This window comes from Paroedura picta, chromosome 16 (genome assembly GCF_049243985.1).
Source record: "Paroedura picta isolate Pp20150507F chromosome 16, Ppicta_v3.0, whole genome shotgun sequence".
Classification (NCBI taxonomy): domain Eukaryota; kingdom Metazoa; phylum Chordata; class Lepidosauria; order Squamata; family Gekkonidae; genus Paroedura; species Paroedura picta.
Window position 1 is genome coordinate 26,313,677 of NC_135384.1, and position 143,062 is coordinate 26,456,738.

Here is a 143,062-nt window from a genome sequence, read left to right on the forward strand (position 1 = left end):
CACTATAATCTGTTTGTTGTATGTATTATTCTCCTGCTGCATAGTCTTCGACTTATGTAATACCGTTTTCTGCACTGGGGTAGTCAAACTGCGGCCCTCCAGATGTCCATGGACTACAATTCCCAGAAGCCCCTGCTAGCGAATACTGGCAGGGGCTTCTGGGAATTGTAGTCCATGGACATCTGGAGGGCCGCAGTTTGACTACCCCATTGCATCTAATTATTTTTAGTTGTGTTTCTTTGCAATTCTAGCCCAATTCAGTTGGTTATTAGTTGTCACATTTGTGTGAAAGCCATCCGTTACCTCTCCCTGATGGAATGGGGGGTGGGGGGTGGGTGGGAGGTAATCATCTCACATCTTTGATTAAGCTGTAATTGGACCCAGGAGCCATTTTATCCATGTGGGGAAATTGCATTGCTCCACACAACCTCCTTTGTGCACTGCGGTCACAAGGAACAGTTTGGAATGTCAGCTTTCTGTTGGCTCAAAGCAGGCCGGGGAAAGGAAGGGACAGGGGAAGAAAGAGATACCAATCCAACTGAAAAATGCGAAGCCCATAATGTCAACCAGCGTGCCCACGCCCAGCTATTGAAGACCAGTGTTTGATGCTAAGAAGCTGCTTTGATGATGCATTGTAAAACTATCATTACAGGGACAGCCATTCAGAGGAGTCCTGATTTTGCAAGCCAAGGGTATGAGGGAGACGTTATGAGCAAAGAAACGCACGTATAGAGCAGAATAATGAAAAGGCCACTGAGCAAATCATCCCAAACATTAAGCAGGAGAAAGCCTCATAAAGGGGAGCTCACACCCAGTGCTCATGGTATAAAAAAGCTCCAGCAACAAAAGTGGCTGTCAGACTTGAACAACTTGGGACTTCTAGCTGAATCTGAAAACTTGCTTCCCTCTCCTCTATGGCTGCCACTTCGAGTCACTCCTGTGGGTCCCTCAGGGGTCCCTGCAAGGTGACACCAAATTGCCGGCCGAGCAGTGCTGTCTCGGTCAACTGCCGTCCTGGAAGCTGCCTTCCTCCTCAGCGATCCAGCGGGTGCCTGCCCACTCCGGGCCGTCCAACTGGCCATCCCACTGCCAATCTGGGGGGCTCCACTTGCGTCCCACCGCCCTGCATCCCACCGCCAGCTCGCCCTCTGAACTGCCACCCTCTTGGGCATGATCAGGGCATCCTCAATTGCAATGAAAAGGAAACCATGGAGTTCCTGAACAGCCGCCTGGGCAACTACCTAGAAAGGGTACGCTGCCTGGAACAGGAGAACGCTCAGCTGGAAGGCAAGATCCGAGAATGGTACGAGGGTGAAAATGCTTACGTCTGCACCGACTTCAAGCCTTTCCACTGCAGCATCGATGAGCTCCAGCAGCAGGTAATAGCCGTGGGGCCTTCAATAGCCCAATATAGTTCTGCATCAAAGCTTTTCGAGAACAATTAGAGTGGGAAAGTTCTAACTGAAGATTCGCATGGCAAGGAAATAAGGATTGCCATACAAGGCTAGACCACGGACCTTTTCTTTTGCTTGTTCCCAGACAGGAGGTTCACGGGAAGTGTATGTGAATGACATACATTGCCAATTAGTAAAGAGTCAGACATCTAGGCAGGCTAGCCTGAACACTTTGGATCTTGGAAGTGAAGCCTTGGTTCATGTTTGGATGGGAAACCATCAAGGAAGTCTAGGTATTGCTGCACAGAGGCAGGCAACAGGAAGCTACTTCTATGTGTCTCTTGCTTTGAAAATCCTATGGCAGAGGTGGCCAAACTGGGGCTCTCCAGATGTCCATGAACTAGGTGGCAGTAGTCCATGGACAACTGGAGACCCACAGTTTGGCCACCCCAGTCCTATGGGGTTGCCATAAGTTAGCTGTGAATTGATGGCACTTTCTACTAAAGAACACCTAGCTCATCTCTTGTTGATAATTGCTTTTCCACTGAGCCTAATTTGAGAGATTAGATGAGGGTTTCTCAACCAGGGTTTCGTGAAACCCTGGGGTTTCTTGATGGACCTGGAAGGGTTTCCTGAATCGGTGGTAATTAATTAATTTTTATATATATTTTATAATTTTTCATCATTTATCAGGTGATATGAGAATGTATGGTCATGTTGATCCACCCCTTCAAAGATGGCCAGTGATGGGCCTGGAAGGGTGGGAGGGGGGGTCCCAGGTAGGCATGTACACAGCTATGTTTCCTAATCATATTCTGCACAATTATGCCACTTCTGCGGCTTCTCAAAGCCTGAAGAATGTTTCAGGAGTTTCCCAACAGTAAAAAGGTTGAGAAAGGCTGGATTAGCTGTAGCTTTGCTTTTAAAAAGCAGCTTTACTAATGAGGATATATCCAAATGTTTGTTCCTTTAAGTATTAAAGTATTTAAGTATTTGAAAGGTTGTCACTTGGAGGAGGGCAGGATGCTGTTTCTGCTGGCTGCAGAGGAGAGGACACGCAGTAATGGGTTTAAACTACTAGTACAACGATATAGGCTAGATATCAGGAAAAAAAAATTCACAGTCAGAGTAGTTCAGCAGTGGAATAGGCTGCCTAAGGAGGTGGGGAGCTCCCCCTCACTGTCAGTCTTCAAGCAAAGGTTGGATACACACTTTTCTTGGATGCTTTAGGATGCTTTGGGCTGATCCTGTGTAGAGCAGGGGGGTGGACTAGATGGCCGAATGGCCCCTTCCAACTCTATGATTCTATGATTCTATGATTCCCTTGTCCCTCCAACTGCCCCCCTGTCTTTGCCTTATGCCCTCCATCTCTGTGGGTGAAAATTTACATTTTGCTTTCTTGCTTTTCAGATTTGCTGCACTAAGGCTGAAAATGCAAGGTTGTGCCTTGATATTGACAATCTCAAAATGGCTTCAGATGACTACTGCACCAAGTAAGATTATCAATGGGGAAGATCTCGTGCTCTCATTCATCAGGCAACAGTGTCCTTGCCCTCAGTGGCATTAATGTCAGTAATGCACCATGATGATTCCCAAAAGAGCTCACCAACAGGGTGCCAGAATAGGTGCGAAAATCAGGATGAAAATTGTGGGCACTGAATGGAATAAATTAGGGATTCCCACGGCAAATTTTCCCAAACAAATTATGCTGGAAGTTTTGTTTTTTTTTTGGGGGGGGGGTGTCTATTTTGTAAGGGTCTGAAACATTTTGGAAAATAGAGATATTCCATTATAAACACTTCAACGTGTGTTAATGAATATTCTTCCAAGTGAAAACATGTAGGACTGAAAATATATTTCATATATGCAGACATAGACATCCTCTTTAGGGAATCACCTCCACAACTGATTGTCATGCCTGATGTTTTACCCCCCTTTACAATACTTTAACCCCCCCCCCCCAAGCCTTCACCTGGATGGCTGCAGGGTAGCCTGATCTCATCAGATCCTGGAAGCTAAGTAGAGGTGGTCCAGGTTAGAACTTGGATGGGAGACCACCAAAAGTTCTAGGGTTGCAGTAACAGGCAATAGCAAACCAACTCTTGCCTTGAAGACCCTAGGGCAGGGGTGGCCAAATTGTGGCTCTCCAGATGCCCATGGACTACAGTTGCCATGAGTCCCTGCCAATATGGTCAATCAGCAGGATCTCATATTAACTGTAGTCTATGAACATTTGGAGAGCCATTGTTTGGTCACCCTTGCCCTTTGTTGGCTGTGATCAAACACTGCACAAGAATAAATATTCAAACACTGTATTAGTGTAATTTATCACCTTGAATATGCTGGAAATGATTTAGGTATTCCATGACCATAAGGTTCTTACCAATAAAAATTAGAACAGGTAAACAATACTTTTATTCTTTCTCACCATGAGCAACATAGGTTAAGAAAGGTTGACCTCAATAGCAGTGAAGAGTCCTAGAATTTCAGTGGATGTGTTTAAGGCAAACATTTATTTTAATGACCCTCTGGATCCATAAACAGGGGTAGTCAAACTGCGGCCCTCCAGATGTCCATGGACTACAATTCCCAGGAGCCCCTGCCAGCGAATGCTGGCAGGGGCTCCTGGGAATTGTAGTCCATGGACATCTGGAGGGCCGCAGTTTGACTACCCCTGCCATAACAGATCAGGGATTTATGCTCAGTTCTTCCTTTCCAAGTTTCATATTTTGTTGTCTCAATTGTATTGTAATTATACATCTGCCATCTTATCGAAGGTATGATTACGAACTCAGTCTTCGTCAGCGGGATGAGTCTGACATCACTGGTCTCCGCAGAGTTCTGGATGACTTGACTCTGTGCAGAGCTGACCTGGAAGCCCAACTTGAGTCCCTGACTGAGGAGATGATGTGCCTGAAGAAAAACCACGAGGAGGTATGGATGAAACATTAGCAGCACCAAGGACAGAAGAGCGGCTAAAACATGAGGCGCGGAACACTCTCTGTTCACCAGCTGTGCATACATTGAGCTCCAGGATCTTGACCAAACAGCATGAATGAAACTCTTCAGAACAAATTTTTTCTCATGTCCAAGTATATCCAATGGTGATTAGTAGAAGAAACAAATTCAGCAGTTCTTTTCCTTCTGGATACTTGTTTGCAAAATGAAAGACAGTCCCTTTTGCCCATCAATTTTCCTTTTCCTCATGTAGTTGTGGTTAAGAGTGGCAGACTGTAATCTGGAGAGCCATATTTAATTCCCCACTACTCCTTCTGGGTGGCCCTGGCCCTCTTGCCAGTTCTCTCCGAGCTCTTTCAGCCCTACCTACCTCACAAAGTGTCTCTTGTGAGAAGGGGGAGGGAATGGAATTGTAAACTGCTTTGAGAGTCCTTAGGGTAGAGAAAAGCAGGATATTCATTCATTCATTCATTCATTCATTCATTCATTCATTCATTCATTCATTCATTCATTCATTCATTCATTCATTCATTCATTCATTCATTATGAGATTTATATTCTGCCCTGTCGTTGGAAACTCAGATTACACACTTCATGTAATAACAAATCCCAATAAAACTCACAATTTTAGTAACAGTCACAAACAATTCTACAATCCATTAAAATTAAAAATTCTAAAATAATACAGTATTAAATAATTAAAATTGACCGGTGTGCTTTATTGGTGGGGGAGATATTCAGAGGTGAAGATTTTCAGTCTGGTGGGGTCAGGCAGAGCTTCTAATGTTAGTGGTGTTGCGACTGGCCTCAACCATAGGCCTGGTAGAACAGCTCTGTCTTGCAAGCCCTGTAGAAGTGGTGAAGGGATAAAGAGTATTAAAACTTCCTCTTCTTCTTCTAGGAATCCAGTGCCCTCCGCTCCCAGCTTGGGGATCGCATCAATGTTGAGGTGGATGCCGCTCCATCTTGCAACCTCAACAAGGTCCTGGATGAGATGCGATGCCAGTATGAGGCTGATCTTCAAAAAAATCGGCAGGAAGTCGAGGATTGGTACTGTACACAGGTGTGTGTCCCTTAAGTCAATGCAGACCAGACCAGTTTCTTTTGGTGACTGTTCTGCTGATTTCTCCCTTCCTCCTTGGTGTAGAGGTTAAGAGCACTGGCTTTTAATCTGCCAAGTCGGATTTGATTTCCCACTCCCCCACATGCAGCCAGCTGGATGACCTTGGGCCCATTACCGCTCTGATGGTGCTGCTCTCCCAGAGCAATAACACCTGGGCTCTCTCAGCCCCACTTACCTCACAGGGTGCTTGTTGTGGGGAGAGGAAGGGAAGGTGACTGTAAAATGCCGTGAGACTCCTTCTGGCAGGAAAAAAACAAGGTATAAAATCAACTCTTCTTCTTGGGGGCTTTTTCAGATGGAAGAGCTAAACAGAGAAGTGACATCCAGTGGAGAACAACTGCAATGCTGCCAGTCAGAGATCATCGAGACCAGACGTTGTGTTCAGGCCCTAGAAATTGATATGCAGGCTCAGCAGAGCATGGTAAATATGGATTCGGAATATTCAAGCCATCCCTGTTTGTCAAATAGTCATTTGCAGAATGTGTGTCTTGCTTCTGAAGAGTTCTTCTAAAGAGCACAGAGACAAATCCGTAAGCCTGGTCTTGTAGCAAATCCTATGTTGACCAAATATCTTGAGCCCATTTCTTCTGCAATAGCAACCTCATTGTGTCCTTTAAAAATACGCAGTCAGCACAGAACTGACCTGAGTGTTACACCACTCACACGTCCTGTGTCTCATGCTGTTGTATGCTATAAGACAGTGGTCCCCAACCTTTTTATCACCGGGGACCACTCAATGCTTGACAATTTTACTGAGGCCCGGTGTGTATGTGTGTGGGGGGGTAGTTTACTCCTCCACTCTCAACCACTGCCCTAACGCTCTCTGACTCTGGTCACTATGGTAATGTTTAAACATCCCTTCAAAATAAGGTACAGACACACCACAACAATGAACATAAGGAACCTTTTATTTTCATGGAAATTTTAACTCATGACAATGACAAATCAATGGGAACCCTGAGCTTGTTTCTCTGCAACAAGATAGTCCCATCTGGGAGTGATGGGAGACAAGGACACCCGAAGTGTGTTGTAAAGGGCCAGGGGGATGAAGTAAAGGGCCGGGGGGGGGGGGAGAAGGCGTCCTTTGGGGCCCACCTCCAATTAGTCAATGGACCACATGTGGTCTGCGGCCCATAGGTTGGGGATCGCCACTATAAGACAAGCTCAAAAGAATCTGAAGGCTTCTGACAACTCACACCAATGAGGCCTCCTCAGATAACAGATGACAAGTTGTGATAAAATCCTTCCCCTTCTCTACCAACTCCCACCCACAGAAAGCAGCTCTGGAAGACACACTGCAAGAAACCGAGTCTCGCTACTGCAACCAGCTTTCTCAGCTCCAGTGCCTGATCAGTAACGTGGAAGCCCAGCTGGCCGAAATCCGCTGCGACATTGAGCGCCAGAACTGCGAGTACAAGACCCTCCTTGATGAGAAAGCCCGGCTGGATTGCGAGATCACCACTTACCGCAACATGCTGGAAGGGGAAGACTGCAAGTACGTGCAGAAATGGATGGCAGAAGGCACAGCCTAGTGGGGATTTAGTTGCCGCTTGGTTTGTTTCACCCCCTGTCTGTTCTGATCCTAAGCACATCTGTTAGGAAGGAACTTCCATTGATGCCTATGGAATTCATCACATTTCACAGAGGCATATAGGGGTGCTTTGGGGTCCTAGCAGCACCTGTCTTTTCCCTACTTCTGAGCTAATCCTGGTCCTAATTACAGACTAAGGTTCTTCTCTATGAAATATTCATTTATTCAGCAATAGCCTGTCCAGTCTGACTTGGGAAGCAGTGTGAGGCAATAATCTGACCCAAATGCATTCCTGTAACAAAGCCGTCTCACAGTGGATCTGGCTGCATTTATATTCCCTTCCCCCCTCAGAGATTTAACTTTTAGACATGGGTATTGTTGGGTGTTTTACTTTTTAAATTAACTGATGGCCTCCCCTAAATTGATGTTTTGTTTCTCTCCAGGCTCCCCAATCAACCATGTGACCCTGAGCACATGACTGCCACCCGCTCGTCTGTCTGTCGGCCGGTTTGTGTGCCAGAAACAGTCTGTGCCCCCGTCTGTCCGCCAGAGTGCAAACCAATGGTGCAGATGATTGAACCCAATATGGGTCTCCCCTGCGTCAATCTCTGTGGGCCAGTCTGTGTTCCATGTGGCCCTATGCCCTGTCCCCCCCACCCCTCTGCCCCATGTGGCCCTGTCTGCCCACCACCCTGTGGGCCATGCCCACCTGGCCCTCGGATCACCACGAAGATCTGTCACATGTGAAATCTCAGATATAAAATCAAAAGGCATCAAGGACATGAACTAGAGTAACAAAGAGATTACAGACTCCTATCCTTTGCTTAGAAAACCGCTAAGAGTCATGCTAAGATTAAATGTATTATGCAAGGCAACTCTGATAAGGTGGTCCTTCCGTTCCCTGCTGCTTTGGTGCTTTCTAGGATTCCAGGAGGCCTCTCTGGTTCATTCTTCACAAACTTTTGTTTTCTGGTTTAAGAATAAAAGATGCTTTCTGAAGTGTCGTCATTTATTATAGGGTTCAAGACCATCAGAAACGGCATTTACAATGAAATCACTGCCTTTGAACAAAGGCTTAGTCCTGGAACCAGTTTCCTGTGCCAGAGCTCAGTTGTTCAACATTCACCATATTTGTAGAGGTGTGTGTCCATAGCTCGTAATCTGAATCAAATGATATATTTACAACTGCACTTCAACATTCCTGCCCTTTAGAGCAGGGGTAGTCAACCTGTGGTCCTCCAGGTGTCCATGGACTACAATTCCCATGAGCCCCTGCCAGCAAATGCTGGCAGGGGCTCATGGGAATTGAAGTCCATGGACATCTGGAGGACCACAGGTTGACTACCCCTGCTTTAGCGTGCCCATGTGATACTGCTTGCAGAGATTCCACATCAGTTTCAAGTGATGAATTCCGCACATCCTTAGGTGTTGGTGCCACCTGCTGCTGAAAGAGTTTTTCTGCGACACCAGGCACTTACTAAAGAAACCGGATACACCCCTGGAAAGTCAGAGGATGCAAAGCTATTTCATGCATATAACACTAAAACATCTGAGTTACAGTCGTAACCATCAGGATACCTCTCGATGCTCCAAACCTGTGAGTGTAACCACCTTGTAAAGATACAGAGTGTGGTAGAAGAAGAGGAAGAAGAGTTATTTTTATACCCTCCTTTTCTCTACCAGAAAGAATCAGAAGATGTCCCCAACATTTTGGAGCCTTTGGAATCCTGATACAGTGGGGTGGGTGCAACCCCAAAATGGCTCCCATAGGAGGAAGGGTCGGTCACAAACGGCTGTCGCAGCTCACCTTTAACCACACGGTAAAGATTCTTGTGCTATGGTGGCTGCCGCCACCAAAGCAACCTATTTAAAGGCAATCAAAGCCGATCAAATGTCCAATGCTCAGTCAGAAACCTACCTAGCCCTGCCCACTATCTAAAAATGCTGGTTGGGTCCCAGGAAAGGTGCTGGGAAACACCATGGTGTCCACTGGGGATGCCAGCAGTAGAAAGTAATCAGAATCACATGGCTGTTTGGTTGTACATGAGTCTGTTTGGTTGTACAACAGCTGTTTGGTTGCACATGAGTCAGGAGCCAAAAATACATCTTGAAATTAGAATGTAGCAAAGCAAAACAAACCCGAAGTATAACATTTCGGTCAGAATTTGGTACCCATGCATAAGCACAAGAGGGAGCTGAAGTGCTGTTCAGCGTTTTGAATGACATGATCAGAACTCTACTTCCCAAAGGTTTCAAAATGGGTCCACACACGAGCCAAACTATTGGTCACGTCGGTACTATGAACTCTGACAGGCTGCAGATTGTGTCACCAGCTAGCTGGTCTTTTTAACCAGAGATGCTGGCGAATGGAGCAAGAATCCCAGGCATTCTGCTGCTGAGGCATGGCCCCATCTTGGAGTAGCCTTCAAAGAAATCCTGACCACTGGTGACAATGAAATGGAAAATCTGGCCTTGGGATTCACACATTAAAGGTTAATGATTGGCCCATTACCTAACAAGCAGTTTGGACCAAAAAGATGGATGTAGGTGCTTAGAGCAAAACTCCAATTTTGACTTCCCCTTGATTCTAACCAGCTAGATGCTTCTGCTTGAGCAGTAGCATGGCTGTTGCTTTTCATTGTGCTTCAGCTGTTTCAATTCCAACCTGAGCCTTTATGTTTCAAAGATATTATTTATTGTATTATTTTCCATGTAATTCTCCTCTGTTGATTTACATGCAGCCTGACTGCCGCAGTTCTCGACTTTTGCGTGCCGAAAGCTATTCCATGCCAAATTTTGCATGGGATATTCCCTAGCAGCATGGCTGGAAGTCAGCTTGGGCCAACTGAAAATGGCAGTTCCCTCCAAGAAGAGGGCATTTAAAAATGGTGTTGAAAGTCAGTTTCTTGGAAGAAAGTTCTGAACTGGTAGACCTGAGCCAGGCTGGAAGAAACAGCAGTAACCCTGGAACAAATTAGAGCATATCAACATGAGTTCAGGACTATCAAAAAATTTCTGCTGGAATTTAAAGCAAGTACACAGATCCTTCACCAGAAGCAAAAGGCTTTTCCACATGGGTTTAGGATTCTTTAGGATGCTTTGGGATGATCCTGCGTTAAGCAGGGGGTTGGACTAGATGGCCTGTATGGCCCCTTCCAACTCTATGATTCTATGATTCTATGATTTACTGTTGTTGGTTCTGGACTCATGCTGCTTCAGTTTACTTCATGATTTCCGCACACATTTTTGTGCCTTTCCTTTTTGCTTGGGTGTGGATTTTGTTTGTACCCTCCAAACCAGCCATTTTCTCCAGGGGATCTGATCTCTATAGCGTGGAGACCAGTTGTAATTCCCAGAGATCTTCAGGATCCATCTGGGTTAAAAATCAGCCATGTGTAGTCAAACTGTGGCCCTCCTGATGTCCATGGACTACAATTCCCACGAGCCCCTGCCAGTGAACGCTGGCAGGAGCTCATGGGAATTGTAGTCTGACATCTGGAGGGCCACAGTTTGACTACCCCTGCTCTATGGTTTCTGCAAAGGCACAATATAGCAGAGAACCTACTTAGATCTCAGAAATCAACCACAAATTCTTTTAATCTGAAAGAAGTGATCCACCCAAGCCAGAAGAACTCGCAAATCCAGGGCAAATTCTTACTATATTAACATGTAATCAGGCCAGAATTCAGAGGTTCTCAAAAAAGACAAGCCATGATGGTAGATCTGACTCCTGAATTTATGCCAACAGAGGCATGGGGAGAATCGTGGGCAGCCATTCAACCGGCAACTTAGGGGTGGAGGAGCTGCCTTCTCACCAACAACGGTGAACAGCCATCACCTTTCAAGTGCAACTGCTGGATCAAGGTGATGGCGTCTGTCTCGGCAGCAAAAACTTGCTGGAGGTCAAAGAAGACACAAGATATTGACAACAGTTCATTTCTGCTTTGTCTGGCAAAAAAAGCAATCAAGACAACAGTTCTACAGTTCACTGCCGGCTTTTCAGTCCGGTGGAAGGGCGACAGTGCAATCACTCGCCAGCTCTGCAGGGCTCCTGAATAACTCTGCATACAGTTAAGCCCTATACATATTTGGACTAGGGCTGAAAATGTTAGGGAGTTATGCTACAGATAACTGTATGAATAGGTCTTGCACAACAGCATAAGAAGTATGCGTGACACACACACACTCACCCCACCCTGGGCCCACACACTCTCTAAACACAAGGAGGAGCAAATAGCCTTAGTGCACAATGGCAAGGTTTTGTGTGTTAATGTTTTACAAGGTGGTCTGTTTTCATTTGACACACAATTTGTGGTTTCAGTTCCTTTTACCAGAGACCAATTATTGTGATGGTTTTATGGCACATGTTATTCCAATGGCCTTGAACAAATAACAAAACTTTTCTATACATTCTAATTGCCTAAGAAAGCAGATTTTTTAAAATGAAGACATAATGAATAGCAGGCAAGCACCATAACAACAATGCCTTAAACTATAGGCTGGTATTACCCTCCCAGACTGTGGCACTGCAGTTGGTAGAATATGTCTGTGCTAAGAAAAACAATGTGCATGGCCTGAGATAAGAAGATTCAGCTGTTTCGAGGTCTCAGATAAAAAGGTTTCAGAAGACCGATATGCTCTTGAAGGTTTCAGAAGACCGATATGCTCTTGAAGGTTTCAGAAGACCGATATGCTCTTGAAAGTTTCAGAAGACCGATATGTTCTTGAAGGTTTCAGAAGACCAATATGCTCTTCAGAGCCAAAAATGAGAGGTCTGCAGCAGCATTTTTGCTCTGAACATAACAGCTGGCTTGCAATAAGGCATTATGATGTCTGAGATGAGCTGCTAATATGCCAATTTAAATTGTGTCCTAATTAAAAATAATTCCTTTATTATTTAGTGCATACATGCTCTACCGTTCTCACAGCCCAAACTCTACCAGAAAGAGTCTCAAAGCAGCTTACAATGACTTTCCCTTTCCTCTCCCCACAAGAGAGACCCTGCGAGGGAGGTGAGCACGAGAGAGCCCGGATATTGCTTGCTCTGTGAGGGCAGCATTATCAGGGCTGTAGCGAGCCCAAGGTCACATAGCTGGCTGCAAGCGGAGGAGATTAGAAGCCGCCACTGGCAACCACTACATCAAGTTACTAATACACAACTGATCTAATCCATGCCTCTGCGCTAGTATAAACAAATCATGAAATGTGTGAACTTTTCGCTTAATCACTCACTGGCAAGCATGGAACAATTCTTCTTCTTGACACTCTGGTTTACACATCACCAACTATAAGACATTCACATTACATCATTTTTAAGGTAATTAAAGGCTTATCTGGCACTCATGTACTATGCTGGTTGTTTGGGCTTGCTGAGGAGGACTCAAAGCCTAGTTTGCGTTTATCTGGTTTGAAGACAACACCTAACCATGGGACAAACATGCACCCTCCCTCCTTAAGAGTGATTGATTTTTCTCTCTGAAACTCTGATATGATCCTTTAGAGCTCTGAAATGTTTGCAGAAACACTGAATTGCTATGAATTTTCTGCTGCTGCCCCAATGTACTCAGGAACAAGAGAAGTTTCTCAGGCCAGGCGAGATCACATGAGCTCAGGAATTAAACAGGATTGGTTGTGGGGAGTATTTGGATGGGAGACCACCAAGGAATCTCAGGGCTGCTATGCAGAGGTAGGCAATTGATGGCACCACCAAAAAATTATTAGAAAAATGCATTCCACTCACACTAGAAGATCATAGTCTGACGAAGAGTGCTTGCACTCGAAAGCTCACGCCCTGAATCAATCTTTGTTGGTCTTCAAGGGGCTACTGGACTCTGGTTTTATTGTGCTACTTCAGACCAACACGGCGACCCATTTGAATCTACTGTATATACCTGTGAGCAGTAAGGAGTTGAAATTCTGACTGGAAAAAAGGGTGTGAAGACAGGGTTATTGCCACGTCTCAATGACTCCTGATCCAAAAGGGTCTGCCTGGCTGGGTTTAGGAAAAGGCAATACCTGGCTTTTTAGGATGCGGCTGGTTATCTAGAGCTATTTAAATTTTGCTTTCTGCCTGGTTTGGGGACAGAAACTGCCTTGGACATGATGGGTAACCTTTGCTAGGAAAAAAGACAGGCGGAGTAAAATCCTGCTGATATTCCTGGGCCCTTCTGCAGATTTCAGTATCACCAACCGTGGTAGCCTTCTTACGTGGCTGGCTGAAATGAGGACTGAAGAAATGCATGCTGGTGATTCTGGCCCTCTGTAGCTGAAGATGATGTTGGATAACTTATTCCAAGACTGCTGGGAGTTGTGCTGCAGGGTACCACAAAGTCCCCTCATGGCCTCATCTTAATGAGATCACATAGAGATCTGGGCAGAGTCTGCACTTACTTTGTTTATTCCATTGTCAATCCTGTTGAATTCAGATCGCTTTGAACTTGGATCTTCCTCTCCATCCCCCTCCCCATTGAAACAGGAAAGTCTTCTGCACGTGGTTAGGGAGGCTCAGAAGGTGGGGGGGGGGGCCCAAGCCTCTTTCTTTCTTTTCTTGAAGGGGGGGGAGAGGAGCCAGGCAGGGAGCCTCTTTCTTTTCTTGGAGGGGAGGGGGAGAGGATCGAAAAAGGCAGAGGAGGGAGGAAAAATCCAGGACCGACAGCAGTAGAGAAAAATTAGGGGCTTCCCCTTTAAGGCAAATTCGTCACATGACCACCTGTGGCCAATCACGGGTCCTCCACCATGGAGGAGAGCCCCGATTCAAAACAATGCAATTTTATAATATATTCAGGATTAAAAGCACTCTAAGATATCACACAATAAAGGCAGGGTCACTTTGGATCAATCCTTCTTGCTGCAGAAGGAAAATTTAAATCGCCCCAAATCCAAACGGAAATCGCATTCTGTGTAGAGGACAGGGACTGAATCGATCGGGGGTTGGAATAAAAGCTCCGTGCAGTTTACACCCTGGAATAAGATGCCATAAATATGCTGCCAACAATGAATTCTGCTTTGCATATAATTGGTCTGAAAGCAGTATTGGGATGGATGATGACCAATCAGCTGAAGCTCAATCAAATGACACATTGTACCACTGCTTCTACATAGAGGCTCAGCTCCTTGCTATAGCATATAGCACTTTTGTCCAATACAGGATATTAAGTTAATTGCAGCCTTCCATTGCAAAGCAGGATCTGATCATCATTATTCGATTACTAGAGCAATAGAGTTATTGTACAGCACTACGAACAGCTTGGGCACAATATGAGCACGGCCTACAGATCTATACCACGTCACAGGGCTCCTGCTGGGGTACAAAATCCCCCAGGCCTAAGTAGGTTTGAGGACCAGTTTGAAGCTGGAATCACCCTGCATTCAGCAAGTGCATTTCAATTCATTTTTCTTTTAGTGCAGTTCCATCTTATGGCCACGAGAGGCATAGCAAAGAGGAGAGCACTACTCCTGGCAATATTAAATGGCTTTCCCTCAAAGGTTATGGTTTTGCCATATTCCTGAACCGGAGAGCCTTTTCCTCCATGGTTTTTGTCAAATCCGTGGGTTCATGGAAGGAATGACAGGACTACTGGGCATACGGGTTGTGATGTCCCCGACACCCTCCCCCCACATCATCTTGGTCTGTCCAATCCTTTGAAGCCAACACATCCCAATTCAAGACTACATAAGCAAATTGGGGCTGAACTGCAAACTGCAGGAATGAACAGCAAATTCTCCAAGCTCTGCTTAACGATAAGAATCATGCTTTATTGGCTAAAGTTGCAATTGCACTTTGTTCTGTGTTAAAAACCAATCGATGCCTATCTGTAGTTGTGGTTAACTGCATTTGTTTGAATTTTATGCCATTAAAGGTTATCTGTATCTATATCTTGTCCTTGTTGCTTTATCTTGTCCTTGTTCCTTACTCGTTGAACAGTAACAGAAAGCCACGTGGTTTGTTTTGTTATGTTTGTTTCAGATCAGGATCATGTGGAGGTGCCAGAAGGAATTTTGGTGCCAGGGCTTGTGGTGGCTCTCAGCATCCCTGCCAGTGTATGCTCTGTCCTGTCAGGGCATTCAGAAATAGTTGTCCACACTGCTCTAAGATGTATTAAAAGGAACCGGCGATGCATCTCATTAGAAAAGGGTTGTTTTTCTTTTCTCAGCCTCTGATGAAAGCAATTACAGCCATTACAGCCAGCGGGGCACTGAAACAAAGATCATAACAGGAAGGGAGTTTTCCACAAGGCAATTTCTTTATGAAGGAAAGATCAAGGGCAGCTTCTTTAAAAGCCTTTTTGGTTTAGCTGTTCAATGGATGAGCGTGGGCATTTCTTCCTCTTTCATTTTGATGGCCTAAGTGGAGAGAACTCTTTGCACTGCAGCAAAACCTACAGGTGTTGACAATTCCTTTTGATCCGGTGAAATTTAGAAGAAGAAGAAGAAGAGTTGGTTCTTATATGCCGCTTTTCCCTACCCGAAGGAGGCTCAGAGTGGCTTACAGTCGCCTTCCCTTTCCTCTCCCCACAACAGACACCCTGTGAGGTGGGTGAGGCTGAGAGAGCCCTGAGATTCCTGCTCAGTCAGGACAGTTTTATCAGCGCCATGGCAAGTCCAAGGTCACCCAGCTGGCTGCATGTGGGGAGGGCAGAATCGAACCTGGCATGCCAGATTAGAAGTCCACACTCCTAACCACTACACCAAGCTGGCTCTACACCATTTACCAGCAAATGATCTTAGTGCACAAGTTGTGTACATTTCACGTGACTGATCCTCTACCACTTAGGCCAGGGGTAGTCAACCTGTGGTCCTCTAGATGTTCATGGACTACAATTCCCCAGCGTTTGCTGGCAGGGGCTCATGGGAATTGTCGTCCATGAACATCTGGAGGACCACAGGTTGACTACCCCTGACTTAGGCCAATACCCTTGACTGATGATGGAGCTGAGGCAATCTGCACTGGCTTGGATGACTCAAAATGCACTGCTAGAATATTGTGCCCTTTCACGAGAGGGGGAAAGGCGCTCTGTAAGCTGAGTCCCAAACTGTCAGTGGGTGAAAGCCCTTTTTCCCCTCCTGATTAGAGGTTTACGTTAGCTGAACAGCACACAGGCGTCAACAACACGTGAGCATGCGCTGCAAATACCAAACAACCCAAACACCTGTTAAAGGGATCATAAAACTACTACTCTTGGCAAGACATTTGCAAGGAGTGGCCCGGCGTTGCCAGCAATCCACCATGAAGCCACAACTCCTCTGAGTCAGTCCATCTGACAGATGACCGTGCGTCCGGTATGCTCTCGAGTGGGAAACAGAGGTCCTTTATCAAGACATTTGCTGGATGGGCCAGCATGCATGATAAGCAGTAAATGGTACATGGAAGAAAGCTGCAAGATTGGACTTGGGGCTCCTGCAAGGCTTGTGTATCGAATGCAGTCTCCGGAATTGTTTTGCTACGACTGCAGCCTTAAGTACATTTTCTAGGCAGCAGTTCTTGCTTAAGCCAACTTGCGTCAGGATAAAAGTGCATAGGACTGGGCGACCCGCCTCAAATATTTCGGATCACATATTGTGTATTCACTTTATTTAGAATATGTTTAGGCCAGAGACCTGCTTCAGGCTGCTCACATAAGTAAATCGAGATACAAAGGCATTTTCCAGACTGTAGCCACTTTCTGTGTTTTCACCGGTGTCGTGGCAGTTCCAACAATTATGCAGTTGGTACAATCAATATACACTTGCATGTTTTCAGTTTTTCCTGTCAATGTTCCTTCTCTTCACATTCATGTTGTGGATTGGTTTTCCAGTGGTTTTTTTTGGGGGGGGGATACTTTTTGTGCATGAGCTGAAGCATTGCAGTGCTTCTGCAGCCTCAAGGGGCAAAGATATCCCCTTATGAGTACATTCCCCTCCAACCAGATCACACTTGAGAGTTGTACCTAGTATATGTGTCTTACTCCCCTTTCGGCTACCTCTTTGTCCATGTTTAAGTACCCTCCCCCCTCACTGGCTCACCCAAAATGTTTTGAATTCCTCTCTCAGACTTGCATTAGCAAACAGTTCCCAACAATTTATTTCCTTCAATTACATGTTTGTAGGGAAGCTGCATGCCCTGCAAAATATATTTGGAAATGGTGCCCAGGGACATACTAGAATTTGCCCTTGAGTGTAAATGAAGGAATAGTAAGGAAGGTGACAACAATCTTATGTGTTCTCATGTCCTTGACATGTTCATATGTTCACTGGTTACATGTTCATTTATTCTCATGTAATGTTTCCTTGACTTATTTTTGCTCTTGACACGTCTTTCATGATTTGGCCATGTTGTGTGGTTTTCATGATGACCTGTATTACTGAACTCATCATGTGATATTTTCTTGCTTTACTTAATTATGTAGTGCTTGTTACAGGCTCCTGAGAATCATAGAATCATAGAGTTGGAAGGGGCCATACAGGCCATCTAGTCCAACCCCTGCTCAACGCAGGATCAGCCCAAAGCATCCTAAAGCAAAGTTTTATTGTTTTGACCTTGTGGCACTGATGTTGTTTTTTAGGAATGCCTATGGTGTCTGGGGGCCATCATGTGTGCTTTTGCATGAGAACACTGGCTTGGGAAGTTTTTTGGGCCTGGCATGTTAATTGTTGCACCAAGATTCAAATCAGGGGAGGGGTCATATGGGAGGCATAAAGGTGTGTTGGTATGTTTGATCATTAGTTTTAGCAAGGAAAAGCCTTGCTTTCTGTTGGTTTGCCTTTTTCAATAAAGAGATTCTTTTTCAATGGGTCCGATGACTGGGGACTCAATGGGAACCCAACAGAAGGCAATGATTAGCTTCTGGTATCAGGCCGATTGGCTGCTGGACTGCTGTTTTAGTGCAGCAGCTCTCCAACACTGAAATGTTGAAATCCTAACGTAGAGTATCTGTACTCTTTCACAGCTCTAATGCACAGCTTGCATGCATCATTTATCCCAATGTCAATACATTTCACGTGCAGTACCTCTACATTTATTCGTGCCCTATGTAAGGAAATAGAAACCAATTTATTTCCTCTAAGCTTATAGAAGCTCTTAAACATTAAGAATAACTGACATACACTAACACCAGGAAACTGAGCACTGGAATTCGGTTGACACTTATGAACCTGGATTATTTTTGCATTCATCATTTCAGATGATGATGAATCAATTGTACCATTTGATTCAGCTGTTGTGTAAGCAGCCAATTACAGACGGGGCCTCAAGCCTGACATCCCAGCATGAGATAAAGGCAAAGGTAAAGGTATCCTCTGTGCAAGCACTGGGTCATGTCTGACCCTTGGGGTGACGCCCTCTAGCATTTTCATGGCAGACTCATTATGGGGTGGTTTGCCAGTGCCTTCCCCAGTCATTGCCGTTTACCCCCGAGCAAGCTGGGTACTCCTTTTACCAACCTCAGAAGGATGAAAGGCTGAGTCAACCTTGAGCCGGCTGCTGGGATCGAACTCCCAGCCTCATTTCTACTGCCTTACCACTCCGCACCACAAGAGGCTCAGCATGAGATACCTGCCTCTAAATTTGTCCCTGCTTTCAACAACCTAATATGCTTGGGTCCAGCTGGAAAGGAAGAACATCACATGACAAACTCTTCGATTGGCTCAAAACTATCCTCTGAATAATATCACAAGGAGGATATTGAAATGATAGAGAGAGGTAGAAATCTTGATGTTTATCCTAGAGCCATTAAGCTCCCTTCCACTGCTGAACTGCATCGTCTGCATCTTCACTTAAAAGCTAGAATTCTGGAAGTTTAGTTTTTCTTATGTGAGCTGGGTTACCATGACTGTGTTGAGTGACATTCATTTATATTGAATTAGCACATACTGTTAAATTGATGAGTTATTTTGTTTTTGTGATTTTTTTTTTTTTTTGCTTTTTGTATAATACATTTTATTGTAATAAATAGATCAGGGACCCAGAGTCAAATCCCTACTCACCCATGGAAGCTTGCTGGGTGGCCTTGGGCCAGACGAATGTTCCTAACAGGGTTGTTGTGAAGATAAAATGGAGGACAGAGGAAGGATGTAAGTGCTTTAGGTTTCTATTGGTAAGACAAGCAGAGTATCTATGAAGTCAATCAATTTATTTAGAATTTTCAGAACCAGTAAACAAAACATTGGATTATTTATAAATTTATATATATATATATTTATTTATTTTTCAGTTTGTGACCCACCCCTCTCCGTATGCCGGCTCATGGTGGGTTACATGCAAGTCCCAATGCAATAAAATAAGACCCCCAATTAAAACCTCCTAACAGCTACAATTTGCCTGATTGTACTGCTAATCCAGTGGTCCAGGGTAGCTGGGAAACCTGATACAGTTCATTAAGGTTATCAATAGACTCATGCATTACAAATAGTCTCATTTGTGATGCATTAATCTGAAATGAGTGGGGAGTATAAACTTCCCTAGTCTGGTGTCTTGAGATGGGCAATCTGGTGTGTAAAATGTAGATTTGTGTCTTATTTCCTCCTCCATGTAGAGGCCCAAATAAGCTCATAGTTCTGCACATGAAATATTCATAAAAACATCAGAATCCTTTTTTAAAACCCTCTCCATATGACCACCCTAATACATGATAGAAGCTACACTGGTGCTCCAACAAAAATCAAACTAAACAATCATATCACCCAAAGTCTTAAATTGCTAAAACTTCCGCTTTGCTCAAGAGTGCATTCCAAATTTAGGGGGCTGCTGACAGAGAAATTTCAAACAAATACCAATTGTCCTTCTTCCATTTAGGACTCTTCTACAACTAAGCTATTAAAAACAACAATTTAAACATCCCTGCGCATATAATTAAAAACCTTGCTTCATTAAAGAAGGAAGTAAGGATGTTCTACAACCAGCCAGGCAAGCTAAACGTGCCATGTTGGCTGCTGGGAGGATTCCTCGTGATCAGGTAGTATGGCTTTGTTCCTTTACAACCCTCCTTCCAAGTTTCCTAGACTGGTTCACCTACCCTGGCATTCTTCCTTCCTTTAATTCTGCTCCAAATGCCAAAGCATTCCAGGTTCTTGGAAAGCCTCTATGCTTGCAGGTTTGCTTAACTGATTTATTTCATGCCGGTATTCAGAATCAGAGGGAGCCTAGTAGACTTTTTAGTGCTAAGTATATACAGCTTTAAAGAGCCTCTTGTGGCGCAGAGTGGTAAGGCAGCAACATGCTGTCTGAAGCTCTGACCATGAGGCTGGGAGTTCGATCCCAGCAGCCGGCTCAAGGCTGACTCAGCCTTCCATCCTTCCGAGGTCGGTAAAATGAGTACCCAGCTTGCTGCTGGGGGGTAAACGGTAATGACTGGGGAAGGCACTGGCAAACCACCCCGTATTGAGTCTGCCATGAAAACGCTAGAGGGTGTCACCCCAAGGGTCATACATGACCCAGTGTTTACACAGGGGATACCTTTACCTTTATATACAGCTTTAGGTGGTCCATCCTTCTTGAGTTCAACAAACTTGAATTCAACAAACTTCTTGAATTCAACAAACCAGACAAGGATCTCCCTCAGTTTTTAGAAGTGCAAATGGCAGCAGGGAGAGGAGGAGGATTAAATCAGGGCAGCCTCTCCCCCCCTTCCCCCAGCTACTTTTTCATTGCAAATTGCTTCTCTAGGTCCATACTGTTACTTGCTGTTTGGGGATCTGTATGCTTTCCCCAATGGAGCAAAAAGCATTTTTGTTGTAAGCGTGTGTGCATAGAGTAGATGAGCACCTTTCTTCTTGCATCATGGCCCCAACTCAGATGAAGGCCTCATTCTAGGCCACCTCTCAGATAATGCGGCATCTGTAAAGCCATAATCAGGTTCACAATGTGGTTTGTGGCAATGTATTCCAAAGAATAATTGGAAAATCTCCTCACAGGCAAGCAAGCATGCATCGCACAAATGAGAGGCACTTTTATTACTTATTTTATTTTATTAATTATATTTATATACCGCCCTCCCCTGACAGTTACTCAAGCCCTCCCTAACAACCAAAAGTCGCAACTAAATCTAAAATTCACCCTATCAGCTATGAAAGATTCACTCTAGTACACTCTTCATGTTCATCTCTTCCAATTAATTTCCCAACTCTTCCAACAGCCACTTATCTCTGCCAGGTAAGGTGTTAAAGGCAAGTTGTACAGCTCTGCTCAAGTCAGCAAGGGGTTTGGGGCTAAGATTCCTCTAAGGGAAAATCAGTCATCAGCAAGGAGTTATGGAAAGCAGTGTAAATCTTGCAGAGGACTGAGGCTCCCTGTTCAAAGAGAGCATGAGAAAAAGCTGGGATTGGTTGACATGGAAAACAAGGTGCCGTTGACAGAATGACAGATTTGGCAACCTTTAATAATAACAATGCAGTTGAAGGTTTCCAGCAAGTCAGAATGTGTTTGGGCAAGGTTTTGCTGAGCTCTGCTGCTCTATGATTAAAAACCAAACAGATTGTCTTCCTAACTGTTACAAACAACCTGTCCGTGGATTTGATACTTTTAGTGTGGAAAGGGCTAGAGAGAATGAGGGACATTATACTTAACGGTGCAGGAGGCAAGCAACATCGACACAACAGGGGAACCAGAATACAGGAAATTAGCCCTCTTTAAGTGTTTGAAAGGTTGTCACTTGGAGGAGGGCAGGATGCTGTTTCCGTTGGCTGCAGAGGAGAGGACACGCAGTGATGGGTTTAAACTTCAAGTACAACGATATAGGCTAGATATCAGGAAAACATTTTTCACAGTCAGAGTAGTTCAGCAGTGGAATAGGCTGCCTAAGGAGGTGGTGAGCTCCCCCTCACTGGCAGTCTTCAAGCAAAGGTTGGATGCACACTTTTCTTGGATGCTTTAGGATGCTCTGGGCTGATCCTGCGTTGAGCAGGGGGTTGGACTAGATGGCCTGTATGGCCCCTTCCAACTCTATGATTCTATGATTCTCTGCATTGAGCAGGGGGTTGGACTAGATGGCCTGTCTGGCCCCTTCCAACTCTATGATTCTATGATTCTAAGAACCAATTCAGACCTGGGCCTCTCTTCATTGAAAGCTGTTATTTGGCTTGTGGGAGGAACTATATGCCTATCATATTAGAACATTAATACTTTCTGACGCTGGACAAATAGCAGCTTTGAAGGCGTAGTTTATGCTGGAACAACAGTGTGGGAGAAAGTGAGGATTAAACAGCCCTCCCCCACCGCCATTTCCCTGACTCAGTTTGATCCCCATGTCTGCTTAAGATTTTTTTTTAATGTGAAAGATCTGATTATTGATCTTCTGACATCTCGATGGAGGACCTGTGACTCACCGGCAGGGCACCTGCTTTTTATGCAGCAGGTGGCAGGTTTGATCCCTAGACGGTCCATTTAAGCAGATTAGTTAGCGGTGGGACAATTGCAGTTTTGCACACTGACTTTGCCAGTCCGAGAAAACAATATCGCCTTTGATGGTCTAGCTCAGGGATTCCGCACACCCCCAGGGTCCGTGAGAGCTACAAAGGAGGTCTGTGGCCGTTCCCCTTCTGCCTTTCAAAGCACATGGGAAGGAGATGATGCTCATGACGGTTTTTCTAAGTTTCCATCGTGTCAGACTGAATTCTCTTTTGCAACCAAAATTCTCCACTAAAAGTGAGATATGCCAGTAGTGGGGAAGAAGGGCAGGTTAGTTTCAAAGGTGTGCAGGCTGCCAGATGACCAGTCAATGAAAACAGTTTGCCGATAACCAATGTGTTTGTCTTCTTCATTCTCTCTTCACAGTCTTGCAATTGGGAGACTGTATAGCTAGTCTACAGGTGGGTGCTGGTGACCCTAGAACAAACTGGCACACATGGCAAGACCTGGCAGACATGGTATGGGCAAAAAGAGCACTGTTAAGAGCACAAACTTAGTTGGAGTTGTTCTCCACTGTTCTCACGTGGAAAAGAAGCAGTTCTCTCCCTTCCTTCATGGTAGACAATGAGAAGGTGGAGCTTGTTCCATCCCTCAAAATAGGCACAAAGACGTGAAACAGGCTAGAACCCCAAGAGGTACACAAGACATGCCATGCAAATGCAGAATCTAATATTTAGACTGTCCAGGTACCAAAAAGAACACGGTGGTTAGTTGATGAGCAGCAGGAAGTGCAACAGATGCCAGTCATACCACAGCCAGGGACCCCCACCCAGCGCATGCACACATGCCAAATGAAGGGGAAAATCAAAATAAAGTGCGTCCCCAAATCACTTTGTAGATGCCAGTCATTAAAAATATCTCCAGCTGTAGAATTGTTCTAATTGATCTGCTGAGCGATGGGCTTATGCATATTATTGTAAAAGCATGACTCAACCATACACACTCCAGTTCTAGAACTCCTCTTTAGACCCCTTGTAACTATTATATGTGATTCCAGTGAGGCAATATAGAAATCTGTGCAGATGATTTTTAAGAATTTATTGCTGATCATTATCAAGGTCACCATGCAGGGTCATGGCGGTTCACATCATATAAAACATTCCATAAAAATTTCCATATATTATGCCATTCCCAGTATACAATAAAATCCCCATCAAATCATACCCCTTACAAAATACCTACAACAACAATTAAAACAACAATACAGTTGGCATTTAAACAATTAAATGCCAACTGTTGTGAGGATAAAATGAAGGACTAGGAAATGACGTAAGCTGCCTCAAGTCCCCATTGGGGAGAGAGAAAAGTGGAGTTTAAATGAATTAAATGAATTAAATAAAATTCTTTAGCCAAGGGCAGGCTCTCTCAACTAGGGTTACGGGAAACCCTGGGGTTTCTTGGTGGCCCTGGAAGGGTTTCCCAAATGGGTGGGAGTTAATTCATTTTGTATATATTTTTCAAATTTGTTAAGCATTTATTGAGTGATATGTCCATGTATGGTCATGTCAACCCCCCAATAATGGGAAGGGGAGGGGCTCTGGGTAGGTGTGTCCACGGCTCTGCTTCCCAACCATATTCTGCACAATCCTGCCACTTCTGGGGTTTCTTGAAGCCTGAAGAATGTTTTAGAGGTTTCCCAACAGTAAAAAGTTGAGAAAGGCTGGCCTAGGATCTAGAGAGGGGTAGGTAGGAGTCATAACAGTGAACAATAACTAAATTTTAGCTAGTAATAGTGATAGTGGTGTTATTTATAATTATTTACTACTAATAGAAATGGTGGCAGCGGCATTATGGAAGCGTAAAGTACTATCTGAACCGGAAAGTCCTATAAAATAACAATAATTTAATTTTTAACTCCATTCACAATTCGTATTTGTTCATTTTAGTTCCTCTAGTCATTTTGCATATATTTATTGTGATCAGATATTAACCCTGAAGCCAAGTAGCCAGGCCTTGTAAAGTGAGCCAAGACACAGTTGAGTTTTTCAACAAAATCTCTTCCACAGGAAACAGCATCTCTCAGCACATACAGATGACTCTTCACTTTATTGCTTTGGAACTCTAAACATCATCCCAAAAGTATGAGAGTGTCAGAGATTTAGGTCAGGTTACTTGCTGGAGCCCCGATCATGTCAAGCTGGCTATCTTCCCTCATGTCCAAGTAGAGGTTCCATTAGAAAAAAAAATACAATGTTTCTAAAACATGCTCAGCAGACTTTGGTGAATCCCTTGGGAAAGATGTGCTAGAGTCATTGGGCAGTCAGCCATAACACTTCCATAAGCAGATTTACTTGTTGAAATGGAAAGTATTTTTAACAGGCCACCCAAAAGTCAAGCAGAGACATTGAGAAAGATGAATGAGGGAATGGGTGGAATCCCAACCAAACTCCCCCAATTCAATTCTAACTTAAAACCATATTCTGCATTCTCCACTCCTGGGGTTTCTGTAGAATGTTTCATGGGAGTTTCAATGGTAAAAAAGCTGAGAAAGGCTGCACTAACTAGTGTCACCAAGTAGACATGGTCAATTTGATAGCAGGGGACATAGCCATCTCCTCTGGCCCCAAGGTCAGCACAGATAACCAGTCCCCCCAAAAAAGCATCAGGTTTATGGCTCATCCAGCCCACCTGAACCCGAGGTGAACTCTTAATAGAAAACATGCCAACCAATATGGTATTACATTGGTTTCAAACATCTACTCTAAACACTAAATACAATTTTAAAATCAGGGCAAAAGGTTGTGATTACAGGGTTTTGACCTCATTCAGCATAGGAGCTTAGACAAAATGAAAGCAGGAAAACCACTGAAATGGAAATGGAAGTGAACGAAGCTTTAAGAATCTCTCCTTATAATTTCAAAAGGCACCCCCTTCCTGAAACTGACCAATGAGCAGAGACCAATCAGAACCCCCCCCCAAAAAAAAATCTTGATATTCAGTTTTTTCTCATTAGTATGCGGAGTTATACTCTGCAATCTGGAGGAGAAAAATCTGAGAAAGAAGGCATGTGCAGATTGCAGGTACAGGATGCAAATTGGATGTGAATTAAAGAGCTACCGAGTCCATTCAGTGATAATCGAAATTAAGCTGTGCATGCAGAAAGGGTCGAAAAAGAAAAAGATTATTTCTCATATGAATACAAGTAGAACTGTGCTGGAGCAAACCCATGGCCTATCAAGTCCAGTATTCTGTTCATACAATAGCAGACCAGCTGCCTTTAGAAAGCGCACAAGCAGGATGACAGCAGCGGCTTTTAAACACAAAATTTAAATCAGTTGCTGGGGAGCATGGGCAAGAGGAATGCTCCTGCCCATGGACCCCCCCCCCCCAACAACTGATTTAAAGAGGTCCCTGGTACGGGAAGCAGTCCATCATGAGTGGAAACCATTGATAGCTTTGTCTCCCATGTATTTGTCCACTCCTCTTTTAAAGCCTTCCATGGTGGGGTCACATCCAGAAGAGCTCCTAGAGAGTGGGCTTATTAAAGCAAGAAGTCAGATAATAGATATCAATGCACAAAACGAGTATGCAGCTCTACTCTTCTTCTTTTTTTTACAAGAACCTGAAATCTGGGTCGGGGTTGACTTCTGCAATATATGTCCATGAGATCTCAAATCCAAAACACAGATGGTCATTCTCAAGGGCAAGATTTAACGCCCTCCCCTCGGCATATTTCAGGGCAGATTCTCCCAAATCCCCATGCAGTCAAGGCTTTGCCTCTGCTTGGCATATACAATGGAGACAATTGCCCACATTTTATTGCATTGTCCCTTATATACTGAAGAGAGGAAACTGCTAATTATGACCCTTCTTGTACTCTTTCAGCCTTTAGAAATATCCTCTCCTCTCCATATTTCCCTTCTCCTCTCCGCCACCCTTCCCATAGATGTTCTGCTGATTTCAATATTCCATGTCTATGAGCACTTGGACCTCATCAGTACATTGGAGAAGGAGCAGGGGGTGTCTTCTCTTTTTTTTAGTTTGCTGTTATTTTTCAGTCTATCTGGTAGTACACTTCAACATTACCGTCTCTGTAGGTGGCCTCAACTCATTGCTGTATTAATGGGCATGGGGTCATCGAGTTCCGCATTAGATATTGTGACGATAGCTATCGCTGCTATTCTGAACAGCCCCCAGCAAACTATCACTAAAATCTTTCATAATATGGGCAGGAGAACAATTACAAGCAGTCAGTGCAGAACTCCCGAAAATGGCTACAGGTTTATTAATTTTTTTTTTTTGCTTGCATCTTCAAACACTTTTTTTATACAATTGCTTGAGACAACCGTAACTTGATTGAAAATGAATGGGAAGCACTCACTGGTTACAGTGAAATGCAGGAAGCCTAACCGTTTTCTGGCAGTGAGCACTGCGTGTCATTTAAGCAGCTTTGCTCACCACTACAAACAGTGAAACATAACCCAGCGAAGCTATGAGACTGGGGAAAACTTGAAGCGCGCTCTCTGAGCTGTTACAGCTCAGCTCCACCCTCTCTTCGGGGCCACGCCTCGCTGATATAATGCAAAAAACCAACAAGGGGAGGGCGAGGGGGGGGGAGAGAGAGAGAGAGAGAGAGAGAGAGAGAGAGAGAGAGAGGAAAGACAAAACCCCTGGTATGTTGTTCTCCTTCTTCCTAATGACGACTGTATTTGACAGCTAATAAGGGCTTCAGAACTGACCAAGAGGAAATGCATATTTGGTGATGACACAACCTTGTTGGCATAGTTATTTAACATAAGGAAACTCCCACGGGGAAAGGCTTAAAAGAGCTCAGGGAAGGCTGAGGCACTTGTCAGACTGTGCCGGCAGTCTAGAGAGCGTGCTGAGTGTTTACGTTGAGTTTCGAGCGGATGACAGCATGAACTCCAGTCAAGGCCTGTACCATTTTTCTTGTGGGTCTCTCAGGGGTGTCGGCGGATGCGACTTTGCCCATGCAGGAGTTCCCTACAGGTCTTCCAGCATGCATGGGGGTAACACTACTTATCTTCCCATTTCCATTGGGAGACCAGTCTGGGTGACCTGTGATGCAGGGTCAGGGTGGGCAAACGCTTGCGAGACTCCTGGGAGCATCTTCCTGGAAAGGAGTGAGAAGCGGACCATGCAGGAGCTGAATGACCGCCTGGCTACCTACCTGGAGCGAGTGCGTTCTCTGGAGGAGGCCAACACTCAGCTGGAGGGCTGCATCCGGGAGTGGCACGACAAGAGATCCCGTGGCAACCAGTATGACTTCAAGGAATATGAACAAAACATCCTAAACATGCATGAGCAGGTAAGCCAGAAATACAAACGGTAAATCACTCATTCAGCCTGGATTGCTGCACTGAATAGCTGAAATAACTAAAGTGGGAACTGCTTCTGCTGAAGTCACACATGAGAAATGTCCTCAAGAAAGGGTGTGAACATGGAGGGTAGAACAGAGAGAATGGGGGTAAGGGTATGCAAAGCTTTAAGAAGAACATACATTCAGGCTAATTCTGCTAACAGCAGTTTCGACTGGGGAAAAGCTATACTTTTATAAGCAAATACGTTTACAACATCCCAAATGCAAAACAATTTTTAAAAACTGGATCGCAGAATGGCAAGTTAATGCTTTAGATGGTTGCTTAGACTTTCTTTTGACACGATAAATGTTCGCTTTCTTGCCCCCGAGAATCCCCACAACTAGAGGTTTTTCAAGGATTAAAAAAACTGAAATGAAAAACCTCTGATTCAAATGACTACCTTTTAAGATTTGCGTTGAAAACGTTTGAGTTCTAAGCACAGCATGTTGCTTTCTGTATGCTGACACTGAAATGATACTTATCATTTATATGTATTTTTTTAAGAGTAAATGTTGACATAGGGACAGGTGCAAAGCATAAATGCTGTTGAGGATCCTTGGGGTGAATCCTATACTCCTGCTATGTTCAGTTAATTGAATAACCCTCAAGCAAGCTGAAGGGATGGGGTATTTTAATTAAATATGCATGCATGTATATGAAGGACTCAAATACTCATTGAACAGATGCAAGATATCGAAAAGCTGTTAACCAGAGGGTATAAATACCCATTCAAGCAGAACTATTTTTGAAGTTTCTCTTTGTGGGTCCATCTTCCATGACTTTGCGATGCAGGAAGAGGGAACTTCTAAAGTGTACAACTTTGGGTACCTGTGGGCCTTAACAGGAAAGCTGGCCATTCTGATCTTCATAATTAAAACAACACTACAAAGCCAGTCGTAATTCCACTATAATAATAGTTTAAAGAAAGAATTTCTGCTCCGTACTAAGAATTTTATATCGGAGCTGAGTGATGTTGCCTGTTAAGTTCACAGTTCTCCATTCCCCACTGTGATGTTAATCTGGACTCGTAATAAATCCTATTTAACTGGCGCTATGCCTTGTGAGTAATCAGATGAATAACTTTTAATTTTGAACTGCCTTATAAGGCAAGAAGTCTGGAGTCTCACAACGCTGAGACTTAGTTTATAAAGATCATTCCGGATGCAGATCATTTGTACGTTCTGTTATCCTGGAAGACTTTCGTTTAAGGTTGCATACTGTGGGTTTAACATATATCTAGGTCACTCTTTTTCCATATTGTGAACCACCCCAAGATGGTTGTCGTGAGGGGCGGTATAAAAATCTAACTATAAATAAATAAACATACCCTCTAAGATTACAGCCAGCATGATTTAGGCCTGGGGAAGGAAGCTTGAGCCACATGGCAGATGGGAAAGACTCAAAAAGCAGTGATTTAACATTTTGTGTGTGTGTGTGTGTGTTCAGTGTTGAGGATTCTCCCAAGTTTGGAGAATCCTCAAGTTTGAGGGTTCTCCCTGACCCCCTCCATCTTTGCTCTGATCTATCACTGCTTTTAAAGACCACTAGGACAGGGGTAGTCAACCTGTGGTCCTCCAGATGTCCATGGACTACAATTCCCATGAGCTCCTGCCAGCAAACGCTGGCAGGGGCTCATGGGAATTGTAGTCCATGGACATCTGGAGGACCACAGGTTGATTACCCCTGGCCTGGAGGATCATTGTCCATGGGGTCGCAATGGGTCGGACACGACTTCGCACCTAACAACAATCACTGCTTGAAATTTTGGCCATCTGTGGTTTTGTTTGCCTGAACGGGTTTCCGGCAGATGGGAAAGCCCTTTTTCTGGCCAAAGGAACTGGTGCACCTGACACCCTGAGTGTATTAAATTTGGAATCTGAGCGCTTTTAGTTTTCCCTCCAGTTACCTCAGGAAGTCAAGAAATCCCATCAGTATAATGTGAAGAAGATGATTACATACTGGCTTTGCCTTGGCTGTGCCTTGCTCCTTCCTGGGCTGGTTCATCCCTAAGTGATCCTTGACACCTTCTTGGTGGGGTGAAGCCTTGGCTCAGTTTGTAGGCCATTTGCTTTGTAAGCAGAAGGCCCTGGTGCAGCCCCAAACACCTAATGTTTAAAGGGCAGTGGGCGACATTGAGACTCTGGAGAGCCACAGAGTGCTGTCCTTGACAGGTCAAAGGCTTCACTCAGACAGATTCATGTGTATGTTCAAAAGTTGACTTTGCCAAAGATTCCCTCTGCTCCTTCACCTAAATAGACAGTCCTTCCTGCAGTAGTGAGTACCGTCAAGGCAAAAGACAAACAGAGGTGGTTTGCTATATTGTCGGCCTCTGCATAGCGACCCTGAATTTTCTTGCTAATCTCCCATCCGAGCACTAAGCAGGACTGTCCCTGCTGGCTTCCAAGATTTGACAAGGCCTCTTCCTCTGCAAGTCCTAAATCCCCTTCGCTGCACTTATGCTGTTCTAGTTCTTCACTTCTGCTTGATTTCCTAACAGTTCTTTAGAATTACGTTCAGCATACTGAACTTTCAAGACCTTCATTTAGGCATGCTCGCATGTTGATCTAAATTCTCAACCTGGGGGTTGGGGACCCCTTTGGGGGTCGAACGACCCTTTCACAAGGGTCGCAGCAAGGCGAGCTGCTTGGCTGGGGTAGATTGAGATAGAGCGTTCGTCTATCTGGAGCAATGGAAAAGAGCGAGATCGGCATGGTGGGACAAGAGGCAGAACTGAAATGAGAAACCCCAGAAAAAAAATTATATACCATCATGAACAATGGATCTTCATGCCATGGGTCAGTTTCGGTTTAATTTCTGTGAAAGAACCCTTGCCTAATTTTATGGTTGGGTGTCACCACGACATGAGGAACTGTATTAAAGGGTCGCAGCATTAGGAAGGTTGAGAACCACTGATCTAGATCCTTGAGGATGTGGAAGTCAAGGGTAGGCATTTACAATTTGCAAATCCTTCCCATATTTGCAGTGTCACTCAGTTGCTTATCCAACAAGGACAGCCAGGTGAGAAACTGTCTTTCAGATCTCAAAACAATTACATAAGCAATTACTTTCTTAAGTGAAGTTTGGATTTTGACGTTGGTGCCTCCATTTTGACCCAATGGTTGGCACATTTCCCAGTCAACGGATGCTTGTGTATTTTCTCTGAAGCATCAGGGACAATTTAGAGCCAGGCTGTAGTACAGCATCCCATCCGTTTTGGCATCATCTTAAAACTTCTTTCAGGCATGATGGTTCTGTTCACACACTTTATCAGGCTGACCACCAAATTTGGAGCGAAGAAGCAAATGTTCCCAACATCCAGATTGGATAGAAGTCCCATGGAAGTCTGTTATTTCATATAATGGATAATTCAATTATCCTGCTCAAATAATCTGAAGTCATTTGTCATTTTTAATGCATATGACATTGTGCACAGTATTTACTGAGAAGCGTGGTATTATTCCAGAATTTTAATTTGCTAAGTGTATCTTTTTTTTTAATGATATCTTACGTTATGCTGGAAGTCATTGGTTAAGTTCTGTTTATGACAGACTGCTGTCTAGGCTCTACATATTTGTGAAGAGGGGACAAGGTAAAGTGATAGATTAACTAGATGGCTTTTTGGCTGGTGGACCACTGCAACTCCAAGCCATATGAAGATTTGGTTCTGCAGCTTTTTGATAAGAGATTCCTCTCCCCACATACACACACAATCTATCATTATTATGCCTCTGAGAAGTTCCAGCTGAACATTCTGGATGCTCTTTGAAATTTGGAAATATCAAAATATAAACAATTCATTCCAGGGCTTCTGCTACTGCCCTTTTCCTGTCCCAGGGTTCAACAACAATTACATGCTTTGGACATGAAAAGGTTGTCAAGTGTAGTTTGCAGCCAGCTGGTTTCTTCAGGGCCTTCCTCCTCACACCTTCTGGCAGTTCTTGAGGTGCGCTCTTAATTCCTAGGAATGCAGTACCTGTTCCCTGTATTGCATAATGGACACATTCCATATATGGGTCCTTCCAGTTTTGTGATTTTTTCTTCTTCGAGGAAAGGATTTAGACTAATCTCTTGGGAATGCTTCATTTACAGGACTCGGGTGACTCAAGTTCCTACCCAAAACTAAACACACATAGTCAAGCTGTACCTGCTGTCCTCAGACCTTTTATAACCTCTTTGTGAGCCACCTTTTCAGAGCCACTCTTGAACAACCTTGCACCCCAAGTGTCTATTCTCCCAATCCAAGGGGATGTTTGATGCAAGTAATCATATATTTACAGTCACTTAACACATTGTAACCGGGATTTTGGGGGAAGGAACAAACATACGGGAACAAGTGAGGATTTTAACTTGGACCAGTGGATAAATGTTGACAACAGAGGAAGTCCAAACCTTCACTGGAGTAGCCAAGGCGCTGGCAGCGTGGCTGGGTCCAGCAGTGTGATAGAAGGCAACAGGAACGTTATGACTGTCACCCCTATTGGCAGAGCTGGGGATGCTTAGTGAGGATGTGGTACAACAAATGCTGCCCTCTAAAGCTGCCATTTCCTTGAAGGGAACTGACCTCTGTCATTTGGAGATCAATCATAACTAGGGGTGCCTGGCCACTAGTGGGGGATGGGAAGGCAGGTTTGCTAGGGCCAGGTTGGGAAATTCCTGGAGATTTGGGGATTGCAGCCTGGTGTTGGCAAGAACAGGGACCTCAAAGGGGTACAATGCCATAGAAACCACCCTCCTCTAGCATCTCTAGAGGAATTAATCTCTGTAGTCTGGAGATGAGCTATAAATTTGGGGGATCCTAGAGGTTGGCATCCTTAATTGTAAGACCAGAACTTCAGGCTCCAGTTGGTTTATCTGCCCTACTCCTCATAGACTCTTTAAAAACAGATAGCAGTTCCCCTTAGTGGAGCAGGGACTGTGCAATCTTAGCTGATAAATACAAGGCCATGCAATTCTTAACCATAAGCATACCTATTACTTTGTAGCAAGAAGAAGTAGGGCAAAAGGAAATCTTTAGTTAGTGAGATACTCTTGCTAACCAAGAAACGAAAGCATGCACATCTTACTGCAGGTTTTCAAAGCTGGTAGCTTTAATACTGATTTTGAATTCTGTGCCTGCACCATTCTTTTTCCTCCCATCTATATATTTATATATTGATATGCCATCCTCCCTTTCAGCTCAGGGCGGTTTACATTAGAAACTTTCATAATACAATGCCATACAATAAAGCATCTTGACTTAAGTATATAATAACATCTTTAAAAATAGGAACTTGTATCAGATAACACAGTTTATAATTTAACATTCAACAATTGGGAACTCAGCTGTTTCTGCACTGCAATTCTGTGTGTGTGTGGGGGGGGGGGTTCTTTTGTTAATGCAGTGGTTGGTGGCTTCTTTACCTGTCCTGACCAAAAGCCTGGAGAAACGGCTCCCTTTTGAAGGCCCTTTTGCAGCTAATATTTCTTTTAAAATGCACTTTTCCAAATCTGGGTGGAACATCACATGTGATGTGTTGGGGATAGTGTCCAAAGTTATTTTTTTTTAAATGTATGCAATTGTGTCCCAGGACAGTGAATACCAAGCAATTCTTGTTTGGTGGTTTGCAGTTGTTCCATGTGGCTCAGCTACCATTTTGTATGTTAGGCTTCCAGAGACTGCCAAAATTGATCTCCCCCAGCCCCCACGCCCCACCTTTGTCCACTAAAGCATTAAAGAGAAAAAGGTTTACAACGTTTATATCGTATATGTATATGCCAATTTCATCTGGGGAAGCAGCAACTAGAAAGCAAACTGAGTGCTTGAGAGAGGAAAATCAATGCAGAATGAAAACCTGATCAACATGTATGGTGAAAGTGAGGGGAAACACCCATGCATAATAGGCCAGACTAATTTTAAAGATACGTTATTAGTCTAGCACAGCAGTCCACGACCTTGTTCAGCCCAGGGGCACATCTGGAATTATGAGGATAATGAGTGGGGACTATAAAAAAGGGCTGCCATGGGGTCAGCAGTTAGCCACAAGATGGCTGCCGCGAATTCTAGGGCCAATAAAAAAAAAAGACTTTTTGAAAAGTATTTTAATTAATTAATTAAAGAGCTCTACTATTAGATGAGCTCATATGATAAATTCCAAAAGTGCAACGTTCAAATCAAGTATGAGACAAGAATCCAGTGCACTCTTAGTTGGAAGAACAGGAATGGAAGAAAAATAGAAAATGATTTGGTACCCATTTTCCTTGTACAGGAAGGGCTTGGAGACTTCTCAAGCTAATATCTAACGCAGCAGTCACCAGAGAGATACCAATGTATTGCGCACTTATATTTGAAATAGATATTATATTTACACTGTTGCTATAGTGTGTAAAACAATCACTCTCCACTGTGTATGAAGCAAAAGCCCTACTCACATAAAATTGTACAACCGAAATGTACAACCCTTCCACCCCACAAACCAACAGGCCAGCTGCCTCATAAACTTCAGCTATCGTTCCACACAGAGGTTAATTCTATATGCAAAAGAGATTAATTCTATATGAGATTAATTCTGTATGCACAAATTACAGATTGAAAATGGACGGGTTACCAACGCAGGCATTGTTCTACAGATTGACAATGCTAAAATGGCAACAGACGACTTCAGGGTCAAGTAAGTTGTTTCTTGAATCTCTCTTAATCTTTCTTGGAAACAGAAAAGGGCAAACCTTAAGACCTGGTTGTAAATCTGTAAGAACCCAAATAATACTGCACATCGGTAAAGCATGGCTGAAATACAGTTAAAGTTACAAACCATTTATTACACCATAGGTTTGCTACCCAAGTCAGGAGACCACTGGTTGGTAACCAGGCTAAACAGAGGACAGATCTGTAGTAGCGTAAAGCATAAGACTGAAAAGTTAAGTTGGTATCCCCCTGACTCTTATTCACTGGCACTAAACTACCAGTTTAATTTTTTGCTACATCTGTATAGGAAGTTACAGCACCTGGTGTGAAGTATCCATAACAGGTGATTGCAGGAATCACCAGTTTTTAAAATAAGTTATATTCAGAGAGTTTCCCAACAGAGATGTGCACTAGAAAGAAAATTCAGTACTTTTTGTATTTGAGTTTTCCTAAAACAGGAAAACTCAAATAATCTGAATCACTGATTTGGTAAACCGATTTGAGTTTGGCTGATTCAGGAAACTCAAATTGACTTGGCCAAATCAACTGCCATATAGCTGAGCCTGCTGCAGATCAGCTGTTTGGTGGCTCAATAGGGACCTAGGTCCCTTTAAATAACTTCAGCCAGCCCTCCCCACTCAGCCCAGGCTCTGTGCGGAGAACAGCAGACAAGACTTGGGGTTTGCGGAGCAACCCCAGCAGGATCAGGGAGGCCAGGCACAGGGCTGTTATGTCAGCTCCATACCCACCCTGCCCAATCTTGGCCTGTAGGGTCCCAGGAGGGTAGGGAAGGCTGGACATCGGGCTGAAATGCCAGTTCTGAGCCCACTCTGCCTGATCCCAGCCTGCAGCTGGCTCCACCAGAATCATGGAGGATAGGGTTTGAATCCACACACACACACACAACCCAAAAGCCAGTTGACTGGGGGAGAGTCTTCCCCCCTCCCCCCTCAGCACAGCTCAAAACAATTGAGGGAGAGACACCTCACCCCAGATCAGCTGGCTGCTGGCCCATGCAGGAGGACTCGGATTTCCAACCACTCACCCACCCACACAGCCTGATAGCCAGTGCCTGTCCTCTGTAAGGCTGTAATGCCATTTCAGCTGTTCGGCCATGCAGGTGGAAGCAAAAGGGAGAGTTTAAAAGGGCCGATGGCCATCTAAATTGAACAGTTGATCAGCAGGTCCGTCAGGCTATTAAATTTAAATGGCCAGCCAAATCAGCTGAATTGCTCAAATAGATTTGTGCTTCTGTGATTCAGCCCATTTTATCTGAGCCATTCAGCTCATATAAGCCCCCCCCCAAAAAAAACCTGAATCAGCATTGATTTAATTTCCAAGTCAAATTGCACATTTTTATTCCCCAGTGCTTGCAGGATGCGTCTGCTTTTGAACACCAAAATGCTTTTGAACACAGAAGCCTGAGGGATGAATGCAGGCTAAGCTGTGAAATTTTTTATGTATTTTGAAAAACTCTTTTTAAAGTGTATGAGAAACTTTATATGACTTATCAATTGAGAAAAGTCATATTGACAGGAAAGATTGTCTTTCTTTACCTGTACGCACTTCAAGCAATGAATTGAAGTAAAAGACTCTGGACAACAGCATTTGTAGTAATTATTATACATCAAGCCATTATTTGCATTGGCATTCGTTTTGGTGTTCATATATCGCTGTGCAAACCCTTATTCTAATGGTATCTGCTTTTGCTCCGCCCATTCAATACCGTATTTCCTTGTAAGAAAGGTGACCCAGAATGTAAGACGATTCCCCTAAAAATGTGCAAATAGTTTGACTGTAATTTACATGCAAATGAATTATGTCCCTCCATTTTTTTCAATTTTGATGGCGTACCTGGGAAATACCTAGTCTTACATTTGAGTAAATACAGCACTTGTTTTGCCATGGGTTCCCATCTGTTGACCATGGAGTCCTCTGGGCTAAAGTGGTACAAACAACTCCTTTCTGAGTCACTGTAAGGCAGCTTAATGGGCAGATCCAAAAGTCTGTCGCTTGATTTTCCCCAGAACAATTTCACAAACATGCAAATAGTTCAACCTGAGCTACAAGTCTCTAATGTTTCTAGGCCAATCCTACACCTACTCCACCAGGTCTAATGAGATGGTTTTCAGAGATGGCAGTGATTATCCTGCTATAGCAAACAAAAGAAATTTGCACCATTGCGTCTGTCAACTGCCATTGTGTGTGCGCACAAAGGAAATGTGTTATATCTAAACACCAAAAGTATTAAGAATGACAATTATCTCCTAGTGTTGACAGTTACATCAGGGTAATTCCTGGCACTGATTACAACATAGACTTCATTCTAAACACTCGTTCGCTGCATATTATACAGTCATTGGTTCCCCTGATCTGCTCCTGATCACTGCTTTATCAGACTGATTTTGGCAGCAGTGACTTTGGGTCAATTTTTGATGCATGGCAAATATCAATAAAGTACTAACTAATTCATTTTCTACAAATGCACTACACTTTATTGAGGCTTAAGGGACATCCCAGAAGACCAAATGCTGTTGTTGTTATTGTTGTTGTTGTTGTTGTTGTTGTTGTTGTTGTTGTTGTTGTTGTTGTTGTTGTTGTTGTTGTTATTATTATTATTATTATTATTATTATTATTATTATTATTATTATTATTATTATTATTATTTTATGAGACCAGTCATTGATACAATTCAGAAATCTGAAGCAATCATCACAGTCCCTGGTCAGAAACAGACAATTAACAAGGTCTAAGACAATTATCAAAGCATAATTATATTGAATAGAACAGCTTGAGTAGTTTCAAGAGACTAAGTATAATGGAATATAAAAAAAAAAATCCTTCCTTGCTGGGACCCAGATTATATTTTTTGGCATAAAGGTGGTAGGCAGAAAGGTGTGGACTGGCTAAGAGATTAAGGCTGCCATCCCAGGGGCATGTTCCTGGGAGTAAACCCCTTTGACTAATACGAGGTTTACTTTCTGAGCAGACCTTCTAAGGATTGCTCTCATAAGTCCTAAAAGTTTGTGCAGGGAGGGGAGGTTCTGTCCAAGCTCTGTTCACCTATCTCACTTTTTCCCTCTTGGTTAAGATATGAGACGGAAAAGGCACTCCGTCAAAGTGTGCAGAATGATGTTGAAAATATCCGTAAGGAACTTGACAATATGACAATCATCATAACTGACCTGGAAATGGAGATTGAAGCTCTGCGGGAAGATCATATTCTCAAGAAAAAAAAACATGAAGAGGTAGGTAAACGTGAATCATTTTCTACTTAAAAAATGATGGGGTGAATTGGTAGAATTTCCTAGTTCTTATGCTTCCAAATGTAACAGTGCAGTCCTAAAGATAATTACACCCTTGCTAAATTTAGGAATGTCAATGGATTTAGGAGGGTGTTCTTCAGATCTGTTTAAGGCGATAGTCTCCCCATCTTGTCCAGCTGAAAACACGGTTGCTGGGAAGCCATGATGGGATATTTGCTTTGCTTTTGAAGGGAATCACTGCTCTTAAAAGGATTATAATCTATACTGCTTTCTATGCAGAAAGCTTCTCTCTCTCCAGGGCCTAGTCTGCACACAATAGATAATGCACTTTCAATGCACTTTCGAAGTAGATTTTCCTGTTCCGCACAGGAAAATCCAGCTGCCAAAGCACATTGAAAGTGCATTATCCTAGGTGTGCAGAATGGGCCCTGGACTGCCTACTTTCAATTGCTGGTACTATCTAGACTGTTTCATTACAATATTAAACTAACCATTACTGATTTATTGGTGTCCCCCCTCAGTAGGCTTGCCATCATTGGAGGGGGGGGGGCAAAAGAATGCACTTTCAATGCACAAAGCAAAATCCAGCTGCAAAACCAGATAGAAAGTGCATCATCCAATGTGTGCATAATGGGACCTGGAGAATTGGGAATGAATCCTGAAGAGTACAACAATCCCTACCACCCAGCCAGTTTAGCAGGCTGAATAATTCCCACTGAGTTGTTTTGGTATATACTGTTTGACAGCTGAAATCTCAGGATCTGATCAGCATTACTTTTGCTAGAGAACCTTGACTGTTAGGACCCAAATGTACAAACGAAGTTTTGGTTATTGGCCTTGAGGCAGTTGAAGTATAATTATGTCAAAACTAAAAAAAAAAATGTTTGCCTGGTTCCCTAAACATGAAAACCACTTAAAGCTCTTTAACCAAAGGGGGAGGGGGTCTTGAACTTAATCCCTATGGCTTTAACTAACACTGTGGCTGAATTCTCACCCTGCCTATGCACGCTTTGCACACCATTCCCTGCCACTTGTTGGCACCACACAGCCAGAATTACTCACTGTCTTTCTTATCTGTATGCCAAGCTATACCACACAGAGTGATCACAGCCTGCACCTGTCTGAAGCAAAAGATCTTTAAGTACCTGTATTCAACTTTTCTCTGGGAAGAGGCACAAAGTGTCTGCTGGATGAACCATTCTGTTGACTTTATTCACTTATTTTGCATAAATGTTCATTTTGAACATTTTAACTCCTCACTTTCATTCGCATTTACCTGCTAACCCAGCTTTTCTTAACTTTTTTTACCATTGAGAAAACCCTGAAACACACTTTTGTTTCAATGGGGGGGGGGGGGGAAGGAAGACCCAAGTTCAATCTGAATTCAACAGGATTGACAATGGAATAAATGAAGTAAGTGTAGACTTTGCCCAGGGTTCCAGAAAGCTTCTGCTAATCCATTTCAGGAGCATTTGTGCACATGTACATGTGAATACAAACACATGTACACAGAGAGAGTGGTGTAGCAAATCCATACTCCATTGTTAAATATCTATAGAGTGCTATGTATCTGAAAATAATATTCTCCAGCCGGATACTTTTTTTGAGAAGATCAAATGTCCCAATTGCTCAATCTTCCCTTAGATATGGCTCTAATACCAGTTTCCCGCAAAACTCTGGAACTATTTTTGCTCTTTTGGTAGTGGTGCTTCTAATAATACAGGTGAAATGAAATCATTGCTCTGCTAAGAAATCCTGCAATATCCAGAACTAAAGAGGAAATAAAACGTCTGTAAAAACTACTGTATAAGGCAGAGTTACAGTTGCTAATGTAATTTTATGGCGTGTGTGTCGGGGCTGAGATATGCTTTTAGCGAGATGCGCTTTCCCCTGTAAGCAACACTCAGAATACAACATCAGTTTCCTGGCAACCTTAATACTGGCTAGTTTTAACATCATCATCTTGGTTCCCAAGGGCACTTTGCAGTATATGAACCACAGGATGATACTGCAATGAAGGCAACCTTACCAAACCAGTTCAGCTTGTCTAATAATTAGGTTGTTTACATAGTAATTATATGTATGCCATTCAGTCGCTGCTGTAGTAATTACAGAGAACCTTTACAGTCTTTGTATGTAACTTGGTCACACGTAGCTTTGTGAAAACTGTGTGTAAGAAACAAAAAATTATCTCAGGTAAAGTAGAAGAATATAAGGACATAAGAAATGCTGGATGAGGCCAGTGGTCCATCTAGTCCAGCATCTTGTCTCACACAGGGGCCAACCAGTTCCTCTGGAGAGCCAACAACAGGGCAGAGAGGCCAGAGTCTTCATAAGGACATCAAAAGAGCCCTGCTGGATCAGACTATTGGTCCATCTAGTCCAGCATCCTGGCTCAGAGTGGCCAACCAGTTCCTCTGGAGAGCCAACAACAGGGCATAGAGGTCAAGGCTTTCATAAGAACATCAGAAGAGTCCTGCTGGATCAGACCATTGGTCCCTCTAGCCCAGCCTCCTGCCTCACACAGAAGCCAACCAGTTCCTCTACATAGCCAACAAGAGAGCATAAAGGTTGAGGCATTCCCATGATCTTGCCTCCTGGCTGATGTCCCTTGGAGTTGCAAGTGGTGCTTCACTAAGGATGTAGTGCTTGAAAGGCTGTTTCACAGTATTGCTTACTCACCCTGTAGCACAATGCAGCTGGCTTTTTGCACGTATGGCTGCTCGCCCAGCCTGACTGAAGTCTACTATCTTCCCATCCTTGCTATGTGACTGCTCTGCTCAGCAGGCAATAGTTTAAATAGACAATTGGACCGTTTACAAATCATATAAGCCAGTCATCGGTAAATGCCACCTTTCAATAAAACCTTACATTCTGTGTTCATCCAAGCAGTCCTTAGCTATGTTAAACGCTGCCAATCAGTTTGAATAAGCAGCATCCTTGCACACAGGCATTCTTTGGAAAACCTGATGCAAACAAATCCAGAAGACATGGGCACCTGCTGGATGTGAACTGAACACTCTAGGGAAACTCTGGCGTTATCTGTAATAATAGGTGCTCTAATAGCTTTCTCTCCTGCTGACTCCCTAAAGGGAGGACAAACAGAGACCTCCCAGACTGACCAAGCCAATAAGAACTGGCTCACACCTAGAAGAAGAAGAAGAAGAGTTGGTTTTTATATGCCGCTTTTCCCTACCCAAAGGAGGCTCAAAGCGGCTTACAGTCGCCTTCCCTTCCTCTCCCCACAACAGACACCCTGTGGGGTGGGTGAGGCTGAGAGAGCCCTGATATCACTGCTCGGTTAGAACAGTTTTATCAGTGCCATGACGAGCCCAAGGTCACCCAGCTGGTTGCATGTGGGGGAGTGCAGAATCGAGCCCGGCATGCCAGATTAGAAGTCCTCACTCCTAACCACTACACCAAACTGGCTCTCCTAGGGTTATTAACATTATTTTGTTATTTTAATTTGTTTTATTATTTTAACCAAACAATATGTATACATATTGTGAACTGCCCTGAGATGCCAGGTGCGATGGGGGCGGTCTAGAAATGCAAAAATGAATGAATGGATGGATGGACGAATGAACAAATGAATGAACAAATGAATATCTACAGTTAAAGCATCAAACTTCACAACAAAATTAGCCTAGTGTCCTGCATTGCAACTCCCTATCTCACATTGCGATGTCCCTCAGTGGATGAGCATACATTGAGCATGCACAGAATCCTGAATTACATTCCAAGCATTCCCCTTAATGACTCTTTGGTGTGCCACAGTCTTCCCACCATGCACTTCCTTCCTTTGCCTAAAATCTTTAAAAACTCCCCTTTCAGAATATAGATTGCACACACTTGGAACACTGGAGTTCATTTTCCCTAATTAACCTTGGTGTGAGAATTTGGGTTTGGAAGGCTTTGTTTAATGCAAAGGCACAAGAAATCTTACACTTGTATTTCCAACCTAGTTTAAGCCTCCTGGGTTCAAAGCAAGGAACAATTGTCTGGGAAAAGAAGCTTTAAGGGGTGGGGGTAATCACTGATTTCATATAGATTACCTGCAACAGGTGTGTGTGATGCAGAAAGGATAAGGAAATGATAGTCAGAAAGAGGAGCATCAGGAATCTTGTTCCACCAGCATTGGCCTCATAGTGCTAGAACAGGCTGTTACAATCTCTCCTGGCTAATCAGGAGAGATTAGACATGACAATGGGCACAGCCCAGGACTGCATGTGTCAAGCGCACTGATAGGGTGGCTCTTCGGTCTTTATATTTGCATGCACGGGCAACCCCACCTGCCTTCACCACACAATCATTTAACTTTACAGCTCCTCTCCCTTCCAGGAGATAACAATGGTTCAAGCAGTGGTGCCCTGCAAGGGAAATGGCAAGGTTTGGCCCCTCTCAAATGCAGGAGCTCTAATCAACACCCTCTCATAATCAAAGTCCCCTGATGTTTTCTAATGAACTGAGTAAATTCTTATCTACTCAGTGTGTCTCTTACATCATGGGTACTGCCCAAACATGATAATTGATGATCCAGTAATTATCTTAGACACTTGTGGGTTGGTCCAGCTTGACTAGTCCATGGAAGTTTGAATCTGGATTTGAATTTAGGGTCCTCATTTTGAGATGGAATGCTCTGTCCCAAGTCTTTACTTCAAAGTACATCTCCCCAACATTGGCTGTCAGAGCTATTCCTGACACATACCAAGGAATTCCCACAATATGATATAGAGATCTGAACAGTGGCTTATCGACGTTGTCTGTTACTGCTCTGATCCAGACCCTGGCAGCATACAGCATCTGCCCTGCAACTTTAGCACTAAATATATTAACTGATACAGGAAGATATTGGCCACCAGAGGTGAGCTGACCTTCCTAGTATTCGTGGCAACTCTTACAACAGCTCAAGTGCACTTTCCAAGAACAGCTTGCTTGAAAAATAACTCCTAGATATTTTAAACATTCCGCTTGCTCCATGTATTGCCCTGCTACTGACCACTTGAGCTTCTTTATCTTTCACAGAAATGTTAGTCTGGATCTAAGCCCAGACAGAACTTCTCTTCCTATGTTGTTAGCAGGACTCAGCATACTTCTGGGACTTAAGACGAAGTGTCAGCAGATGTAATTTGGGAGGGGACATTCCCACCACTTCAAATTTTGAAAATAAATGTCCTTTTGTTCCTACTCAGCCTTTTGCTTAATAGGAGCTTAATATGCTTAGCCTAGATACTTGAGTCAGCATGTGTAGGACTGGACCATGTAAAAACTGTGGAGATGCTGGAGCAGCACATCTAATCAGTGACCATGAGGATATCTACAAGAACCTCTCTCAATAGATTGGAAGGGATGTTCCCAGAAGGGCCCACAAAGGTATCTAGAAAATGCAATATCTTTTCTTTACATCCCTCCAATGACCTTGAAGACACTGATGAACATGCCAGGCAGTGATAGAGGGAGGGATGCAATGGGTCAGCAGCTGAAGTCCTGAGCATGTTTGTTTCAGTCAACTGAAAGGATCACTGCAGAAGTTATTTTCTCTGACAGGTGAATTGTGTGTGCATGTGTGTGTGAATCTCCTGGAATGCTTATTTCCAGCAAATAAGCTGGTACGTTTGGAAGACTGCATTTGAGCTGCCTTATAACTCATGTCTAGTAAGGGGTTGTTTGTTTGTTTGTTTGCTTTTACTTTTAAGGGAGCTGTGATATCCTTCTCTAGAAAAGGACATTGTTCAGAAAAATCTCCCTGTCAGTGAAACTGCACAAAAAAAAAGGCAAAGTTCAGAGACCAAATTTACTAACAGACAAAGGGAAGTACGTTTGCCTTAAAGTCAGTTGTCTTCCACTCCAAGGGGGGACGTGGCAGACCTGAATGTGACACCAGAATGGGATTGTCTTGCTTTTTCTTTTGGCCTGTGCTGATTGGCTTCTTCACACTTGTCATACACAGGATCTGGCGACATATTCCTCTTCCGATGAATTGAAGGTGAACGTGAAGGTGAACACAGCCCCCACAGAAGATCTGGCCAAGATCCTGGCAGGCATAAGAGAGGATTATGAAGCTATAATAGAAAAGAACAGCAAGAGCCTTGAAGCCTGGTTCCAGCGGCAGGTAAACAGAGCAAGGCGAGAAGCACCCTTGTAGAGCACAGCCTATATTCTGGAGAGCCTATGTTCATTTTTTGCCTAGGGTTCTGACTTGTCTGTTATCTAAGGCTTAGAACTTGGCCCCAGGTCACCATAAGAGCCTACTGGCTTAATCCCACTCCAGGAATTTACAGTGCCCCAAGGAGTATCCCTGCCATCGCAATCAACTTCCTCAAAGAGGGATAAAATGCTCATTTGTGCCATTCGTGAAGAAATAACACTTCCTCGTGGGTGGCAGTGTTCTTGTATGCACTTGGTAATTAGTAATACCCTGAACTGGCAGGACCAGCTTACAGCTAAATTCTCCATTGGCTGGGCCCAAATTAGAATGTGTCACCCTCCGGGCCTCACCCTCCACACCTGATCAGCCCTGTGGCCCAAAGGAAACTCCCGCCCACAAGATGTCCTCTTGAAAAGCAGGTTTCTCCAGTGACATCACCAATCCAGGGAAGACCGTCCAGCCTTCTGATTCTGAGTTGCAAAAATAGGCATGCTCATTTCCGAAAGCTGGCCAGCTCAGCTAACGGCACCAATGCCTAATGAGAGTTTACAAGTTAGAACAGGGGTCGCCAATCTGCTTGAGCCTGCAGGCAAACTTGGAATTCTGACACAACATGGCAGGCGCAGCAACAAAATGGCTGCCACAAAATGATTGCCACAGCTTCACTTCGATAATGTGGAATGGATCCTTGAGCTGTGGTGTAAACTGCTGCCAAATCTGCATTGCCAATTGAATCTCGAGTGGTCACTCAGAAGCCTTTCAGGGAAAAAGCCCTCCCTGGCCCCACCCACTCCCTAAGAACACTTGGCAGGAAACTGTAATACTCCTACCCACCCCCTTGAGCCTGGATGTTGGAGTAATGTCAAAGGACTGGAGAGGATACTGTGATTTTGGAAAGACCACACACACAGGCAGGCTTCAGAGAGACAGATGTAACGTAGTTTGCCACTGTGTAGATGAGCTTGGGGAATTTTGGGGTTCCCTGCTCTTCCCCTGTCCTTACAACATACTGCCAGCTAATGACCAAGCTCCTGTTTGGCATCCTGGTTTCCAAGGAATTAAAATCATTGTTTTTTGGGGAAAGGAGAAATAACCGAGCTGGCTCAGTTCAACAGGAGGAAGGAATAGATGAATCAAGCAACCCTGCCTCCCCCTTGTACATGAGTGTGTGAGAAGTTCCATCAGGTCTCGGCCAACTTATGGTGACCCAAGCATGGGGCTTTCAAGGCAAGTGAGAAGTAAAGGTGGTTTCTTTTGCACAGTCTTCCTTGGAGGCCTCACTTCCAAGTACTGACCCTGCTGATGAGATTGGGCTATACAAGAGGTAGCCAAACTGGCTCTCCAGATATCCATGGACTACAATTCCCCACTGTGGGGAAAAAACACACACATTTTTGAAGTCTAGTGGCAACTATGTACTTAAGCCTAAACTCTAGTCTAGAGTAAGGTGACCAGATTGTCCCACTTTTGGAGGGACATCTGGGGGTACCTGGCAAATTGTACTTACGTTGAAATTTTAAAAATATATATTACAATACCATTTTTGCATTCTATGTGTTCTATGAAACTTTTTGTTGCTCCATATAGACCAAATTTTTAATCAAGAACCTCTACCCCACCCCCGGTCAATGGTGTCCCGCTTTAGCAATGTTAAAATCTGGTCACTTTAGTCTAGAGCAAGACATTTTACACCAAACCTGTAAAATGGGGTTCTAATGCCATCTCAGGTAAACAGGGTCATGACAGCAAGTTAATAAAAAAAAATCCATCTGCTTTTTCTCTGCAGTTTGGTAATGAGTCGAATGAAGCAATCCCCAACCAAGAAGAACTGCATGCTGCACGGAAAGAAATCACTGACCTGAACCGCACGCTGCAAACTCTGGAGATTGATCTACAGACCCAACTAACTAAGGTAACTGCCAAGATCTAGGCAGAACACTTTTTGTGTCCCTAATACATTCCTCCATGTGCCGATTTTGATTTAAACCTGGCTCCGCTGGTGCTGTAAATGGCAGCGGAATTTGGCCAAGAACATGACTTTTGTCCATTTAAGTCTCACCATCCCCGCCTGCAGGATTCAAATTAATGTGCTCTGTGGGGCCATTTATATACAGCATGTCCTCCATGTTAGTTCTGAGTCATACTGGAGTCATACCTGACTCATGTCTGTAATGTCCAGATGAGCCCTTAGTAGTATAGTTCCTCGGACCATGGAGAGATAGTTAAATCCCAACTATCTGAAAAGGCAAAGTTTCCAAGGGACATCAGCCAGGAGGCAAGATCATGGAATGCCTCAACCTTTATGCCCTATCGTTGACTTTAATGACATCATAGTGCCAAATCAATTTGGCTGACTCCAAATCTCCAAAACTAAATGAGTTATTCAGGTGATTCTCTTTCAGTCAAATCAATTCAACTCAAAACCAAAAAGTACCAATTTGTGTGTGTGTGTGTACATTCCTATATAGGACCATACACACACAGGGCATTTCAAGTGACATAAGCATAATTATGACTTCTGAGGATCTAACATCCCAGATTTAAACAAGAAAACTGATGGAGGGAATAGAAGATGAAACAATTGCAATAAGAAATAATTCAATTTGACTAGTCATGTTGATATGATTCTACGCATCACTCAGAATATACATATTGTGAGAGTCTGGAGAGTCTGCCATCCTTAACAGTCAGGATGGCATTTACTCATTTAAGGTTCCAATCTTAACCCATAGCAGTGCGTAGCAGTCGGTTCTCCCATCTCCCCCTATCTGAATGCATCTGCAAATGTGATAGGGGAGTGATTGAGGACCTCACACACTATGTAATGGACTGCCCCCTCTATGATGAACCAAGAGGCAAGTTTATTAAAAGAATACTCCCTACCACCTCAGGCCTCTCAAAAACTGAGTATATGATCGTTTTATTGGCTGATATCGATGCCTACGTTACCAACAGAGTTGCACTGTTTGCTCTCGCAGCCAGGAAAATCAGGTCCAAATTGTGCAATTAGGATTAAAACCCTAATCATTATGGTTCCTTTTATCTGTGTAACTTTTTATTACTTTTTTTACTTTTTATTACTCCCTGTGATTTTGTACTGTACAGTCAATTTGCTGGAAATGGCCAATGGCCGACTAATAAACTAAATCTGAATCTGAACATATTGTGAACAAATGGGCTATAGCTATAAGTTATAGCTATAGCTATAGCTATAGCCCATTTATATAGCTATAGCTATAGCTATAAGAGATGACAATTGTCCTGACTCAGGCTGCATTTGGCTCAAGAATCTCACTGTTTCTACCCAGCCACGATGTCCATTTTGACACGATAACTGCTTTTGTTCTTTTAGAAATACGCACTGGAGAACAGTCTAGGCGAAACCAGATCTCGCTACTCCTTCCAACTCCAAAGCATCCAACACGTAATCTCTAAATGTGAAGATGAGCTGAGTGAGCTTCGCCATGATATCAAGCGTCAAAACAACCAGTACAAAGTCCTCCTAGGAATTAAAACTCGCCTGGAGAAAGAGATTTCCACCTATCGCCAGCTGCTGGAGGGGAAGATTGACAGGTAAGGCAAAATGACCTGCAGGCAGAGAAATGAAAGAGCCTCTTGTGGCGCAGAGTGGTAAGGCAGCAGACATGCAGTCTGAAAGCTCTGCCCATGAGGCTTGGAGTTCAATCCCAGCCATGAGTCTGCCATGAAAACACTAGAGGGCATCACCCCAAGGGTCAGAAATGACCTGGTGCTTGCACAGGGGACACCTTTACCTTTAGAGAAAAAAAAGGAGAATCAATCCCTACAATGACGAGGGTATTTTGCTGCATAGACAGCGCATGCAGGGCGGACAGCTTAGTGAAGAAATACGTCTGAAAACAAGTCTCAAGCAGGCACTTACTATATTTCAGGGGTAACCAAACTGTGGCTCTCCATATGTCCATGGAGTACAATTCCCATGAGCCCTGACAGTGTGGTCCCACTCAAGACTGGAAGGGTTACTTTGAGGTCCCACAGAACCCCTACACCAGGGCCCCCCAACAATAGTGCCATGGCACTTGCTGCAACCTTTTTTTTGACATCCAACAAGTAGTTTTAGACACTGGGCGGGGCCTGGTGGGGGGAAATGTTCAGTTGGCCTGTGGACATTTTATTGGTGTTGCAATTTTTCTTAACGATTTGGTAGCAGCTGCCATTGCAAGACAAGGATCTCCCCTGTATATTGGCTGGCTCCACCCCCTGCGGCTACCATTTTATATCAGCCTTTTTGTGACTGCACCCACCACACTGTGTAAGAATTCCAAATGTGCCCACAGCCTCAAAAGGGGAGAGAAGAAAGATATGTACCCACTGATTTCTTGCAGATTCACTGAGGTCAGGGATTCCACTCCCTGTTGCTCACATACAGATCTATACCACAGGCAAAAAAATATTTTTAAAATAGCCTTGTCTGTACAGTACAGAAGAAGAGTTGGTATTTATATCCCGCTTTTCTCTGCCAGGAGTCTCAAAGCAGCTTACAATTGCCTTCTCTTTCCTCTCCCCACAACAGACACCCTGGGAAGTAGGTGAGGCTGAGAGAGCCCTGATATTATTGCTCAGCCAGACAGCTCTATCAGTGCTGTGACAAGTCCAAGGTCATTTTGCCAGTTCCATGTGAGGGAGCGGGGAATTGAACACAGCTCGCCAGATTAGAAGCCACCGCTCTTAGCCATGACATCAAGCTGGCTCAAAGCTTTAAAAAACATTAAAATTCACATGCTTTTTAAAAGCATGCCCATGTGCCTAGTTTCAAGTGGCAAAGCAGAACTATCAGAAGATGCAATCTAGATGTATCAGACACGAAAGCTCCAAAAACATTTCTATTTAAGGGATCAGTACCAGCAAAACATTGGACTTGAAAACCAACCGTCTAACCTACACGTAGCTTATAAATTATTACCTTTGCTCCTTGAATTACACTGTTTACCATAACTGTTCCCTAGAGACAGGGATCACTTCATAAGACAGGTCACCAACCGTTTTACTGTTATTTTCTTATCACACTATATAAAACAATACCCAGTAGGTTCCGAATCCTCTTCTCCTCGCTATACATACCCAGCTGTTTCACCCTCTCCTTGTAAGGCCTGGATTCCAGCCCATTAACCATCCTAGTCACCCTTCCCTGAACACCTTCCAACTTGTCAAATTCATTCATTCATTCATTCATTCATTCATTCATTCATTCATTCATTCATTTATTTATTAAACACAAATTGGACTGCATATTGAGTTATTCCACTTTGCTCTTATCATTTTATACAGCATGACAGATTCCGAGTCAAAACGTAAAGGTGAGCACTTCTTGTCCTGATTTTTGTAGAAAAACCTGCAGCGGCTGTGCCTGGTGATAGTCACGGTAGAGTACAAGAAATATCTGTGAAAAACGTGAGCAGATCGGCAGCAAACTCGCCCTCTCGGGAGCTGAGTGTCACCTGACTCCTAGTATGAGCAAGGTGAAAGTACCTTCGGCTTCACAGAAGGTGCTTTTATGAGAGCCATAGTTAGCCATTAACAACCCATCGCTCTGAACAACGATTCAAATGTTCTTTGTGACTGAGTTAACATAACGTCTATTGTGAGAACATCAACAAAGGGCTGTATCACCCACTCTCTAGAACCCCTGGCTTAGGCCCCTCTACTGGCTTCACCAAACCTGAACCAGGTGGCAAGGCACACTGTTTACATAGATTTTATATGCTGCATTTGTGCTTTGGGTATAGGCAAGTTTGTGAAGTATTCTGGCCCTAGGCCATTTAGGGCTTTCAAGGTAAGAATCAGCAATTTGTATTGTGCCCAGAAGCAGACTGGCAAGCACCATAATTCACTAGGAACAGGCAGGGTTTGATCTCTGCATCTGTTAACCTTTCTGTGCTACAAAGTTTCCAAATGTTCAAAGGCAACTGCACATGTATCACGGTGAACTGTAGTAATTTATCCTGCATGTACTCAGAGCATGGACAACCATGGCCAGATTTGACATTCAAGGTTGCCAGTCAGCTAAAGCAACCAAAGCCGGTTAAAATTGACTGGCTACATTCTCACCCGATAGCACTAAGGATTTAGGTTTTTGGCCCTTATCCAGCTTATTACTGCATCTGGCCACTCAGTCAGAACAGCCTTGGACTTACCTAACTTGGTTAACAAGAACTACAGTCAGATGTCATCTTCAAACTGATGGTATCTCTCTCCATATCCCCAGGGGGGCTCGCTCAGAGAATCGTGTATATATTAAACAGGATGGAACCCTACAGGACTCCACAGCACAAGTCCTATGGTTCTAAATTGCTATTACACAGAATCACTTTCTGAAACCATACAACCACACAGTAACAGAGCCATAAGAGGCCCATGAAGCTGATAGCTACCTTGGACAACCAGTCCAAAAAGAGATCCAGGAAAACCAAGAGGGGTATACTCTCCTTGTTTCTCCCCTAACAAAGGTCATCTATCTATTAGAATAACTAAGAGTGCTTCAAGCACTCTAAAATACATGTATAAAGCTATGTTTTGCATAACACCAATGGACTTACTTTGGACAGGGCTTCCCATCCATAACATTCACAAATCAGCATTCTGTACCATGTGTGACTTGGTCAGCTGTCTGCTAGAGCTTCATCCTTTAGCAGACAAACTTTGTTTTCTGAATTTTGACTGTAACATATCAGGTTTGTAGAGTTTTCTAACAATGAAGGGGTTTAGGAATGTATGGGACAAATTTCAACTTTCGAGGGCCTATAAAAGAACCCGAAGATTTCTAATACCCTTGTAAGTGTGGTATTCAGTCCAAAGTACCATAATACGCTATACACTGCTTCTCACGTAATGATGTCTCTCCAAATTTCTTACAGAACATGAAGTATCAACCAGCCAAAATCTAAAGAAAATTGTGCAAGACAGTGTGGATGGGCACATAGTTGCCACACATACTACTGAGATCAAAAGACAGGCGTGACCACATCAGTTTGTAGAAAGGAAATCAATCCCTACAGGAAAACCGTCCTGTTATTCTATACATAGAATGTTCTGTATTTAAGTGCCTCTTTGGGGAGTCTGTGCTCTTTTTTTTTTCTTTTGCATTTACACGTTTCCCACAAACTGGATGTAATTTAATTTAATATGAATGCAATCAGTCTACCGTTCTTCTTTTTGCTGTGACTTCTTTAAAACCCATAAAGATCAATAAAAATGCCATTAAGTTATTATTGTTCCTGGTGCCTAGAGTTTCATTGCGTAAAATATCAAAAGAGAAGTGGGTTGAAATCCTGCACAGCTATAGATTTTAAAATACAGACATTTTTTCTAAAGGAAGGATATAAAGCCAGCTGGTCATAACGCTGTGTTAATGTTTTCAAATAAATTCCGCAGCAAACATTTTTAAAAGTGAGTGCAATTGTGGAGAGTTTATTATTGAAAAACTGCTGAAAATAAATGTTCATATCTATTTGCAATTTGGTAAACAATAATGAATCATAGAATCATAGAATCATAGAATCATAGGGTTGGAAGGGGCCATACAGGCCATCTAGTCCAACCCCCTGCTCAACGCAGGATCAGCCCAAAGCATCCTAAAGCATCCAAGAAAAGTGTGTATCCAACCTTTGCTTGAAGACTGCCAGTGAACTGTGAGAAAGTTTTGTTTATAATAATTGCGAAGACCACAGTATATCAAAAGCAAGTTGATAAAAACCAAGCAACTCCATAAAATATTTTATTAATTAAAATAATAACATGGGAACACCATGGAGAAAAACAGGAACACATCTCCCTGGACTGACAGAACAGAAACACTTCCTTCCCGAAGGTGACTAGGGAAACCCTGGAGGCTTCAGGGATCGTGACACAACAAAAGTCAGGGAGGTTCCCTACTTCTCACGGGTGCTAATTCAATTTCAGGCATAGAAGACATCCATAGACTGTGCTTTCAAAGAGTTTTATATATACAACAAAATGGAATAACTTTGATAGACCTTGAATTTGGAATGGCGGGGGGGGGGCTAGCTAGTGGGACAAGACTGCTTGGTGAATTCTGCATGAAGATAATCTATTATACTTGGTGATCTGTGCAGAGTAGGGCTGCCAACTACAAGGTGGCACCTGGAGATCTCCTGCTAGTTGATCTCCAGATGACCAAGATCAGTTTCCCTGGATAGCCAGCTTGGTGTACACTGTAGCACTTAAGAGCAGTGGATTCTAATTGCTCTTAATCACTACACTGGCTCTCTATGACTCTAATTTGAAGAGCTGCTGTTCTTAAGCAGAAGAAGAAGAGTTGGTTCTTCTATGCCGCTTTTCTCTGCCTGAAGGAGTCTCAAAGCGGCTTACAGTCGCCTTCCCTTTCCTCTCCCCACAATAGACATCCTGTGAGGTGGGTGAGGCTGAGAGAGCCCTGATATCACTGCTCGGTCAGAACAGCTTTCTCAGTGCTGTGGCAAGACCAAGGTCACCCAGCTGGCTGCATGTGGGAGAGCATAGAATTGAACCTGGCTCACCAGATTAGAAGTCCACACTCCTAACCATTACACCACTGGACGCTTGCTCTCTAGTGATTACCCACTCCTCCACATGAAGCCTACTGCATGACCTTGGGCCACTCCAAGTTTTCTTTTAGAACTTTCTCTGCCCATCTACCGCACAAGGTGATTGTCATGGGAAGTGGAAGGGAAAACAATTGTAAGCCGCTTTGAGACTGCTTAGGGTAGAGAAAAGCAGGGCATAAGAACCAACTCTTCTTCTTCTGGAGAAAATGGCTTCTTTGGAGGATAGGTTCTACAGCATTATACCCTGCTGAGGTTCCTCTCCTTCCTAAACTCCTTCTTTCCTAGTTCCATTCCAAAAATCTCCAAGTATTTCCCAACCCAGAGCTGGCAGTCCTAGTGCAGAGATGACCCAGACATAGGATACTGGCTTGGAGACTATGGCTTTGGGGTTCGTGGAGATAACTTTGAGAGGTTCCATGAATGCAGATTCTTAAATTGCCCATTAAGATGACTGTATACAGAATCTATTCTCATGAGCCAAACCTTTTATAAACATGTCAGGACCAGTTGGTGACCACAACCCGTGATTGCATAAGAAAGATTCCAAAAGACCTTGAGCACATTACCTAATCTTTGTGTGTGTCTAAATTGGGTAGAACGGGAAATACTCGATTGATGGCTTTGGGCGCATTCTGATATATTATTTCAGTTTAACACCCAGCAGCAACCCAGCCAGCTAGATCTGATTCTTAACATCCCTAGTTAGATTAACATGGGCAAGGCTTCGTAATACTGTGCCATTATTTTCATAGCATCCATTCCATTAAATCTTTTGAAACAAGGCAGTAGAGGTAGAAAAGACATATAAAGTGCTACCAAAAAGGATCAGGGTTGAAATTTCTATCAGATGAAAACACATAAACAGTGGCAACTCGTATGCTCAGTCAGTATGGTTTGTGGCTAAAGTGTCCAACTAGAATCTGGAAAGCTCTACTCTGCCATGGAAGCTTGCTGGGTGTCCTTGAGCTGGTCCCATCCTGTCTGCTTAACCTGTCTCATGGGTGTGATTCAGGATAAAATGGAGACAAGGAGAATAGGCTTCCTATGGAGGTGGTGAGCTCCCCCTCACTGGCAGTCTTCAAGCAAAGGTTGGATACACACTTTTCTTGGATGCTTTAGGATACTTTGGGCTGATCCTGCATTGAGCAGGGGGTTGGACTAGATGGCCTGTATGGCCCCTTCCAACTCTATGATTCTATGATTCTATGGAGAATGAAGTAAACCACTTTTGGTCCCCATTGGGGAGAAAGGTGGGATGCAAATAAATAAGTTTAAAAATAAAAAGAGCTGGGAGGGAACATGAAAAATGCTTTTTGAGAGGGGAAAGTATTTGAAAGTAACAAACGTCTCTGAATATACTCCAGTCCCCAACCTTTAGGAGCCTCTGGGCATCTTTAGAATTCTGGTAGAGGGTAGAAGGAGGCTGATGCTCTTAAGCACTACGCCAAGCTGGAGCAGATAACAAAGTGAACATGAGTCCATAAAGGAATACTGTTGTATTTAAGAATATTGTTTCTGTTAGTATCAACCCAATCATCATTTCCAGGGCCTTGTTCTAGTATGACCACCACAGGAATCCTCTGTACAATTTGTCAATATCCCAAGTTCAATAAAAAGTTCACCAATGATAAAGGATTCATCAAAGAAGTTGACCTATGGGAAGATTAAAGCAAGGACTATAATGAAACTGCAAAGGAAGGTATTGGCATCATTCTCCTTGGAGGTTTTCCAAAGAAGGTTGTCACGCGCGCTTTGTATACATGGCACTGTATGATGAAAGAGGGAGGATTACCTGATCTATTGGTCCCCTTCCAAACCAATGATTCAGTTCTCTTATCTCATCGTTCTTGGGCAGGGCACTATTATATTTTAGAGAGGACAGGACTGAATCCAAGATATAGCAAATTTACAAAGGCCACCCACAGAATCCCAGAGCTTGCCCGCTATCGGAATCCAGATATTCGGGATGCAGTCCCAACACTCTTGGGGGGGAGGGGGGCACAAACACTTTTAACTATCACTTTAAAATATTACAGGTTTCGTGCAGCTCCCACTTATTCATCACCATTTCCAACTCCCCAGTAATTATCCTACCTTCTCTTGCATTTTCTTGTCTCCACATCTTGAGACATAAATAAGACTTCACAGGACCACTACACTGACTTGTATTCATCAGTTATTTGATCTACCCCTTCCAGAGAATCCAGAATGAGAGGGAAGTGTTCCTAGTCCAGTGGTGGAGCACACGCTTTGTCTTTGTAAGACCCAACAGGTGGCTCTCCTTTAATGTCTCTGTTCAAAAGGTCTCAGATTCTTTGCATCTCTACCGAAAACCTTGGGAAATTGCTACTAGGTGGGATATATCCTCCAGAAAGAGTAAATATGACCGCTTATGCAGTCATCATTCCATAGATCTGGGTAGGGTTTCCAAACTCCAGGTGGGGGCTGAAGATCCCCTGGAATTACAACTAAATCTTTATTTATTTATAACATGTACTCCACTTCTGGGGAGAAAAATGGCAACTTTGTAAGGTGGACTGCATGGCATCATACCCAACCATGGCCACTCTCCTCCACAAACTCCATTCTTAGGCTCCACCCTGAAATCTTCTGGTATTTCTAAACACAGAGTTGAAAAGCTTCTCCTCAATAGGGTGATGCTTATGGTAGAAGTTCAGACATTTCCTATGGTAGGAATGAAAAGGTATCACATTCTGGGCCATATCTCAACCTGAACAGTGTCAATTCCAGGCAATTCCAGGTGTGGAGAGAACAGCTGTACCCATCAAATTGCTAGCAGTGCACCTTGACAGGAATGGCTGTTCCCTAATCTGATAACCTCCCAGCCCCTGGCCAAAGTGGCTGACCAGTAATAATAATTACTAACCAGAATACTCCAGAGTACTAGGAAAGACTATTAATTATATACATTGGCCACTGTTATATCCTTAAAATCAGTATGTGGCTACAGGCAGATCATTTTATCTGTGCAGCGTGTTATGATGGATAATCAGCACTTGAAATAGTAAATAATTCAGAAGCAAGTCTGTCTTCCTGTTACAAAGGCCATGTGTTTTCTTCAGTTCGGGCATTATTTCCTTACTTTTCTGTTCTGGTTTATTGTCTAAGGCTTTTTGGCAGTGTCAACAAGTTGTGTAGGCAGGAAACAGAGGTGGATCAATTATAGCCTGCCACTTAACACTCCAGTGACAGCCCGGAGCGACTCAAGGAAGTGTGGCTACTCTACCCACAGAAAACAAAGCTCTAATTAATTGCTCAGAGGTCATTAACATTATTATCCCGTGGCAAAAGTCCTCCAATTTAAGGATCGACATTTTATGTCACCTAAGAAGATTGTGGCATGGTTTTGCATTCCCTGCAACCCAAACAAGATATGATTCATACTCACACTTGATTGTGTTTGGCTGTGGTTGAAAACTTGTCTAGGGCAGTTATCTGATTTCCTTTAAGCAGGGCTTTATGTCTCTAATGTATATTGTAGCCCTTATCACTCATTGTCCTCCTAAGAATCATATGTCATGGTTACAAGCATTCCCATCTCAATGATAAGAAATAGGGGCTGAGGAATAGTGATAGAGATTTCATGGTGGCCAAGCTATGGCTCTCCAGATGTCCATGGACTACAATTCCCATGAACCCCTGCCAGCAGCATGGACAGGTGAGCCACAGTTTGGCTACCCCTGGCCCAGGGTGATCAGGACATTTTACCTATTTTTCTTTTTTTAAGGTGAAACCTTTGATTACTTAGCACAGAAGAATTAAACTGGCTGAAACCGTGAATGAGTCAATGAATTCTGTTCATGATACAATACCATGGTTTTCAAATCCACTGCTTCCAGGACATGCTTTGTATAGGGAGTCATTTCCTAGGATCCCCTTCATGTCTCCTGCGGAAGCCTTTTACCCTGCAGGAAGCTCTGGGAAATGTTTTTGGGTACATATTACATTTCTCTTCACGCTTATCCAATGTGAGTTATGCACTGAAGCAGAACATCAGCAGTGAGGAACAAACTTGTCTCACAAGGACACATAACTGATCTTATTTAGGAACCCCCCCTGATAAGCTGCTGAGCAACCTCAGGGGTCCCCAGAGCACAATTTTTAAACCAGTGCATAAAGCGATGTAATTCCATGTATTGTAGAAAAATACACTAGGACAAGGAAAATGTTCAGACATCAAAGTTTGGTGTAGTGGTTAGGAGTGGGGACTTCTAATCTGGTATGCCAGGTTCGATTCTGCGCTCCCCCACATGCAGCCAGTTGGGTGACCTTGGGCTCGCCATGGCACTGATAAAACTGTTCTGACCGAGCAGGAATCTCAGGGCTCTCTCAGCCTCACCCACCCCACAGGGTGTCTTTTGTGGGGAGAGGAAAGGGAAGGCGACTGTAAGCCACTTTGAGCCTCCTTCGGGTAGGGAAAAGCAGCATATAAGAACCAACTCTTCTTCTTCTTCTTCTTCTTCTTCTTCTTCTTCTTCTTCTTCTTCTTCTTCTTCTTCTTCTTCTTCTTCTTCTTCTTCTATAGGAACAGCCTGGATTATGTGAAATAAGAAGAGAATGATCGTTGGATAATCCCAATATACCTGCAGCATTCTGCATTTTCACATAAAGGACTCCCCTATCAGGGAAAAAAAAACATCCAGGGAACCTTATTCCACGGTGATTTTCTTTTGGAAAACGGAATCCTGAATTACATGACTGTCTAAACCCCAAAACCTCTAAATAAAACTACAGATGAAACTGTGTCACATTCCTTTTCAGAAGCTTCTTGAAAATCTATAGCAGGAGCAGATGGAGCCAAGAAATCCCTGTTCTCAGCTGTTATACTCCGAAAACTGGCCATTCAAAAAGATTTATCTTGTCATATACTGGTGGAAAAGAGTCAAAATTAAAAAAAAAGACTCTGCAGTAATTGTAAGGATCTGTGATCTATCAAGATTACAAAAAACAGAAGATTGAGAGAAATCCACAGGGAGCATTATATGATTAAATGTACACTGAAAGCAGAAACTAAAAGTCATAAGAATACAGAGTAAGCTCTTTCCAGCCATATTTCTAGGAAAAGGCCCAGTAAAATGAAGTGAGTGCTCAGTTGTGTAATACTTTGGATATTATAAGCTCTCTTGCTTGTTTCAGACTCAAGCTTCCTGTTTTACAAGAAGAGAATGAAAAATCTCACCTAGCCAGAAGTGCTGCAGGAATCAACTAGTTATTTCTTAGTCATCAAATAGTGTTTTGAAATGCTATACGGTAAGTAGCTGTCCTTATTACCATTATTCGGCATAGCATCCAACAGATCATCCTATAGAAAATGCATGGCCTGCCCTACGGTATTTTCTTGTAAATATTTATGTAGATTGCACCACAATGAATGAGGATAGAGTCTGTTACGGTGACATCCTTACAGAATCCATTATACATCAGCTCTGAGCTGCAATGCATCCTTTTTTTAAAAAAAGAAAAGAAAAATTTGAAAAATACTTTTTGCTTCCCACAAAGTCAGTCCGCTTGAGGGCTGCTCTCATCGGTACTCCGGTCACTGTCTGACAGTTTCCCGCCATGAGAATCAGCCAGTGATGCTAAGCACACAGTCTCGATAACAATGGACATATTCGATGTAGGAAAGAAGAAATAATATTTAAACACTCAAAGTAATGGGTTTAAACTATGTGTAGAATGGTGTGGAGTAGATATGGCATGATTCAGAGTCAGAGTAGTTGAGTAAAGGAATAGGCTTTAGGCCTATCTGCTTTAGGCTGGTCCTGCATTGACCAGGGGGTGGGATTACCTGGCCTGCAAGGCCCCTTCTTTGATTCCATGATTCTGCCGGGACATGTGCAATTTTCTAATCCAGTAGTGCCTTAAAGGCCAATAAGAAATCAATGGTATAAACCAGTGGTCCCCAACCTTTTTATCACCGGGGACCACTCAGCACTTGACAATTTTACTGAGGCCCGCTGTGGGGGGGGTAGTTTACTCCTCTACTCTCAACCACTGCCCTAACGCTCTCTGATCGCAATGGTAATGTTTAAACATCCCTTCAAAATAAGATACAGACACGCCACAACAATGAACATAAGGAACAGTTTATTTTCATGGAAATTTTAACTCAGGACAATGACAAATCAATGGGAACCCTGAGCTTGTTTCTCTGCAACGAGATAGTCCCATCTGGGAGTGATGGGAGACAAGGACACCCGAAGTGGGTTGTAAAGGGCCAGGGGGGATGAAGTAAAGGGCCGGGGGGGAGGATAAGGCATCCTTCGCGGCCCGCCTCCAATTAGTCGAAGGACCACATGTGGTCCGCAGCCCACAGGTTGGGGATCGCTAGTATAAACGACCCTTCAAGAGTCAAAGTTCCCTTTGTCAGTTACTAACAGGAATGGAGATCAAGTACATTACAAAATACAAAAAAAAGCTTGATTACAGTTTAGGGGCAGGCAATTAACCCCAAAGTTCAACTCCCAAGAAAATACTAGAACCATGTGACAGTAACATAAGAATCCAGAGAGACTATGAAAGTAAAACGAATGGGCTGAATACAGCCAATTTTTCCACTCTAACAAAGGAGGAAAGGTTTCTGAACACCCAAAACAGCCATGCCATGAATCATGGGACAGGTGTGGACAAAAGCCTTGTCAAATGTCAAATTAGCCCAATTGAATGAAAAAGCTAGCTGGATCAAACACAATGTTCTTAAACAGATCTTGCAAGACTTACAAAGCGAATTAAAATGGGTTACATAGGATGCTTCCATTGGATAGTTATATGGGCATTAAAACTCCACTGGAACAGAAGGGTACAGGTGTGCAGGTGTTAAACAACAGAAGAGCAGAAGCGAAAGAAGTACAGAGACTGTGACATTTTTTTTTAGGGCAGATGGGAGTTTGCAGGTCAGAAACAAAACAGATGATGAGTTCTTTCATGAGAAATAAATATATGCTATAGGAAGCAGACAGGCTAGAATTAGAGAACCAAAATAATAATAATGCAGGAATCCCCACCTTGGTTTCAAGAGCATTTAATGAGTCACTTGCCAGGTAAACATACTGAAACAATTTTGTCGGAACCATTGACTCACTACATCATGTTTGGCTCGCTTTTAATCACTCTTAAGAATGTCACTTATCAGGCTCTCGAATTCTGGCACTAGTAAACTGCCTTTCACCTGACCTGGCAGAAGTTCTGTTAATCTGTGCAGGGGATTTAATGTTCCATCAATGTATCACCAGGAAGATGTTAGGATTCATAATCGGAGGGGGGGGGCAGAGAAGGTAAAACACTGGGGGTATACCTTTCTGATACAAAGATGTACATTCTGAGCTCAGTTCCACAAGCCATTTAATTATTGCCTCCTTTGTCCTGTCTGAAATAAAGCTGACTTGATTCTCTTTAGTTTTCTTTGTATGAAAAAAGGTTTTTGTTTTTTTTTAGGTGGGTGGAAGGTGACGACAGGCACAGTTTCCTGAGGTGTACATACATTCTTTTCTTCAACTCTTCAATTGGTGAAGCAAGATGTGCAAAAGAAAAGAAAAAAAGAACTTGCAAAACCGTGGACTTTTCCACATTCTCATTTTGCTCTTTAAGTTCCTGTTTCTTTGGGGGTGAGGGAGTGGAGAGAGTTTCCTCTTCCACATGTATCTTGCTCACTCTACTGGTTGATTCAATACCAAACAGGTTTATTTCCAGTTATTTCCCCGAAGATTTAAATTGCAGGGCAAAAAACTGGGGTGGGGGGGTGGACTGTTTGATGTCGAACGGACCACTAAAGGTAGAAAAAGACATGCAGGACAGGACCCCCCCAATGAAACAAAACTCAACAACTAGTAAATAAGAATGTGGAGAGGTCCCATGAAGACTAGTTCAAAACAACAACACCTGGCAGCTGCTGGGAAAAGGTTGTGTGACTCATGCCAACTTCTAAAAACATGCAGGTTGATAGCGACCTCTAGTGAGCAACAAATACATCTTGTATTGTTGGGGAAAGTAATGCTGCTCTTAGGAAAGACTGAGAGGAAAAGGCACCTCGAGGGGGATTTTGCCCTTACCTGGGCAAGATAGCCAGATCCTGGAAGTTAAGCAGATTTGACCCTGGCTAGCATTTGGATGGGAGACCACCAAGAAAGTCCAGGGTTGGAGCGCAGAAGCAGCCAACATCAAACCACCTTTGAACATCTCTTGCCATGAAAGCCCGATGGCAGGGGTAGTCAAATTGTGGCCCGCTAGATGTCCATGGACTACAATTCCCATGAGCCCCTGCCAGCCTTTGCTGGCAGGGGCTCATGGGAATTGTAGTCCATGGACATCTGGAAGGCCGCAGTTTGACTACCCCTGCCCTATGGGGTTGTCATAAGTCAGCTGCTTTCCACCCCCCCATGCAAATATTAATTTAGGGTACCAGGTGTACTGTTTCTGTGCATAGGATAGTTACTGGACACTCTGGCTATGTACCAGTTCATATAAGTGTATAATATATAAAGATCTGGAGTTACACAGGCTGGCCATGATCCCTGTGGGAACCAGTAAAGTACAGTGGGTTCCATTCTGTGTAAAGGGCTACCCCAGTGGGCCAACAATGTTCTCCTCATGCATACAGACTCCCCACAAACATTTATCTATGTATTGGCTATGTTTACTCTATTTATTCTAGCGTTGTCCAACCCAACTTCTGTGATATACACAACGGTCATCGCCAGATTGGATTATGGCAACTCACTCTATACAGGGCTACTCTTGAAGCTGCTCTGGAAACTCCAACTGGTCCAGAATGCAGCTTATGGGGACTCAGTAAAGGACACATATAAAACCTGAGCTCTCCCAACTGCACTGGCTGCAGATTGGAGACTATACAATGCGACCCTATTCCTTGTGCAGAAAATCTCTCTTGAATAGTTCAGTTTTGTAGACGGGAGCCACAATGGAGAAAAGACATGTACAAGCAGTTGTTGATTTTGTTGTTGAAGTCTCTACTGACTTGAGCAAAGTTGTCATGGTGGAACATAGGGAGAGAGAGGCAGACCCACAAATAAGAGGGGTCAAGGGTATGAAGTCCCTGTTCCAATTGTTTTAACTGTTTTAAATGAAACCTAGGTGTAAACTGCACGGAACTTTTATTCCAAGCCCAGATTGATTCAGTCCCTGCCCTCTACACAGAATGCGATTTCTGTTTGGATTTTGGGCGAGTTAAATTTTCCTTCTGCAGCAAGAAGGATTGATCCGGAGTGACCCTACCTTTATTGTGCGACATCTAAGAGTGCTTTGAATGCTCAATATCCGGATTGGGAAACCAAGCTCCGTGATAGAGAACCTCTGATAGGCTACACCTGGTCATGCGACACGCTTGCCTTAAAGGAGAAGCCCCTAATTTCTCTCAACTTCTGTCGGTCCTGGATTTTTCCTCCCTCCTCTGCCTTTTTCAGTCCTCTCCCTCTCCCCTCCAAGAAAAGAAAGAGGCTCCCTGTCTGGCTCCTCTCCCCCCCCTTCAAGAAAAGAAAGAAAGAGGCTTGGCTCCCCCCGCCCCCCACCTTCTGAGCCTCCCTAACCACGTGCAGAAGACTTTCCTGTTTCAATGGGGAGGAGGGGGGGAAAGGAAGACACGAGTTCAAACCGATCTGAATGCAACAGGATTGACAATGGAATAAACAAAGTAAGTGCAGACTCAGTGATAGATTCCCCCCCCCCCCTTTTGTATGTACATTAACAAACAAGCAGCACATGGGACTTTGCACCCTGAAACTCTCTCTTACACAGTTTGATGGCTTCATGAATAAATGCCTGAATGACATGTACAGGTCAACCACCTCTGTGAATCACCATCATGTCTCTCTGAATATGCATTCACCTTTGTCTTGCAACTAAAAGTTATGTGGCTAATCAGGCACTTCCCTACGTTTTATGGACATGTCCCATCGTAAACTAACTCTGCTTTCCTCTGAAAGGTATAAGCTAGTCTCTAGGGTTGCTACCTGAATTACCTCTTTATCTCAGGAAACAGGATGGCTAGAAAGGTTCACTCTGTCAGATATACAAGGATGCTTTTTTTGTGTCAGGCAAACTCAACATGGCTACATCCCAGATTGGGCTGTTCATGTCTCACAATTTCAGAAGAGCCAGTTTGGTTAAGTGTGTCAGACTAGTCTCCTGCAGCCCTGATGGGGGCAGAGCTTGGTTTTCCCTCGCTCAAAACCCTTGCCCACTTAGCTATGCTGAAATCTTGGAAGAAAGACATCACAACTAAATTAGATTCTTTAAGCCATCAAAGTTTTAAGCTCCTATTGGGGACTTGGTCTGATTTTTTTTTTAGCTCCATTCTTTCACGCTATACCATACCAGATGACTTGCTGCATAAAGGTAAAGGTATCCCCTGTGCAAGCACCGGGTCCTGTCTGAGCCTTGGGGTGATGCCCTCTAGCGTTTTCATGGCAGACTCAATACGGGGTGTTTTGCCAGTGCCTTCCCCAGTCATTACCATTTACCCCCCAGCAAGCTGGGTACTCATTTTACCGACCTCGGAAGGATGGAAGGCTGAGTCAACCTTGAGCCGGCTGCTGGGATTGAACTCCCAGCCTTATGAGCAGAGCTTCAGACTGCATGTCTGCTGCCTTACCACTCTGCGCCACAAGAGGCTCTGACTTACTGCATACATCAGCCAATATTTCTGATGTATGTGACTGGGTGCTCAAAGCTGATTCGCTGATTTATCACTCTTCAATTCTGCGATCACAATCAGCCCCATGGTATATAACAATTTTAAAAGACCATTCTAGGTCTTAGAATGACCCTAACATCTTTGCGGTTTGAAATGATGCCATCAGCCAAGCTCATGTTCAAGTGCTACCTGAACCTCATAGGATCTAGCAGTTCCATTGCCCCAAGCTCTGTACACCAAATGCTCCAAATCCTGCATGCATATTTGAGTGGCAAATCTTGAGCGGTACAGCATTAAAATGTAATGAGTTAAAGTAATTGAAATGCCCTGAAGCTGTTTGTCTATAGTTTACACAACTGCCATCCAGCTTTTGATCAAACCTCCTGGCAAAACTATTTATGTGGTAGCTTTCAAACACAATTTTCCACATTCATCTCATGATGACATGACCTATCAGTCTGGGGTTGGGGGGAAAGAGGAAGATACTCATTCAGGACCAGGCAATTAGCAGCTGCTGTTAAACTGCATTTAGGCTCTCAGTGAAGTGAATGTTTGGCAAAAAAAAAAAAAAAAAACAATAATGGAGTGGTTTTCATGACTCTCTTTGGCCAAGAGCCAAGCTTGAAATGACAGTCTTCTCATGGCTGCCGCAAGTACTTTAGTGCCATTTTAAACTGCACCAGGCCTTCAACATGGTAGTCTTTTCCCACTGCCCCTGGCCCTTTTGAAAAGCTGAAACAGATTAAACTCTTAGCCTGTTGCACTGCAGGCTTGATCATGATCAGGCCCTTGTAGCATTTTAAAACCACAGGATGCTGTCATATCTAGTTTGTCCCCCAAGCCTTCCTTCGAATAAGAATGATTTTCTTGAACTGCCAAGACTTTTTCTAATGGAGAAACTCTGTTGAGGTTCTCCATTAGAGGAAAACTTGAAGGAAAATGGGAGTAGAATCCAACAAGCAGAAAGGAGTCACAGGATACAACCTATTATGCCCAATCCCAATTCAACTAACACCTCACAACTTTAAGACTTGCATCTAAGGGAGTACCCATTGCTGCCTGTTCTATCTTTACACTGAAAACAGACACAGTTTGCTATTATCTGTTGACGGTTGCACAAATACTTGTACTTTATTGTTCCAGATTCCCATTTATTTGGGGACTAAACGTTGACACTAACCACTATCAAGACATACCCAGATTTAAAAAAGGAAGTACCCACGTCTTCTGCAGCTCTCCCGAGATACACTGTATACTGAAACATCTGTAGAAGAATGTGGAATAACTCTTCCAAAAGCAACCAGCCAATCACCTGCTAGACCTCACTGCAGGACTGAATAAAAACATATATGCAAGAACTGATCCCTAAGCAGTTTGAAAGCACCATGGGGATTGGCTTGGTCACTGCTTTTTGAAGATTAATTCAAAGACAGTTAGGGACACTTCATTACAAAATGGCAGATGGAGCCACATAGCAGGCAGAGGGAACCAGTGTGTGTGCTTTACGCAGCAGCACTCGAGACTGAAGGTACCAGAAGCAAATTTGTACGTATTTTACTAGGGGGTGTATGTTTTTGACAATTCCTCTATACGTGAAGTTTTAACTCTTCGGCATGTTTATTTATTTATTGTTTGTATATCACCCCTCCCTATGGACGGTCTTGGGGTGGCTCACAGCATAAAATAAAAATCAATAAAATATCATCAAATAACAGCAAAGCCATCATAAAACTATAAACAATACTAGAATTTACCCCCACCAATCCCCAACTCTCTCTGCAGTCAAGTTAGTCATTCATTGGTGGGTTTCCTTGAAGTCAAAAAAGAACACAATCTAGAAATTGTGTGTGGGGGGGAGAGAGAAAGGAAAAGGGGAGGTCCATCTGGATTTTAGGCTCCCATGGTCTCAACCATAGGCCTGCTGGAAGACTGCTTTTTTGCAGGTCCTGAGGAAGCCCTGTCAGGGCTTGGATCTCAACTAGCAACTATTTCCACCAATACCAGGGTCAGGGCTAAAAAGGCCCTGACTCTGATCAAGACCAGGTGGACCTCTCTGGGTCCAAGGATCACCAACATATCCCCAATGCCTCCAAAGGAAAAGGAGGGCGAGGTATTTGTGAAGTAGAAAGATTTTGGTCCTACTTGTTCTGGAACCAAAACCATCCTTAAAAACTTCCAGAATCTGGTATGGGAATGAAATCATTGTACCATATTTGTTTCCTGCTTGATTCCATATGGATCTAAACTGCTGACTTGCATTTCCTTTGCTAAAGTCATAATTACTGAAAATTCTCTTTGATTATATTTCTAGATTGCTTTGTGACTAAAAAAGGGAGAATTCACAGATTCAGATGTCTATTTGGATGGAAATAAAGAGCATTCAGGCAACTTTGCCATGAGCAAAGTTTTTCTGCACAGGAAGGTAGCTTCCAGCTCTCTTATGCATTTGACACCTGCTGTTTATTAGTTGGTCCAGGAGGGGGAGGGGGAGGTAATAAAACCAGGTGTAAAACAATAAATCATTCAAAACGCCTGGATCTTTGCTTTAAACAATCACAAAGAAACTGAGCCCCCAAGGACTTTGTACCAAAGTACAGTTGAATTATTGGCTGAATACTGAATTGTCTTGTACTGCCAGATGACTGGGTGGGGGCAAAATGGTGAAATGGCCAACCCTACCTTAACAGTTTATCAGCAGAGGTGGAGTTTAACACTATCAAACTTCCCTTATTTACCCAAAGTATAAAGGTCCAAGATATTTGCTCTATAGAACATTCTCTACAATAAGCAAAGCACTGTGAGACTGAACGTGCTGTAGGGTACTTGGTTTAAGATTACCAATGTCTTTCTCCAGCAATAGTTACTTAAGGAGCACGAGCTCTACTCTCCAACCAACCTCGCCAAACCTAGGCAGTACTATCTACAGACAAACATCCATTAAAAAATACCGAGCCCCGAGTGTCCATGGAGGAGCTGGTGGCTATGGAACCCGTATTTCCACTGGTGTCAATTATGCTGGTGGCTCTTGGGGGAGCTTGGGCAGTGGTTTCCAGCCCAGTGCTTTCACCAATGACCTACTTCTTGTTGGCAACGAGAAAGGGACCATGCAGAATTTGAACGACCGTTTAGCTTCATACCTTGAAAAGGTACGCTCCTTAGAAACCACCAACTCCCACCTTGAAAAGCGGATCCGGGAGTGGTACGAAAACAGCTCCCCTGCCACTAGACAAGACTACTCTTCATATTACCAAATTATTGAAGACCTGCAGAACAAGGTAAGATATCGATTCGTTTCTGAGTAGCAGTATGTTGAGTTTGTACAAATGACTGCTATGTCTTCATGAATATAACAATTTGTCTGAAAGTTTCATTTCGACTCTGAACAAAAACTCATGGATTATTCTCATAATGATAATACCGTAAAACAATTAAAAATTGTCTTTTCTAATGTGAAGTAAAACATTGTTTTGATTAACTTTTTTTTTTAAAAAAAATCACCATTTTCCAGCATCAGCCACATTTAAAAGGCCTTCCCGGAGCTGGTGAACTATAATTTCATTATGTATTACTGATGTGGGAAAGAGAACATTCCCAACATTGTCCACACACACACATGAAAAGTCCACCTGTGGTAGGTAGCCATCAACCTGGTCGCTTAACAGTGTCCATGGCTCTACAGACTGTCCCCCAACAAATGCTTTGTGAAGGTCAGAACTTCCATTGCTATTGAATCAAATTATTAATAAAAAGGGGGGGGGTCAATCTGCGAAGGGACACTTCACATGTATAGAATAAATCAAATGCAATAACTATACAGGTTGATGGCTGCATACCATGAGTAGACTTTTTTTGGAAGGTGTGGGTGGCTTTGTATCTAAGCCACGTCCTCTTTTCCTCGTCTCCAGTATGTAATGAGATGACAATAAGATTTGCAATGAGCTTGCAAACATTTTGGAAATGTTTCTGGGTGCCTTATAACCCACCTTTTTGTCAGTTAAACCAATCTACGAGCTATATTCAAGGAATAAAGGTAAAGGTATCCCCTGTGCAAGCACCGAGTCATGTCTGACCCTTGGGGTGACGCCCTCTAGCGTTTTCTTGGCAGACTCAATACGGGGTGGTTTGCCAGTGCCTTCCCCAGTCATTACCGTTTACCCCCCAGCAGCAAGCTGGGTACTCATTTTACCGACCTCGGAAGGATGGAAGGCTGAGTCAACCTTGAGCCGGCTGCTGGGATTGAACTCCCAGCCTCATGGGCAAAGCTTTCAGGCGGCTGCCTTACCACTCTGCGCCACAAGAGGCTCTTTATTCAAGGAATACATACAATTACAAATATTTTTTCCCCAAAATACCCCTCTTCTTCAAAGTCTTTTGCTTAACCCTTTCAATCTTCATTTCCACCTAAAAGAAAGCCTGAACAGATGTAACTACCTGGCTTTTCCTTCTCCTCAAACAGAAAAAAAAACCCATGGAAAATGGTAACCTCAATGTAGAATTCAAGCCAAACGAAGAAAAGAGGTACCCACTTAAAAGAGCTGATGTTTCCAAAAATATTGAAATTATAACATAATCTGAAGAAATATAAAGATGACATAAATCATTGAAACGCATACAAAGATAGATTCAAGTAGGGTAGCCGTGTTGATCTGAAGAAGCAAAAGGAAGTGTGCGTGCACATGAAAGCTCACACCTTGAATAAATCTTTGTTGGCATTAAAGGTGCTATTGGACTCAGATTTCGTTGTCATACAAAGATAATGCACAAACTGAAAAATTGAACCTTTATTATTGACAACTAGCAGCAAAAATTATCTTCCCAAAAAAGAGGGATAGCAACCAAGATTACAGACACACTGTGAACAAATAATCAAGAAAAAATAAACTTAATTAAACAAGTGACAACAAGGAATTGTCTTGTTGTTGTAAGAAGGCCTGATGACCAAGGCAACTAACTGGCAACCAGCTCATAATTTACCAGTTCTGCTGGGTGCTTCTTCAAACTATCTACTGTGATAGAGGCGTTTTACTATCAGACTCCATGGAGTTATAAAGCTTTCAAAGCACACAAATTAAGGGAATATTTATCCATCATACCTGAAATTATGTCTGTTATTATTTTAGTGCACTGTTTTTTGCTTTCTGAGATGCCTCAAGTAGGTCTCTAGAGATGTGGCATAAAAATACATTAAATAAAGTAAAATAATAAAGTAAAAACAAAGTAACGATATCACAAAAATGTTTATAATTATTTCCTATGTCAGGTATGGAGAGCTTGTTTTGGTTCGTGTACATGCAAATGAAATTTATTATGAAATTGCAAAAGCCCATTGAAATTGCTTTTTTTATGCGTGCCTTTTAAAGTCACTACTTTCGCCCTTTTTATCTCCATCTTGTGGCTAATAAGGAGACCTCTATCATTTGGCTGCACCTATCTAGAGGTAAACACATAACTGGGAGGTGCCATTTATTGAAACAAAGGGTGTGGAGCGTGAAAGTTCTTATCTGTCTCTAAATTCACGGGACACCATTGACTGGTGGGGTTCTTGATTAAAAATTTGGTCTATATGGAGCAACAAAAAGTTTCATTGAACGCATCGAGCAGGGGTAGTCAACCTGTGGTCCTCCAGATGTGCATGGACTACAATTCCCATCAGCCCCTGCCAGTATTTGCTGGCAGGGGCTCATGGGAATTGTAGTCCATGCACATCTGGAGGACCACAGGTTGACTACCCCTGGCATAGAGCACAAAAATAGTATTGTAATATATATATTTTAAATTTCACTATAAGTACAATTAGCCAGGTGCCTTCAGATGTCCCTCCAAAAGTGGGACAATCTGGTCACCTTGGACTTGGGGCAAGCAGCAAATATCCTGTTTAAGCTGCTGTCACCATACAATCAGGCTTGTATGCTTCCCTGACACAGCACAGCAGATATAGGGCTTCCATAGGGCAGGTTTCCTTACAGTGTTGCTGCCATGGTGGGAGCCATATCCCCCTCTCCCAGGCCACTGGAGCATTTTCATAAAAAACAAAACAAAAACAGTAGTTGAACATTGTACTATTACTTTTACATTGCAATGGTCAACGTATCAAGTTCTACGAATTCTCAGCTTTCGTTCCCACCCGCCCACCTAAAGTAAATTTTAACTTTTGTTGAAGAGATACAAAGGCAAAAGGTACAAGGAAAGATGCTAGAGACTTTTTTAAAAATTAAAAACCAAGAGCTGGGAACTCAGTGAAGTTCTGATGAGGGTTGGAGACTTATGAGAAGTATCTCAAAATGGTTCGGGATGCCCTGAAGGGTTAGCATGTTCTTTTAGGAGGTTTGAGGGAGACAAGACAACATTCAGCTATTTTAGCTTGTGAGCAGCAGAGGCAATAGGCAGGAAACGGGGCTAACTGTCTCTACCTCCAAAAGTATCATCTGAAATAACTTCCTCAATTTTCCTAACGATAGAGCAGTCTGCTAACAGAGCAAACACCTTGCCCTTCCCTTTAAAGCTCACTACAGCTGTGTCCTATCTGTTGGTCCTTGCTTGTCATATCTCTGTCTGTTATCTTCACTCTTGAACTTTACCTTCCCCTGTTGACCAATGGTTTGTCTCCTTTTTGGATGCAATTTATTCTTTGGTTCAGTCCTCTTCTTCATTGGTACTACACTCCACATTCCTGACATCTTTAGTTAAAAGTACCAGGCAGTCACTGATGTGAAAGACCTCTGCAGGGCACAGCTACCAGTCAGAGCAAATCAGGCTTTCTCAACCAGGGTTTTATATGACCAATTATGGGCCTGGAGAGGATTGAAAGGGGAGGGACCTTGGCCGGCCACGTATTCAGCTGTGCTTCCCAACCATATTCTGCACAATCATGTCACTTCTGGGATTTCTTGAAGCCTGAAGAATGTTTCAGGGGTTTCAAAGTGGTTAAAAAGTTGAGAAAGGCTAGAGTAGACAGTAATGACCTTGTTGCGCCAATGGTCTATTCGATATAAGGCAGCTCATGTTCTTGTGCATTCCATCACATCTCCCCAATTTTTGCTATAAATTCTTCAGCTATTTAATCTTCATTCCCAATTATAATCTAAAAATGTCTATGTTGATCTGAAGTCCTGTGGATGTGGGGGCACTTCTGTGTGTTCTCGTTTCCTGGGCAGCATGGGCCAGGAGCCACAGTACCTGTCTTTCCCTTGGATATTCTGAGCTGAATCTCTGGATATTCTTAGCTGAATCTTAGCATCTCTCTGGCAGTACAGGAAGCAGCCCACAACAGAAGCAACCATTTTTACTAATAACTATTGAAATAGCAAAGCAGTTGCATCTCTTCTTACAGGTCCCTTAATTTCACCTGCGCAGTCCTTCTGATGACATTTTCTGATGTGGCTTGTTGATTTCAAATCAATGACTATCCTTCTTGGTTTCTGTACACGTTGTTGTTTTTTCAGATTATTGCAGCACGACTAGACAACACTCAGCTCATCCTGCAGATTGACAACACCAAGCTGGCTGCTGATGACTTCCGAGTAAAGTATGTACATAGAAATAAAGAAAAATGAAGAAGTAGTAACTAAAAGTTGAAGTGAAAGTAAACACAACCATCAACCTGCCTAAATACGATCTGAGATCCTTGGACTGTCACGGCCCATGTTGTCGACTCCAGGGTCTCAGGCAGAGGTCTTTCAAGTCACCTGTACCTGATTCTGGAGATGCCAGAGATCAAAGTAGAGAACATCTGCACATGGAACAGATTCCATGCTTCTATTCATTACAAAAATAAAAGATACCCTGAAGAAATCTGACAGTTTCCGAGGTAGCATGGGATGGAACAAAGACTGCACACAAAGTCATGTAATAAAATTAAGAAAACTTCAGACCAGTGGTGTTAAGTTAGTGCAGAAGAGTGATGTGGAAGGCCTTTTGCCACACTGCTTTTCCACTGAAGCTTCCCCCTTCCCACATTGCTTGCGTTCTTACAGTATTCAAAGTAAAACCTGCCGGAATAAAAGTTTGTTGGTCTTAAATGTGCCACTGGACTTAAAGTTTGCTCAGCTGTTTCAGACCAACATGGCTACCCACCTGTACTTATCACATTCGCAATTACTAAAAAATGGAATTTAGGGCTAAGAAGTCAGTTATGGTTAGATTTGTGGATTAAGAATGTAAATACTGAGCGTATGCTAACTGCCCCAGAATTAAATGTATCATTTTAAAAACTGGACAGGTATGAGACTGAGTTGGGACTCAGACAAAATGTGGAAAATGACACAACTGGGCTGCTGAGGCTAATTGATGATTTGACCCTGGTAAAGGCTGACTTGGAGCATCAGGTGGAAGGCCTGAAGGAAGAACTGGCTTACCTCAAGAAGAATCATGAGGAGGTAAGCAAGGGAGAGGAATGGGAAGGCGATTGTAAGCCGCTTTGAGCCTCCTTCGGGTAGGGGAAAGCGGCATATAAGAACCAACTCTTCTTCTTCTTCTTCTTCTTCTTCTTCTTCTTCTTCTTCTTCTTCTTCTTCTTCTTCTTCATCTTCTTCTTCTTCAAGTGACTTCACAGCACAAATAGTGCAAGATCTGTGAAAAGTTCCCGGGGGTACTTTTGTTGTTGTTCTTATCTCTTTTTAAAAGAAAACAACCAAAGGGAAGAGCAAGAGATCAGACCAGGGCCACAATGGAGGAAGGAGAGCTTTTAAGATATTTTTTTCTGCTCTCCTCATCCCCCAAGTAGTTACTTGAATACCAATACCCCAGCTTACTATGTTCTGTAATTGATACATTTGACCCTTTTGCATCTCTTTGTCTTATTCTTATTCTTTGTCTTATATATATAAATTACTTCATGCTTATAGTAGCTGGGAGGAAGTCTATAGGTAAAAACCGTGCCAGCAGCTAAGCAGATTAGGGGAAGAAGGCATAGCAACAATGGCTGTGTGGAGTGAAAGAAATGTTCAGATGGTCATCCATTAAGGAATAGAGCTAGAAATGCAAGCTTATAAAACATTTGATTGAGATGACCATAGATGTGACAGTTTTTGAGAAGATTCTCTCTCTATAAGCCAGCAAGAATTCATTATGTAACAACATGGGGGGTGATCAATCAGCAGCCAAAAGCTGATTAGGCTCCTGGCAGATCTCAAGAATTTGTGCAGCAACCAAAGAATGCTGGAGTCTAGCAGCAAATAAAACCACAGTCCCAAAAATGATTGATCTCATAAACTGCACGCAGTATTCAGACTCTATTTCCCAGCATGCGCTCACATCTCAGGGCAATGACCTGCATCATGGGAGCGTCCAGATGACTGGATGCAGACTGCTGATCACCAGCACTGTTGCTTGCAGGAAATGGAGAGATTGCGCCAGCAGCTGAGTGGCACTGTGACAGTGGAGGTGGATGCCGCACCAAGCATTGACCTTGCGCAGATGATGGACAACATGCGTCAGCAATATGAAGTCATGGCAGACAAATACCGCGAAGAAGCTAAGCAACGGTTTGAGAAACAGGTGAGGAGCATTAAAATAACTCTGATTTGATTGGCTCAGTAGAGAAGGGGAGTTTTGCTTTGAGCCTTGCCTGCAGCAGCCCAGGTCTTCCTAGGCCAGTGAAGCAATGCTTTGAGGCACTGCGGGAGGGCAGGCTTCCAGGAGGAGGACCAGATGGAGAGCCCATTTGTACCAGCACCACACACCCTAGTGTATTGGGTGTGTCCTGAATGCCCCACCTTTGAAAAGGCCAGCCCTGGGAAAGCCAGAGATGATGAGCCAGTCCTCTCCTACAGAGTGGGGGAAGAAGTGTGAGATGAGAGACAGAGTTGTTATTGAAGGTGAACCTCCCTTGTAACCATCAAATGAGGCATTGCCCAAGGCTTGCCTTTGAAGGACACCAGAGGGTATGGCACCCCCAGACTCTGAGCCAAGGGAGTCGGATCCTGACAAATAATATATCTAAAAATCTACTGCCAAATTAATCTGACGCACATCATCAAAGGAATGCAAATCTAACCATTTAACTGACTGGCTGTGAAATTCTGTGCTAAGTTACTCCAGTCCAAATTTGCTGCTTCCAAAAGGTTTAGACAGGAGTAATCCTGCAAAGAATTACCCTGTTGATGTTGCGGATTTTACTTTTATTCTTATTTTATTTGAATCTTCCTTTCCTTCTCCATATTTCAGATTGAAGAATGGAATGTGGAAATAACCACTAACACCCAGCAAGTTGAGAGCAACAGAAATGAGATTACAGACCGGAGACACATACTCCAGAGCCTGGAGATTGAACTCCAATCTGAGCGTAGTTTGGTAAAGTATCCTGAACTAATCCAATACAGTTGCACTTGATTAATAATACTTTGGGATGCCACCCACTGATCTATACAAATGCCCTAAAAGGGCAAGTACCCGATTTGCTATTGTTCCCACATCTGAAGTCAGCTGGACTTAACAGTCTGCTGCTGGCAATGCAGAAACAGGAACATTCTTGGCTCTCCTCTGTGAACAAAGTACTCAAAGGTAATAAATTTTGCTCTCCATGCATATATCAGTATGGCATAAGTGTTGCAGAGTTGTAATAATGAGGGGGAAACACCTGTCCATGAATGGTAGTTACAGTGGGAGTTGATGGGATTGATCATTAACAGGTTGCTGAGTCACATGTTCTCCAGATTGAGTCTTGCCCTCCAAATTTCTTCAATTACTCTTTTTCATAGATCTGCTCTTTGCCTATACAGGAGGGAGGGAGGTATTGACCTGGGTCTTTAGAGCAAAATGATCATGGTACTCTAGCAGATTGTACCAGACTAATGTGTGTCCCTGCCCCAAAGATCAAATCCAGGGTGTGGCCTGCTTGGTGTGTTGGACCAGTATCCAACTGGGAGAGTCCCAGCATCACCATGGCAGATACACGGCCCAAAACAGTTTTATCTGTATGGACATTGAAGTCCCCCAGAATAATCAACCTGCAGAACCACTGGCTCTTATCTACATGAGGACCTACCAAGAGATTCTCATTTAACTCGTTAGGTTGAAGAATTTTCAATTTCAGAATCCATCCGGCTTCTTTTTTTCAACAGAATTCTATAATCCTGTCTGGCAGATTTGAATATAAACCCAAACCCAAAAGTCTGCGGGTTTATAATATAGGTGGGCAACATGCCAAGTTAACTTACAAAGATTAAAAAAGGTATCCCCTGTGCAAGCACTGAGTCATGTCTGGCCCTTGGGGTGACGCCCTCTAGCGTTTTCATGGCAGACTCAATACGGGGTGGTTTGCCAGTGCCTTCCCCAGTCATTACCATTTACCCCCCAGCAAGCTGGGTACTCATTTTACCGACCTCGGAAGGATGGAAGGCTGAGTCAACCTTGAGCCGGCTGCTGGGATTGAACTCCCAGCCTCATGGGCAAAGCTTTCAGACGGCTGCCTTACCACTCTGCGCCACAAGAGGCTCATTGCGCCACAAGAGGCTCATTTTACAAAGATTAGAAAAGCTTTAAAGGGGGATTAGATAGGTACATGAAGCATAGGTCTATCAGTGGCTACTAATCATGGTGACTCCACATTCAGAAGCACAAAACTTTTGAATCCCAGAGCCAAGAAGCAACATCAGGGGAAAGCATGGGCCTCTATTCCATCTTGTTGGCCTTCCAGAACAACTGGCTGGCCACTGTGTGACAGGATGCTGGATGAAATGGACCATTGGTCTGATCTAGCAGGGCTTTTCTTATTCTCTTAAAGTCCTCTTGAATGTCACATTTTGTATCTTTGCTAGAAAACAAATACAGAGAATGCTGTGGCAGAGATTGAGGCACGTTATGGAGTGATCCTGGCCCAAATACAGGCCTCCATCGCAAATGTGGAGACCCAACTTCTGCAGGTGCGAGAGGACATGGAGCGGCAGAGTTCTGAGTACAACAGCCTCTTGGATATTAAAGTCCAGCTAGAGGCAGAGATTGCCACTTATCGTCGCTTGCTGGAAGGAGAAGATAGCAGGTACGAAACAGACCAAAGATGCTTATGTCAAACACAATTGCAAGCTGCCACTGTCAGGTATGAACAGGGTTGCCAGCCACCTCCATGATGCTGGCGGGGGAGGGATGTGCTGACATCACATCCAGTCCCCCCCCCTTCCTTGTTTTTTTTGTTTCCTCTCATTGCCAACTTCCATCCCCTCTCTCTTCCTCCCCCTCCTGTGGGAAAAGTGCCCAAGAATTCCCTTTCTCCATATGCTGTGTGGCTTATTCCCTTCCGCCTTGCTTAAACCCTCTCAGGAGCACGGAAAATTCAAAGACAGCTTGGGGAAATTGCTCCTTTGTTACAAGTGTGTCACTTCAGGCAAGCATCCTGTGTCATCAACTTCCTCCCTGCTTCCCCCCCCCCCACATAGTGCATGTTATTTTTTTTAAAAACAGTCATTATGTTGTTGTTATTTATTTGGTTTAGTTCCCGCCACTCCTGACAAGCGTCTTGTGGCCGATCACACGTCAGTCTCCGTATACAATAAAAAATCCAATAAAACCCCATTCACATCATTTAGGTCCCTCCTATGTTGTATTATTTTGGGAAAGCCAGGACTGTGTGTTTACCAAATACATTTTACTTTGTTTGATACAGATCTATTCTGGAACTGGAGATTGCAAAAAGAGAAGAAGCTGAGAGAGGTATGACAACAAACACTCTTTTTTTTAAAATCAACCTTCTGTGAGGTTTCCACTGAAAAGAAAATTTAATCCCATTTTCAGCAGTCAGTTGCATTTTTGAAAGTGGTGCGGCAACTTTAGTGAACAGATAACTGGCTTGGATGAAGGGGTGTTTTGTACCCTCTAATTCGCTATAAGCCAATGATATTAATATCAAATTCACACAGAGCAAACGTAGTCTTATAAAGAATTTTCTAAACTCAGGAACACTTTTCCATTCACTTTGACTGATTATGCACAGAGAGGAAAAGTCAGGCCAGTGCTCGTATGGAAGGGAGCTAATCCGTGCTTATGCATGGTGTTGCTGCCAGCCCAGCCCCCTCACAACCCTGTCCTGCTTTAGAGCCGCCAATGGCCTGCAGCATGGGAACACTGATTTTTTTAGTGTTCCCTTTTTTGCCATGGCCACCATCGGCAGTCACGCCGGGCCAGGACCTCTCAAGGGACAGGAAATATCCTGTTCAGCTTTGCAGAGATGAATTGGGTGTGTGTTTGTTTTTTTACCTTCCATGAAGGTAAGATTCCTTCGGCATGCAATCCCACCCTTGTGGAAGTAGTCCCCCCATCTCCCCGGTGCAACTGCTACAAAGTGCAGCGGAACCTTTTCACCCAGGAGTTGTGTGAGCGCACACACAACTCCGTGGCGGACCATGTGCGCTGAGGAAAATCTTTCCCTCTTAGCACACAAGAAGCGGCAGGGCATGCGGCCACACCGCAAGAAAGTGGCGCCATCCTGACACAGCCGCTGCCATGCATAAAAGGTCATTGGGTATTTTCTCACAAGTAATACCAGCATATGAAGTCACTGAATTTGTCTCTGAAAACCATCTTTGTATGACCATAAAATACATGCTTATTCTGTAATATGCTACCTGAGTATGTATTATTTCTACGGTCTTATATAATGGAAGGAGAGGCTATTTGGGTTACTTCTACACTGAGGTGTTATTCCATGCCCCCCCAAATCTGAAGTAAGTAGGGGAAGGGGTACATACTACATCACTGTGCATACATTCACCTTCCAGGTTTTACCCAGGTTTGTTGCATCCCTCCACCCCCACCGCAACTTGCTTTAGTACGGCACGCACAGCAGGTTTGGTTACCATTTGTAGGAGGCGATTTATTATTTCAGTACTTCTTGCCCACACTCAGCACCATTCCCTCTTTTACTGCGTTGGTCCATCACCAAAATTGCCTGTTGCGTCCAATAGCGACCTTTTTTTTTAATGTCCAGAAAAGAATAAAGTTCGGAAGATCAAGACGGTTGTTGAAGAGATGGTTGATGGAAAAGTGGTCTCATCCCAAGTCAGAGAGAGAGAAGAGAAGATGTAACCAGCAGTGACATGAAGGGCATCTTGTATTAATGTTATCATTGCAAACAAAACAACAAAGCCCTTGCTTTCTATGCCACTATGATGCTTTTCAATGGATTTAATAATAGAGTTGTGTTACAAAGAGAACCATCATGTTATTCAGAACGAAATAATGTATTATTTCCTTTCATCCCGCTATCTTTGCTTATGAATGGGTTGCATTATTGTAGAATGAAGGTCCATTGTGTTAAATCACTCTTAAGTGCTTGAGATTTAATTTATCTATCCTCATAGCTATAAGTAATTGAATCATTTCCCTGAGACTTCCAGATAAGCTCCCTATATAAAATAAACATAATGTACTGAATGGAAAAAAGAAAAAAGTCTCAGCTCCTAAGAGCAAAGTAAGAATGGCTGTATTTTCCCCAGAGAAGAAAACAATAGCTACTTTTTAACATAGTTCTGCAAAACAAGTTAACTGGAAATATCCTGCTTTCTGTTGAGGGGAGGAGGAGGTTAGGGAGAAATCCTAAATTGGTCTATTCAGGTCCCTTTTCAATCAAACTGTTTTAATCCCAGTCTCCCAGGAAAGTAATTTTAGGATGACAGCCAAAGAATGCACTAAATTTTAAAGTGATTTTTAATTTATAAAATAAATCCTAATCTGTTTCTCCTTTAATGGCACAACGCATATTTTATTTCATCCTGTCTATATATGCTAGAATTCTGTATTAGGGGGGGGGGACATTTAGACAGAACATCACACTTGATTGCATCTGAGGTATAATGAACTGCAAGAACGTTTTGAGTCATTCTGAACTCACTGCCTTGAATCTTTCAGATAAAGGCAGATTGTAAATGCAAAAAGATTCATCTGTCCCCACCTATTTTCTAAAAGCATTTGGCAGGTGCCAGGAAACGTGTCAACAGGTGGTGTCACATTTGGGACCCCTGCCCTGTTTAAAAGGGGGGGAGAATAGGAATTTGCCTATCAGCAAATATGCCCATATAGCACAACCCTTTAGCTGACACCCAGGTGTCCAAAGCAGGAAGCACAGACCTACCTCTTGATTAAACAAACACACAAATATACAAAGTCGTCTTTCATATAACTCCCTTTCCCCTTTTGATCATCTTTCTCCATACAAAGTCAAAGAAAACACTCCATAGTTTCACAGCTGTGAGTCACGATCTAATTCGGTACCAAAAAAAATAGAGAAAATTCTTTCAGTTGAGCTTCTTGAACCAAATGCCGTCCACAGAAAATCCCTGCTGAAACAACCACACCCATAATCCTACCACTTGAATTCATTATAAAGTGATAAAACTCAAAATGACAACCGCAATGAGACAATGAAAACCAACATGTGCATCTCAAGAAGTTATCTATTTGCTTTTAAAGCTTAGAAAAAAATGATCCAGAGGTCTCTTGCAGTTAAATTTATAAATAAAGCCTAACATTTATTCTCTGGAACATTGTTCTAAGTAAGAAGCATAACATACCCTGCCACATCAAAATGATTTCACAAGGGCTGCAAGTTATTTTAAGATCAAGTATTTCTGCTAGGATTAAGTATGGACAGATTACCCAGTGTTTTGTTATTCAGCAAGTCCATAACTATTGCGGTATATAGAGCTAGGTGATTACTGAGATTTGGGCCCACATTCAAATTCCCGCTCTGTTATAAAATGCCATTGGTAACAACGGACCAGCCACTTTCTCAGCCTAGCCTCATAGGGTTGTGGTGAGGAAAAAACAGAGGACATGAGAACCTGGTATCATTGTGGCCTGGTATCAATGGTATCAGTGTGGCCTCCATGGAGGAAGAGCAGAATAAGAATGTAATTAGTCAGTAAAGGCAATAACCTCACCTCAGTATTTCCATTTTACAGAAAAGGCAAGAAGTTTAAACTATAATGACTTTATTTCATAGAACTGACCAAAGGCTCTTAAAGGTAACAGAGCATACATATTCTTGAGGCACAACAGGATGCCAAGGTAGTACAAGTCATGGGGCAAGATTCAAGGTGATGTTAATGTACCTGAGGGACCATCTGACTGACTATACCCCCAGAGGGGAATTGCATTCAGCCAATATAAGCAGGCTGGTGATCCCTGGCCCCCAAGATGTACATTTCGCCTCAACCAGGGCCAGGACCTTCTTGGACCTGGCCCCCACCTGGTGGAATGAGCTCTTGGAAGGGCTGCGGGTCCTTCAACACCTGGTTCAGTTTTGAAGGGCCTGAAAGACAGAGCTCATCCTCCAAGCATTTGGTTGGGGCCAAAAACTAGTAATACCAGCGTGTTGACTCCTCCTACTCTGTGTTGTGCTTCCCCTAAGAAAAACAGGAAATTCCCATAGACAATCACTTTAGACATTGGGGAGGCAAAGGAATGATGCGAGAGACTTCAAATTGTTTTTAACTGGCTTTAATTAATGTTAATAATTGTCTTAATATTATATTAAATAATTGTTAGTTAATTACTGTGTTGTTAACCACCCCGAGCTGGCTTGCCAGGAGGGGCAGTCATATCAATCAAAAATAATAATAATAAATGTCCTCAAAGCTTCAGATGCATCAAGTAGTCTTTTTGACACATCAAGAAACCAAGTTTGAACACTTGGTCAGTTTTTAAATTGGTTTGCTATATTAGGGTTGCCAAGTCCTCCCTGGACACCAGCAGTGAATGTGGGGTAGAGTTTCCAGTTCTAGGTTAGGAAAGTCCTGGAGATTTGGGGATGGAGCCTGGTGAGAACAGGGACCTCAGTGGAGGACAATTCCATAGAGTCCACCCTCTAAAGCAGGGGTAGTCAAACTGCGGCCCTCCAGATGTCCTTGGACTACAATTCCCAGGAGCCCCTGCCAGCGAACGCTGGCAGGGGCTCCTGGGAATTGTAGTCCATGGACATCTGGAGGGCCGCAGTTTGACTACCCCTGCTCTAAAGCATCCATTTTCTCTAGGGGAACTGATGTCTGGAGATGAGCTATCTCCAGGTCCCACCAGGAGGATGGCCTCCATTATTTGCCATTGATCACTGGGTCTGCTTTTTGAAAAACTGAAGCACAACGCTCCTTGGGCACATAGAACTGACTGCCCTTGTCTTTGGGTCCTTGCCTTAGGGTTCTGAAAACAGGATTGCTTTGCTGAACACATACATAATTTATGTACTCGGCAGAGTAGTAACAATGCAAGCAAAAAATGTGTTTCTGTTTTACGTGGCCAAAACCCCACGAGGGGAGAAACAATGTGAGAAGAAGGAAGGTTCATCATTTGTTTAGAGTGTACCAAGGCGATGAAGTTTTAAAATATTAATTCATTGGGAGAGGGATGGGTCCAATAAAGCTCAAAATATTTCCGGCTTCGGTTGCAGCAGATGGATTATTTCTAAGCTTATCCCCACCCAATACACCCATTAGAAGAACAAACACCCAGAGGGCACTGAATTTTCCACGCCAATGGGCAATTTTGAGCTTGAACATATCAGCCCACTTGGTCAGGAGATAAATTGAGTAGGAGATAGATTAAGGTGTGTTGCCTGGAGGAGGCGTGGTCTTCATCAGCCAGACACTCCCTTTGGTTTCGTATATAAAGCTGAGGTCGACAGTAAAGCTACTCTGCTTCATCCCATCACTGCATTAGGTTTTGAGCAACATCCTCTTTGTATACCATGGCTTTCTCCATCCGAACATCTGCTGGACCTCGGCATTTCTCTTCCCGGAGTGGATTTGGTGGAGGTTCTGTTAGACTATCTAGTGCTAGTAGTTCAGGGAGCATGGGGGGAGGATTTGGTGGGGGGTCTCTTCTTAGTTTTGCAGGCGGTGGCAGTAACAATTTAGGATACGGTGGAGGATTGGGAAGTGGCTTTGGTGGCAGTTCAGTGGCTGGCTTCGGTGGAGGCGAAGGCAACCTTTTGGGGGGAACTGAAAAGGAAACCATGCAGAATTTGAATGACCGCCTAGCTGCCTACCTGGACAAGGTGCACTCACTGGAAGAAGCCAATACCGACCTGGAACGAAAAATCCGTGAATGGTATGAGAAAAATGGACCAGGTGCTGGTGGGCCGGCAGCTGGCAGAGATTACAGTAAATACTATCCAATCATTGAAGAGCTCAAGAACAAGGTGAGCAGTCCTGCATTTCTTTACAAACTGAATAAGTTAGACTTTACAATGCTGTGACTTGTAGTTTGTTGCACATTAGATGGTATCCTTCAGTGGTTACCAGTAATAAACCTCACTGTTATAATATATTCATTATCTTATTGATCTCAAGGAAACAAAACAGGATACATAGGGACAATCTGAGACTGGGGGAGGGGGAGGATTCATGCCACATCTGAGGCATTGTGCATTACGGTTTCATTGTTTTCCCAGTTTGTATAATGGTACTATCAATGACTACTTCACAGGATCATTGTGTGGGCAAACTAATATATATATATACATATATATAGTAAAGCATTCTGAGTGTTCAGCAATGGTTTAACAGTTTTTTTGCAGATAGTAGGCTTTTCACTTTAATGTATACTGCTCCAGGTATAGTTTAACTAGGTCATTTTTGCACTCCTATAAATTTACTTCAGTTGGCTTAGACCGGAATAACTACGCAGGAGTGTACAATAAAACAATTACAATCTGCTCAAACCTATCCTACATAAGGTCTAAATTAACAGAGCGGAATTTACCTCTCAGTAAATGTTCATAACATCTGACTCCAAATTTCTTTTGCATTTTAATTGTACACTGCGTGGAAATAAATTTGACAATATCTTAAATTTACATATACTACAATTACTTCCATAAATCCAGTTAAACAGTTTTTTTTAAATAATGTCATGCAGGAATCAAGCAAAAAACCCCAAACTTCTCTGGCTGTTTAGCATAACTTGTTTCATGAATAACATAAACTTGGGGGGTAGGCCAGTTATGTTCTATTGAGATAAATGTTTTATTTCGCATTTACAACCGGATACAAGGAAGGATCCCAGATTTTGTGAAGTCACAACAGCCAAGAAAATTGCTGCTCCCTACTTTGTAAGTGGAGTGGAAAATCCTGGTTTGACTTGTGTGTAGTGTTGAAGCACTAGAATCAGTTAGCAAAGAATCATCAGGGCAAAGTTGCATTCCACTTTCTTTTTTCCAGATAATCAATGCAACGATTGACAATGCCCAGATAGTCCTTCAAATTGATAATGCCAGACTGGCAGCTGAAGACTTCAGACTAAAGTAAGTCAAAAATATTTCTTTATTAGATTTTAGACCATCACTCACAATTTTATTATTGTCGCTTTCATTACTGTCGAAGGCTCCCAATTTTATTATTGTTGTTGTTATGTCTAGGTATTTTAAACTATTTTTGTGGTATCAAATGAAAGCAAAGATTAAAATTAGAGTTTTTAGCAGTGGGAAATGTGCTATTCTTGATCAAGGAATTCTCTATGCTGGACAAATGGAGCAAGGGAACTACGGTAGATTCAGCACCAGCTCTCTCCCCCAAATGAATCTGTAAATTATTACTTGGGAGGCCTTGGTTTGGTTAGAAGACATACATCTAGTTTCTTCTCAGATTCGAGAATGAATTGGTTCTCCGCCAGGCTGTCGAAGCAGACATTAACGGCCTGCGTAGAGTCCTGGATGAACTGACTTTGACGAGGGCAGACTTGGAAATGCAAATCGAAAGTCTGAACGAGGAACTGGCCTACCTCAAGAAGAACCATGAAGAAGTAGGCTTTCATTTCAATTGTTCTAGCATTCCTCTCATCAACCCTTTTCAACATTGTTTTCAAGCTCTATTTATATGAAGTCACCATGCAAGAACTTCTCTGCAATTCCAATATCAGGGCTAGGTACAAAGAGAAGCTGAACACCAAACAGTGACTTCCCCAGATTTTTGATTTAGCAAAACTGAAATATACCATAGAATAAACACTATATAGCAAGAATCTCTATGCAATACACAGTAAAGTGTTAATATAAATATGAGTCCTACAGCCAATTTTACCAATAGAGCCCAGTTCAACTAGGAATTATTAAACCTTTCCTTTCTGACACTCCTTGACCTTAAGCCTTAAGCCAGGGGTAGTCAAACTGCGGCCCTCCAGATGTCCATGGACTACAATTCCCAGGAGCCTCTGCCAGCGTTCACTGTTTGACTACCCCTGCCTTAAGCCATTATATTTATCACATGGGGGAATCATAAGTTTATTAATTTTAATTTTATGTTGAGTGGCCGAGAGATAGGATGCCAGTAACCTGGTAGTATATGGGTCCACATCCCATAATAGAAGAAAATCTTGATTTACATTTATGTAGTTGTTAAATAAAATCTAATATGCATTTGAGCAGTGAATGCTACAGACTAGAAGTAATACAATTTTTTTTTAAAAAGCATGCTTAAACTGGATCAAGCATACAAGGCATGAACGATATCAGGTAGCAGAAACAAATTCACAGAGTATTTCAGAAGTGGAATTGACTGCCCAAGGAGTTGGTGAGCTCCCCCTCACTGGCAGCCATCAAGCAGTGGCTGGACAGACACTTTTCATGGATTCTCTAGACTGATCCTGCGTTGAGCAGGGGGTTGGCCTAGATGGCCTGTCTGGCCCCTTCCAACTCTATGATACTATGAATAAGGAAGAAAGCCTGTTTCGTAGGCAATGTTCCCAGATTTAGAAAAAGACTTCTTAAAATGGTATCATGTTACTAAAAGGAACTAAACACACACACACACACACACATATATACATACACACACTCAGTGAACAAATGAGAGAGGGGGGGCTTTCTAAATACAAGGAAGTTCATTGAATTTCTTAAATGCCGGATGATATGATATTGAAGAATGTATGTCCAAGTAGGCTCTCTAGCCCTTTTATTTACATCTGACATCAGGCTGGTCTCTTTGAGCGTTACTATGCCAATTCTTTTGCCTTTTAAGGAACTGCAAGGTTTCCAAAGCAATGCCACCGGCCAAGTCAGTGTAGAAATGGATGCAGCTCCAGGGATTGACTTGACCAAACTTCTGAATGAAATGAGAGGTCAGTATGAGGCGGTTGCAGAACAGCATCGGAAAGAGGCTGAATCCTGGTTCAACGAAAAGGTATGTCAGAAAGAGAATATTTGCTGGAATAATTTATTGAATAGAATTACTGGATATATATATATTTTTTTTTTTAAAAAAAATCTTATTTTGATATTTCAGAGCAGGGAGCTGAAGAGCGAAATTTCCTCAAACACTGAACAGCTTCAGTCAGGAAAAAGTGAAATCACAGACCTGAGACGTACTCTACAAAGCCTAGAAATAGAACTGCAGTCTCAACTTGCTATGGTATGGCGACCAGCTTGACTCCAAACTAAACAGGAAACAAAATCTGTTGAATAACTTTTAGGGCATTTTCACGCCATTCAAAAATGACCTTACCATGGAACTACAGGTCCTAACGAGAATTTTTTTCCCCTTTCTCAATCACTAATTCCAGAAATGGCTCTCTGTCTTCAAAACATGCTGACGGGTTATCACGAACATGCTTTTGAGTGCAGTGTATCAGCACTTAGATGTAATGGGATCTCGTAGAACTGTTTGCAGACTGTTTAAAAAAGAAGTATCCAATGTCCTCTGCTCCCAAACTCACACCAGCCACTACCACACTGTTCGTTGTGTAATCCAGCAGACGTAAATCTGTGTTAATGTCATACCTCTCATAATCTCTTTTTCTCTCTCTCTTCCTCAATAAAGAAAAAATCTCTTGAAGACACCCTAGCAGAAACGGAAGCAGGCTATTGTGGCCAGCTCTCCCAGATGCAACTTCAGATCGGAAATCTGGAAGCACAGCTTTTCCAGGTCCGTGCAGACATGGAACGACAAAATGCGGAGTACCAGCAGCTCCTCGATATCAAGACCCGATTGGAAATGGAGATAGAGACTTACCGCAGGCTACTTGATGGCGAGGCTGGGTAGGATGACTGCCCAAATATTTAAAATTATTATTAAATGACCTCCCTTGTAAGGTCAGTTCCCTGTGAAAGCCTGAGTTCCTTGTAAGCTTGAGCCTGGCAATGTCTCGTGGCATAACAGCTCTATTATTTCGTTACAGGTCATTTGAAAGTGCCTCTGTGGCAAATACCAAGTCAGTGGATTCCACCCCTGGTAAGCAGACGTTGGAATTTCAGGTGTATGGTTGAGAAAACAACAATGAAATGCCCGCGTAATAGGGACACTCGTGTCTTATGTATTTATTGCCATTGGTAACGTATTTAAGGTGAGGCGCATGTCCTGGGTGACAGTTTCGGAAGGGGCTGCCACTGGGCCCTTTGCAGTCCTCGGGGATGGTGGCACATTTCCCCAGCCACGTTCAGCTGGGTTCAGAGGTGGCTGTGGCCGTTTCAGGGGGGAGGGGGGGAGGTTCATGCAAGCAAAGGCGACAGGTGAGCCTGTCTTATAGCAATGGGACATCATCAGGCCAGGTGAGCAAGCGGCAGCAACCATGTCACCGACTCCACAGGCAGACTGTGTCATGATCAAGGTAGTAGTGGCACCGTGGCTGTACTCCTACTCCGTCAGCCAGCAGGGCCCATGGCTGCTTCTCAGTGCAGGTGCAGCAGACACACTGCTGGAGGGCGTGGCAGTACAGCTCTAGTCCATCTGACATGTGATTTGTATCTGGCTGGCTCAGTTTTTCCTGGGCACCCTCATAGAGGGATGGAGGCAGGCGGGCAGGCAGGCAGGCGGTAGCCAGGCAGATGTGAAGGGCTGCAAGAGGGTCCCTGATGCTCCAATAATCTGAGACCCCCCCCCCCAGTAACCCACCCAGGGAAGCCTTTTTCAGTGGGCTTTCGGTCCCATTGAGAAAAAGGCTGTAGAATTAGTGGATTTTTATATGTTCAAGAATAACACCATGCCCCATGCTTGTAGAATCTTCCCCTAGGCAACTTAAAGATATGAAGAGGGTGGGACAGAAACGGCATCAACTCTTCTCCTATTTTCCTTTTTGTTTGATTTAATTGAAATGTATAAATATTAAGAGAGAAATGCCTGAAACCAATTGTACAGTGAAAGAAGGAGGGAAGGATTTTTAGTTTGGAATACAATGCTTTTTGAGATGTAGATTGTGAATTGGGGTATTCATGATGAGGTTATTCTTGTTGTTGTTCAATTAAAAACAAATGAGCTGGAGAATTTTGTGAGGCACCATTTCAGTGCTTTCTGTAAAAGCCATTTTTTCCTGGATATACCACTGATTGTCATGGTTTACTTTAATTAGTCTTTCCTTTCACTGTTTTTTTAAACTTTCATATCACTAATATGCTGTATATGTGTGTAAAAATACACACCATGTATTGCACATTGGATTGGGTCACATATTACTGCACTAAATTTTAATGTACTAGAAAATGAAAAATATTCAGAGCATGACTGTATGAAACTCTCATTTATGACTAAAGTATGTATTGTGACCCTCCTTTTTCTTCCTGTTTAGATCCAACCAAAACCAGAAAGATCAAGACAATTGTTGAGGAAGTAGTGGATGGCAAAGTGGTTTCGTCCCAAGTTAAGGAAATTGAAGAAAAGTTATAAACAGCATGCCAGTCGTTCATGCTTTGAATTCAGGGGAATGGCTGGATTTGCTTATTAATTAAGAAACGTTATAGTAGTAGCAAAGATATTCGAAATTCCCTCTCTAGTTAAATAATTACATGTTCTACTTCAGCTAATAAGGTCTATTACTGAATGTTTAATCGTACAAGGAGGGCTTTTTTGTTTTTAGGAAATATCTTGCACTTTAGGTTCCCAATATATATGCTGAATACCATGTTCAAGAACACCATCATAGCTGATTGGAAAGCAACACAGAATACTTTTCTAATTATGGCATTTTCTTGGCTTGCCTATGCACAAATCAACAGGCTTTTACTATAAACCTACTTTAAGGATTCAATGTTTCTATGTAATTTCTACAAATATATTCATATCTTCCCACCTCTAACTACCCCAAGTCCACATTGGGCGCAGAAAATGTGATCGATAGATCTTTTAAATAAATATTCTTCCCTCTGTTGAATTTAAACAGAGGTGTGCCTTTACTTCTACCATTCATTTTTTCCCCAGAAACACTGCTAATGAAGTGTATTAAAAGCAGACACTGTATAAGTTTGATATAAATGCAGGACTTAAAGGTTCACAATCGTAACCAGAGAAGTTAAGATTTGTTTACTAGGAAATTTTCTTTGGGATGTGTCATTTTTATCACACTCCGGTGCAACCATTAAGTCCTAGAGAAACCAATTATTAATCTCTTATGGCAGGGGTAGTCAACCAGTGGTCGTCCAGATGTTCATGGACTACAATTCCCATGAGCCCCTGCCAGCGTTTGCTGGCAGGGGCTCATGGGAATTGTAGTCCATGGACATCTGGACGGCCACTGGTTGACTACCCCTGTCTTATGGTGTTTAATAAGGCTGGGCCACAGTGCTTACAGCAGTGGTTAAACAGCATACCGGCTGTCAGATCAAACTCAGTATTTGTCAGATCACTCTCAGTATTAGATCTGATTCAGCATCTCAGAGTCTGCTTACTATTCATTTACAGCACAGATTCTGCTTCCATAGATGACAAGCAATATTTAAAAGACTATACATTAATAATGATTCCACACTTTTCTGTTCTGCTGTCTCAGATGGATTTCATGCAAAACAAAAAAAAGGACAAAAACCCAACCTGAGAAAACAAATCAAGAATCCAGAGGTTGAGCAGCAAAGACATACTAAAATTAAAATACAAATATTTATTAAGTGCACATTAAGAAGATTATTAAGCCACATGAAATCATAAGACACAGTCTGTGCAACGGTGCACATACAGTCTCAGTGGTTGTACATGGAATTACCATAGGCCAAATGTATTTCAACCAGGAGAGTCTTCATCAGTGATGCACAGATATAGTAGTACAGTATTTCAATGAAACCTGGTTGGGAGCATAAGAATCATAAAATGTGAAGCTCCCGACAATATCTTCCCCTAATAAAACATGGTTTGCGGCCATGACAACACACTGTGTAAAACTGGAGGTGACCGCAGTAACACATATTGATTTGATGGACCAAGAGGCCAAGAAAGGAGAAGGCAGCTTCAACACTTTTTGTGCAGGTAGGACTGTTTTAGGGGGTTGCCTGTTCTGGGTTGGGAAATACTTGGAGACTTTGGCAGTGGAGCTGAGAGTGGGCAGGATTTGGCACAAGGAGGGATCTTGGTGGAGTCTAATGTTATGGAATTCTGGGAAATCTCCAGGTCCCACCTGGAGGCTGGCATCTCCAGATATAATGCCATGGAATCCCCCCTCCCAAGCAGTCTTCTCCTGGGGGACTGATTTTTGTCACCCGGAGATCAGTTGTCATTCCAGGAGACCTCCAGGTCCCACCTGGAGGCTGCCATATGCAGGTATAATGCCATGGAGTTCCCCCATCAAAGCATCCAAAATAGAGAATCATGGTAAAAACTTGGCTCTGGCGGACTGTCTCTATGTTTTAGAATTACCTAAATAATAATGAGCCATCATCTTAGCCCATTTTAATGTGCTACTATCATATCTTTTGGAAGGGAGATATACATGTATTCCTTAATCTCAACATTTTTACCCCACCAGCTAGACATGGCTGAAATAGCATGCAAAATTGTATTATGTCTGCACTAATTAAATGAGCCTGTTATATGGCTCTGAAATTTTATTGTATGTAGATGTGTTGATGACCGATCATGGCTAGGCTATGATCATAACAAATAAAGATTGATAGACAGCACTATTAATTTCTTGAGCCTCTTGTGGCGCAGAGTGGTAAGGCAGCAGTTCAATCCCAGCAGCCGGCTCAAGGTTGACTCAGCCTCCCATCCTTCCGAGGTCGGTAAAATGAGTACCCAGCTTGCTGGGGGGTAAAACGGTAATGACTGGGGAAGGCACTGGCAAACCACCCCGTCTGCCAATGAAAACGCTGGAGGGCGTCACCCCAAGGGTCAGACATGACCCAGTGCTTGCACAGGGGATACCTTTACCTTTACCTTTACCTTTACTATTAATTTCAATCTCAAAGTAGCCAGGGGTCCACAAAATTGGCTTGATTTACTAACCAGTTTAAGTCTGTGCTTGAGCTGGGATATGAGAAAATAATTAGTGTATCTAACAATGAAAAGGTTTACAATTGCCTGCAGGCTAAAAATCTGTGAGACTTGACAGGCATACAAAGGAGGGAAAGGTTCATAATCGAGCTCAGTTAAGAATGGCAAAGCAAACAAGTTTCTCAATAAGTCTAAAATGACTTCATTGGGCATAAAGCTAACAGGTCCATTGGAGCAAATTTCTAACAGCTCATTTCTAACCAGAGTTTAGTAATCATAGATTGCCATCTACTGGGGATTCAAGAAAACAAGAAGTCCAAAGATTTTGAATAGCTCTAAGTACCCATCACTTGGACAGTTCCATTATTTTAGGGTTAACAGATGTCCATTTTAAGAGGACATATCCTTTTTTGGGGGGGGGGGTGTTCATCCTCCTTTGGGTGCTTTTTTTTTTTTTTAATGAGACTTTCACCTGGGGTTAATGATCACTTGTTTGTAGTCAGCCATGGAAATATGTCCTCTATTTTTTTTCAAAATTTGGTCACTCTAATTAATTCACTTACATCCCTCTGAATTTGTCTGAACAAGGAAAAGGGAAGCTCACAGACTGTATGGAAGTCCAAAAGTGGTATTGCAAAACTGGTGATGAAGTTCAAACTTGTGCCATTCTCCCATGCTCGTCTTTCCCTACCAAGGCTGCTTTCACATTCAAGAGAACAACAGTGGTGTGGGGTGCAGACCCAAGGTCCTTATGTAGCAAATGCCAATCCAGGTTAACATGCTGTTTTATATGTTTTGAAGTACTAAGGATTTGTCTACTCCCTGCTTGGTTAGTGTTTGCATTTATGTAATTAGCGGTGTAATAACTCAAGTCTGCCTGAAAACTCATTTCTCTAACCCCAGATGATGGGGGTGAATCATCTGGAACACCCAACTGCATAATTCTGATATAAGAACATCAGAAGAGCCCTACTGGATCAGACCAATAGTTTATCTAGTCCAGCATCTAGACCTCTCTCACAGAGTGGCCAATCGGTTCCTCTGGATTCAAAATTCGGTCTCACATCTCTTTATTAAATTCTTGCATTTGTACGCTAAATTATTGCCATTTACAGGTCTTATCAACCATCTTAATCCTATCTCAGCTATAATAGGCCAGATACATATGCATCTTGACTCTAACAAGCCCTTCTTGGCAATTAACCCCCCATGTGTAATGGTTGAGGAAATTCTGTTTTACTGTAGTTTTCTCGCACATAGAAGCTTATACCTTGAATAAAACTTTGTTGGTCTTAAAGGGAACCCTGGACTCAAGCTATCATCTCTTTTCTAAATTAAAAAGTCCCAGACTGTTCAGCCTTGCCCTTCTCTGTATTTCACAAAAAACACAACCACATAACCTCATTCACATAGCCACATGCCCAATGGACCACGTTGACCGAATTTTCTAAAATAGGAGTATGACATTATTGTTAAACTCTGTGAAGCCTGTCATAACAAGTGAGTTTATGAGTCTGTGATCCTGAGAGTTATATGGATGGTGACTTAGACTATTGTTTCCAACAAGAGATCAGATTAATTATTTTATTTATTTATTCATTCATTCATTTATTCACATTTATATACCGTCCTCCCCGAAGGCTCAGGACAGTTCACATAGAACTGAGAACTATACACAGAAACCATACATATAAATGACTATAACAATTAATATTACTAACTGATAATAACAGGGTAACAGTACAACATTAAACAATAATAATGCAAACAAGTCCAGGAGTAGAATGCCTTGATGGATTTTGGGGGGGGAGGGGAGGTCAGGGGCCCTGCAGATGTTGCTGGTTGTGCCTGGCCTCAGCCAAATGCCTGGCGGAAGAGTTCCCTTTTGCAGGCCCCGCGGAACTTACATAATAGAATTACATCTATTATCAAGTGCAAAAACTGACTAAAGGGAAATGAGGATCTACATCTATGAAATTGCCTTGTAATCCAGCTATTAAACAGCCTTGGGCCCACAAGACATGTTAGAAATAATTTAGCTGTCAGTAAGTCAAATGTTTTAAAACCCAGAAATGCGTTGTAGGTAAAAGAAAAATGCAACGTCATTTGTCATATAGATTACTGAGAGATACACACTATACAGTGCTATCCTAAATATTTACACCCTTTGATAAGCACTGGCCTCAATGAATTTAGAAGTATGTAACTCAGGATGATGCTGGTGGCTGAGTTTTAGGAACCCAGTTGTAAAGGGAGCTTCAACCAGTTGGTTGTACTTATGTTGACAACACAAACCAGCTACTGCTGAACATAACAGTGGCATCCAAAGTGACAAGCAGTAGGCAAACTCTGATGTGAGAAGGATACTGCCTTACAGCGCTGTAGTTATAAAGCTCAGGAATAAATCAGTAGATATATTGAAGTCTTACTGTATCAAATGTACATGAGAGTCACTGACAATCTGAACTAATAAAATGCTTAATAACTTCCAATCTTGTCATTTAAGATACCTCTGAAATAGGCAGCATTCTGGGCCAGATCTGGCTACTAGGCCCAGCTGGGCTTAACTTCTGGAACTCTGCGGTTGCCCAGGGGAAAGCTACAGGAGGGAAGGAAGTCAGGAAAGTTGAAGCTAAACAGGGTGGGGTAGATAAAAGGAAAGAAGGAGGAAGGAATAAAGTAGAAGGTAACCCACTTTCTGGAATGGAAAACAATGGAGGAGGGGGAAATGAGATGCCCCCACAAATCTTTGTGATTCCCAATTGTATTAATCTACAGTAGACTTTCTCAACTTTCTCAACCCCAGAAGTGGCGCATCCATGCAGAATACAGTTGGAAAGCACAGCTGTGTACATGCCGACACAAGGCCATCATTGGTTGTGGGGAAAACCTTTCCAGGGCCATCAAAAAAATACCCTACTCAAAAATGTGTCCTAAGGCCAGGTTTGGATGGTTAGCCCCTAAAACAATGTTCTTGAAATAAAGAAATGGAGTTTCACTAATTGTTTTAGCAAGTTTGTGACGAAGAAACCTTGATTAAGTTAAAGGGGAACCTCGGAAGCTAGGGGTTTTCTCAAGCAGCTGCAGCATTTGCATTCTTAACTGAACAGGTGTTTTAGTGTGGTACAGCCACTTTGCTAAAATGGGCTTGATGATCTGAGGAACATGGATGGGTAAACAGCTGGGGTAGACATGCAATTTTCTGGTTCTCCAAGCAATGGGCAAGGTCAATCAAATCTTCATTCCAGTAAATCTCTATAGTGAATTCTTAGTCAGCTAAGAAGAAAATTAATCTGAAGAATCAAAAGGTCTGCATGGGAGCTATCTAGGAAACCTTAACAGAGGAAATGTAGTTCTGCATAAATTCAAAGATTAAATATCATAAATCTGATGATCTGAGGACATGCAGATAGCCTTATGCACACACACTTAGCCGTATGCACACAAAGGTTCTTGAAACACTTTCAGGGATGCAGTTTGTTGCCATGGAATCACATCCCCTAAAATGTTGTGAGGAAAGGGCTAGTAAAGAGCCTTAACCAAATCAAACAGGACCTTTACTCTTGCAATCCAAGATTCAGATTCAGATTCAGAGTACCTTTATTGGCATAAAATTGCAAAGCATAAAATGAACATTTCAAACAGTTTCAGATGTAGAATCTGAATGTAAAAGATCTTCGGATGTAAAATATTTTCATTGAAAATATCCAGTAAAAACTTTGCTACTTTTATAATCGTTGCCGTGTCCCTCACATTTAGTATCATTTTAATCCAGTGTTTCTCATTAACACAGCTGAATTTCAATTTCTTCGGATAATTAGCTAACGGGCGACAAAATACTTCAAACTTAGGACACACAAGAAGTATATAGTACAATGTGTCAGGGACACTAAATCCATGTAAACATTATCTCTCCTGAGGAGGGATCTTCAAAAATCTACCTCTGGTGACATTTGAAGGAAAGATGTTTAAGCGAGCTACTAGAAATGCTCTTCTTAACTGGTGTCTCCCCAAAATTTGGAGATACATGGGCATGGATTTGTAAGATAAGGGAATATCCCAGAAGCGGGGAGAACATACACTGTTGTTAGAGGAGCCCAGAATCTGTGTATCCTGATCTTCTAGTCTCTGTGATATTAGCTTTAGTATCGTCCAAGTCTCCATAGTTGTTATCAGTAACACCACAGATGGAGATAACTGCCACATCCATTTTGGATGCCACATTTAGTTAAGCCATTGCTAGTGATTTATTAGCTGAATTACAAAACTATTAATGAACCTGTGGAGTAAAAACCATTGTTACCAATACACTCCCTCCCACTTCTGCTTCCAAACTGGAAGAAATGGGAGGGAATCCATTAAAGTTATGAGAAATGCTGAGTCAACGGCTAATGTTTCTCATGAACACCGTTAAGGATGACAATAAGGTTGTTCTCAGGTTACGTGCAAGAAAGTCCCAGCTTTTTGTAAAAACTTTCCCAAATGTGAAGATGACTAATCAGTTAACAAGACCTGCTTTTGTGGACTAATAGCGTGGTTTATGTTTCAGGGTTTGGCAATACACACATTTTGAAATGCATATGCCATTATTTTAATTGAAAAGAAGAATTATCTAGTCAGCAGTCATCAAGACCAGCCTAAATAATTTGTGGGAAGCAACCAGCTTTACCTTCTCTTTGAAAGCCGTTAAAAAGAAATAGCCGGTGCTGTAATTGGGACATCACATACTCAGTCGTCACTGTTCATTGACAGCTTAATGATTTTTAGGCCATAGACATGAAACTAAATTGAGACAGTGGTTTCTAATTGCTTTCCAGACAAGACCTTGAATTTCATCCAAAATATATTCTGAACTGAAAACTAGGTCAGCCATCCTTTTGTCAACAGCTTAAGAAACATGCAAAGTACTGAAGTACCATCCTAAACAGCAGTCACACCCTTCGAAACCCAGTAGGTTGGATTCAAGACCAGTTCAGATTTTGGGAGGCCCTGGGCAGAGTGTTCCCAGGTGCCTCCCTTTATACCCACCCACTAGCTGCCTGTGCATCTTTCCCCTGTCCTGCTTGCAAGACCTCCTATAGCCCATTCTCACAGCCATGTGCACCGCCAGCAGTCCTATCCCTGAAAGCACTTGGTGGTATATGCAGCTAGAAGTATGGATGTTGGAAAGGGCACATTTCAGGGTCTGCGGCAGTGGGCCCTACCAGAAGCTCTGGACTCCAGCGGCTGCCCCACCAAGGGGGTACGTTGATACCAGCACTGGCTAGATCAAATCAACTCTTTTGATGGTGAAGAAGCACAGAGAGATTCCATTGGATGACTACAAACAAGATTATCTTCTGAATCATAGGATCTGCACGAATAAAAGCTATGTGGTGTGAGTGCTGAAGTGAGGAGGGGAATGAAGTGAGGCTTAATTCCCCTTAATTCAATATGCACATTTTCTTAGAAGGGTGAAACATTGCTTAGGATTGCCCTTATGGTTAATGGTCCACATAACCTTAGGAACACTTAATATGCTTGAGTCAACCACACACTCTCATCCTAATCTATCCCATAGAGTTGTTGTAGGGATGAAGTGGAGGAGAGGAGAACAAGGCAACAGAAGGCAGGTCATGGTGGGATTGGAAGGAGCTGTCGAGTCACAGCTGATTTATGGTGATCCCATGGGGATTTCAAGACAAGAAACAATCAGGGGTGATTTGCCATTGCCTGCTTCTGCAGCATGACCCTGATATACTTTGGAGGTCTCCCATCCAAATGCGGGACAGATCATAAAATGGCTGTTGTAGGGGGGGGGGGCAATCACAGGACGTTCCACACCAAACATCCCCCTGCTATGGGATAAGCAGTATCTGAATGGGTATTCCTTGCAGATCCAAAAGCTGGCCTCCTAGACTCTACTGAAGAAAAAAGAAATCCATGACTGGTGGGGGTTAAAATACTTTAAATGAAAACATTTTTGGGGGGGAGAGTGAGAAAAGGGGTAAGGGCTGTTTTTTTGTACCCCACCTTTTACAGGAGGCTCAAGGCCGTTTATATTCGCCTACCATTCCTCTCCCCACAAGAGACACTCTCTGAGGAAGGTAAGGCTGAGAGAACTCTGAAAGAATTGTGACTGGCCCGAGGTCACCCAGTTGGCTGCATGTGGAGGACTGGGGAATCAAACTCAGTTCTCCAGATCCGAAGCCACCTCTCTTAACCACAACACCAAGTTGGCTCTTTAAGGTTGATCATAAAATGACTAACCTGGAAAAAATATTTTGTCAGACTTTCACTTTACATATAAAACAAACCAGAGTCATCTTTAGCCTGAGCAAGATAGGCAGAAATCCCATGAACCACAAGGGTTCACCATTCCTCTCCTGCTTCCTATGTGCATATTTTTAAAGCAGAACCAAAATGCACTTGGATCAGGTTTCTGAGTCAGTTAAGCAGAAAGGTTGACATTTATGAACTTTTCAATACTTCTATGATTTTGGCTAGAGTTCTGTGAACATAGTTCTTTAAAAGAGTGGCAATATGTAAGGTAAAATAGCAATAACTATAATTCAAACCAAGGATATACAAGATATGAACCGGTAACATGCAATAATGTTTTAGGAAGCAGTAAATATATAAAAAGGAAAGTCATTACTCAATCCTGTTCCAAAGAAGCTTCAACACTGTAATGAAAGGCTGAATCCCTTCTGTTCCACCTGTTTTCCACCAAGACATACAGAACACCCAGAGGGACAAGCCCAGATGTATATATTAGGATTAGCTATTAATTACTATAATTAACTAAAGATGGACTAGGCTAGTAGGTTGGCACAAAAAACACTGTGCATTTAGGAGTGTGATGTAATTGCTAGTTTGTGTATAAAAAGGCAAAAACTGGCTTCCAAAGATAGCTTCTCCTTACGCTGCATTGCTGCACAGGGAAGGTCTTCTGTATATTATACCTCCAAGAATGAATGTCTTTAGTCGCTCTTCCAATCAAGGGTCTAGCTCCTGCAGCAGCAGAGGAATTCTGAGAACATCAGGCAGTGCAATGTGCAGCTTAAGCAGTAGTTCTGGGGGGAGGGTCTTTGGGGGAAGCTCGAGCAGTGGTGGCGCATGGGGCTCCAGTGGAGGAATGTGCAATGCCAGAGGGGTATCCGGGGGTCAAGGGAGATGGAGCTCTAGTGGCGCAGCATGCAACACTGGTGGGTCCTGGGGATCAAGCCCTGGATGGGGTGCGTCTGGATGTGGTGCAGCGGCAGGCTTGAATGAATTTGGTGGTGGAGAAAGTGGCTTTCTTTCTGGCGACGAAAAGCAAACCATGCAAAACCTCAACGACCGCTTGGCAGCCTACCTGGGCAAAGTCCACGCCTTAGAGGAAGCTAACACGGACCTGGAGGAGAAAATTGCAGAATGGTACAAGGTGCGGGGACAAGCAACCAGCGATGGAGGGTCACGTGATTATAGCAAATATTACGCCATCATTGAGGACCTTCAGAAACAGGTATGGAAATGCTTCTAAAACTTTCTTATAATTTTTTTTATAATAACTTATTTTAAAACTTGTTTTGTGTGTCTTTTCTGGGTTGTGGGGAGAGGGGGGGGTTGAGGAAGAGGCACCAAACTTTCAGGAGCCTCTCCTCAAAAGAATCTCCAAGTTGCAAAAAGATTGGGCCGGGGGGTCCAACTCTAGGGGCACCCAATGAGAGCCTCCTCATCTAACCTCCGTTATTTCCTATGATGAGAACAGACCACAAAACCTTTTTGACCTCATAGGAAATAATGGAGATTGGAGGGGGTACCCTATTTGGTTCCCCTTAGAATTGTACCCCAAGGTCCAATTTTTTTGCAACTTGGGGGTTTGAGGAGAGGCTCCTGCAACTTTGCTGTGAGTTTGGTGTCTTGACCTCAAACCCACACTTCCCAAGAGTTAGGAAAGACAAAAAGGGGGATTTTTCGCTTTCTCTTTTAAGTTTAAATGGCCACTTGCTCAAATTGCCAAATTGTGCCAAATTATGATTCAGAGATACACGCAAGGTTGATTCAGTCATTTAAACTTATTGGGAAACGGTGATTTGGACCAGATTCAGCCAATCGGTGCCCAAATCAAGACTGATTCGGGTACTTTTCTGCTGGATCAAATCACCTATGCCTAAGACCACACATATCCATTGACAACTGAAGTTTTAGATTTATTTGTTTTGTTTGCTTTTCCATAATTCGGAGGCAGTGAAAAGGAAAGGAAAATAAACAAATTGACTTTATTAGGTTTTCATAATGGTCCTTAAGTTGTAAGTACTGGTGTCATTCAACAGTACATGCCTTACGATTTCCATAAATATGATATTATCTAGCTAAGTAGATTTTTATTGATTGCCCATAGAAAGCAAATGTGTCATAATAAAGAGGTTTGATAGCATATCAACACACTTATACTGTTTCCCCTCTTTTTCAGATAATTACTACAGTTACAGACAATGGAAAAGTCATTTTGCAGATTGACAATGCGAGGCTGGCTGGTGCTGACTTCCAACTCAAGTGAGCAGGGTGCAATGAGCTATACATCTACAAGTTTAACAAGGCAACGGCAGAGCATGCCCTGTAAACCATGCTCTGTAAACCAAGGGCTCTACACATTGGTTCCAAAGCCAAAATAAGTCACAGACCCCAAACCAATGCAGTTCTGAATTCATGCAAAATGAACTATCATCTGTTTTGGAGACATGTGCTAGCATCATACTGGAACAGATTATCTTTGACTGAGAGGTTGTCATATGACATGTAAATATGCTGTGTGAACTCCCAGCACACTTAAGGAAGACATCCCTATTCACCACAGCCATTGCATAGAAGTTCTAGTTTCATAATAGAAAATTAGCCAGACACTTGGATCATTCCAGGTCCATTTCATGGCATGCTGAAAAGCACCCCTTATATTATTATTATTACTACTATTATTACTATAGAGCTTCTTGTGGAGCAGAGCGGTAAGGCAGCCGTCTGAAAGCTCTGCCCATGAGGCTGGGAGTTCAATCCCAGCAGCTGGCTCAAGGTTGACTCAGCCTTCCATCCTTCCGAGGTTGGTAAAATGAGAACCCAGCTTCTTGGAGGGTAAACGGTAATGACTGAGGAAGGCACTGGCAAACCACCCCGTATTGAGTCTGCCATGAAAACGTTGGAGGGCGTCACCCCAAGGGTCAGACATGACCCGGTGCTTGCACAGGGGATACCTTTACCTTTACCTTACTATTACTATTTGGTTTTTAAACTGCCTCTCTTCTGCAGGGCTCCCACCTCTCTAATAGAACATTTGACAAGAGTAAACGGATGACTGATGATGTTATTGAACAAACAACAAAAAAAGTGATTTTTTTTTTACCCCTCTCAGGCCACATGGGCTACATGTGTCTGCTGACAACCCTTTTCAAACATTTTTCTTTAGGTATGACAATGAAGTGACCCTCCGCCAGAGTGTGGAAGCTGACATCAACGGCCTGCGTAGGGTCCTTGATGAAATGTCCATGAGCAGGAGTGACCTTGAAATGCAGATTGAAAGCCTGACTGAGGAGCTGCAATATATTAAGACGACTCATGAGGAGGTAACACATGTCTACGTTGTGTGCAAAATAAGTCCAAATATATGTTGTACCAACAGCTGGTGCAACTCACTAGCAAAACTACCAACAGCGTCAATGGACTAGTGGATTACATTTCCCTCACAGATAATAATTAATCTGCTCCAGTTCTGTATGGGCATTAAAAAATCGCTGGGCTGGAGAAGTCCAGGGTACCAAGGTGCCTAAAATGTTATTGTGTTGCCTAGTATCTTCAGCAATGGTGAAAATATTCAGTGATTCGCTTGACATTGCTTGTTTAAGTAGCTTTACACCATTCAGCTTTCAAAGATAACAGTTGCTTTCTGTACTCACTCTGACAGTCAGTTACATAGACCTTTTAACAGCACTATTACCCCAGATTTATTTTGGACCCCTTGAGATGCCTCTGGAGTTCAGGCTGATCTGAAATGGATCAAAGATACTGCTAATAAAAATGGCTTTTTTTCTGGTGTTCTGATATATTGCTTTAAAAAGCAGTTGATAATGGTCAACTACTTCATTTTCTTAAAAAAAAAAAAACTGGCCAAATAGCCAAGCCTAAATTCAAGTGATGTCTCCGTATGGCTCTCCCTTGCATTGGTAAATTTCAGCAAAGGGGAATGGCAGAATTGCAAGCAGCCAGGGAGGATTTATCAGGAGCAAATTAGGGCATAGCAGCCTTTTAGGTTTTCATTGGCTCCAGCGTCCAAAATGGAGATAGATCTGCTTAAGTGCATTATTTCTTTGCACAATCCATATTAAAATCACCATGTAATCTCAGGCCTCAATAGTTGTATATAAAATTGACACGAAGAGACTATTAATATAAGGAACTAGAGATTCTGTTTTGCGTTGAATGTCTGGTAAGGTTTTAAAAGTCATGATACACTAAAACGTTGTACACTAAATAATTCAACAGCCACTATACGCAGCATACAAATTGTTCTGCTCTATCAAAGTGATTAACTAGATGAAAATCTGGGCCCAAAACGAAAGTAATTTGGAATTCATCATTCGTGCTTACACAAATTTTTTTGTTTTACTTTTACAAAGAAATACAATTTGCATTCATGCCTTTTGCAAGAAGCTTTTTTAAAAAAAATTCCTATATTGATGAATTCTCCTACAGGATATGAATTCTGCAACAGATAGTACTGCTGGAGATATAGATGTAAAGGTCAATGCAGCACCTGGAGTCGACCTGACCACTCTTCTCAACAAGATGAGAGCTGAATATGAGGCCATGGCCGAGGAGAACCGAAAAGACATCGAAATGTGGTTCAACGAACAGGTGAAAGAGATACTAGCCATGTACTTACTGGAGTCCTCTCCTTTAAGCAAAAAAAAAAAATCTTTAATTAAAGACTTTGGAACTTTTTCTTTTTCGCCAATCACAGAGTCAAGAACTGAACAGGCAGATCAGCAGCAGTGTCGAGGAGGCCACCACTAACAAGAGTGAGATTACGGAACTGAGACGCACTCTGCAAAACCTGGAGATTGATTTGCAATCACAATTGTCTCTGGTATTACGAATTTTTTTAAAGTCATACTTATGCTTTCTGCTTCTTAACTTTTAACACTCTCTTAGGTTTAAGACCAGAATAAAGGGAAGCACAGAAAGGAGGGAAAATGGTTCCAGCCTAAGCAATGAAGGGCTGTAGTGGTCAAACATGATGCTGCTTCTCTCTCACTCAAGTTGGATTTAAAAGAGTAAAGTATCCCTTATAGCAGGGGTAGTCAACCTGTGGTCCTCCAGATGTTCATGGACTACAGTTCCCATGAGCCCCTGCCAGCAAATGCTGGCAGGAGCTCATGGGAATTGTAGTCCATGGACATCTGGAGGATCACAGGTTGACTACCCCTGCTTTAAAGTAGACAGGGACTTGGGAGACAGTATGGTGCTGCGTTGAATTAAAAATTATAACCAGGGGAGTGGGGGGGGGGGTCTTCAATCTGCTAGTATCAGCTTTCCACTCTGGAGGCAGGACATGCACTTGAGATATTCAGAGCAAAGTATCAGGAGCTACAATCTGCCACGAGTCTGTTCAACAGACGACAATTGCTGCTCAGTCCAGAGAAACGGATAAGTAGCAAATGTCATGTGTGAAATTTGGGGAAAAAAAACTAATATGCCAGATTGCTCTAGAAAAAGACAATCACAATCTGCCCTCAAGCTGCCTTGAACTACCAGGCAGGATAGGTCTTAATAGATAAATAAAATTAAAAATCTAAATGTAATTCTCATGAGGTCATGATTTCTACAAGTAAATCTGTCCTGCTGGGTGCAGAAAAATCTGCTTTATGGGAAAGGGGAAGAGAGTTCCCAGCTTAGGTTAGCATTTCCATTATATAATGCACTCAGTTCTCTAGATCTCATGATCCATGCCTATGGATAGCAAAACATTCACTTTTATTGCTGTTGTATGGGATGGTGTTAAGAATGCTGCAGCATTCATCCATACAATGAAAGCACATATATAGCAGAAATGTTGGGGAATTTCAAGATAAGCCATCCTTTCTAATTCCGCAATTTTAATTAGAATTATGACTTCAGAATTTAAGGTTGATTACATCTGATTTAGACTGATGTCTTGAGGACTTGGTATTTGGCAGGTGTCATACTTTTATTTGGTTATTTATAGGGTGCCTTACTCTCTGAGTCTCAAGGCAGATGACATAATAAATCAAATACCAAATAGCCAGGAGTGGTCAAACTTACTAAACTGTCAAATACTAATTAACACTGCATTGAAACTATTAAAAATTGTCCAACACCAAATTTGAAAATCAAATGTTACCTGAAATAAGAAATACCACCAATTGGGTGCTGAATGCCATAATACAAAGCATTTGCATAATATATGCATTTTTAACAGATATTTAACAACCATTCAACATCAAAATTTACAAAAAGAAGGGTTTGAGGGAAATGTTTGAGGGCATATTTGTTTCAGAGTCCTAATCACATTTTCACTCAAGTATCTCAATATTGTATTTTTGAAGAGAGAGAGATACTGTTTACATGGATTTAGTGTCCCTGACACGTTGTACCATATACTTCTGGTGTGTCTTAAGTTTGAATTATTCCGTCGCCCGTTAGCTAATTATCTGAAGAAACTGAAATTCAGCTGTGTTAATGAGAAACACCGGATTAAAATGAGACTAAATGTGAGGGACACGGCAACTATTATAAAAGTAGCAACGTTTCTACTGGCAATTTTAAATGAAAATCTTTTACGATAGGTTTTACATCTGAAACTGTTCGAAATTTTCATTTTGTGCTTTGCAATTTTATCCCAATAAAGGTACTCTGAATCTGTTCTATTTTATTATTATTATTATTATTATTATTAATTCATTTTTCATTATGCTATTGTGTTTTCTTCTTACATCAGAAACAATCTCTTGAGGCTACTCTAGCAGAGGTCGAAGGCCAATACTGTGCCCAGCTTTCCCAATTACAAGGAGCAATAAGTGCTGTTGAAAGTCAAGTGATGCAGATCAGGGATGATACGGAGAACCAGAACAGAGAATATCAGCAGCTCCTAGACATCAAGATCCGCTTGGAGAGTGAGATTGAAACTTACTGCAGCCTGATGGATGGGGAAGAGAGGTAATTGGGCAGAATTCTTTCTTTGGTAAACATACTACATCTAGACTAGATTGGTGTCCCCAGCATGGTGGGCAATGGTACCTGCCAACACCTTTCCTGGCACCTATTTAAATAATGTGTCCATTTTTGAAAGTAATCCATTTAAACAGAGCTACTGCCTGAAACATTGAAGAGTTACTATTCCGGTTATGCATGACCTCACTCCCTGACATTTTGAGCCACTTATGGCAGTCATGTTATATTTGTGCCCATCACCGAGTGTCAGAATTCCAAAGCTTCCCTCAGGCATCTGAACTAGATCCTCCTTTGTCTATGTGCTCATCATAGAACTGTAATTGCCATTTTTGTTCAGAAAGAGGGAAAGAATGAACATTTTAAGCCTGTGCAAAACATCCAGTTATGGCCCTCCACAGAGCACTACACTATAATGAATTCTGGCAGCCCTAATCATTCTGCATGCCGTTTCTGTTTTTACAGTGGTTGTGGATCTAGTGTGTCGGGAATACGAAATGCGGGGAACCGCACACAAGTTGGAGCTAGGGAACCAGAATCAACACATTTGAAACCTAGAGACCAATCATCTTCCAACTTTAGATCTAGCACATCAGGATCTGAAGATTCCAGGTGCAGGGCTTTGGGAGCTACAGATGGAAGATCCAGAGGTTTTGGTTCCTCTCAGTCCCCATCTAGAAATACTGGATCTGAAAACTCAAGGTCTACAAACCAAGAATCTGCCACCTCTCAGCCCCAGTCGAGAGCTAGAACTTCAGGATCTGGAAGCACAAGATCTTGTTCTGATGACTCAGGATCAAGAAGTGGGAACACTGCCAGAGGTAATCCACTTTGTTCTTATAGATCCATGCATTTTTAATTTGCATATTTCTAGAAACATTTTTCCTTTGTTATATTGACGATTAAAAAGTCCTAATATATTCCCAATTAACCTCACAAAATGAAATAATGATCAGGGGTAAAAGGAAAGGATTTTTTTTAAATAACATAATAGCTTGTGCTCCACTGCGCATGGGCAGCTGAGCATGGGATTGGACACAATGATTTTTGTGCTGGCAAAGGGGAATGCCTTTCTTAATCTGTCATCATAATATAATCACAGCCCATATAAAGAAACGTCACTACAACACTGCCTTTCAGACAGCAGTGTAGCTGCACTATCCAAAAGGTACTGAGGGTCACAGAGGGGAGAGAAAAGGCCAGAGATGGTGCAACCCATGACAACTTTAAGTTCATCCTAAAGTCCTGTGCAAGGGATCATCCAGTACAGAGATGAACTCATGGAAACGGACAGCTGGAGATTGTATCCAGTGATCTTACCCCCCAGACACTGCAAATACAATGTCCCGTTTACAAACGTGTAGTATTCCGTGCAAAATGAAACGGCAGTGATTAAATGATTCTCAGGTGTAATTTTTGTTATTTAGATGGCTTAAACAACAGTATTTAATAGAATTCCTGCTCTCCTCTATCTTCTCTGAAATTTGTCTGTTACACAGATCAACAAAGAACAAGAGTGATCAAGACAATTGTGGAAGACAGAATTGGTGACCAAGTTATCTCCACTCATGTCCAGTCTGTAGAAGAAAAACCAATAAACTAAGCAATCTTAACTCCTTTAGGAAGACTTTTGAAAATATGCTGTAGCAAAAAAGTGAATTATACAACAACGTGTAATGTAATCCTAAATAGAGTCACACCCTTCTAAACCTATCATCTTCAGTGGGTTTAGAGGGTTGTAAGTCTGTTTAGGACTGCACAGCTAATCAATGTCTACCTGAACATTATAATCCTCTATTAGAATTTTCTTTGTTTCTGTACTTTTGTTACTACTGCTTCTATAGGAAGACATTCCATGTTGGCATCATTTTTCTGCATTCTACAATAAACTTTTTCTTACTGTGGCAACTTAAATTAAGATATTTGGGTCATGATTCAAGACTAAGAAATCATTCATATACCCCAAACACCCAATCTGATTGCCCCAACACATTATAAATTATTTTAATCAGATTTCAGGTTTGCAGAAGAAACGTTTGCCTTTTGCAAAGAACATGGCATTTGGCAAAATTTGTTCTAATAAGACGAACCGCCATTTACCATTAGGGGTGCGCATTTCAGTCTACCGAAGAGCTTGCCTAGGAGTTCTGTTGGGCAGATCGGCCAACAATCAACATTATTGTTAAAAATTACTTAATCCAATCATTAATATATATATTATAAGGTAGCTTTCTCGGAGATAACTTTGGTGGGGCAGGAAACTAACCATCACAACCATCACAAAATGATGGCGCAGCAGGAAAACAAATTCAAATTCCAGAATTCCTCACTTGGAAACTGAGAGCCAAAATGTGAAGGGAAAAAAAATCACTGAGGGTTCAGAAAACATGGGGTAAGAGGGTGCAATTTTTGGATCTACACCAATTTTGTGCTTTTTTTTTTTTTTTTGCATTGTTCGATACTTTAAGAACGCTGATGCAAAGTTTGCCCTTGTGCAAAAATGGTCAAGGAAAGGGAGACTGAATGGTGTAATATACGTATTTTAAAATATCTAATGCATTTTTCACAGCTTTCTCCCTGGCACTTTAGGCAAGCTGATTCTCCGAATTATTTATAATATAAACCCCCATACTGCTTGAATCATCTTCTCAACCACATAATCATCAGTCTGAATATATCTTTAATTGTTTCCCCTTAAGAGCACTCTATGCTTTAAATAGTATTTGATTTATTAAAAGTTCTCTCTTCACTTGTTCAGTGCTTTAATTTCTAACAGACTGTTGAAATTTCCCAAGTGTTCCATGATCTAATTAAGCTAGCTGTTGAAACACTTTTCATTCACTGGATGTTTGACAACAGAAGATTGGGAGGGGGGGAGTTTCAGGAAGCAAAACCAGCATCTTGTTAGATTAAAGTTTGTTATTTTAGCAAATAGCTTAGAGAAACAATACGAACATGTATTTGAAAATCTCCCACATGAGAAAAGGCAGCTGGGACAATCAAAGGATGTTCTTGTACAGACAACACAAACCACATAGTTCTCTGCACCACCCAGAGTGAGGAAATAAAAGAAGAAGTCATCCTTAAATGCAATCTGCATACCCTTCTGTTACAAAGGAGACTCCGCGTAGCAAGTATGAATGTGACAGAGCAGGAATGCAAAGAAGTATTATAAGGATGGGTTTAAAAAACAAACAAAGGCAGGACTGGGATAGGAGGATTTACTTAATATTGCTAAAATGTCAAATCTGCCCATTCTCCATTTTGGAAAAAAAAATCACAAATGGCCCCAGGAGAAATGAACAAGATGGAATACTGGGCTTAGCTAATAATATCCAGAAGTCATGCAAGCCGGCCAAACAAACACTGGAATTAAGAAAACATGCTGCAAATAAAGAATATGTCCTCACAAAATCAGCATATAAACGCTTGATGCTAGTCTTACAGTTCAAACTCTCTGCATGGTTGGCTTCTGGTTTTGGTTACTTGCTTGAAACTCTGCCCCAAGATGATGTCTTTCTTTGGCTGTTTATCTAGGCAGGCTTTCTCTCCTCAAAGCAGTGGAGATCTATGAAGGCCTCTAGTTGTGGAATATATGACCTGGGCAGAAGGATCCATTGTGGGAACTTTGGGTAATGATGTAACTTGTGGCCTGGGTGAAGGATCTGGAACAGGAAACTTTGCAAGTAGTAGAATAGATAGCTTTGCTAGTGGTGGAGGATCCAGTGCAAGAACCTTTGGTACTTGGGTAGCCTGTGGTGCTTAATCAGGCCGGGGTGGCATAGGAGGGGGCATTGCTAGTGGCTTTCATCCCTACCATCTTGGCACTGCTGGTTACGATGGTGGGCATCTCTTTGGAGGTGAAAAAGAAACTATGCAGAACCTTAATGACCACCTGACCTCCTACCTGGCTAAAGCCCTAGAAGAGGCACAGAGTGGCCTTGAACAAAAAAAATCAGAAACTGGTATGAAAAATCTGGACCACACAACAATGGAGAACACTGTGATTATAGCAAATACTATAATACCATTGAGGAACTTCAAAATAAGGTGAGTAGACTTGAGGCTTGTCACACCCCAATCAGGAGTCAATGTGTATGGCACGAAAACCAAACTGATAAGTTTGGCCCTTAAGGAAACAGACTGTGCAAGAGAAACAACAGGCAATAGTGCATTTTCACTTTTAATCACGGGAATGTGTCCAAGGCAATAAAATCCCACACTTCCCATTCAGTTAAACGAATATAGTGGAAAACCAACAGCGATATAACATTATTTGAGATAGATCCTCTAACATAGTGATCCCCAACCTGTGGGCCGCAGACCAAATGTGGTCCGTCAACTAATTGGAGGTGGGCCGCGAAGGATGCCTTCTCTCCCCCCCCCCCCGGCCCTTTACTTCATCCCCCCGGCCCTTTACAACACACTTCCGGTGTCATTGTCTCCCATCACTCCCAGATGGGACTATCTCATTGCAGAGAAACAAGCTCAGGGTTCCCATTGATTTGTCACTGTCATGAGTTAAAATTTCCATGAAAATAAAATGTTCCTTATGTTCCTTGTTGTGGCGTGTCTGTATCTTATTTTGAAGGGATGTTTAAACATGACCATAGCGACCAGAGTCAGAGAGCGTTAGGGCAGTGGGCCTCAGTAAAATTGTCAAGCGTTGAGTGGTCCCCAGTGATAAAAAGGCTGGGTACCACTGCTTAGCATATTAATTTAAGGAAAGTCTGAATTTCCAAAAGAACATTCCTTGGGTTAATCAGAAAGCTGTCACCTATGCTGATACAAACTTAGCTTTGTCCCCCATGGGAAATAAAGTCACTGAAATGAGAAATAGGGATGTGTAATTCGGCTTGGATACAAGGAAAGAGTAAATTACGGCAATAGATCATTATAACATTATTTCACTGTAGCACAATACCAATAACCATTTTTTTTAATTTTCAAAAGCTCTCAAAAAGCCCTCTGGTGGTGCAACCACGTCTGCAGTGGTGCGGCCTCAGGTGAGTCAGGTATGTCCTTGTTCTCTGGTCCTGATTTGCAACCGGAATCTGAATTCTATTAGCATATCCCTGAGAAGATCTGAATATATACAGGATATCCAGCCCCTCACTTCCCTAGCATCCATGTAACAAGAGTTCATAGGCATGGGCAAAGAAATTAACTGAATACAGCCAATATATTTTTAAAAAATAGAACCAAGGGCTCAGATCATTTCAATTCTGCATTTTTAATTATGTTCTTGCATTAATGCAGAGCAAAGATTTAAATACAAAGATTAATGCGAATGCTAAGGCATTAGCCAGACTGAGATCATAGACCTGAGAAGCACCCTTCAAGCTCTAGAAATAGGCCTGAAATCTCAACTTTCTTTGGTATGGGCAGAGGTTTTGGTCAGACACAATACTTTTGTTTGAAATATTAACTTACATCTTCTTCCAACACATATTCTGATCTCATCAGTTGCTCTCCATAAAAGGTAAAGGTACCCCCTGTGCAAGCACCGAGTCATGTCTGACCCTTGGGGTGATGCCCTCTAGCGTTTTCCTGGCAGACTCAATCCAGGGTGGTTTGCCAGTGCCTTCCCCAGTCATTACTGTTTACCCCCCAGCAAGCTGGGTCCTCATTTTACCGACCTCGGAAGGATGGAAGGCTGAGTCAGCCTTGAGCCGGCTGCTGGGATTGAACTCCCAGCCTCATGGGCAAAGCTTTCAGATGGCTGCCTTACCACTGTGCACCACAATTCAGACAGAGATGTTTATATAAGTAACTTGTCTAAATGCTGCTTATTAAACCACTAGGGGCAAAGCCCATTGCATTCAGAAATATAACAAAGCACTAGTGGGGGGGGGGTGGATGTGGATGACCTCTCCCTCCCCCCAGGACCTGGAAAGGCTGCAAAGCTGGAGGCCCCTGAGCAAGGAACTCACCAGCAGGGGCAGCTGTCACGTGGCAGGGATCTGCAGCCTCCAAGCCTCAGAGGGAAGTGGAAGGAGGAAGGGGGCAGAGAAGGCAGTCAGTTGGACACTGGACAGACAGACAAAACAGTTGGAGGAGGAGGCACTCACACTGCAAAAAACTGTCTTCTATCCCCTCTCCACAAATTCTTGGTTAGTTATCCTGGGAAGGCAACTCCTGAATTCACTCTCTAAAGTTTTTATATGTTCACGAGTTTTTTTTTAACAGCTGGGGTTAACTGAAAGGATCAACAGAAACAACAAGCACCCCTGATCTGTTTCTTGTTGATTCTCTCCTTGAGATTCAATGCCAGTCAGTCTGAAGCAATGGTTTTGATGGTGCACTGGTAGGGCTGCAGCCTCCAGGGGGGCCTGAAAACCTCCCAGGATCACAACTGATTGTCAGACTGCATAATGTTTATTTATTTAAAACATTTATTCCACTTCTCCTGGATAAAATTGTTGCTTTGAGTGGTAGACTGCATTGGCACTATACCAAAGTCCCTTCCCTCCCTAAACTGTACTCTTGCATACTCTACCCTCAAATCTTCAGGTATTTCCAAACCCGTAGCTGGCAACCCTAATCTTCTCACCAACTGGTTGTAAGATACATTTACTGCAGCTGTGAAGAAAAATAGGCAAGCAGTTCCTTAAGGCGTTCTATTTTAATAACGGTTCCAAATAGTTCAAGAACAGAATGTTATCTAGCCAGTTACAGCAGCTCAGACAGATTCATTAAGAAAACCATTTATCTGATCTACAGCCAGTCTCATTCAAAAGCCCCTGAACAGGCAACAACATGTTAGAAACAAACCTCTTACAAATGCAGAGGACGGTATCCAAGAACTATACAACTAGATTTGGTCTCATATTTTTCACCTAAAAAGCCCACCATGCAACCTTGAATACATAATCTTAACAGTGCATCTTGTGGGTTGTGTTCACAAAGGCATAGTGAATGGACAACTCAAGAAAGCTCACACATTGATGTGTCTCCAAAAGAACACCGAACTTTCTCTTTGTGTAAAAATAATGCTGGGTCAGCAAGGTTTTAAAATGCTGATTGTGGGTTAATTACGCATTTCATTTTTTCCTACATCAGAGGCAACACTTGAAGCTAGTTTGGCAGAATCAGAAGGTCGCTATTGTGCTCAGCTCCTGCAAATGCAAGGGCTAATCAGTAATGGGGAGAACAAAGTGCACCAGATAAGAGAAGACATGGAATGGCAAAATGGAGACTACAGACACCTTCTGGACATTAAGATCTGGCTGGAGAACGAGATCAAGACCTATAAGCATTTGACTGATGGAGAAGCAAGGGAGAAAACAGCAAAAATAGTCCAAAAGGAACACACAAGCCAGATTCCTCATAAATAGCAGATAACTTTGGGAAATCTCACTAGCTTGCCTGAAAGTTATCTACAGTAGTACAAATAGTATATTTGTTGCACATCAGAGGTAACCCAGGCCAGTATAAATGAGAAACCAACTGAAGCATAGTGCTGCTGTAAACTGGTTTGTCCAATGCAAAAGTAAAGCCAGAAAGATCAGTCAAAGGGTGGGGCAGTGAGCTTCATTTTATAACTAGGGAACTATGCTCGAATTCTAGCTCAGTCTGGGAGGGAACAACATTTTATTCTGGAGGAGAGGGGGAGTGTGTAGGGGTCCATCATCATCATCATCCTCCATCCACAGCCCTCATCAGCCTCATGCGTGTACAAAAAAGAGAACACAACACATAAATCACCAAACAAGCTTTGACTTGTTTTCCAAGGCACTCAAAACAAGATGTGCTCCTAGGACGGATCTAAGATGTGCAAACCATCTGCTTTCCAGCTATAGAAGTGTATTCATGATAAGACAGAGATCTAAAGCTTTCTTTATCAGCACAGATCATAACTCAGCATGCCACAGCTCAAATGACTACAGAATGCTATGTAATGCTATGCCAAATTGACATCTGCAACCTTGACAAATCAGTCCAGCTACCGGTCCATTGCAAGGCACAATGCTTGGGAGACTTCTGAATAAAAGGCCACCACAGCCCTCTGCTCTGCAGTTGTCTGAACTGGAGAATGATCTCCGCATGCAGCTAAAGGAAAACAATACACCACAGCAAGAGGGGCAGCAAACAAGTGAATGAGCAGGTAGCATTCATTTTTGACCTTTTCCTCAACCTCAGGATTCTCGGATGTGAATATGAGCTCCTCCTAAAACAACTACCATTAGTAACTCACCCAGAGGCATCATCCTCTTCCTCAAATATTTGTTATGCTGGTCTGTCATAATCAACAGACTCAGACTTCCAAAGTCTACCAAGATAGGATTATCACCTTACGCCTCCTTAAACACAAACCTTCTCCCCAAAGTCTAGGGTTGTCAACCTCCAGGTGATGCCCAGAAATCTCCCATTTATACAACTAATCACCACACTACAGAGATCAGTTCCCCTGGAGAAAATGGTAACTTTGGTGGGTAGACTCTATGTAGCATGCTGTGGTCCTTCCCTTCCATGTCCACCAGCCTACACTAGATCTGTTCTATTGGTAAAGGGCAGCCATAGTTCTTAGTATTCATCAGTCACACCCTATTCCAAATCCAGCCTATTGTACAATGATGGTAGTGGTGGGAATTAACTTGAAGTACAGATAAGTACTTAAATGAACTTAAATAAGTAACTGCTCCTTAGAAGGCCAGATCCTGAAGATGAAACTGAAATACTTTGGCCACGTCATGAGAAGAAAGGACTCCCTGGAGAAGAGCCTAATGCTGGGAGCGATCGAGGGCAAAAGAAGAAGGGGACGACAGGGAATGAGGTGGCTGGATGGAGTCACTGAAGCAGTCGGTGCAAACTTGAATGGACTTCGGGGAATGGTAGAGGACAAGAAGGCCTGGAGGATCATTGTCCATGGGGTCGCGATGGTCAGACATGACTTCGCACCTAACAACAACAGATAAGTTCTCACAGGGAATCCTGGAGCTACGGCTTAAATGAAGATGTAACATTCTGAAAGGAAGAGCAGAGGGGAAAAAAGGTGATGCAGCAGAAACATGCATGCTTTAGTTTTGCCCATAGATAATATCTGCAGTAAAATTCTTCTAAATCATGAATACATATATCACCAAGTTTTACCACTACTAATAAATATGAATTGACTTGTTCATTTCTGAATCCCCTTTTAAAGAGAATTCTTGGTTTCTTAATCCCAGCCCCCACTTCTTTATCACCTCCCTGGGCTTGCAAAGGCAGGCTGAACATCAAATGAAAAATTCAGACTTAACATCAAACGTGTTTATTAATCATCTAAGAAGTAATTAATAAATCAGTCAGGTTGGAACGTTGAGCCAAACAATGACAGAGGATTTGAGATCTCTTTTTGCACTGGATTAAAAAAAATACCCCCCACATTTAAGATGATAGAGCATGTGCTGCCCATACATGTCACCAAAAGCTTGGCTTCCTGCTTCAACTGCAAGTGTTATGCCTGGAGGGCTGAAATGTTGAAAAGAATGTATTATAACCAAAGCTAAAAGAACGGAGTGGGAAAAGGGGAAAAAACAGTTTGCTCATCAAAATTTTAAAGATAAAAGGGAAAGCAATACAGATTGGCTCCACTCCACACTTCCATCCAGAATATGGGCATAACAAATAGCCCAAAGATACATACTTCTGCAGCACTGTGCTTTGTACTGTCAGTTTTTAATTAGACAAAATAATTATCTCATTACAGATAGTGAGGCAGTAACTTGGCAAAAGAGACGTTTTGCTGCGATGGGTGGAAATGATACACCCTGTTAACTGTATATAAACACCGAAAGCCCACCTAGTCAATGCACTCTTTCTTGTCAGCTTGCCTTGCTGGGACGGGACAGGCCGCACTTCTTGCTCAAACACCATGGCTCTCTCTGTGCTCACATCCGGCTCTTCCCGACAGCTTTCCTCCTACAGCCTTGGAGGTGGTGGTGGAGGATCTGTCCGATTGTCTAGTGGCGTAGGGTTCAGTGGTGGCTCCAGCTTCGTTGGGGGTTATGGTGGAGGATACGGAGGTAGTGTTGGAGGAGGATATGGAGGGGGCATGGTCGGAGGATACGGAGGTGGCGTCGGCGGAGGATACGGAGGTGGCCTTGGTGGAGGCCTGGGTAGCAGCTTTGCTGGTGGCTTTGGTGGTGGCTTTGGAGGGGGAGATGGTGGTCTCCTCAGTGGTGACGAGAAGCAAACTATGCAGAATCTCAACGACCGCCTTGCCAACTACTTGGGCAAAGTGCACGCACTTGAAGAGGCCAATGCAGAGCTTGAACTAAAAATCAAGGAATGGTACGCAAAGTATAGTACTCCTGACACTGACAGAGACTACAGCAAATATTTCAGAATTATTGAAGAACTGCGGAATCAAGTAAGTAACCCAAACGCTTTTTGTAGACTGTCCTGATTTTAACCTTTAGATGCAGTGCCGATGTATAACTAAGGTACCTCGACAGTTTCATAATTAAGTTATACTTCCTTCTACTTTAATGAAGAGTCGGTTGGTTAAATTTTTACACCTCCAAGTAACCGTTACTCTCAGGAGTAATTGGAGTAATGCTGCTCACTGCCAAGGTGCAGTCCCCTCGGGGCATTCGAAAATTACGGTTTCGTTTCTCACAGTTGTTGGATCTGAATAAAATAAATTCTCCCTCTCTAGACAAGCGTCTCTGCTTGCATTCAGATTGCATAATTACATCTTTAAAGCAATTGACCAAACAACTGATAATCACACATGCTTTCTAATGAGGGGCAGCAAATCCACATCGGAAGGCTACATTTGTCCAAAATCATTTTGACCAATACAAAATTCTAAGGACATGATCAGTAATCTAAATAAACCATTGACAGATTACTGCTATTTTTTTTTTACTAAGAGAGAAACCTACTGTTTCACATGTGAAGCATAAAGAGTCTGGTTCAGCCTGCTCATAATTAGCAGCAGTTCTCTAAGGTTGAAGATAGGTCTTTCTTAGCTCTGCTATTCACGATCCTTTTCACTAGAGATATCAAGGACAAGTGTTTGGCCTTCAGCATGCAAAGCATATGCTTTTTGACTGATTTATGGCATTTTATCCTTTATAAGCATACACACCTGAAGCTGCTTATACTGCATTAGACTATTGGTCTATCAAAGTCCTTTATAGTCTACAGGCCGGCAGTAGCTCCCCAGGGGCTCATGTCAACCTGGAGATGCTGGTGATTGAATCTGGGACCTTCTGCATACCAAGCAGATGCTCAGCCACAGATCCAGCATACTCCTAATACAATAAAATAAATAGCCTATAATTTCTTAATAGGGCTATCTGATTTAGATAATTGTATTGGTTGTATTTTAAGCAAGAAAGGTAAGAAACTGAGGGATTTGAACAGTACAGTGCTTCAACCTCATCTTCCAGAATCTTACCCATGGGGCCTTCTGTGGTCTCTGTTGAAGTCGATTTCCTTCCAAACAGCTATCTATTTTGATAACTACACACCAAGAACTCCTGCAGATTTAACTGTGAAATGCTACACAGAACTATTCCACTCTCAGTCTAGGCCCAATGAAATGAGCACAGTTATTCTCTTTCTCCTCCCAGTTCTCGTCTAAAGATAAAAATAACATGGCTAGAAATTACCGCAACTAAAATGTACATGTTTGATTACAGATAGCTGCTGCTAGTATTGAAAACGCCAGGATTGTCTTGCAAGTCGACAATGCTCGCCTGGCTGCTGATGATTTCAAACTTAAGTAAGTACCATATTCCTGGCAAGGGATGAGATCTCCACTCATGCAACTGTCCTCCTCCAACTTAGCAAGATACAAAAAACCTTACAATGCTCCTTGGTTTTAAATGCACGTGATACGTAGTCAATCTATTCTGCCATTGTAATTCCTGCATTCACTTTAAAGGTATGAAAATGAATTGTTCCTCCATCAGAACGTGGTGAGTGACATCAATGGCTTACGCAGAGTCTTGGATGACTTAACGATGAACAGGTCTGACCTGGAGCTGCAGATCGAAAGCCTGACTGAGGAGCTTGCCTACCTCAGGAAGAACCATGAAGAGGTAGGAGAAAAACTCTGTTTTAAAGCTGTGCTTTGCCACTCCTTAGCAAGGAGACATGAGATATTCTTACCCTTGGAAAGAAGAGATTAGAGAGTTCCCAACCTAGCAAAAAAAAGACAAGTGCTCATCACTCCCTTGTCCCAGGGCAGAGCAAAGAGGAAAGCAGATGGTGGCAAGTCATGCACTGAGATCCTACAGGAAAATGCTCTGAAACAAAAGAGAAGTGTTCCCTTGTTGTCTCCTGGACACTACTGGGATTCAGTGCAGAGCCTCTCTCCCTCCAAGCACTGAGCTGAAGAGACATATGTTTGTAGACTTGCCGAATACCCCTGCCCCCTTCTCCATCACTGTATCACATTACTAAAGCCTCTTATTTGCCGGAGGTATTCCTTCATTCTGCAATAGCTTTTCTGGCCTTCATTTCTGAAGCAGGATGTGTGTTAGTTAAGGGACCGTCAATAGCTTACTTGTTTTAAAAATGTAAAACTACTGAACAGAACCACTCAAGTGGTTTTAAAAAAAAAACGATACAAATGTTCCAAGGGAGTTTGCAAGACGTTTCATAAATATTTTGCAGCTCTAAAGCAGTAAAAGACAAACTTGCACTGAGAAAACGATTTAAATGCGCTACTCAGAACAAACGACATTTACAACTAAAGAAATACACAATTTATGTAGAATTTTAAGAGTTCCAATTTCACCACTTTTATTTCAGAGTCTTATTTTATCATGTCGTAGGGAAATTCCAGAATGTCAGGTGTGTCTGCCATCTGGTGATCAAATGAGAGAACACAGAGATAGATTTAAACTGAATTCCTCTTTTCCTCATACAACCAATTTACAATTCTTAAGAAAAGTGGAGTTGGGCTGTTATTGTCCAATAAATCCCTCCTTCTCTTATACTGCCACCCATTCAAATTCTCACAACTTGGAGATAAGGCAGATCACAGCCACGTGCAAAAATACTGAACACAAGGAACAGTTGAAAGTTATATGACTGTATTTGTGCTCAGCACTGTTGCATTAATCCTCTTTTCAAAGGCACCACCTCATTTTATAATAGAGGACAGAAAATCAAAATGGAGTTCAACCATTTATTGTACAGCGTTTTAAGCTAAGCTTTCTCAAAAAGATTCAGTGGGAATAATCGTCTACACTGCCCACGTGTCCAAGCACAATTCCTGTGCTGCTTGAAAGTAAAATAAAAAACACAGAAAATCATAATTATAAAGCCTATGCATTCTTACACAGGCTGTATTCCTTTCAGTGGGTCTGATCAAGTGAGTTAGAGCAGACTACCCCAACATTTATTTATCATATTTATCATACATGACATTGAAGGGTAACTTTGGTGCCTCTAATACCTTGCTTGATCCCCACTGAGCTTTTAAGAAAGTAAGCAGAGCCACTGTAAGGCAGGGCTTGTTGCTGGCTGCCCTCATTCTTATGGCATAGTTTTCTAACCCACCTTTCTCAGTAGACTCAGGGCGGAGAACGTCTGATAAAATCACAATACGGTACAATGATATTACTTAAGATTAAATAATTGTTTTTAAAAAACTGCTCTATAGTTTTAAACAACTGAGGGTCATTTGTTATTTAACCAGTGGAGGTTGGGTGGTTCTTAAGCAAGGAGGCCAGCATCTTCATGGTGTTATCTCCTGGCCTCAACCGTAGGCCGGGTGGAGCGGCTCTGATTAGAATCCTAGAGTTGGAAGGGACCTCCTGGGTCATCTAGTCCAACCCCCTGCACTATGCAGGACACTCACATCCCAAATGCTCATCTACTGTAACCTGCCACCCCTTTGCCTTCACAGAATCAGCCTCAGATTGTCAGATGGCTATCTAGCCTCTGTTTAAAAATTTCCAAAGATGGAGAACCCACCACCTCCCGAGGAAGCCTGTTCCACTGAGAAACCACTCTGTCAGGAACTTCTTCCGGATGTTTAGATGCAATTTCTTTTGAAATTCTTACAGGCCCTCCAGAATTGTTTAAGGTCCTGGAGGGCAAGAAGGGCCTAATACAATTAATGTCTTACATTGTGAGCTATTTCACCAGACTCCTTATTTAACCAGAGAAAGTCACTCATTACATCCCAATGGGATTTGCGAATGAAAGGTCCCCCTGTTCTCAGTGGTTTGTGGCAGCCTGTAACAGCTATGCTGAAATCTATCTGGTTTCTCTTTCTGCAGGAACTCAAGAGTTTCCGAGGATTGGCTAGCGGTGATGTCAATGTCGAAATGGATGCTGCGCCAGGAGTTGACTTGACTAAGCTATTGAATGACATGAGATCCCAATACGAAGAACTGGCAGACAAGAACCGTAGAGAGGCAGAAGAACAGTTCAACAAGCAGGCAAGGAAGCACTCTAGCACAAAACACAAAACAGGAAATGTTCCAGTTAATTAACCCACTAGAATCTTTCTTCTGCTTGGTGCCCTCTCAGGTTGGCGCTCTGAGGCAAGAGATATCTGCCAACGTGGATCAGCTGAGCTCAAGCAAGAGTGAAATCACGGATTTGAAGCGGACTTTGCAGGGACTGGAACTGGAATTGCAGGCCCAACTCGCCATGGTAGGTCTATCATGTTGGGGACAATCAAAAAGGGGTGGACGGGGGAGAGAAAAGCAAAGCCCTGCACAAGGAAGGTAACCCACAAGGCTGGAACAAAGGGAAAGTAAGAGACATATAGCTAAGTGCTTAGCTATATCATATCATATCGTATATAATTTAATAAATCATTCAGAAGGGCCAAAATATCATTTAAATACAACAATCCTATGATTCAGCATATAAATAGCTAATCCCAATATAAAGGATCTAGCAATCTTTTATTTTAGAGGAGGGAGACAAATCACAACAATTTGTGATGTGATAAATTAATTGGCATGATAGAGTCTTTGAAATATTGGATGGTTATCCAATATTCCAATATTGGATGGTTATCTTTTATAGGTTGTATATGATGACAATCATATACAATAATCCACATTTTGAAGTCTTTCCAAGAGATAATACACCATCATCTCAAACTGCATAGGGAACAAACTGGAGTAGTAACATCAAGACGGCAATATCAATTCATAGCAACTGTCATATAAAATAAATGGTCATGGCTCAAAGAGGAATGGGAAAGGAGAAAACAGTTACAAAACAGGAGGAAAAGCAGCAAGGCAAACTACAGCTCTTAATTAAAAATGTACAATGGAAACTTCAAAATGGAAGGATTTTAGGCCCTTCGTTCTAATGACGAAGTTTTTATTTTTAATTTTTTGCTTTAATGTCCCTTCCTCTGTATTCACCAACTGTATTCACTAACCTTTCCCTCTCTCCCCCCCAAATCTTACATGATAGAAACAATCCCTTGAAGGCACTTTGGCAGAAACAGAGCGAAATTATTGCGATCAGCTTGCCCAAATACAGGCTCAGATCAGCAGTTTAGAGGAACAGCTCCTGCAGCTCCGGTCCGAAATGGAGAACCAGAATGCAGAATATCAGCAGCTTCTAGGAATCAAAACACGTCTGGAGCGGGAGATTGAGACCTACCGTCGCCTACTGGATGGAGAAGGAAGGTAAGGAACAGATTTCACAAATAACTGGGGGATCCCGGGACCTAACATTTGCAGGCAACAAACCAGAGGCCTGCACATTTCTCCCTTCTACTGCAAGAAAACACAGATTTCTATTCCTGCTTATCTATAGCTGCAGAGGAGACGACATGCAGTAATGGGTTTAAACTACAAGTACAACGATATAGGCTAGATGTCAAGAAAAAAAGTTTCACAGTCAGAGTAGTTCAGCAGTGGAATAGGCTGCCTAAGGAGGTGGTGAGCCTCCCCTCCCTGGCAGTCTTCAAGCAAAGGTTGGATACACACTTCTCTTGGATGCTTTAGGATGCTTAGGGCTGACCCTGCGTTGAGCAGGGGTTGGACTAGATGGCCTGTATGGCCCCTTCCAACTCTATGATTCTATGATTCTATAGCCACTGTGCCAGGTATTAAGCCACACCACTTGTCACCCCTATAGAAGTACAGATAAAACACAAAGCAAAAAGTGGCCCCTCTAATCCAGCACCCATACAAACCTTTTTATGCTGCCTTTCCATCTGATCAAAGTTCCAAAGGTGTCAAGCAATTTAAAAACATTTGAGTAATTAAAAACACAATTCAATTATAAAATAATTCCATTAAAACACAGAAACACTAGAAGGGGGACTGGTGACTGTTATCTGGGGGGGGGGGGGGGATGCCGGATTAAACAAACGTTTCCACCTGCTGGTGAAATGCACCAATAGGGGGAGACAGACAACTTTCCCTGGGGAGCATCATGGTGAACAAAGCCCTTACTTGGGTTGTTGTTATTAGTATATGATTTATTCCCCACCACTCCTAAAGCCGGCTCGTGGCGGGTGACAATAGTTGGGTTGCTACCCATCTAGCTGCAGAGGGCAGAAGCCATTGAAGCAGGGCCTCCAGACGTGACTGGACTGTACCAGGAGGTTTATATGAGGATACTCCTTAAGGGATGTTGGTATTTAGCTGAATACAGCTTTAAAGGTCAATACCAGCACATTCAATTGAGCCTGGAAACAAATTGGAAGCCAGTGCAAATGGAACAGGACTGTAGCTTCCAGACAGTCAGCAGCCTCATGTGATATGCATTGCAGTAATCTACTCTAGAGGCAGTTATCAACCACTGCCCTAACGCTCTCTGAGCTACAGGGATGACATAAATCAGCTGAGTTTCGACAGCAAAAACAGACAATCCCCATTAATCTAATTCCAAATAGAAGCAAATGGAACGGGAAAATCAAATCATCAAATGACCTTAAACCCTTCAATATAGTAAATCATTCTACAACTGCTTTCTTTAAAGCCAAAAAAGTAGCACTGCCTATTTTGAAACTATGTGAGTGGTATTTTTTTCTTAACAGCGGTTTTGGAATGGTCGGTTCCGGATCGACAAGCTATGGTTCGACAATTTCGGGAGGCTCCGGCAAAGGTAATTATACGATATGCAGAGAACATTTCGGCTGGTTGCTTCATGTCAGTGTTGAAACTCAGCAGCTGGCCCTACCATCTCCCTGCTCAGTGAAGCACATGCACGCACACACACCACAATGTCCAGACTAGGGGTAGTCAAACTGCGGCCCTCCAGATGTCCATGGACTACAATTCCCAGGAGCCCCCTGCCTGGGAATTGTAGTCCATGGACATCTGGAGGGCCGCAGTTTGACTACCCCTGGTCCAGACTGTATAATCTGCTTCTTCCCATTTCCATCTAATGAACACTGTGCCATTCATAGTCCTGGGTGCAGTATGACACTTTCCTATTTTCCCTTTTTTATTCACTTCACACACACACACACACACACACACACGCACACAACTCTGCGGACCACACTAGATGTTACAGTGGACAAGGGTTGAATCCTTGGCCCCTGACATCATTTTAAAAAAGATTCTGGACAAAAAAAAAAAAAAACATGCCACAAGGGAACCAGGAGTCCTCCCCCCATTGTGCCATTTCAAGTATTGAAAGAATGGAGGAGGGGGCTGTTTCAGCACGTAGAAAGGCATGCAGTCGCACAAGATTTTCTGGTCCCCCTTACTATGGGCTCGTTGATCAGGCTCTCAAAGCATTTTAAATTGTCTAGGTTGTCTTAAGTGACATTGTAAACACTTGAGCTAACTTTCGTTTCAATTCGTCTACAACACTGCATTCTCCCCAACAAATTCTGTCGGAGTGTTAAAAAAAAACATGTCCCAAGCGGCATTGACACCAGGCAAATATGTTTTGAGCCTAACAGGGCAAAACTACTTGTGATGTGGCAAGATCTAACCTAGGATGAACTCACTTTTCTCCCTGCAACTGCTTGATATTAGCTACATTTATAGTGCAATGCTAAAGAGAGTTTCCCCTGTCTGAGCACTTGTTTGGATTGCACTGTATCTGCATTTTTTTAAATCTCACCCTTCCTCCAATTAGCTCATGACAACATTTATGGTTCCCAGACTCCATTTTGGCTGTCCAACAATATTGAGAGATACGTTAAAGATAATGGTAAAGGTATCCCCTGTGCAAGCACTGAGTCATGTCTGACCCTTGGGGTGACACCCTCTAGCGTTTTCATGGCAGACTCAATACGGGGTGGTTTGCCAGTGCCTTCCCCAGTCATTACCGTTTACCCCCCAGCAAGCTGGGTACTCATTTTACCGACCTCGGAAGGATGGAAGGCTGAGTCGACCTTGAGCCGGCTGCTGGGATTGAACTCATGGACAGACAGCTTCAGACAGCATTTCTGCTGCCTTACCACTCTGCGCCACAAGAGGCTCTTACGAGATACGTTAGACTTGGGCAAAACGTGCAGAGCCATGATTTCATTAGAAAGATGGTATGGAGGGGAAGAAATTCAGACTCCCCCATGCAGTTTTCCTGAACTGAAATGGTTTGGGGGTCACTGGAAGGCTGCACATATCCTGATGGCATTCATATGTGCAGCTGTTCAGTGGAGCAAAGAGTATTGCCATTTTGGTTTCAGTCAAAGTCAGGTGAGAGAAACCGAGGCACTACACATTAAGAATCATAATGTGTCACGACAAGCAGGGATTTAAACCTTGATCTCTGCTGCTGGGTGTTTTTACAATCAGGGAGAAAACAGGGTGGGGGGAAGCAAAGGGGGAAAGGTTTGGTTCTCTCTCCATTAAGCCAATGGCGTACTTTAATAAACCAACTCCAACAAGCCAATTCTGAAGCTGTGATCTGCTGCTATTATGATTAATTAGGCCTTCTTTATGCTGGAGTTTAACAATAGCAGGAACAGAGTAAAAATGACATTAATGAAAGTAACAACAATGATCTGATGCTACTATTTTTTTTTAATCTATTTATTTTGTATTTACAGAGTCCACGAAAACCAGAATGGTTAAGACAATTGTTGAAGAAGTGGTCGATGGCAGAGTCGTCTCATCCCAGGTTAAAACAGTCGAAGAGAAACCAACTAAATAAACATTAGGAGAGTGCGAAAAGGCCCTTTATTTTAATACATGTCCCAGCAAAGAAACACCTCTTACCAACTTCATTTTGCGAGAAAATAATTTCTTTTTTTAAAAAGCCTTTTTCTAAACATTTCTCTCTTCTTCCCACTTTTCTTTAATTCCGAAATGCTGATTGCCTGTAGCTGAACTAGTTCAATAAACCTTTTTACTTTTGGCATATGACAAGTGCTCAGGTGCGTTGTTGTGACTTCGTCCCCCTCAATACCACAATGATTTCTGAGACGCCCTCATATACTATCCCTTACCTGCTATGACTGTTTGGCTCTAAGAGAAAACTTTTGCCACTAATACAAATGCAATAAGTGCTTAATGGTGGGCATCTTTTGCATTATAATCCATGGCAAATCCATCACACAGGACCCCTCAGACGGACGAGTGGGTGTGTTCCGCAGGGCTGTCAACTCTGAGCTGACACTCCACAGATTCCTGGAGATTTAGGGATGCAGAGTGGGGAGATTGGGTTTGGGGAAAAGGAGGGACCTCAGCTGGGTCCAGGGTTGGCATCAGCATACCCTCAGGTGGAGCATCTGCCAGGCTTCTAGCAGGGCCCACTGCCACTAGCCCCTACCTTCACACCTCCTCTGCAATCTGCCTGCATGCTCTCCCTTGGCCAACTGTTTGCAAGCATTCTAGGGGTTTGCCTCCTGCACTCCTAGCTACTAGGACTGTCCACCCTGCCAGAGTGTGTGGATAGTGTCAGCCAAAGCAGCAGAACCTCCTACCTGCATCCTTCTCCCAGTGCCATTTAGGGAAAGGCATGCAGGTGGCTGTTGGAAGAGTCATGAGCAGGCAGGCAGAAGGACATGCAGAAGAAAGGGGTTAGGTGGGTGGGGATAGGAAGGGGGGTATAAGTAGGGGGTCCTGGTGTGGGCAAAAGGGGGGGAACCTGAGTAGTCACTGCCCAGGGTCCAACAAAAGTTGTAACTTGCCCTGACTGGGTATGATGCCATAAAGTTCACCTTCCAATTTCTACAGGGGAACTGACCTCTGTAGCATAGAGATCCATCGTAATTCTGAGACATCGCCAAGCCCCACCTAGAATGGCAACCCTGTTTATTACTAGTACCACATATGTGCTCTCAGTATTCAACCTCACATATTATTTTAGATTGTGAACTTCATGCGAGTCTTCGCAGAAAACTTCTGGAATCTCTACTTTGTCCCAGAGATCTAGTAAATGATGAAGCTACACTCCAGTTTCTGCTTAATGATCTTTCTGCAGAGACCACATTGTGTGTAGCTGAATTTTTAATGGCTGTTTACTGAGCTAGAATTAAGATGTTCTAATCAGTTGATTTTACTGTAAGGTACAGGTAAAGGTATCCCCTGTGCAAGCGCTGAGTCATGTCGGACCCTTGGGGTGACGCCCTCTAGCGTTTTCATGGCAGACTCAATACGGGGTGGTTTGCCAGTGTCTTCCCCAGTCATTACCATTTACCCCCAAGCAAGCAAGCTGGGTACTCATTTTACCAACCTCGAAAGGATGGAAGGCTGAGTCAACCTTCAGCCGGCTGCTGGGATCGAACTCCCAGCCTCATGGGCAGACAGCTTCAGACAGCCTTTCTGCTGCCTTACCACTCTGTGCCACAAGATTTTACTGTATTTTAGTCTATAACATTAGCTTATTTTACTCTATTATAATTTTACCCTGCTTGGCTGAACTTGCCTCTTATTGTTATGCCAATAAAGGTTTATGTATATATTAGTAAAAGATGGGAACAGTCAGCTCCAACGTTTTGCAAAAGGATCAAACTATAACCACCCAACATCACCATCACATTCTCAAGCATAAATGCTTTCCAAATCAATTAAGAGCTGAATTAATACTTTCTGCACAAGCTCTGGCTTCTATACTTACAGCAGTGGTGGCCATACAGAGGGAAGACATCTCTGAAAGCACACCGCAATGCGTTGGGGAGCAGTCGTCAGCACCTAATTGATACAAGCCAGTATATACACAGACACACCACCTATAATTTAAAACTTGTGCCTCTCACACTCTCATCTCCTACTCAAAGAGATTAACTAGCAATCTAATTAAAACGAATTAAAATGCAAGTATAACCATCAATGATTCATGAGACCATAAGCATAACGAATCAAGGACAACAAAACAAAAATAAAGCCATAAAGCCAGAGAACAGCAGGAAACCAAAATGGTGAAAACGTTTTAGACAGTCATGAACAATAGTCTGGGAAGAAGTTGAGAAGGGACATAATTGCTCTCTTAAGTATTTGAAAAGCTGTCACTTAGAGGAGGGCAGGGCGCGGGTCCCGTTGGCAGCAGAGGACAGGAACCACAGCCATGGCTTTAAAATACATGCAGAATGTTGTCAGCTATTTGTTTTATTTATTTATTTATTTATTTATTTATTTATTTATTATATTTATATACCGCCCTCCCAGGGGGCTCAGGGCGGTTTACATAAGAACAAACAATAAATAAAATAATCTATACACATGTGAATAACTTTACAATAATAACTAATGGTTGTAACCATATAACAATGTAACAGTATAAATAATATAGACAATACAACAATACAAACAGGTCCAGAGCATGTTGGTGGAATTCTGAGGGGGGGCAGGGGGGGAGGAGCAGGGACCTTTCAGTCCCTGTAGATTGCGTCTGGTCTCGACCAAATGCCTGGCGGAAGAGCTTTTTGCAGACCCTGCGGGTATCAGAGAAAAAAATTTTCAGAGACAGAATAGTTTCGTGGCATCAGCAGCCTAAGTAGGTGGTGAGTTCCCCTTCACTGGTGGTCTTCAGGCAGCAGCTGGACTGATACTTATCACGGATGATTTAGGCTAATCCTTCATTGAGCAGAGGTTGCACTAGATGGCCTGTATGGCCTCTTCCAACATTATGATTCTAAGAAAAACATTTTCCCCCCAACAAATTGTCTAGGACATGGTTTCATGTGGCACTTAAAGCTTAACAGGCTCGACTCAAGGAAAATAACTGCAGGGAGAGAATTCCACAAGGAAGGCGCATGTCGCTCCATCTGAAGAGGCTATGGTGCTCAGCACTTGAACATGAAGCGGCTTTATACTGAAGACCCTTGGACCATCAAAGCCCGTATAGTCTAGTCAGAATGGCAGTGGCCCTCCAAGGTCTCAGGCAGAAGTTTTTCATATCACCTGCTGACAAATCCTTTAATGCAGCGTGGGGATTGAACTGGGGGCCCTCTGTAAGCAAAGTAGATGCTCTACGGCTAAGCTACAGCCCCACCATTATCTTTGGCAGGTTGGTGTCCAATCTGCTCAAGGCAGAACTACATGACATTGAATTTCATGTTTTCTTAGGCAAATACCGTTGGGTCAGGCTGCTTTTTAACAAGTTTTTCCACGGAGGAAACTGCCCAGGGGTGTTGGTTTTCAGCAAGAAAACGGCATGCAATAGTGGTAAAGAACCATGCTTTCTGCAACATTCTGTTGCTTTTTTAAAAATGTGCGGGGAGTGGGGGGGAGCCTTTTAAAAGGCAATCTATGGGCTCTAAATATTTTGCCCCTTATGTTCTATAAATAATCGAGGTGCCATCAAAAAGTGCCTGCAAACTACGGCTGTAACTTCAAAGTGTGATCAGGCCAGGGTGAGCCATATTCTAATCATATCCAGGTTAGATTCGAGTGGGTCGTTGCGTTGGTCTGAAGCAGCAGAACAAGTTTAGAGTCCAGCCGCGCCTTTAAGACCAACAAAGTTTTATTTGTTCTTTATTATATTCAGGTTAGATTAGATTACTGTAATATATAATCAAGAATGCTGGTTTCTTAATTTTACATCCTTAAAATGGCTTGGGGCAGGATTATTTGGAGGCGCCCCTCCTCCAAGACCGCCAAACCTAACAGTTAAGATCCCCTTCTCTTTGGGCCCCTACCTGCAGAAGTATAGTGAGTAGGAATTCAGGTTGGGATCTCTCAGTTGTGGCCCCTTTACTACAGCATGTCCTGTGCCTTGAGATTCACCTCCTACCTCCCTTATTTGCCAAGCCAAAACATTTCTTTTTACCCAGGCTTTTAACCATGGGGTTTGATCTATTTTTACTCCTAATCTGAGGACTGTTTTATTATTCTTATTCTATATGAATGGATGTTGTTTTAGACCACTGGCTGGTTTTATTATTGTCATTCTTAGGTTGTTTTTATTATTTGAGTATATTGTTTTGTTTGGAGCAGGTGGAGAGGTGTCATAGACATTTTCTAAAAAAATATTGTAAACCAACAAATAAAGGGTTTAAACAAACGGGCCTCCTACAATCAGGTATAATTGGAGCCTGCAGCTCAAATGCAAGCATGATATAGCGTTTCTCAAAAGGTAGATCAAAGTTAACAAGTATAATAAGAAAAAAGGATGACCATTTTTAATAGGACAGCCTCATATTTATCTTCCTCCCAAGCCTCCACTTGAGAGTCCCCTTAATTTTAAAACTAATATTTATTTATTTATTTTATTTATATCCCGTCACTCTCCTGAGACTTGTGGCAGCTAACAATAATAAAAACGTCATAAATCAATAAAACCCCAATAAAACTTCTAACAAACCTTCCAAGATTGGCAGCCAAAATACCCTCTGAGCAGACTAACCTAGGGTGAAGTGTAAAGATATAAATGCCCAGCCTGAGGAAGGGCCCCATTTATCTTAGCTCTAAATATATGATTTTCTAAACTTTACTGAGATCAGAATACTGAGAAAGTAAACATAGAATTTCCAGAAATTAAGCAAGGGTTGGCTTTGCATAATTTAGTGATATCACTTAGTATGAGCTATCTCAGTGATAAACACAATTTTGATGATTAAAGGTCCCTTTAAAAGATTTTGTGGTTTAATTAATCTACCTAATGCGCCAATACTGATCCCTAGCGAACTTACGGAGATACTCTTGCTAAACTTCATTCCCTCCCTTGCTTTAGGGCTTTTCTCACAGTAGATGCAGCCACTTTAAAGAGTTCAACACTGACAAGCTGCCAAGTTTTTCATCTAATCTCCAGTAAAAAAAAACAAAAAAACTATTATCCCATCGTCAAGATTAGAACATGGCATTTATCATAAAGCTGTGAAATAAGGCTGCCGTCTTTTATGAGCACTGTTTTTTTTTTGTTTAAATGGTCAGAAGAGAAATGACAACATTGACTTCAGCAAGAGTGGTTGTCGAGTACTATGGGATGCTGTACTTTGGAAAATGGGAATCATGTGTAGCTGTTTTTCATGATGGCCAGTGAAATGTTGTGTTACAGGGAGTCCCTGCAACTTAGCAATACAACACACAACTTCCAAGCAAAATGTTCCCCAATTTCTCATAGTAGCATTATTGCTTTAAAAACTTAATTAAAATTAATACTGAAGTCAGTATAGAAACAGCATTATTCTAGAAGCAATCCTGAAAAAAGAATTTCCAATTTTATAGGGCTAGCAGTTGTACTCAAGAAACTTCTGTCACAGTAAAAGTGCATAAAATCTGTGAGACTTTAGTATCTGTCTCAATTATTATTTCAATTATTTCCTTGTTAGAAAGACAGGCGTAAAATCCTCTAGATTGCATTCTACAGTTTAGGGCATTTTCCCTGGACATGTGAAAACTAATTTAAACATTTTTCATCTGTGTAATTCTAATGAAATGTCTACATTAGGCAAACTGTTCATTCAAGTTTTTAATACCTAGAACTTCCAAATAAAACCTCCATTGGGTAGGTTTCAAAGCATCCATAGTGTCCACTCATTTTTAACAGCAATATTCATATCCGTCTTTCAACTTAAGATGCTTTAAGAAATCTTATGTATTTTCTTTTAAAAGCCTAAAATGCAGCAATATACTCCAACAGGAGATGGCTATGTAAATCATATAGTAGCTGGGGCTTTTCCAGCATTTTTTCAAGCAACTGGGGACTGCTGTCAAAGAAACATGGACAGTAATTCTAGAAGGAACATCATCTCATTATTGCAAACACTGAAAAGACAAAACTGTAAGCATGTCACTTGGAGACTTGCTCTGAGAATGAGGAAGATTTGTGCCTGGGGTCTAGAAGAAGAAAAGAATTACTCACCTACAATTACGATCTAATAATGAATTTTTAACTTTGTTCCACCCTACTCCGCCCCTGGCATAACAAACACCCTCAGGGCACCGAACAGCACAAATGGACAGCATATTAAATTAAACGCTAACCATGGGAGGGGAAAAAAAGAGAACCAGTTACAGCATAGATCCGCTGAGCAGACAAAAAAAAATATTTTGCCACAGGTAGGAGGAATTACACAGCAACACCCTAATGATCCTACATAAAAGGCAGAGTCAATTGCCCCCGCTAGCACACTGTTTGCCACTCCTTTGACTGCTTGTCCTTTGATTCTGTCTGCTGCATTTTAGCAAAGCGTGTCACTTGTCTACAATGTCTCTTCGGATCTCTACTGCATCCAGGAGAATTTCTTCCCATGTTGGGGGTGATGGAGGTGTCAAACTGGCAAGCTTTGGAGGAGGCAGTCTGCATGGCTTTGGTGGAGGATCCATGGCAGGGCAAGGCTATGGAGGGCTAGGCTACACAGGAGGCGCATGTAGCGTCTTCAATGGAGCTGGCTTTGGCAGTGCCTCTGTGGCAGGTGGTGGTGGTAGCTATGGAGCAGGTTACCGCTCAAGCTCAGGCATGGCTTTGGGGGGTGGTTTTGGAGGGGGCGACAGTGTGTTCCTGGCTGGTGCTGAAAAAGAAACCATGCAGAACCTTAATAACCGCCTAGCAAACTATCTGGAAAAGGTGCGTTCTCTGGAGGAGGCCAATACTGAGCTGGAGCGTAAAATTCGTAACTGGTATGAAAAAAATGGACCTGGAGCACCTGGAGTACAACGTGATTATAGCAAATATCACCACATAATTGAAGATCTTCGGAACCAGGTAAGAAAACAAATGTTCAGCAGCTTGTACAGTTTGGGAATGTGTAAAGCCATTAAATGAACTCAGTCTGGACAAATGATACAGTGATTGCTTGAGGATCATACTGTATTGTGTACACAGAACATTTTTAAAAACCAAGAATTTGGGTTTTGATTGTATGTACTGAAATATACAAAAAAGATCAGTAAAAGATGAGGTTCATCACACATTTCTTTTAGACTCAATGACATCACATATGGTTACCTGTTTTTCAGGGAACTAGCAGCCCAAATGTACAACTGAAGAATCAAGTTAATCAAAATAAACAGACAAGTTGAAGCTGATCTACTTAGCTAGGCTGTTTGCTGGTTTGTCTGAAGAAATACAGTTTTAATGTATATTTCTTCCAAGTGATAACATTGAAACATTTTGATACTGATTTCTTAATGACATATTTTATCTTCATATTAGTTAAACAAAAGTATTTGAATAATTTTCATCAAGTGCATGGATTGTAACAAAAGAGCTCTAAATTCAAATGCAGTTGAAAATTATAAAATCCATATTTCCTACCGTATTTCTTCATAATCAGCAGATTTTGGGGTTGTGAGACATTGGCAGGCTATAAAAATAAAGTTATTATCATATTATTATTATTTTAAATGTTTCTGAAGAATATTTTTTAAATACAGTTTTGCTCTGAGCTAGTCTTTCAGCAATTCTTGATTATAAATAACTGCTAATTCCAAAATGCAAATTTGCAACAAAATTAAATAGAGTTTTGTTTCCATATTTCACTTTAGATTGTCAACGTGACAACTGAAAATGCCAATGTAGTTTTACAGATTGACAATGCCCGCCTTGCTGCTGATGACTTCAGATTGAAGTAAGCTAAATGCAAACTTTTCTGCTTTTTAAAATTCTAGTGTGTTGAGTTACTTTAGTCTATTCTGCCTTTCAGTAATATCAGGATATTAACAGGAATCATAAACATAAAAACTTAAACCAAAATTCTACTTGCAATACTGTGTTTATAAGAGCTGAGCATAGCATTTTAGATGGAATTTGTTATAACAGACAAAAAATGGCAATTGTTAATTATATAAGGAAATCAATACAGCTTTATATATCAAGCACACCAAGTATTCAGTGTATCTCTCTCTCTATCTATCTATCTCTCTATCTATCTCTCTATCTATCTCTCTATCTATCTCTCTATCTATCTCTCTATCTATCTCTCTATCTATCTCTCTATCTATCTCTCTATCTATCTCTCTATCTATCTCTCTATCTATCTCTCTATCTATCTCTCTATCTATCTATCTACACAAAAATGCTTGTTTGCTTGAGCCAGTTCTTGATTAAATAAGATTTGTAAACAAAAATACCATACACAACAAGGATGAGTGAAGATCTGAAGCCACAATTCTGGGGCTTATGTCTAACCAACCTGTTTACTGGAACTTAGTAATCAACATACCTACTATAATTATCCTAGCGTTTGAATGAGCCTTGCCAGGGCTTCTAGTTCAATCCCATAAAACTGTAATGTACTATCACAGATGCCTAGTCAATTTTTTTATATGCTAGGAGATCCTGCTGTATTTTTGCATACTATATAAATAAGGAATTCTTTAAAACTTTAATTTATTTTCAGGACCACTTACCTTTTAATTCACAAAGTGTTTCCCAATTTTGATTTGGTCCATTTTCCATTTTTACAAACAACGGATACCATGCCAATTGTGTGCGCTAAACACATGTCACTATGTTCCCCACCTCTTTCAGATTTGAAAACGAGCTCTTCCTTCGTCAGAGTGTTGAAGGAGACATCAATGGCCTGCGTAGAGTTCTGGATGACCTGATCATGAACAGGTCTGACCTGGAGTCACAGCTTGAAACCTTGTCAGAGGAACTGACTTACCTTAAGAAGAATCATGAGGAGGTAAAAGAACTTTATGTCTTGGGGGAAATTCAAATCTCACCCCAGCCATGAAGCTTGCTTTGCAAGTCACCAGGGGCAAGTCAACCTCAATCGCAACCTCAACCGCAGGGTTGGTGAACTGAATTGTATAGCCCACACAATCCCAAAGATTTGGGATGAGTAGTAATAATAACAGAAATAAAATCTCATTAGAAAATATCAATATGCTAAAAGTAGCTCAAGTAGCAGATCTTAAAGAATTTCTGGATTAGGCCTAAATGATGCTTTTAGGAAGTCTCCGGGGAAGTGATAAGCCAAACAAAGTAACTTGAGAGATGTGTTTGGGGGTAGTGATATAGATTACTGTTAAAATGTTTCACAGAGACTCTTCAATAAAATGTGTTTATATCATTATATAACATTATCTGAACAAATAATCCACAAGATGCAATATAAAATCATAATATAAGTAGCATCCAACAGATATTTTAATTTAATTTTAGTTTTTGCTGGTGAGGAAGGAAGGAAGGAAGGAAGGAAGGAAGGAAGGAAGGAAGGAAGGAAGGAAGGAGGAAAGGAAAGGAAAGGAAAGGAAAGGAAAGGAAAGGAAAGGAAAGGAAAGGAAAGGAAAGGAAAGGAAAGGAAAGGAAAGGAAGGGAGGGAGGGAGGAAGGGGCTTTTCTGACTACTCAAAAAAACCATGCTTGGAATCATGAGACCTACATGTACAAAAATCACAAGGGGTGAGTGTCATAAAAAAGCAGACAATGTCGCAACAAGACTGAGTAAAAAAATGGCTAGATCTTTTTATTCCTGGATTTATGAAAGCCACGTAGGAGACAGGTTAAAATAGGGAGAAACCCTAACAAGAAAGCTTGATGTTCCCAGCTGTATATCAAAAGATTACTGGCTAAGTTTAGATAGTGTCATAAACTAGTTTAGTTTCCTCTCTTCTGAAGAGTATTCACTACTACTTGTGTGGTCTAATATTTAATATCGAAGATAAAAGAGACTTGGGCTGACACTCCTTCTCCGCCCCTACCTGGGTATAGCCCTGAGCATATCACCATCTTACACTTTCAACCAATAAAATACAGCTGACATATCTAGATTTCAGATGAGTACTACTGGAGTAGGTTCAATTGCTTGAAATTCTACTGTATTTCTTGCTTAGAACTACTCTGCCTGGTAGCTGTTCTGGAGACCAAATCAGAGCAGTACAGGCTATGCAGCTAATTTGGATGAATGAGATACAGATAGTTTTCTCTCAGAGGTGGTTTGCTCTAGAAACACTTCAACAAATGTAAATTAAGAAACATGGTTAAGGAACAACTGAAAATGTTAATACTTAGCTAAAAGAAACATGAAAATATTAACAGAATGTCGAGCCCTGCTAATGCTGTATTTCCAAACAGAGTTGTGCTAACACACAAGACACAACTCAGGTGTTCAGGTATGCCTCGAATCTACCCCCACCCCAAATTACAATATCCATGGATTAGACTATCACTCTAGTAAACAGGGACATGTGAATCACTGAATTTCAGCACTTACAAAATCTAAGAGTTGTATAAGAATGAAGTAATATGTCTATGAGACCAATCAACATGTGATTTGTAATAGAAGAAAGTTTAGAAGTTTGAAATGGAAGAAAGCTAGCGTGGCACAATGGTTAAGAATGACATCTTCTGGTGGGCCAGGTTTGATTCCCCACTCCTCCTCCACATGCAGCAGGCTGGGTGACCATGAGCTGGTCCACAGTCCTGATAGTTCTCATAGAACGGTCTTGTCAGAGCTCTCTCAGCCCAACCTACCCCACAGGGTGTCCTGTCGTGGTGATAGGAAGGAAAGGTCAATATAAACTGCTTTGAGACCCCTTCTGGTAGTGAAAAGCAGGGTATGAAAACTAACCCTTCTTCTATGTACTGATTGCAGGAAAGATATAGGTCTTGCACTATAATGCATGGATATGCTTAAAAGGGCAACTACTAAAACTTTGTTAAGTATTTACCATAGATTTTAGTGGGCATTCTTTTAGGGACTTCAGGTGCTGAACTCAAGGCTTATTTTTCAACTCATGAAACAATCTGTTTGAATATACTGTTGTCTTCTTGCCCAGGAAATTAACTTACTGAAGAGCAGCTGCACAGGCGACGTGACTGTGGAAATGAATGCTGCTCCGGGAATAGACTTGACTAAGCTACTGAATGACATGAGGGCGCAGTACGAAGACCTCGCAGAACAAAATCGCAGAGAGGCTGAAGAACAGTTTAACAAAATGGTAAGAATTCAAAGAAGCTTTGAACTATGCACTTAAGATTCCTGATCTTACAATGAGTAGCTGGAAACATAGGGGCAAATAAGATACTAAACCTAAATGTCCTGTCAATAGTTTAGTATACTTTTGCAATGAAGAGTGAAACATATCCAAAGACTAAAACTTACTTCACTACACCCCAAAATAAACCCTGCCCTTGGGGCCGTTTTATTAACCATTTTATGAACCGTTTTAAGAATCCCTGTACAATTCTCTTCCAAGAGAATGGAAATTAACCCCCACCCATTTAATGATTTTAAAAAAACCTCTAAGTCATGTGTTTTCACTTAAATGAATTCACCTGCGCTTCATTTTTTATTCATAGTATCTGTCCTACTCTGAAAACGCACGTGGTTTTGTAGATTGTAAAATGCAATAAAAACTATACCATTAACAAAATATGAATCACTTCAGTTCTCTTTTCCAGTTTCTGAAACATGGGGGTGTTTCAAGCAAGTAGAAATCAGATCTTAATAACCTAAACAGACAGCACAGAGGTTATCGTTGGGATGTCAAACAGTGAGGAGGCTCATGGGGCGATGGGGAAGACACTCCCTATGGTGAATAGGGCCCAGATAGCAAAGATAGCTCATTTGATTCAAGCATACTTGACTCATAGCACTCATAGTTTACAGCGGTTACTTATACCCTGACACTGTACAAAATGATTCTCCCACAAGGATCCTGCATGAAAGAAGCCATTGTACAACAGCAGATGCATTCCTTGTCTTAACTTGCATTTGACTGCTTTTTCCTCTAGAGTCAACCATTGCAGCAACAAATTTATGATGACGCCGGGGCTGTAAACTCAGCCAGGAATGAGTTAGTAGAGCTGAAACGTTCCTTCCAAGCACTGGAAATTGAGTTGCAATCCCTCCTGGCGAAGGTATTTTGAGCTCTCTTTTAACAGGATTAACATCTGTACAATTACTTTCCATTAGAGAACAAGAGAAACGGAGGCAAGTGGATTTTTTTTTAAATCTGTTAATAAATGCATAGACCCCCCCCCCCTTCCAGAGGCTAGTAGAAGCACTAAGGACAGCCCCAAGGAAGAATTAGATCCCAGAGACCAAGAAGCTCAGAGTACATTCTCCCTAGCCTTAGTTTCCAGCATATACACAATCTACTGTGCTCAAAATCAGAAGTACTCATTTGCTCTAGGGCAACATTCCTGAAGAGCATGTCTAAAGGGTGGCTGCCTAAATTAAATAGTTTTGAAGAGTCTGTTGTTTTAGAGAAAACCGCCATTCAGTTAAACTTCTCCATTAACTTGTGGCCTCCTCTCTTAATCACCGCAGGAAGAAACTCGGTCCCTCGCACTATCTGCTGTAGTTTTCATTTATCCATAACGTTTTACTGTATCACATGGACTGCCTGTGTGTTCAGTATGGGACTGCTGAGTCGCCACATTTTGTACCAGAAGCAAAGTCCCAGATTTGCGTAGCGGTCCCTGGATTCTCTGTTTTAAAAGCATTCCCATGACCGTTTATGCACTGGAGGTTTCATGCTGGGCTGCAGGCTGGAGTTTTAGTCGTCGCAGGTTGCCCACCTCTTTCTGCACCCACATGGGGGAGCATTTGGCCTGGTGCACCTCATCCGCCCCCTATTTGTGCTCCTGCACGGGAGCTGGGGCAGTGAAGTTCCCAGTGCATAAACGGTCCATTTGATGCTCAGAGGATGGAAGTCAAATGTTTCTCCTTTCAGGATGGCAGCACTTCCAAGTTGTATTATTTCTCTCACTAACAGAAAGCCTCACTTGAAGGCGCCTTGACAGAAACGGAAGCAAACTACAGCACTCAGCTGGCACAGCTCCAGCAGCAAGTTAGTGGCCTGGAGGATCAGCTCCAGCAGATCAGGGCTGAGACGGAGTGCCAAAACTCAGAGTATCAGCAACTCCTAGGCATCAAGACCCGCCTGGAAATGGAAATTGAAACATACCGGCGCCTGCTGGATGGGGAAAAGTAAGAAAATGTCACATACCTACTTGTAGCCAACTCTGCCCCGCTCTCTGTCTCATTCTGATGGTTCCCAGTTGGAGGCACAAGACAGATTATGCTGAGATGGATCTCTCCAACTTTCCCACTCAGCTGCTCCCAATTCCACTCCTTATTACTTCCCCATGTCACATGGGTTTTGTTTACGCAGGTCCCAGTACATCTCCTTTGAATGGTCCAAGGAAACCTTTCCTCTCCTTTTTGCCTCTGAGAAAGCTAGTTGGATACAATCCCTCATCTGCCTGGAAAACGCATCTTCTCTTGTTTTTCTACTTTCTTGTTAGGACTGAACGGTTATATTAATTTGTTCATTGCCACTTTAACAGCAGTGAAGATGTAAACAAGCAGCAAGGTTACACAATCCCAACCACGACATTTTTTTGTGAATTTTTTTAAAATACTGTCTTGGACACAAGCAGGCATAGCCTTGCTTCTTTCCGATATGAATTGTGCAGAGCCGAGTGACTTTTGCTGTTAATGAAACAGCCGCAGGAGTAGAAGGGAAAAGTTGTTTCCATGCTGAAAACATAATTTAAATATAAAGTGCTGATTTGTATTCAGATTATAGTCAGAAAGATGCATAAATCAAGTGAAGGCAATATTAGTTATTAACAAGCATACTGGAAAAGGCTGTAAGCAACTTAAAAGCACCAACTGTTGCTCTTTCTGTTTCTGACTTTCAGGGCAGCATTGTGCGTAACTCAAAAGTTTTATTGCTGTATCTGAAACATAAGCTGATCCAAATAACAATATTGCCTCACTGCTCTATACTGGCTATTCTCTGTGAGGGAGACCCAGCAACCAGACTGGAATTCAAATTTCCCATTAATACATATCTTTGAATTTTAAACAGCACTCGAATTTTCTGAGTCTCATCAACAAAACCTACAAAATCTACAAAGGATGCATTCTAAACTTAAAACAAACAAACAAATCTCAGCACAGTATATACTGACTATAGCAATATGTTCTCTTTCTACTAAGGTTTTTTATTAACCTCCTAAGCGGCCATTTTGATAGAATTTCATCAACACTGCAAGAAGGCTAACTATTATTTTATTCCTTTACAACAGTTTCCGATCTTCATATGAAACAAAAACTCATGTCAGAGGTAATTACAACTTATTATTTCAATAATAAGTTGCAAATTCTTACAAATGTAACAGCCAAACCTACATTTAATCCATTACCCAGTCACTGGTGTATAATTTAAGGCCCTGTTTCTCCATAAGTAACTCAAGGATCACCTTGGATTGCTGAATCTCTTGACTGGACCTATTGACTCTGATTTCCACTTCCACTGTCCTTTCTCTGCTAATTCCAGAGAATGCTGGCTCCCAAAGCCTTCATCACCTTCCCAACCATGTTCAGAATAGTGGTACCATCAGCTCCCAAAATAGAGACACAAGGAAGATGCAGCCCAAAGTAATGTCAGTTCAAGGACGAACACACTAACCGCATTTTAGAAGCCAGTGTTCAACAAACACTGTAAATATTAATAGATTCAAATGGGTCGCCGAAGTAGCACAATAAATTCAGAGTCCAGTAGCACCTTTAAGACCAACAAAGATTGATTCAGGGCGTGAGCTTTCGAGTGCAAGCACTCTACGAAGCAACAAATTTTGTTAAAAGTGCTACTGGACTCTTACTGTCTGCCACTGCTACAGACTAACTCAGTTGTCTCTATTATAAGATCCAATTGGCTGGTGAAAAAACAATACACGTTTTGGCCTTATTCATAAAACCTGATATTCACGGTTTGCAAAAATGCGTGTTGGCCTACAATCCCCAATAAAAGTTTGGGTCTTTCTCAGCTCAGTTCTGGCACTTGGCTCACATATGGAAATCACTGAATGGTGGGTAAACAGGTGAAGTGAATGCACTTCGTTTTACTTTGTAGTGATTATTATTAGTGGATAATACCTGTCTTCACATTTGCCCCTTTCAGAACCCACTAAAACCAGAGTGGTCAAAACCATCGTAGAAGAGATGGTGGATGGCAAAATAGTTTCTTCTCAAGTGAAGTCCATTGAAGAAAGGGCCGCTAAGTGATTGGCATCATAAAGAAGTGTTGCAGCCTGCCAAAGCATGCCAGCAAGGGAGAACCCAGAAGAGAATTTCCTGAAACCAGAATCAATTGCAGCTTTGTAGTTTCTTGCAAACAAGGAGTCTAAAAAAAAATACAATATGCTTTTCTTCTCACTATATGGAGGTGTATTCCTTTTTACGGTATTAAGAACGACATTCTGTTTAGTCATGCAATGCAATAAACTTTCTAAGTAGCAAAGAATATCTGCCTATTGCTTTCATTGTCCTCTCAACTCTGTATACGCGAACCTTGCGCATAGAAAACAAGCACAGGTTATAGCTGTAGGATTATATTAGCACTGCTGAAATGCCATTAACGAATACCAACCACAACTGTGACTACAACTGTTTATACGTAGATTAGAGCCAGGCGAAAGGGTGCAGGGCAAAACTGGGAAGATAAAGCCAGAGCACATGGGTCACAACGAATGGGAAGGGCTTGTCAGTGTGAGGGTAATGAGAGATTAGTTTAAAGTATTAGGTGAAATCAGGGACATCCCTGGCAATTGGGAGCAGTGAAAAGCCACCGGAGTAGCAAGAGTTGATTTTATGCATTCTCTTCATTTATATCCGACCTTTCTGACGAGGAATTCAACTGAGCCCATGTATGGTTCCCAGTAGGCTTCCCATTCAGATGGTGACCAGACCCAGCCCTGTTTAGCTTCAGCCAGATTGCTAATTATGTGCATCTGGTATAGTGATACTCAACATGCCACAGCACCTGCTGATCAGAAGTATTTCTTCCCGCAAAGCTTTCCTTCCACCTCACTGGAGCAAGAGATGCTTCAAAGGAACCTGGGAAGCATTTATCTTTGGGTCCGCAGGTAGTGTTCATTTGGAAACTGCTTCCCCCAGCATACGAGAACCTTAGAACTGGGATCTCTCGGTGTTTTGCCCTCCTCCATGGCACCTCCCATTTGGTCCCAACTCCAATGGCAGCCATTTTAGGATGGTAGCTACTACTGGTCGTCAAAACTCAAAAGTCTCCACAGCCTTATCAAGGTTAGGGACTCCATCATAAGACATGACAAAAATCTGCAATATGAAATAGGGCATTGAAGAATCAAAGCCAAAGAGCATGATTCCAAAATATCCGATTCCCATTTGAGAGCTTCTTAGATGCATCACAACTTCCTTTTGAAGCACCAGTAAAAATCACAAGGGAGTTCTTTGGCATTTAAATTAATTTCCTCTGAGAAAGTGCTCTTTCTAACTTCTCAGAAGCCATATTAGCATATGAGTCAGAGAATTACTAGTGCAGTCACTTTTGCACAATGGACTTCCTGCTTCCTTCTTGATGTGGCTCCTTGATGAGTCTCCCAAAAGACTCACTCAGGAGGACATCCAGGATGGCAAAGGAAATGATGCAGGGAATTGTGTACAGAAGGTGAAACAACAGAAATAAAAACTAGTCACCACTTTTGAAAATAAGAGTGCCTTCCACTCAACAAGGGGCTTTCTTGATTCTACTCACAGGTGCCTACCCTTTGGCTCATAGGTCCATAAGGTACCTAGTGGCTTTCAGCTTTTTTATACGTCCTTTCACTTACTGAATCTGGTAGTTTGATCTGTGAAGACCAAAAAAATGTACTCTAATGTTTCAAGCTGTGACAAGTAACCTTACAGTTCCTCAGGACAAAGTATGAGTACATGCCTTGATGTCACAATAGGGGTAAGAAAGAAAGAACGTTTACTGCATGAACTGAATTGGCCCGGATAACAATCTATCAATGTTACAGTTCAAAAATACAAACTATAGAGATAATGTCATCCTGGCAACAGTTCAGGAATGTTTTTGACAGAGCCTAAGCCACAGGAAATGCAGTTTGACATAGATATGCATGACAAGGTGACATCAGACAAAATACAGACTCCAAAACTTTGGAGTTAAATCTAAAGAGTAAGCTGATTGTTACAATCCTGCTGTTTCTGAAATATCGTTGTATTGCTTTCTATATCTGAGCTACCTCAGCAAAAGGGTGATCTAAAGAAATTTTTGCCTTAAATCAGCGGTCATCATTTTGCAGCTCACCGCAAACCTCATTCACAATTCTCCTAAAGAGGCCTATGCTGCCATGTGCACCTGCCTGCAAAACTCATACATACAATAATATAAGACATAAGACAATCTTTAATTACCAGAGTTCCTCTATATATGAAAGACTGCCCCTCTTCAGAAGCTGAACCTTGGCCAACCCTTAGGTTTCTGAAATGTGTGGAAGGGACTTTGCTCTTCTGCTCTTTGCTCTTCTGCTCTAAGATGAGACAATGAGTTTGCCAAGGTGCCCAGAGAACAGCCAGTTGGTTGTGGGAAAAGAGGAGTAGTATCACTACCATTACACTATGACTAGCTTGTTTTTTTCCTGTTTGGGTTCCATGGTAGTGGCTTTACTCTATCTTTCTGCAGCCAATGTGTTCTCTTCGGCCTGGCTGCTAGGATGAAACATTAGGTGCTGTGAAGAAGGGTGGGGGTAGCTGAACAGGATGGGCCCTTTACTTCCAGCTGTAGCAAAAGGCCTATAGCTCAGGCAGGCTCACATAGACGTTCTGTACTCCTGACCATCTCTCTGGTGGTGATTGTTACAATGTGCAAAATGCCTACCAACTGCAACTCTTGCCTTGCTCACTTTCCTTCAACATGGGGCAAATGACATGCTGGAGAACGGTGCTCAGAAGTTGAGAAAGGGAAAGGAAATATTTGTTTGTTTGTTTTTTTTAACTTACATTCCACTTTTCCTCCTGGATCTAGGCAGCTTACAATAATAGTTTAAATACTTCCAGCATAAGGCAAAAAAAGAATACACCCCCATATCTCTTCTCATTCTCCTGTTAAAGATGCCACCAAGTCACACCTCATTTATGGTGACCCCATGGAGTTTTCAAGGCACGGGATGGCCAAAGATGGTTTGCCATTGTCTGCCACTGTGTCAGGATGCTGGACTTCCATGGTGATCACCCATCCAAATTCTAACCAGAGATGGTCCTGCTTAGCCTCTGAGTATTAGCCAAGGAAGATTTCTTGCTCTACTAGCCCCGATTCCTCTTGTCATGGCAGAAGTCAGGACAGAGGAGAGCAAGCGAAACCAAGGAGCTGTCCAGCAGGGAAAGATAGCTTTCAGCTGGTCTAAGGCTCAATTGCTGAAACAGTGGTGGAGCTGTCCACTATGACAAAGGAACTAGTGGGCTGAAGATGCAATTCCAGGCAATCCCATCATTCCTAGTGCATCAATTGAGGTCCTGATCATGGATGCACTTAAGTCTGAACCTCACTTTCCGGAGCACAACTGGGCAAAGGGAGGGATTGTATGGCTAAACAAACATCCAATCAGGTAAGGGTTGCTTCGATTTGGGTTTGTTCCTAAATTCAAACGAGAGATTAAGAGCTGTCCAGCAACGCAGGAAAGGCCCAGGATACATCTCTAGTTTCTCAGATTCAGCAGAATTCAAGGGCAGAGTACCCTTCACAGTTACACTCCCCACTATCACTGTGCCTTTATGGACCTAGAATATATCAGGATCTAAAATGGGCTCATGATTCTCTTAGGAGCAGATTCTGTCTGATTAAGGCTCATAGAGCTGGCAGACCCTATTACCCTGGAAATAAATTAGCAAAGTGGATGCTCTGAATATATTGGGCCCACAGAAGCAACAGGTAGAACAATGGTTTGGTAGCTTAGTTATTCTATAAGTGCACCATTTTAATCCTTAACACGGGGACAGGAATGCATAACATTTGGTTCAAGTGGATTTTTAAGTTTGTATGGTCACACATACAAGAGTATTCATCAACTATACGCTTACAGAGATAAACAACAGCTGAATATATCATAAGTGCCAGATGTATACATGGTTTGGAAATACATGGTGCCAAATATGGAGAGAACTGTCCCCAAATACCCCTTTCCTCTTGATCTGCAGCCAGTGTCATTAGCTGGTATTGATTTTCTTTATTACACTGTGCAGTAAACTTTGGGTAACCACAATCATCCCACATTTAGGACTGAGCATAAGTCTTCCAGATTGCTGTAAGTAGTCTATTGTCTACTGAAGTTGCGCCCAGGTGTCTTCAATGATTTATACTAACCTGTGTTGTAATAGCATCTTGATGCAATTGTTAAACACACATACGAATAATGAGAACTGGAAAACATATTAACATTCCAAAGACACTGCATCAGATATTTAAGGACTATTCTTGTGCAGAACAGAGCAAATACTAATATGCTTAAAGGTAAAGGTAAAGGTATCCCCTGTGCAAGCACCGAGTCATGTCTGACCCTTGGGGTGGCACCCTCTAGTGTTTTCATGGCAGACTCAATTCGGGGTGGTTTGCCAGTCCCCCCAGCAAGCTGGGTACTCATTTTACCGACCTCAGAAGGATGGAAGGCTGAGTCAACCTTGAGCCGGCTGCTGGGATTGAACTCCCAGCCTCATGGGCAAAGCTTTCAGAAGGCTGCCTTACCACTCTGCGCCACAAGAGGCTCTTACTAATATGCTTAGGCATGTACAATAACTGCCAAGCAAATGCAAGCAGGCAACCACCAGGGAATTTTCTAACCTTGCTGATGATCATTTTGTGTAAAAGCCTAATAGAGTTTGAACTCATCACCAGGTGAATTTTATAGGGACAAAATATATTTCTTGCATGTGTGCCAGGGCTAATGAGGCAAGCTGAATTCAAATGTGAAGAAATGGGCTCCTTTAGGAAATAGAGAGGAACACTGTAAGACTATTGCAATATATATGTATGTTGTAATTGTCAAAGGATTCTTTTGCAGAATGGCTAAGCTTCTATTTATTATTCCTCATTAGACCTCAAAGGCATGAAATGGTAATTAGGTCATTTCACTGTAGGAATACCAAGACAACCATAAAATGATTCACAGTAAAGTAACCCAGTCTAAATAATTAACCATATAATTTAAACAATATATAATTTTTAAGCTACCACACTGCTGAAATGATATTTTCTGATGATCCTAGATTTCATCGAATAGTCAAGGATGCCGGGGATTAGTTTCTTCCCACTATGATTTTTTTTCATAGAATAATATTTGCCCTTATTGTTTCCTTTGATTTAGGATGTTTTTATTTAGGATGACCATTCCAAACTAGGAGCCTTGTAACAGTTGTATGGTGCACAGACATATAGACCTTCTTTACGTTTTCTTGAAAGCTCCCCTGGACTATTTTCACATCACTCACTGCCTCATTATTCCAAATGATGGCCAACAATTTCAAAACTTAAAACTGCCATAACAATGAAAGCACAAAATCATTCTTCATCCACATGCAGATTTCCAGTCCTTAGAAGTCATCTTTAAAGATAAAGAGTTTGCCTCCTAAAAGCTCTGAGCTGTAGATGGAGCCCCATATATTAATCAGAACCCATGCCCTAAAACTCTGTTCATTAACAGTATTGCTTGATGCAATGTACATTGATTTTTCAGGAGACAGATACACCCATGACACCTATTTTGTGACTGGACCCACTTTCAGAGTAGCCATTTTGTAAAGATGTCCATGACCCTTAAAATTCCAAAAATGCCTGCAGATCAAACTTTGTTGGAGACTCCTGATTTATTGTTTCAAATGCAACTGGGAAATCCTCTAGAATTAATAAGAAGGCACTGCCTCTATTCTTTGGCTATTGGAAGTCATCCACCAGGACTACGAATGATACCTCTTCCCAAGCCAGACCCAAATAAAATGGGTCAAGGGCAAACGTAGGTCTATCTGAAATTGCTCTGCTGTCACTTGAGAAGAAAGCAGGCATACGCTTGGTAAGATTTTCATTTGCTAAAGTTATGTTTTTCAGTAAAAGGCCTTTTTCCTGCTTCCTTCAAAGGCCCTGGGAAGCTCCCTTGTACCGGAGGGGGGGGGGGATAATAATTTTGGCAAACTACACTGGTAATTTATCCTGACAAAGTTTTATCAGCTTGGATGGGCGAGAATCCAGTTTGCAGGTGAGGGAGATCAGTCCAAAAGTATACAAAGGAAATGAGAAGTAGGGACTTCCATTATATCTGACAACCAAGCTGTAGACAAAGAACATCACAACATTGGACTAAATGTGTCTTCTATGAAACGATTAGATTGAAATGTTAATAGTCCAACCGCTTGAAAAGTTGTTCTTTTTTATCAGGGAAAGTATCAAAAGACAAGTCCTCAGCTTTAAGCCCGGACACCATAGGCCCTTGATCTTAATCACGTGAGGCACCAGAGTACACTGAAGCATGGCATGGCCCATGCAGCTGAATCCACAGAATGTCATCCCACATTATTTTGCTGAAGTTGAATGGCCTCCATATGCACAACTTTAACAAGGGAGCACTTGTCTTCTAGCAGGGATTCCAAGAATGGAAGAATCCTCTCCCACACAAAGAGACAATAACTAGCCGTAATGGTTTCATAGTAAGCAATTTTGAAATCTCTAATGCTGC

The 143,062-nt window shown here is 42.4% G+C and overlaps 7 protein-coding genes across 8 annotated transcripts; all 7 read left to right on the forward strand.

Annotated features, from left to right (window-relative positions):
* The first annotated feature begins 870 nt into the window (after positions 1–870).
* On the forward strand, positions 871–7,986 carry LOC143825978 (keratin, type I cuticular Ha4-like). The gene is made up of 7 exons (XM_077314437.1): positions 871–1,379; positions 2,805–2,887; positions 4,172–4,328; positions 5,254–5,415; positions 5,771–5,896; positions 6,750–6,970; positions 7,450–7,986. The coding sequence occupies exons 1-7, from the start codon at positions 915–917 to the stop codon at positions 7,751–7,753; spliced, it is 1,518 nt and encodes a 505-aa protein (XP_077170552.1). The 5' UTR covers positions 871–914; the 3' UTR covers positions 7,754–7,986.
* An 18,952-nt stretch (positions 7,987–26,938) lies between these two features.
* Positions 26,939–51,027, forward strand: LOC143825976 (keratin, type I cytoskeletal 23-like). Its single transcript, XM_077314434.1, has 8 exons — positions 26,939–27,654; positions 34,271–34,353; positions 37,460–37,616; positions 43,585–43,746; positions 45,569–45,694; positions 47,135–47,355; positions 49,090–49,118; positions 50,676–51,027. Exons 1-8 carry the CDS (start codon positions 27,244–27,246, stop codon positions 50,777–50,779), a joined length of 1,293 nt encoding a protein of 430 aa, XP_077170549.1. The 5' UTR covers positions 26,939–27,243; the 3' UTR covers positions 50,780–51,027.
* Positions 51,028–65,785: 14,758 nt separating this feature from the next.
* Positions 65,786–79,604, forward strand: LOC143825975 (keratin, type I cytoskeletal 19-like). Its single transcript, XM_077314433.1, has 8 exons — positions 65,786–66,308; positions 70,476–70,558; positions 71,252–71,408; positions 72,367–72,528; positions 73,198–73,323; positions 74,790–75,010; positions 75,632–75,678; positions 76,952–79,604. The coding sequence occupies exons 1-8, from the start codon at positions 65,874–65,876 to the stop codon at positions 77,047–77,049; spliced, it is 1,329 nt and encodes a 442-aa protein (XP_077170548.1). The 5' UTR covers positions 65,786–65,873; the 3' UTR covers positions 77,050–79,604.
* Positions 79,605–79,967: 363 nt separating this feature from the next.
* Positions 79,968–87,304, forward strand: LOC143825973 (keratin, type I cytoskeletal 12-like). Its single transcript, XM_077314431.1, has 8 exons — positions 79,968–81,154; positions 82,176–82,258; positions 82,599–82,755; positions 83,970–84,131; positions 84,234–84,359; positions 84,768–84,985; positions 85,126–85,178; positions 86,509–87,304. Exons 1-8 carry the CDS (start codon positions 80,702–80,704, stop codon positions 86,604–86,606), a joined length of 1,350 nt encoding a protein of 449 aa, XP_077170546.1. The 5' UTR covers positions 79,968–80,701; the 3' UTR covers positions 86,607–87,304.
* An 8,748-nt stretch (positions 87,305–96,052) lies between these two features.
* On the forward strand, positions 96,053–104,027 carry LOC143825969 (keratin, type I cytoskeletal 12-like). The gene is made up of 8 exons (XM_077314426.1): positions 96,053–96,624; positions 97,576–97,658; positions 98,563–98,719; positions 99,846–100,007; positions 100,114–100,239; positions 102,112–102,329; positions 102,807–103,162; positions 103,841–104,027. Exons 1-8 carry the CDS (start codon positions 96,091–96,093, stop codon positions 103,942–103,944), a joined length of 1,740 nt encoding a protein of 579 aa, XP_077170541.1. The 5' UTR covers positions 96,053–96,090; the 3' UTR covers positions 103,945–104,027.
* An 8,100-nt stretch (positions 104,028–112,127) lies between these two features.
* On the forward strand, positions 112,128–121,597 carry LOC143825971 (keratin, type I cytoskeletal 12-like). The gene is made up of 8 exons (XM_077314427.1): positions 112,128–112,695; positions 113,975–114,057; positions 114,220–114,376; positions 116,570–116,731; positions 116,823–116,948; positions 117,729–117,946; positions 119,308–119,375; positions 121,279–121,597. Exons 1-8 carry the CDS (start codon positions 112,198–112,200, stop codon positions 121,380–121,382), a joined length of 1,416 nt encoding a protein of 471 aa, XP_077170542.1. The 5' UTR covers positions 112,128–112,197; the 3' UTR covers positions 121,383–121,597.
* Positions 121,598–127,651: 6,054 nt separating this feature from the next.
* LOC143825972 (keratin, type I cytoskeletal 27-like) lies at positions 127,652–136,821 on the forward strand. Of its 2 annotated transcripts, XM_077314428.1 has the most exons (8): positions 127,652–128,318; positions 129,101–129,183; positions 130,086–130,242; positions 132,340–132,501; positions 133,298–133,423; positions 134,284–134,498; positions 135,605–135,642; positions 136,480–136,821. In XM_077314428.1, exons 1-8 carry the CDS (start codon positions 127,821–127,823, stop codon positions 136,581–136,583), a joined length of 1,383 nt encoding a protein of 460 aa, XP_077170543.1. In that variant the 5' UTR covers positions 127,652–127,820; the 3' UTR covers positions 136,584–136,821. The 2 variants fall into 2 exon arrangements, with proteins under 2 accessions (XP_077170543.1, XP_077170544.1); XM_077314429.1 differs by lacking the exon at positions 135,605–135,642 and having other exon boundaries at positions 127,653–128,318.
* Positions 136,822–143,062: the final 6,241 nt, after the last annotated feature.

What these genes read in the sequence shown, in the direction of transcription:
- LOC143825978 (XM_077314437.1), top strand. Translation starts at nt 915, where the DNA reads ATGGCTGCCACTTCGAGTCACTCCTGTGGGTCCCTCAGGGGTCCCTGC. An exon ending in TCAGATGACTACTGCACCAA is followed by an intron (nt 2,888 to 4,171) that starts GTAAGATTATCA and finishes ATCTTATCGAAG; the next exon opens with GTATGATTACGAACTCAGTC. An exon ending in AGGATTGGTACTGTACACAG is followed by an intron (nt 5,416 to 5,770) that starts GTGTGTGTCCCT and finishes GGGCTTTTTCAG; the next exon opens with ATGGAAGAGCTAAACAGAGA.
- LOC143825976 (XM_077314434.1), top strand. Translation starts at nt 27,244, where the DNA reads ATGAACTCCAGTCAAGGCCTGTACCATTTTTCTTGTGGGTCTCTCAGG. An exon ending in AAGCCTGGTTCCAGCGGCAG is followed by an intron (nt 43,747 to 45,568) that starts GTAAACAGAGCA and finishes TTTTCTCTGCAG; the next exon opens with TTTGGTAATGAGTCGAATGA. An exon ending in TACAGACCCAACTAACTAAG is followed by an intron (nt 45,695 to 47,134) that starts GTAACTGCCAAG and finishes TTGTTCTTTTAG; the next exon opens with AAATACGCACTGGAGAACAG.
- LOC143825975 (XM_077314433.1), top strand. Translation starts at nt 65,874, where the DNA reads ATGTCTTTCTCCAGCAATAGTTACTTAAGGAGCACGAGCTCTACTCTC. An exon ending in AGCAACGGTTTGAGAAACAG is followed by an intron (nt 72,529 to 73,197) that starts GTGAGGAGCATT and finishes TCCATATTTCAG; the next exon opens with ATTGAAGAATGGAATGTGGA. An exon ending in CTGGAAGGAGAAGATAGCAG is followed by an intron (nt 75,011 to 75,631) that starts GTACGAAACAGA and finishes TGTTTGATACAG; the next exon opens with ATCTATTCTGGAACTGGAGA.
- LOC143825973 (XM_077314431.1), top strand. Translation starts at nt 80,702, where the DNA reads ATGGCTTTCTCCATCCGAACATCTGCTGGACCTCGGCATTTCTCTTCC. An exon ending in TCAAGAAGAACCATGAAGAA is followed by an intron (nt 82,756 to 83,969) that starts GTAGGCTTTCAT and finishes TTGCCTTTTAAG; the next exon opens with GAACTGCAAGGTTTCCAAAG. An exon ending in AATCCTGGTTCAACGAAAAG is followed by an intron (nt 84,132 to 84,233) that starts GTATGTCAGAAA and finishes TTGATATTTCAG; the next exon opens with AGCAGGGAGCTGAAGAGCGA.
- LOC143825969 (XM_077314426.1), top strand. Translation starts at nt 96,091, where the DNA reads ATGAATGTCTTTAGTCGCTCTTCCAATCAAGGGTCTAGCTCCTGCAGC. An exon ending in AAATGTGGTTCAACGAACAG is followed by an intron (nt 100,008 to 100,113) that starts GTGAAAGAGATA and finishes CGCCAATCACAG; the next exon opens with AGTCAAGAACTGAACAGGCA. An exon ending in AAGTGGGAACACTGCCAGAG is followed by an intron (nt 103,163 to 103,840) that starts GTAATCCACTTT and finishes TCTGTTACACAG; the next exon opens with ATCAACAAAGAACAAGAGTG.
- LOC143825971 (XM_077314427.1), top strand. Translation starts at nt 112,198, where the DNA reads ATGGCTCTCTCTGTGCTCACATCCGGCTCTTCCCGACAGCTTTCCTCC. An exon ending in TTGAAGAACTGCGGAATCAA is followed by an intron (nt 112,696 to 113,974) that starts GTAAGTAACCCA and finishes GTTTGATTACAG; the next exon opens with ATAGCTGCTGCTAGTATTGA. An exon ending in TCAGGAAGAACCATGAAGAG is followed by an intron (nt 114,377 to 116,569) that starts GTAGGAGAAAAA and finishes CTCTTTCTGCAG; the next exon opens with GAACTCAAGAGTTTCCGAGG.
- LOC143825972 (XM_077314428.1), top strand. Translation starts at nt 127,821, where the DNA reads ATGTCTCTTCGGATCTCTACTGCATCCAGGAGAATTTCTTCCCATGTT. An exon ending in TTAAGAAGAATCATGAGGAG is followed by an intron (nt 130,243 to 132,339) that starts GTAAAAGAACTT and finishes CTTCTTGCCCAG; the next exon opens with GAAATTAACTTACTGAAGAG. An exon ending in AAGAACAGTTTAACAAAATG is followed by an intron (nt 132,502 to 133,297) that starts GTAAGAATTCAA and finishes TTTTTCCTCTAG; the next exon opens with AGTCAACCATTGCAGCAACA.